Source organism: Mirounga angustirostris, unplaced genomic scaffold (genome assembly GCF_029215605.1).
Source record: "Mirounga angustirostris isolate CCGP_5_RB_7025 unplaced genomic scaffold, mMirAng1.0.hap1 SCAF_13, whole genome shotgun sequence".
NCBI classification, from domain to species: domain Eukaryota; kingdom Metazoa; phylum Chordata; class Mammalia; order Carnivora; family Phocidae; genus Mirounga; species Mirounga angustirostris.
Genome location: NW_026991721.1, coordinates 64215270 through 64333075, shown reverse-complemented (window position 1 = coordinate 64333075; position 117806 = coordinate 64215270). Strand labels below are relative to the sequence as shown.

At 35.9% G+C, this 117806-nt stretch overlaps 1 protein-coding gene, 1 long non-coding RNA gene and 1 pseudogene across 5 annotated transcripts; 2 read left to right on the top strand and 1 right to left on the bottom strand.

Annotated features, from left to right (window-relative positions):
• Positions 1–3216: 3216 nt before the first annotated feature.
• On the bottom strand, positions 3217–113807 carry USP47 (ubiquitin specific peptidase 47). Of its 4 annotated transcripts, none has more exons than XM_045894130.3 (29): positions 113509–113807; positions 76240–76299; positions 70338–70541; positions 65985–66098; positions 64378–64516; positions 58971–59067; positions 57292–57437; positions 56477–56556; positions 54050–54199; positions 37191–37286; positions 36963–37115; positions 34170–34337; positions 32121–32252; positions 31598–31674; positions 30785–30840; positions 28590–28702; positions 27113–27217; positions 24422–24629; positions 21993–22105; positions 19639–19758; positions 17155–17932; positions 12437–12612; positions 11995–12075; positions 10133–10248; positions 9658–9776; positions 7482–7612; positions 5797–5844; positions 5575–5705; positions 3217–4724 (listed from the first exon to the last, which is right to left on the bottom strand). In XM_045894130.3, exons 1-29 carry the CDS (start codon positions 113545–113547, stop codon positions 4550–4552), a joined length of 4125 nt encoding a protein of 1374 aa, XP_045750086.1. In that variant the 5' UTR covers positions 113548–113807; the 3' UTR covers positions 3217–4549. The 4 variants fall into 4 exon arrangements, with proteins under 4 accessions (XP_045750086.1, XP_045750085.1, XP_045750087.1 ...); XM_045894129.3 differs by having other exon boundaries at positions 21993–22108; positions 113509–113806; XM_045894131.3 differs by lacking the exon at positions 76240–76299 and having other exon boundaries at positions 21993–22108; positions 113509–113805.
• Positions 7518–17102, top strand: LOC135362391 (uncharacterized). The gene is made up of 3 exons (XR_010407013.1): positions 7518–7656; positions 15711–15854; positions 16913–17102. It is a non-coding gene; the product is annotated as an uncharacterized LOC135362391 (long non-coding RNA).
• LOC123858171 (U4 spliceosomal RNA) lies at positions 41158–41255 on the top strand (annotated as a pseudogene).
• Positions 113808–117806: the final 3999 nt, after the last annotated feature.

Below are 117806 nucleotides of genomic sequence, written 5' to 3'. Positions count from 1 at the left end.
ATAGAGCTAAAAGTCAAACAAATAGTATCTAGTATAGTCTGCTCAGGATATACTAATTAATTTTAAGATCAAATATAGAGCTGCTCTCTATTCAATGTCAAAGTCATCACGACCACGCTACATCCTTATCACTCAACAGTTATTTACTGAGAGCTGCTCAGAACCAGGTGCTGTGATAGGCTCTGGGGGTGCCAAGTGGATCCAGAGAGGGCTCCTACCCTGAACGCATCACGGCCTCCCAAGGCATACACACTAAACCCAGCACCCACAAAGCAAAAGCAGTCAACCCGGTGTCAGAACAGTGTTATGGGAGCCTCAAAGGAGCACTTGGTTTGGGAGCACTGGCATGGGGACTGGCTCTCAAAGATCAGAGGAGTTTATCAGGCGGTCCGAAGGAGTAGGCAGGGGCACTCCAAGCCAGGGGCAGAAAAAGGGATGGTATATAGAGGGAACAAAGTAATTCACAGTGGCTGGAAGGCAAGGTAAATTTGAATTGAGTGTTTGAAGAAGAGGCTTGAAATGGTTTCAGTCGACGAAAATGTTACTGAGTTCCTACTGTATGTCAGGCCCTACCTATATTAAGTGCCAGGAGAAGGTGGAACATGAGATAAGACTAGGTCCTCCCCATGGAATTCTATCCTGCACCACTTTTGTCATCAGAGCCCCCTTCTAGGGGGAAACTGCAATCAACAGAACACAGTTGGCACAGTTACTGGAAAAACAGAACCCCTGCATATTTGTATCTCAACAAGTCGGTACTCCTGAATTAAATGGGTTACTCAAGCATCATAAAAGATGCTGAACACTAAGTGTGCCCTCTGTACTGGGGAAAGAGGCAGACTGGGAACAAAGAAAGCAGAGAGGGAGCATGGTCCCCACTTCTCAGGCAAGGCTATACGGTCTACTAATGATTCCTGGGCTGGTGAATTCTCAGGCTCTGACCAGTCGGAAGACCTGCTTCTCCAGTAGAGAGTAGCTGGTAAGCGGAGGAAGAGCCGGTGCTGTCACGGGGAAGGGGCAGAGCATTCCTCCCCGACGCTTTTTTGCCCTCCTAACTTTGCCACTATGATTGCTGCATTCTAAATGGTCACACATGCCTTCACACACTCTTGATTTTGTCATGTACCCTTGTTCCTAGAAGTCAAGTTTTGAAAACACTGTATCTAACCAAGTGGTCATATAGCACCCTTCTTCCCCACAGGAACGACCCTGAAGGAGCGTCTTCTGGTTTTGTGTATACCTAGTCTCGACTGGCCACAACCTTTATTTGGGCCCTCAACTCCTTTGCAAACCTGATAAAAAGTTTACTAGCCCCCCAGAAAACTATACGTTTCACACAGTTTTGCTTTTTAAAAGACTTGAATTGCCTTATACTAGTGACCAAAATATTGATTTGCTTTTCAAAAATTAAACAATTTAGATGGAATAGTTTTATTTAGCAAATTAAAAAAACCCTGCTACTTCAGATTATCCTCTATTCCATATACTTTAGACTATAATTTGTAAGTCACAAATGCGAGAGTTGGCTAGGGTCTTGATGCTAAACAACGGGACAAAATTCAGAGGGAGATCTTTTCCAATCGGAAAGCAAATACCAGCGAATGAACCAGAATAAATGATTTTATTGTATTCCATACATTCACAGGTCACTTCCAGATTTAGCAACGACACTGATTAGCAATGCTCTGATTCCATGCCCTCATTTAGCTTAGGCCACGCTGTAAGTTCTCCCTCTCTCCCGCTCTCCCGGCCTATAGTGGACACAACACCCTTCCAACCATGCAGCCTGGCAATGGTTTTCTAGCTCAGGCGTAGGTTCACAGCCTCCCCCCCCTGCCCCCATCTTCTCTAAGTACTTTCCATCCATTATGGAAGAGACCGTCTAAGACTCTAGTGTAGGGCTCCTTCACTGTTTTTATCTCATCATGACTATCAGGCCCTACTCACACTTCCTTGGTTTGGCAACTGGACTTCCAGCTGCAAGCTTCTGTACAGACCAGCCAGACACAGCATGTCATGAAACCACAAGCTTTCTTTGACCAGAACATACCCCTCGCCTTCAGCACCTGTCTCAGATGTAGGTACTTGGTTCTCACCTGGCGTGCCTGGCTGACGCAAACCCATCTTTCCCATGGTAGAAGCTCTTCAAAACCTTGGTGTGACCTGTGAGGAACAGGGTCACAGTTTATTGCATGTGGCTTGTGTCGCCTGCCCCACACAGTCCGTGCTCTAACTCTCGGCTGACGGGTCCTCACAGGATTCTCTTAACCTGAGGGAGGCGGACACACGTTCACTTCCCTCACGTAAATTACCACTCCCATCACCACAAATTGAGTTTGAAAAGTTCACCACCCCTTTGCTGAAATTGTTAAAGTGCAGCATTGTGTTCTCACTCTATCAGGCACTGAAAAGCAAGAAGCTTTAAATTGTTCTTTTCTATATTTTCTTTACTCTTGATATTTGTGGTATGCCTGCAAGCAAACACAAAAACAAAAAGCAGGGCAGAAGGCACAAAATGAGGAGCAGGTGTGAGAATTTTACCATTTTACTCTTAAAGGAACACCAAACCAAACCAAACCCAAAGCCCATTTTGTTTACAATCAGCCTCTTCTGCTCCAGAGAGTGGGTCCTCAAGAGCAGAAACTCAATTTATTAACCCCTACATTCCAAGTAAGTAGGCCTGTATTAGAACCAAAGAGCTGTCGTGTTACATCAGAAAATCCAAGTGATCCAAAAGACAATTCACCAAAAATGCTTCCAAGTTTTTCCTCTGAGAACGCCAACTCCACTAAATGCAAACTTGGAACATACTTCAGTGAAATTTAGCAGAATGCTACACAGTTTACATGGAATAAAAATTAGCCAGAAAAATACCTTAGAAAATATTTTTTCCCCCTGTGGATTTCAAGAAACTTTAAAGATATTATGGAATTCTCAATTATTATGTTCAAAGTACAGAGCCAACATCTGCTAATACTTTTTCTAATTCTATCTTTCTTAAAAGGAAAGAAGGTAAAAACCTGATTTTGAAATATTGATAGGATCCTCCAAAGTTAAGTATTAACATCTTTTCATCTCTCTTATGAGAACTTTACTGTAAACGTACCTTACAGAAATGAGATAATTATTCAGTACATGTTACAAAATGTTAAAACAAATCTCTTCTTAATCCAGATTCTTCATCCACAAAAGTTTAATGACTAAAATAACACAACAGAATGAACAAATGTTTTATTGGCATGTTCATTGTTGTAAACAGCATCTGGCATGAAAAAATTTTACCAAAACCTTTTTATTGACTTTTATAAATTAGATGGCATTTTCAAAATTTATGTAGGATTGTGTTCATTGAAGTCCTATTTAGCAAAGCTAAAACTTGCCAATTCTAATAGACTTTGCAATGAAATCATGTTGACTGCATCAGCCTGTGCAGTGACCTGACTTACTAGCAAGTTTTTTCAACACGATGTTAAGACGCTTCCGCAAAGTTAAACTACATGTAACTACAAATCAACTCCAAAAATTAAAGTGGGACTTACAAGGGTTCTAGAAGATTCAAACTTGAAGTAAACCTTCAAAAATAAATGTACAAAGAAAAAAAAAAACTGAAGCTGCTGAACAGAAAAACCTCATTAACAAGGGCAAATACAATCGTATGGGACCCAGCACTGAGGAACCTCACTGAGGATTACATTTACACAGACTGCTATACTCCTCAATGTACACAAATGTACATCATGAATGATATGTGAAAAGAATAACGATGGGAAATAGTTGAACTGCAATTATGATAACTCAATAGGATCAATTTTATTTACATGCTAAATGAACGAGTGAAACGTATTCTCTACATCCATAACTTAAGTACAATCAGTTATAATTACAATATTGCAGCAATTTGAGCTGCTACCTGCTGGGAGAGGTCTAAGGGAAATGTTTTGATGTTCCAGAATAATGTTCTTAATACTTTGCAAAAAACGAAACAAAATAAAAACACAACTTCACAATTCTTTACTGGGTTATGGCTGGTTCTAAGAATTTCTTTCTTCAGCTCCTATTTTTGCTGCTTTCCAAAGGTCAACATACGTTGCATTTACTTCCGAATTGTCAATGAGGTAATGTGTGTATCAGTGAAATAAACAGAAAATTCATTCATTCATGGCCTTTGCACAGCTTTTATTATGAAGCTATGAGCATCCTGTCTGAGGCTAGTTTTACTAGCGGCTAGGTGCACATTTGTCCGCGATAAAAGAAGTACTCATTCCCCTTCCCCCTTTTCTAGTAGCAGGTTTTGCTTTTTTTTTTGTTTTATTTTTTTGCACATCCCTTTTCACTTTACAGTACATTTGACTATAGTGCACAACATGATTCCAAGTCAAAACAGTGGCCCATCGGGCCCTGAGCTTCTGATTGGTCAAGGGCTGTCCAATCAGTGCTGGTGTCACTGGGTTACCCCTAACCATGTCCGGCCATAATGGCACTACACAGTAGCAGTGAACCATCTAATTAAAACCAAAAATCCCCCAGGGAAAATGCTATACTAGCAGAGTCAGTCTTGAGTCAGATCTTTATTTGGTGCTCCATCCAGATATATTTTTAGTGCTTTCTCTTTCCGAGGTGAGTACGTTACACGATGTCCCGTCTTCTGGAGTCGACTGCTTTCTTTTTTCATCAGTTCATTTCTTTGCTCATCTGTTAACTCCATTAATTCTTCTGTCTTATCCCTGTTTAAAATATTAATTACGTATTAGATCAGTACAGCCATCTGCCTTTATTGACTTATGCTTGAATGTTATAATGCTCCTTGGTGAGAAAATGAAATGTGATTGTCACTGGTGAAGTTAACTAATCTCACACCTTAAGATGTCCTGGATTTCTAATATGTTTATTAACACAGCACTCACTTCTAAAAATGGCATAGAATAACTTCCATGCTATTATTGGTATAATAATAGCTATCACTTATTGAACATTTATATATAACAGGTACTATGCCAGTTTTTTTAAATGCAATAGCTCTAGTTCTCATAAAATCCTGCAAGGTTGACATCATTGTCACCATTTTACAGATGAGGAGCTAGGTAAATAACAAAGCCTAATCTGAACTCATATCTGTCACAGGCTCCAATGACTATTCTTTTCCTCTGTATCTGTGTTGGCTCATACGGTAACCTCCTCCTCCATGTGCCTACCGAATGCTTGAAACCTACTAAAAGTGTAACACACACTATTTCTAGGACTTACTATAAGAAAAAAGATGTAAAACATCTCATGAATGACTTTTTATATTGATTACATGTAATGATTAACATTTTGGACACAGTGGGTTAAAATACTTTATTAAAATTAATTTCACCAGTTTCTTTTTAAAAAGCTTTTTAAAGTGTGGCTACAAGAAAAATTCAAAATGTAATGGGTGCCTCTTGTATTAACTACTACTGATTAGGGCCGCTCTATATCATAAACATAGTAAAGGAAAAAAAAACATAGTAAAGGCATTTACAGAGAACAAGATACTATGCACACAAAAAAAATGTGACATCACTGGGAGTAACAAATACATTGTAAATGTACCTATAAAATATGACTGCACCATCATCACAGATATAAAGAGGCCAGACATTCAGGGTAGAAACTTTAGGATTCCAGTCCAAATCCTGATGAATATCAAGGACAGAAATATCACAGGGAAAAGTTCCTCTACCCTAGGGAAAAAATGAATGAATGAATAAATCATGCTGTTAGCCATGTTTATTGAGCACTAGTATGCAAATGCAAACATTCTCAGGGCTTTACCTTGGCAAATTCAATATCTTCCAAAGGAATTCCACTGATTTCAGAAAGCTGTAAAAGGAAACATTTTATATGAGTTCATTTAAAAAACTAAATTTGTTAAAATAAGTCATCCTTTTTTTAAATTTTATTATGTTATGTTAATCACCATACATGACATCATTAGCTTTTGATGTAGTGTTCCGTGATTCATTGTTTGCGTATAATACCCAGTGCTCAACCATCAACCTTTTAACCCACACAGAAATAGCTTGATTTTTTTTTCAAAGATGTAAAGTTTGCTATAAAATATTAGGGAAAAAAGAGCAGAAAGATGAATTGTCTCCCTTCTCCCCTGCAAATGCCATGTCCCAGAAATACCAATTTAGTATATTCCTTCCAGACCCTTTCCTATGCATATATAAACTACATCACATATTTCTAAAATACATAAAATTACATTTATGAAACATCTCTATAGAATAATTTTATACAGCCTATTTATAAGAACAGGATACAGAGTAACCTCATTCTCTTCAACAGCTTAATATACTATTTTATTCCCTCCTGAGGGACATCAAATCTGTTTTTAATTTTTCCCAGTTACAACGCTATACTATATACCTTCATGAATATCCTTGCATATTTCTGCAAGTATTTCTTTTCGGTTGAATTCTTAGATGTGGAACTGCATATCTGAAATGTTGCTAATGCCAAACTGAAGCCTGAAAAAACTGTATCAATTTAACTACTTATCAATGTTGTATGATATTGCCTGTTTTCCCCAAACCTTGATGATTCTAGGTATTTTTAATGTTCTAAATTTTCACCACTTTAAGAGGTAAAGAATGCTATTACTGTTTTAACTTGTATTTCTTCTTCAACAAACTGCCTAATCAAGTTCTTTGCCTATTTTAAAATTAGATTGTTCATCTTTTTTTTATTAATGCGGTAGCTCCTTATAAATATGGATGATCGTGTTTCATATCTGTTTTAAATATTTTTCCCCTTTCTTGTTTTTTATCTTTATTTATGGGTTGTTTAAAAAAAATGGGGAGGAGGCTGTGTATGAAAGGTTTATGCTTTTATGTGATCTCTTCTTTTTTTAGTTTCTGGTATTATGTTTACAAATATCTTTCCCTTTCCAGGATATAAAAATATTTTCAATATTTTCATCCAGTACATTTGTCATTTTATTTTTATATAAATTTAATATATTTAGAATTTATTTTTGTGTTTGGTGTGAATTATGGAAATAAAATTTTTTTCTCAAGATGCTAATTGTCCTAGTACTGCTTAGGAATAATTCACCCAATCCCCATAGAACTGTAGAATTCCCACCTTTAAAATGAATAATGCAAAAGAGAACTTCATCTGGATTCTTTATTCAATTCCACATTATTTGGCTTTTTAAAATATATACAGCAATTTACTCTAGTAACTTCTAACTAATCCTAATTACTGAGGAAAAACTTGATCCAAGTAACTAAAAGTGAGGGTCCACTTCTGGATGGCCAAAAGCCAGTATAATTTTTCAAAGCACCAGGAACCTAAAGAACAAGGAGTGCGTGACAAAGTGTCACAAGGTATGAAAGAGACAAAGAAAGAAAGGTTGCCACATTAGTGTTTGGCACTCATTTCCTAGGCCCTCTCTTAAGTAACACAGAGAAAAACACATGTTAGTTCAATCTGCTTTAAAATGAACTTACCTTCTCTCGCAGCTCATCAACACTACTGCTTTCCAACACAACCTCCTGGAAAGGATCCAGCTTCATCTCTGACGGTCTCCACCTTCTTGACAGAACTGCAAGCTGGGACATGGATTTCATCTTCTCCACCCCTATGAAGATACAAGATTACGTCACCTTTCTCTTTTCTCTAGAGGTTCGTACTTTGACTTTTTCTGTATTGCCTGACTACCCAAAAAGATTTACTTCAAGTGTTATGCTGAGATAGTGGATATAAAATAACCCAGTTATCCCAAGGAGTTTTTGAGAATACAATACTTCCTCTCTTCCCTCCAGTCTCTGAGGAGAATTCCTTACTCTTTTGCAAGCTCTCCTTTCACCAGGACTCCGAATTCTCCTTCCCGAGTCCTGCTGGACACTGCTCTACCAACTACTCTCTTCTCCGGATTGCCAATCTTTGCCTCTGTGTTGGCTACTACCCCCACAAATCATCTTCACTTCATCTTTCTTCACTCAGACTATCATTAATCCCTCTTTTCATTTACTCAACGCTTACTGATTCTTCGAAACCCAGCTCAATTGTCTCCTTTCTCTCTGACGTATACAAGAGCAAATGACTGATTTGGTCCTTAGGAACTAGGATTTGGGAATTACAGGTTTGCAGTTCTGGTTCTCTTATAGACTATGTATCTATAAGGGCAATCACTGGTTCTTATTCATTTCTGTAGCAACAGAGATTAGCAGTGTCTGGCAATTTACAGGTTAATAAATGTTTGAGATGTAATCACGTGATTTATTTCTTACTCAACTATTTTGATGCTAAAATATATACTGAAATGATACTGATGCAGGCACCCACCATCCAGTAACATCTCGCAGCTAATCCATCTCAATCCCTCCTAACAAGGGGAACTTCTATGTTCTTCATCATCTCTTCCTGGCCTACCAGACAAAGTGATTATTCTCTAAGGCCCGAGACACTCAGAGAAGGAATCACAGTCTGGAGCACCTGCCTACAGAGCATGGTAGACAGTGTCCTAGTTGTTCCTTGTCTCTCCCGTTTACCTGTCAATTAATCAGAGCTTTAACAACTGAAATTTAAAACTGGACCCAAAATATCCTGAAATAGGTGAGGTGTTAGTATTATTGAACCCTCTGAAAACTGTCACAATCTTATGATATTTTAATTTCTATGGGGGGGGAAAGGAAAATCGAAATCTTTCTAGGCGACAGCACTCACCAAAGAACACAGAACTAGTTGTTTCCTTGATATGATCTCCCCAAAGTCAACTTTTCTCCCATTACCTCCTCCAAAAAACCAGTACTTTAAATGTTTCAATGTTGAACATTAAAACCAGGAGGTGTGACAAACACAAGTCCTCTTCTAGGTTACTGTTACAGGTTGAACGTGTCTCCTCCAAGAGACATTTAAAGTCCTATACCCTAGTACCTCAGATTATGACCTACTTTGGAAATAAGGTTGTTATAGTGGTAATCAGGTTAAAATGAGGTCATTAGGGTGGGCCTTAATCCAGCATGACCGGGGGGGGGTCATGGGGAAATATGGGGGAAATTTGGAAACAGACACACAAGCCCACAGGGAGGACATTATGTGCAGATGAAAGCAGAGATCAGGAGATGCATTTCCAAACCAACAAACACCAAAGACTGCCAACCAACCACGAGAAGCTAGGAGAGCGACATGGAACAAATTTTCCCTCACAGCTCTCAGAAGAAACCAACCCTGCTGACACCTTGATCTCAGACTTCCAGCCTCCAAAACAGTGAAACAATTTCTGTTGTTTAAACCATCCAGTTTGTGGTACTTTGTTATGGCAGCCTAGGAAACTAATACAGTTATTGTTCTCAAAATCTCTGATCAATTATCAATACTACACCCTCTAACAAAAATAAGCCATAATGAAGAAAGAAACTAAATAACAAACCCAGGTAAGAAAACGTTAGCAGAATTTTCTTTAAAAAGTACTTAAAAATGCAACTTTGAAACTGCAACTTCCCTGTAAGGAGAAATTAATATTTTCAAAATTAGAGAAGAGAAATATTTAAAAGGTAACTGCAACCCAGACTAAAGACAGAAGAAAACTTGCTATGTGATAAAAAAAAAAAAAAACTATAGGCTTCTATTAGTGCCAGAGCATTTCTAACTGATATTTCCCCACAAAAACATAGATAATACCATCAAGAACTTCAAGGAAAACCTCCCAGTTGCTGGAGATATTAATATCTTCTTCATAAATATGATAATCCAAAAAGACAGTGCCAGGATTCTTCCATGTTTTTTTCCTTAGACGAAATCTACAAATGTGATAAGACATTTTAAATTACTGTATTTTGAGATTCTTAAAAAAATGACATGAATCTGACATCAAGGAAAAATGAACTATGTTTAAATACAAATGTCAAGTGGTTAATTAAAATTTTGGAAAAATATGAGATGCTGCTCAAACTTCAAATTTAGGGTCCTACAGAGGAAGTTCAAACAAATTCTAATAGTTTTGCTTAGTTCTACTAAAAATTAATCTGTAGTACTAAAATTCTGAATAGGACAGGAATTTTTAATTCTAGTTTGAGAAAATTATACCAATCCATATCAACTGACCACACAGTCTTTCTTCCTTCCAATTGCTGATGACACTGTAATTTTACTTTACCTGTCAATACTGAGCTCTAAACCACACTGCTCCCTGAGTTGAGGAATTAATTCCTCTTTTGATTGCCGTACAGTCATTCCTTTAGCAAACACAGCATCTAGCAGAAACTTGCATGGCTAGGAATATAAACATCATCAGAGAATTCAATTACACATTCAAATAGGGATATACGAGACATTTTATTTGCACTTTATAGTGTGACAATTACAGGCCTGAGTTTAGGAATCTATCTTCCTAGGTTCAAGTCTTGGCTCTACTACTGACTAACTCTGCTATCTTGAGCAAGTTTACTTAACACTTCTGTGCCCTTTTTTCATCTGTAAACTGGGGACAGTGTCTTCCTCACAGAGTCACTGTGGAGATTAAATAACATTTATATTTCTCTTCTTATAACAAAATGATCACAATTTTTAAAGTAAAAAGAATCCCTTTTATGGACTAAGATGAGGGATATGCATACTAATTCTCCAAATACATTTATTCATTGTCTCAGAAGGGACACTGTCTCTGCAAACCCCAACGCTGGAAGAAACATTCACATATAAGAGATATGACAGATGCTCAATAAAATATCTGTTGAACAAATGAAGGCATTTTAGGAAAAAATTATCCCCTTCCAGTAGTCTCTCTTTACCCATGGCTTCCCTTTCTGCATCTTTAGTTACTTGTAGCCACTTGGGGTCTGGAAGCAAATAATCCTCCTTCTGACAACTCGCCAGAAGGCCCGTAATAGCCCAATGGTACACTAATAATCAGTGCCTACGCCATGTACCTTCACTGCGCCTCATCACACAAGCATTTCATCATTTCATCACAAGAAGGTGACAGGAAATATAGCACAATAAGATATTATGAGAGACCACATTCACATACCTTTTATTATAGTATACTGTTAAAACTGTACTATTTAATTGGTAATTGTTAATCTCTTACTCTGCCTAATTTGGTAAATTAAACTTTATCAAGGTATGCAAGGAAAAAGCATAGTTTATGTAGGTGTGGTACTATCCGCGGTTTCAGGCATCCATGGGGGGGGGCGGGGTCTGGGAACATATCCCCTGTGGATAAGGGGGGAGCACTATTACATTTGCTGTTTGGTTTTCACACTTGTCTAGGTCTTCAATAAGATGTTATAAACACCCTGAAAACAGGGACTTTGCCTTTTTCTTCTGGCTTTTTTCCATTGCTTGGCATCTGTTGTATGACCTTGGGCAAATTGCATAATTTCTTTTTGCCTCAGTTTCTTTATCTATAAAATGGGAATAATAAATAGTACTCATATCATAGCTAACTGATGAGGATTACAGGAGTTAATATCTGCGAGCATATGGTAAATGCTACTAGGTCAATGCTTGCTAAAAACTAAAATGACTCTCTGAACACAAAATGTCCGATATAAGGACTCTACAGATCAACTGCTGTCCTGTACTTCATGATCCTGCACTACACGATCATTTCTAGAAAACAAGCACAAACAATGCCCCTTTTAAATGCAGGAAATTTCTGCCTCACTCCAGCATTGGTATCAACACTTTAAAGCAGAGGGATGGCAAAAAAAAAAAAAAAAAAGGCCTGAGAGCCACTTCATCTGCTGCCTGTTTTTGTAAATAAAATTTTACTGGGACATAGCTAATCCCACTGGTTTGTGTATCGTCTACGTCTGCTTTTGTGCTACAGTGGCAAAAATGAGCAGCTGCAACAGAGGCAGTATGGTCTACACAACTAAAATATTTTCTGGAAATAGTGTGCTGGCCTCTGCTTTAAAGAGATAAAAAGAAATGACTAGTCATAAAATCTCTGCACTCCATGTTTTCATTAACTGCCAAAAGTGACCTTACATTGCTCTGAAGGGTATTACTTACCTCTTGTTCATTGACCAGAAGCTGGTACACTTTAACTCTGTATTCTCCTTTTTTAAGTGCTCTCCCCAGTCTAATTGTAATCTATAAATTAAAACATTTTTTTTTAGATGTATTATCTCAGCAGAATAAACAACCCATTCTCCCCACATTGTTTAGTTTGGTCTTCAAAAATTCTCTAGATTATGGACTCTTTGAGAACAGGTATATCTTTTACCTCTGATTCCCAGCACCTAGAATAGTAACTGACACAGAGTGAACATTTAACAAAGCTTTGTTAGATGAATGAAGAAAAACAACAACAACAACAAAAACAACCACTAAACATAAAAATAAAATTACCCTTTTAGGGTTATCTATTTCACCTTACTTGGAAACAGGGCAAGATGTTCTCAAATCTATCACTTAAAACAGACTCTAATTATTCAAAATTATTTTAATCAACCTTATTGTCATCTGAAAATGATGAAAGTGTCTCATTCAGTCGGACGCTCTCAAACTCTTGATTGCTGGCATACACTCGAAAGACCTTGAAGTGAGAGGACAAAACTCCAACAAAGGGCTCTAAATGTTGTTTGAAAGCGGCCAGAGTAATTCTTTTATCAACATGCACCATCAACCCTAAGTACAAAAAAACCAAAACAAAACAGAAACAAAAATGTAAAAGAAACCTCTTAGAATATAAATAAAACAGATCATATGCTTTTTATTATACTGTAAGCAGGAAAAAAGTACCCCCTTTCAGTTATTTGACTTTTAGCTCATACACAACATTGAATGGACAAAAAACATGGACACTGAGCATATGATAGACTCCAACAGCTTCAAATGTTCAGAGATATTTAAGTGCTTATTTATTTATTTAGGCTGCTGAATTCCAAACCAAGCTTCCAGGAATTCTTTTCCATTACATACATTTCTAGTTCTACACAGTAATAATGTGGCTCTGGCTGGGCTCCACCCCTATCTCTTCTGCTTCCTGACTAGCCATGTGACATGGAGCAAGCCCCCAGCCTCTGTATATCCACTTCTTCATTTAAACAATGGAGAGAATAGCACCTACCTCATGGGATTGCAGTGGGAATTCAATGGGGTTAATAGGTTTATCATGCTCTTAGCACAGTGCCAAATATCTAGTACTTATTTCAGAAAGTGTTAGTAAATCTAGTTCTGGGATTTCTACTAGAATAAAAATGTCAAGACTAGCATATGAAGATGTCTGTTTATCATGTGGTTGGACTGGAATAGGAAGAGTATCTAAATGGATCAGAAACTCCCACCATCCTCCAAACTTCTATAAAAGCTCTCTTGGCATTGTAATAGGATTATTTTTGGTGAGCTTTATTTTTTTTTAATACTTATTACTCTTTTGTCCTTTATAAGCCACTCATGAGCATACTTCTGGAATATTTCTATTTACTCGAGTCTTCATATTAAAAGAGCAACAACTACACTCATTTTTCTCTTTCTCTTACAATAGGCAGTACAGAATACATGAGCTGCATGCTGTCGTAGGCCCATGAGGCCTCTGGAGCCATAGCCATAAGCCTCTCTCTAGGGTAGGCTTTGGTTTTCTGTGAAATTTACAACACTAGTCAAGGATGAGACCCTAAAACACGCCTGGTTTATGTTCTCAGGTCACCCCAACTTTTGGGTTGATGAATTTTTGAGTGGACTTCTTCAAATAAATTAATGTTCATTTACTGTTTTCCTGGTTATAAGATTCAGATAGACTACAGAAAAGGTGACAAGTATGAATTAGAATAGAAACATGGTGATGAACTTTTTTGTTATATATACCTTTTCAGGCGGCATTTAATTTCTTTAAAATGTCCATTTCTAAACTTTAAGGAGTGTCCCTAAATGTTAATAATCCAGCTTTTGGCAAATAAGCCTCTATTTATACTATCCAGGAGGTACATTTCTTGAGAAGGATATAACGAAAAAATTACTTGATTAGAAATCAGACGTCAATGACTAGATTTCAGCTTTGCTGCTGTTGCCTAGTAAATGACTATCAGTAAGTCATCCAATGTCTCTGAGCCTCAGTTTTCTCATGGGATCATTACACCAGTCTCGTTGATTGCTGTTACGACAAATGCAGCAAATTCTAAATCATTACTAAATAATAAGCTACTACTGCCATTTTGGTTTCTGTGATAACCTGTGGTAATGTATCACAGGAAGACACAAGTGTTCGTTGTTGCAGTGAAACAGCCTGGCCTGAATGAATTCCTGCCCCCTCCTTGTACATTACCATCATACCATTTTTCCTATTTACCTCTTCAAACAGAAGAGTTCAGTCTCTTCAGTGCAACCTCAAAATATCTTTAAAAAGGTTTTTCTTTTTCTTTCTTTTATGTATTTCTTGAATGAGGTGGTAACCAAAATTGTACAAAGAAATTTTCAGTGCAAACACACTGCCATTTTTATTACCTTGACCTCGCTGTCTATACCTGAATGCCTGCAGACTGCAACTAGGTCACAGTGGAACAGTATTTTCAGAGAAAGGTCTATAATTACTCCCTGAAACAATTCCTGGATTTTAACAAATAGCTTAACAAAGACCATCTCTTTAAGTGTATTTCAGTTATTACCTAAGTTAATTCCTATACTGTACATATAATGTCATTCTTCAGGTATCAAGTTGTCTATTATACATTGCCATTTCATCCCTCTGCAGAATCTGTATTATATTATCTACGTTACCCAGGCACCTACGTTCAGATCACTGAGGAACTGTGATGAACCAGCCTTACTTAGTACAGACTCCTGAAACACCTGGCTGCTGGCTATCATCCCCACTCCTCTCCCTCTAAGCCAGTTTCCATGGTTTTCACTTTTTCTTTTCAAACACAAACAAGCTTTCTGTGTGGCTTCTGAAAGCTGAAATAAACTGTAGTATTTAAATGGGTCCTCTTGATCATGTTTACTATTTCAATAAATGCTAGTAAATTAGTCCACTATGAATTTCCAAAAAGGTGGAATGAGACTCTGCAGACTATAATTCTAAGTATTCCCATTAAATTCTTAAGGTTGAGACTCTCATGCAGCAGTCAAATATCCAGCACATCATTACAAAACAAACCACTTAAATTTCTAACCCTCTTCCTAAGAGGAGCTACTTTTAATTTTTCCAATGCCCTAGAAGGGTTGAGGATGGTAAGAAAGCAAGTAACCATAGCTACTAGCTATTTTTCCTTTACTATGATGTGAGGAAAGTAAGGGACAGTGGTACAAGTTAAGAAATAGAGAAATACATACCAGGCTTATAATCAGAATATATGAGTTTGATCCCAGCAATGTGACCCACTAGCTGTGTGACCTCTGGCAAATTATTTTAGCCAGTTTGAACCAGTTTCTTCATCAGTGAAAAGTGTCTAACAACGTCAATTTCACACAGTTGTTGAGAACTAAATGAAATAAAGTAAGTTACTGAGCCTTATGAAATAAAAACTCCATAGGAAGTTAAAGCATTAGTATAGAGTTTCTGTCTCCACTGTGGCTCACCATTCCGTATTTTCCCACTTGAGGTTTCTGCAAGATATGCATATGGATGTCACATGGTTTCAGTGTTATTTGGAACTAGTTAAAAACACAAATTTATGTATTTTTACACTGATTCCATAATTTCTACCACTTTTAAAAGACTAAATTTGAGACTATAAGCATCATAGCACTTAACTTTTATACTGGTTGTTTGTGTCTTCTCCCACCAGATGAAACATAAGGCCGCATCTTTGTCATCTCTACTTCTAAAATCTACGTAGGGCCTGGCATCTTGAATGGATCCAGGAATATTAATTGGGTGGGTGGATCAACGGATGGATAAAGAGTGGGACTCCCTCCCCACTATTACAAAGGTAACGGAGCAAAGGCATTCAATTCAGACTTAAATTCTAGTAATGGTTCCGCTACTTACTAGCTATACATGTACTTTTGGGCAAGTCATTCATCCTCTATGAGCTTCAGTTTTCTTATCAGTCAAATGAGAATATCAATATTTGCTTTATTAATCTCAGACAAGCTTCAAGTGAGAACAAACAAGTGTTTTGAAAACTAAAATATAAAAATATAAGGGGTAGTACTAATATTTGCATTGTTAAAGACTAATGCAAAGTATTTAGGTTTTTGAGCTATCCCTTATAAACCTGAAGAAAATTTTGTATATTGAACCTGGTTGTCCTGCTAATTCTCTGGCCTGTTTTTAGTCTGATGTTTTATAAAAAGTTGTTTTATTTTTTTTATTTTTTTTTTATTTTTTTAAGATTTTTTTTTTTTTAATTTGAGAGAGAGAGAATGAGAGACAGAGAGCATGAGAGGGAGGAGGGTCAGAGGGAGAAGCAGACTCCCTGCCGAGCAGGGAGCCCGATGCGGGATTTGATCCCGGGACTCCAGGATCATGACCTGAGCCGAAGGCAGTCGCTTAACCAACTGAGCCACCCAGGCGCCCAAAAAAAGTTGTTTTATTTTAATATTGGTGTGTTTTTGTTGTTGTTGCTTATCCCAAAGGCCCGAACTGACAGATCTCTTCAATCTTTTTGTGATTATGCAATTGAGAATTTCTAGTTTATACTTTGCCTGGAGCTTACTTCATAGTATCAATTTTTTTTTCATAATATCAACTAAAAAAAAAAAAAAGCCCGTTTCCCTTTTTTGACTTTCCCAGTTAATTATGGACTATTTAAGGGGTGTGGGGAGGGAGTTCTCTGCATTGTGGGATAAAGAAAAGAGAGGGGATGCACAAATAAACAATTGTCCTGGGCAGTGAATATCAAATTTTCTTGTCTAGCCCTTTCTTTTTGGTGTATTATTTACTTTTTAAGCTATTCCTTAATTTTTTTACTTAGTACTTTTATCATAATTCTTTCCTTTACAAAATTCTTAATTCTTTTCTCTTTTTCACTTATCTTCCCCAAAGCTGTGGTATCACTGCTGTCACAGGTCTGATGTGTTGCAGAGGTCCAAGAACACTTGCTACTACAACTGCACCGAAAATGAGAGCAAACGCAACAGAAGACATTCTTACAATCTAGGAAGTTACGGGTGGTCTTAGAACAAAGTACCTAACTCTTAGCTGATTCTTTTCTTAACTAAAAATTTAAATAAACTGAGAAAACAAATGGTGCCGTTTCAAGGAGCCTTTTCTTTCTAAGTACATACATTTATGTCCTTCCCCAGAACCTTCGTCTGCAGCATAGGGTTCTGCTTTGAAATACATGTACTGTATTTCTCCCCTGCTCTTGCCACTCTCATCGTATTCACTATCAGTTCCAGAGTCTTCTTCTGCTGTATCCCATGTCTCTTTTTTCCCTTCATTTGCTTTAGTTCTTCTACTACTTGTGATGCTATGAGAGTCAAGTCCATTAGCCAAAGGAATCTGAGCATTATCTGCATTGCACAAAGTGTCACTGCTATGACTGGAGCTAAGAATGTCACTGTCCACTGAACTTGTACTCCTGTCATTATTCACATCTGAGTCTGACCGTTCTTCAGACTGAAAATTTTCAGGATCAGAAGTCTGAATGTGCTGTTCAAATTCTCTATTGTCCACTGATGCTGAAGAGTCCCTCTCATTGAGAGGCGATTCTATGTTTTCAAAGTCACTTGTCTCAGTACTTTTGCTGCTGTCCCCATTATCACCATCTTGCTGCTGCTGTAGTGACAAGCTTTTGAGTTTTTCAGTGCTTTCTTCTAGAATAGCTTCCACAGACTTCAGGCTCCCCACAGGTCCTTTAACTCTTTCACAGTCATCATCCACATTACCAGAATCGCCCCCAGCTTTCTGGCCTGCTGTCCTTTTGGAGTAAGATCCTGGGGACTGTTCAGGTAACAAAACAAATAATCTGATCGTATTTGCATGACGATCCAGGAGTTTCCACAAATGAGAGTCTGTAAAGGCCATCTGGTAATCCAAAGTCTCAGAACTTTCAACAAACACCTACATAGTAAGCCAAAGAGTTACATTACATCATTAATTTTAGTGACATTCATTCTCGTTCATCATATCACCTCAATACAAGAAAGTGCATAGTAAGTTGTAAAATTTGGGATAAACCCATTTCTAAAGGGAATGTGTACTGTTTTTGGAGACTAAATAAAATTGATATTATGTTCATATGTCTTTGTAATTAGCCATAAAACTGCTAAGACAGAAGGGACACACAGATGCACACACGCATACACAGATATCTTGTTTATTGGGTTGCCCATTTTCAGAATGTTTTTGTACTCCATTATCTTGCCCATTAGGAAAACGAGTTTAGCACGAATACAGATAGAGGAACATGTATAGACATGTTGGGAATGCAATACCAAAATCCAGATTATAGAAAAAAAATCCAATGGACAAATGACTTGATTCTAGAGCAAATAAATGGCAAGGAAATAAACACACATGGGGGAGCTTTAGATTAAAATAAACTTGAGAGGTATATCATGGACTTTATTTGGATCCTATTTGAACAAACAAATCTTATCAGAAAAAAATTTTACAAGATAATCAGGGAAATGTGAATACTGACTAGATATCAGTTGATATTAAAGCATCTCTGTTAATTTTCTAGATGTAATAATATAATTATAGTTATTTTTTTTTAAAAGTTCTCACCTTTTAGAGATATATATTCAGATTATTTATAGATGAAATAATATTTCATCTGGGGATGTTTTTCAAATAATCTGAGGGAAGTAGGTGGTTAAATATAAATCAAACGAGAGCTGATAACTTTCAATAAATGTTACAATCAGGACTATTAGCTGACCATTTAAAGAAAAAAATAAAGTGTGATCCCTCCCACTTTTCACCCTACAACGGCATTAGGATGCATTAGAGATTTTAATGACACACACACAAGCACCGTGCAAAAGTATCCAAAGAAAACAGAGGTGAATAAAAATTACACATTGGGATTAGTATGACAAGAGCAAAAAAGGTTAAATGAGATAAAAGACTCGAGACTGCATTAAGATGAATGAGACTGGAAAAGGCAATAAATAAAACATGGCAAACAAGGAACATTTTGGATACAATTTATCTAGAGTAAACTGATGGCATTAGGAATAAACACACAGGAAAAATGATAAATGAATGATAGAACACATAATGGTATCAAGAGGTGAAACAAACAGATTAATGAGAGCTTTCTCTTTTCTATCAGAGATAACTAAGTAGAGAAAGGGAATAATGTTGGGTGAACCCAAAATGACAACCTTCTCTAGAGTAGGCATGTCTTTGACTTTCACCATGAAGTACTGCTTTATGGGAGAAGCTCAATAATGAACATAACATAATTCACAGAATCATAATTCAAGAATTCAGAGGACATGACTGTTGTGGATAGAAACAGTCATAAGGCTTCACCAGAGGCAGGACTAATCTGGGGCTTGAAAAATAAATGTAGGGAGAGGGGGAAGAACACTGCAGGTGAACAAGACATAAAGGAGAACCAGCAGGACTGACTGAGAAGGACGGAAAGAAGCCTGATCTGACCGATTACAAAGGAAGATAATTATTGAGAGAATGGGAGAATTCACAAGGTAAATTAAAGACAAATGGTGGAGAGCTCTAGAGGCCAGCCTTAAAATATAAAACTTAATTTACTATAACCAGCATAGAAAATAGTAATGAACAATTAAAAGACGTACCTTGTTACTTCTAAAAAACCCTTCAGCTTTCAGGGTCTTACTGGGCACAGTGAGAAGGCGGAGGTCATTGTAGCAGCGTTCCAGCACTATCCGCATTGTTTCAGCAGGTAAGTGGATGGCCTATAAGGGAAATGATTTGATAAAAAAAGGACTTGCAAGGATAATTCTTCTTGACTTAGAAATGTGGACAATGAGACACTGCTGAGTTCTTCTTAAAAACAGCAGAAAGAAAATTCAGAGAAAATTTTTGTAGAGGTTTACAAAATTTTTAGGGATCTGTGGAAAAATTTTAGTCTTATCCATTAATTATGTTCTAAATTAGGTGAACAAAGTATCACTTAACAAATGTATGCTCTGAAACTATTTTTAAGGTAACGATTTTTTACTAAAACTTCTATTCCTCTCATACTTGCAAAGTAAATGAGGTGATCTGGTTCCAACGAAACAGAATAACTGACTCTTTGAGAGTGGATGTCAAACCAATACCTGTTTAACTTCTGAACTTTTGATGGGTTATTTTGTATTCTGTGAACAGCTGTTAATACTTTTCTAAATCATTCTTCTTCTATGTAAAATGATATTAATTAATAAGTAAAATTTAAAGTTATTCTAAAATTACACATCCTTAATTTGAGGTGTCATTATAGGAATTTCACAAGAAATGAACAAAAAAATTTGCATTTTAAAAAATACGATTTGTTTTCAATACAACTAATGATAACTAATTCTTAGGCAGTCTAGTTATACATTAACCACTGCATTTCTTGGCAAAATATTTTGTAACTGCCTTTATTCTCTACAGACATATTTTTCCCCAACAAAATTACTAGCTTTTTCAGGGAAAGGAACATCATGTGTTTCTTTTGTATTCTACCTCAGTGTTCATACTCTAGATTAAACTGTAATACAGAGCAAGTACACTAATGCAGTCCTTTTATGAACAATTTAATTGTAAAATATAACTCCAAAACGTGATTTGTCTCCTCCAGTTATTACTCAGGCAGAAGTGTTAGAAGTTGTTGCTTTGTTAATGTAGTAAAGAAACCCAACTTTTATGTAATACTTAACAATTTTTTTCCCCCACAAAGCATTTATTTATTCCATTAACATTCACAACAACCCTGTTAAAGTAGGCATTAAAAGACCCCAGATGAGATAAAAGCCAATACTGCCTTAAGATGAATGACTGGAAAGTAGATCAACTTCTTGCTTTGCTATTACTGAACAATTTCCAGTACACCAAGGCATCTGAACCTAGGGCTTAAGAACCCTGAACAATTTTACCTATGTTTGTGTGCTCAATGTTCTACAGAGTACGGTATAACAGTTTTATTTGGAGTGGACTAGCTTTTTGTCCAAGGAAATTTGAATGTTTTCATCATACTTTTCCAGCTCAAAAATTCTGAATGAGTTTGTTCTTTATCACTAACTCACCGAATGTGGTCAACATTTAATTCATCACCTTCCCTGTCAAATCTGCTCCCCCACCCTGCTCTTCTATTTCTTTTTTTTTTTAAGATTTTATTTATTTATTTGAGACAGAGAGAATGAGAGACAGAGAGCATGAGAGGGAGGAGGGTCAGAGGGAGAAGCAGACTCCCTGCCGAGCAGGGAGCCCGATGCGGGACTCGATCCCGGGACTCCAGGATCATGACCTGAGCCGAAGGCAGTCGCTTAACCAACTGAGCCACCCAGGCGCCCTGCTCTTCTATTTCTATCACTAGATCACTACACCTTTGTGGTTACCCAAGTTTGCAAGTCCTCAGGTCATCTGTGCTCCTTCCTGCCTTACTCCAACCAATCACAAGTCTGGCAGATTCTATTTATAGAATCATTCTAACAATCTACACCTCTCATTTCTGGTCCTATGCCATCACCTGCGTTATTTCAACAGCCTCCCCATGTACATTCCTGTCTCCCCCTCCATCCGTGTGGAACACTAGTCTAGTGTCACCAGACTTAACCATTCTACAGCACAGCTCTCAACATACCACTGCTGTTCTTAGGAAAACAAACAAATATCCTACTTCCTATTGCCTACATCAAGTAGAGCCCATCCTTTTGTGTTTACTACTTAAAGACCCTCCATGAAATAAACTACTTTCTATTTCTAGGCAGGTACTTGACAGAGATCCAGCCAAACACATGTGCTGTTGCTGTGTGCACTCGCCTCATCCTTCCTGACCTCCATATTTTGGTCAATTGGTGTCTTCCACTCAAAGTGTCCTTCTCTTCTAAATATACTTACCTCCTGCCAGGAAATATCAGTTTCTATACCTTACTCGTAACTATCACATAATGCTTTATATGGAGCAGGCACTCAAAAATACTCACTGACCAATTTTAAAACTTACCTTTGAAATAAGTTGTTTGAACTCTGTGACTGTTTGATTTAAGTAAGCACGAACTGTGACAGGAGCAGCTACAGATTCTGCCTTAAGATCAACAACGTGAACTTTCACCATCACTTCTGTCCCATTTGAAAAACATAAAAACATAACTGGAGGTTATTTTTAAGAATATATTTCACGTGAGCACTGCACTTTTCATGTGTTTCCAATAGATGGCAAAGATAACATTTTTCTAATTATTAAGATGATAAACATACAATGTTATACACTGTATATAATAAAAGTCATAACTTCTCTTTCACAATTTATCACATTACAAACATCTACAAAGAAATGGAAATGAAGCTAATGAAAACGTTCTTGTACATCTCTTTAAAACAATGACAACAGTCAAAATATGATTTTTTTAAAATACATGCTTTGTTTCCTTATAAAACGTAACACACTGTCAAATTTATCAAGCATGTTAAAAATATCCAAAGTTCCAAAATACAGACCCAAACCACAACACTAAATAAATATAAATAACTACAGAATGCAAAGCAAATTCTAAAGGGGACACAGCAGCCCTACTTCATTTTATCACTCAAGACCTTGTTCATAACCAAACACTTCCTCTCTTCAAAATATTCTCTACATCCGGGGCGCCTGGGTGGCTCACTTGGTTAAAGCGACTGCCTTCGGCTCAGGTCATGATCCTGGAGTCCCTGGATCGAGTCCCGCATCGGGCTCCCTGCTCGGCGGGGAGTCTGCCTCTCCCTCTGACCCTCCCCCCTCTCATGTGCTCTCTCTCATTCTCTCTCTCTCAAATAAATAAATAAAATCTTTAAAATATATATATATATATATATATATTCTCTACATCCTACAGAAAATTCTCCTGCTTTGGTTTACAAGGTTTGTTTTTTCTTCGCTTAAATTCTTCATATTATAATTTAACCCTATGTCCTCCTCTTCTGTTTTCAGATTATATATAACTAAACTTTTAGTCACTAGAAAAGCAAATGATCTTCGAACACTATGATTAGTTATTCTCTGCCCTGTTTTAATTTCTTTTATGAAGTATACATAAATCCTCAGTTTTTGCCCTAAGTTGCTAATCTAAATCTAACAAAATATTCTGCTAAAATTATTAATGAACAAAGAGTACTTTATCTGTTAAGTTTTACAATCCACACTCACATTTAGAGTTCTCTTGTTAAAAAGTGGTTTTATTCTTGACTCATGTTACACTTTAATCATAATTTTTGCTATCTAGCCCAAAAATAATCTGCAAGGAAATACTCCAAAGGAACTCTTTACAAATAGAGCAGAGTCTGACTGATGGAGCCCTTTAAAGAATGCCATACTTAATCTACTTTGAATAGAGGAGCCTTGATTAAAAATAAATAAATAAATAAAAAGAGAGGTATATAGGATCCATAGAGGAAAAGAATTTGGAAGAGTAGAAGAAGGTTTTGTAAGTTAAATTTTTAGGAATAAAAGTAGAAAACGTAAGTCTGAATTCTGATTAACAACCGACGCAAGGGATTTAGGGTCACAACAACAGTAAGAATTCTCCAAGATTATTTAAACATTTTGACTGTCCCCTATTTGTTACAGTTTACATATAGTGATTACTAGAAGACTTTGGACATTAACTGTCTTTAGGGACCACCCTGGGTACAGGTGGGGCATGGTATTTTGCTTTCCAGATCAGTCTCAAAGAAAGAAACTCCCAAGATATTGAGGAATGTGATGGATTTAATGAAAACAGAAAAAGCTAAAGTCCCTGGGATCTGTAGAAATGGAGAGGATGAAGAAAAAGTGTTGGCAGTGACGGCTTATGAAACCACCTCTTCAAGGAGACTCTGAAAAATACACTCTACTTCTGAGACTTTATGGGAATATATTTTTTTTGGACCAGGGTCTCCTCTCTAAGTAGAGGGAGCAGGGAACAGGAGGAGAGAAAGGAGGATGATTCAGTACTGAAAGAAAAATCCCACTGAAAACTACAAGCTAAAAAAACCAATTTTTAAAAAATTTTGTGTATAGCTCTTTAAAAGTAATCTAGAATTTTTTTTTTTTTTAAGATTTTATTTATTTATTTGAGACAGAGAGAATGAGAGACAGAGAGCATGAGAGGGAGGAGGGTCAGAGGGAGAAGCAGACTCCCTGCCGAGCAGGGAGCCCGATGCAGGACTCGATCCAGGGACTCCAGGATCATGACCTGAGCCGAAGGCAGTCGCTTAACCAACTGAGCCACCCAGGCGCCTGAAAGTAATCTAGAATTTAATCACAAGCTTGTTGCTGACTACTTCTTAACCTATCAAAACTATGTTGCATCTTGAGAATATATAAAAATTTAAAATTAAATTCATTTCTATTAACAAAAAACCTTCTCATGAAAATTTTAAGTTCCGTACAACTCAAAATACCATAAAATTCTTTACCTCCAGGTTTATAAGACTGGAAAACTTGATCAGGCTTTCTCGTCTCCAACAGCAGATCAAACATATATGTTGACTTGACTCCTCCTAGTAGAAGTCCCATTGGTGTATCTTCTTCTCCTTCATACGATCGCTCAAGATAATCATGAAACTCGTCGTATTTAACAAGGCGACAGCAATCCAGGGGTATGACCTCTTCTAAATCCATCATCTAAACGAAAATGACGCCCAAGAAAAAAGAAAAAAATATATGTGGTATTTTAGTCTGATGTGTAATTGCACTACCAATATGTCCTAACAAACAATAAAAGCCATATATTTATGATTTGCATCAGAGCTCAAAGACATCAAAGTTAAAGGCGTAACTTCAATGCTACTTTTAAATAACCATTATTTCATTATCCCCAAATCATACAATTTATGCACCAACAAATTTTAAAGACAATTCTGCTTTTAAAGAAAGTTAACACTCTAAACTTCAGATGGACTCAAAATCAATGTCTTCTAAGCTGTGCTCTATAATCACTAAGTGGAACACCAGGGAGAATGACCAGTGAGAAGATGTGATTTCTGTTTATGAATTCAGTCTGGAGAAGAACTGGTGACTCACAAGCACAGGGGACAGCAAGCCTCGCGGAGTCACCACAGAGACCACAGCTTGTGTGTCTCCCATGTGCCACCCTGCAGCTAGCTCCCTTCCCAGATGAGCCTCCAGAGTACCTACAGCTCAGGGCACAGGAATTTCGGTCATAAATTTCCCTCTAGCTCACGTCACTGGGGATGGCATACTCGGGATGCAACATCTCTTAAGTGAAAAATGAACTGCCTGGAGACACACAGGATTACTTCAAAGTATTTCATACTTATTTAAAGTTTGTGATTATGACTTTCAAGAAGAACAGTAAACCTGACCTCTACTTACCCCCCAGCCCTCCCCAAAGACAGAGCTCTCTTTCTGGTACATAAGACTGATTTATTTCTCTCTTCTCCTTGTCTGATTCTTTATATTTATGAACTTTTACTTTCTGTTTTTAAGACATTTTTTTTTTCCTTCCTGCATTAAAAACTGATGGAATATAAACGACCATTACTGCTATCACTAACTGTACAACTATTTAGGTAAGATGTTTTCTCCATTTCAGTCTCATTTGGTTTCACTACTGTTTGCAAAGATGATGCTTGGAGTCCACCACTGTGTTTAAAGGATTTTTACTTTTAGTGAGGTAAATCCAGAACCATCCATCCATTTTACTGTTTGGTCATTCATTTATTCATCCACATACCTATCCAAATTTGATTCTCCTGCATACCAGGTAAAGTACAGGAAATGCGATTATGAGCCACACCAGAACACTCTTTGCCTTTTTAAGTACTTACGGTTTAGTGAGGACCAGTGGCATTAATTAGAATAGTCACACAATCAAATATAGATCACACTTTGAGAAACAACGTCAGCCATTTTTAGTTCTCTCATTGGTTCTATATAAAAATTATAAATGAAATGACGCAGGATGCAATTTTTTCTCTAATGACTTTAAGTTTAGTTCAATGATATTAATATTTACATAGAAAGGGCAAAAATATTTTGTCAAGTGTTACAGATGACATTTAGAACAATCTGATTAAAGAATGCTTCCCTTTTCAATTTGCCTTTCAAAACCCACTAATAACTTTCCATTATTCTCAGAATTGCAAACTTCTACTCAAAGTCTCTAATTTTATTTTATGCTACTCTATTCTCTCTTTTTTTTTTAAGATTTTATTTATTTGACAGAGAGACAGCGAGAGAGGGAACACAAGCAGGGGGAGTGGGAGAGGGTTTAAAAGCAGGCTTCCCTCGGAGCAGGGAGCCTGATGCAGGGCTTGACCCCAGGACCCTGGGATCATGGCCTGAGCCGAAGGCAGACACTTAACAACTGAGCCACTCGGGTGCCCCTTTGCTACTCTATTCTCATTCAAGACAATCTGAACACAATGTCCCTTTTTGTCAGTTTTCTGATCATGCCAGCCATGTCTTCATCTCAGTTTTTATATATGTTGTCATCTCTACTAAAATATTCTCCCCCAACTTTCTGCATAGCTGTCTCCTTCTCATGGTTAACATCTCAGGAGAAATAATCTCAACATATTACTGATTTACTTTATAGCATCTAAACAATAACATATTTGCAAATTGAGGAAGGCTCTCAATACATATCTGCTAAATAAATGAAAAGAACAAATATTTTTGTTTCTAATTTTTTTTTTTTTAAGATTTTATTTGTTCATTTTGACACAGAGAGAGAGACAGTGAGAGAGGGAACACAAGCGGGTGGAGTGGGAGAGGGAGAAGCAGGCTTCCCGCGGAGCAGGGAGCCCGACACGGGGCTCGATCACAGGACCCTGGGATCATGACCTGAACCAAAGACAGACAATTAACGACTGAGCCACCCAAGCGCCCCTTTTGTTTCTAATTCTAATTCTTGTTCTACAAAACTGAACTGGCTCTCAGAATGAGCAATTTCTCAAACTCAACTGAGTATGTTCCATAGGAGAGGTGTAAACTACACCCTTAAGAGAGACAGATGCTGTAAATGGACTATCAACATGACTGCAAGTGCTTGTATTATTACTGACTCTAATCACAATTTTGAAAGAGATGTTAATACTGTTACCTGAGATACTGATATTGTCCAACAGTGCAATTAAACGTACCTTATAAGCCATTTCTACTGCTTCCTTTAATGCCTTATCCTTATGAACCTCCAATTTATTTTCCATCATTACTTGTTTCACAGGATGCAAACAGAATAATTTTATCTAGAAAATGTAAAATATCATCATCACCTCAGCAGGTCATGAATCAAAACATAATTCTTTTGTAGACAGCATTTTTTTCCTAATAGTCAAAATACTGCAATTTTTAAAAGATTTATTTTAGAGAGAGTCAGAGGGCGAGAGAGAAAGTAAGCAGGAGAAAGAGAAGAGCAAGCAGGGGAGGGGCAGAGGGAGAGAGAGCACCTCCAGCAGACTCCCAGCTCAGAGCCCGACATGGAGCTTGATCCCACGACCCTGAATCAGAACCTGAGCTGAAATCAAGAGTCGGCTCAACAGACTGAGCCACCCAGGCACCACAAAATATTGTAAATTTTTTTAAAGATTTTATTTGAGAGTGAGTGAGAAAGAAAGAGAGAGAGACAGAGAAGGAGCAGGGGGAGGAGCAGAGGGAGAGGGAGAAGCAGACACCCCACTGAGCAGGGAGCCTGATATGGGGCTCGTTCCCGGAACTCTGGGATCATGACCTAAGCCAAAGGCAGACGCTTAACTGATTGAGCCACCCAGGTGCCCCAAATATTGTAATTTTTTAAAAAAACATAACTGAGATCATTCTCTCCCGTGTCTATTTTTCTCAGTAACTGATAGTGACTATGTCTCATAAAAAAAAATAATTCAAAAACATTAATTTTAACAACTGTACATTTCTTGATAAGCATGTATCACAATTTAAATAATCATTCTCCTACTGATATACATTCAGGTTGTTTCAAATTTTTTTCTAGTTTGGAAAATACCATGAATGTCCTTGTGATCAAAATTTTTATAGCATGTGTGGTTATCTCTAGGTATTTCCTTAAGAGAATTATATAAAAATACATAAATTTGCTTAAGGCTCTTGATAAATTCTACTCAATTTCTATGCAATAAGGTCTTTACCAGTTTATTATTCTTGTAGCAAAATGGACAATGTTAATATCACTGTAAACTTACCAGCACTAAGTATTATCACTACATGTTAGTGTTTTGTTTTGTTTTTTTTAAAGATTTTATTTTATTTATTTAACAGAGAGAGACATAGCAAGAGCAGGAACACAAGCAGGGGGAGTGGGAGAGGGAGAAGCAGGCTTCCCGCAGAGCGGGAAGCCCGATGTGGGACTCGATCCCAGGACCCTGGGATCATGACCTCAGCCGAAGGCAGACGCTTAACGACTGAGCCACCCAGGCGCCCGTTAGTGTTTTTTAATGCATAAAATAAAACCCTATCTTCCCTCAGTAATATAGTTGGTTACATTGCTTAACGATCATGATAGCATTAACTCTCTACAGAATCAACCCAATGAGTACGTTATGAGAACTGCAGTCAAGCAAACTTCAATAGCACTTTTTAATTAAAAGTACAATTATGAAATCTAACCTTGCATGTGTTGCGCTCAATTTCTCGTTGCCTTTTTTCTTGTTCTTCCAATTCTCTTTCTCTCTGTACCAAGTTTTTAATATGTTCTGGATATTCATCTACTTCTAGAAATTCTATTGTAATAAAAACAGGGTAAGACAGAGTCATTGGAAATTGGTCTTCCTTTACTTAATTTTGTTCCATTATGTGCCCATAGTATATACTTCTACAACAGCTCTCGTCAAAATGTATCTCAATTACATCACTCTCTCAACTTGGAACATCAACTTCTTCCAGACAAGGGTGAAGAGGTAGCTGATAATGGCATATGGTTAGGCCTCATATTTTAAAAAGCCATATATTTAATCCATAATATCTCTTGGCTCCAGGAAAACTCTAGTATGTAGATTAAGACTTCTAGAATTAAAAAGCCTCTCTGAAACTTGGAAATAAAATCATTTCTGATTTCAAACTGTGCTATCACCATCAAACCATATGACCCAGGGCAAGTTTACTTGTCCGGGCCTCAATTTCTTCAGCTTATTAGCAGCGCTTCCCCACAGAGTAATTACCTGGGATATAATAAAATGTAATAAATGCTGTTGGTGCTACTACTTATTATTGCCCACTAATACACTCATCTTTCCTTTGTTCTCAAAGCAATCTTTTAGCTACCTTCTATTTACAGAATTTTATATGTAACTCAAAGTATTAAAAGTGACAGTATGAAATTATGACACTATTTAGTAAACCAATGATTAGCAGGCATTAAATAGGGAGAACAACTTATATATATATAAAAATCACATCCCTGTGGAAGGTCAAAATCCACTATTTCTAGAAATGAGCTCTAATTGCAAAAATATTCCGTATCATACACAGAGCGCCCTCTGGTGCTTCATCACAAAACTACAGTTTAGGGAGTAGATAATGGAAAACTGAGTTAATGCCCTAATGGAAACATCTGGAATGCTGGGTACCACAGAGGATACACGAACTACAAACCTGGCTCTGCCTCCAGGAAGCTATGACCTTGGACAAGTTAATCTTTGGGGTATCGTTCCTTTATCTGTAAAGTCAGAATGACTACTCTGAAATCTCTGTTCTGAAATGACTTCTTGTTACAATTTCCTTTCACTCCCATTAATTCTATGGAAAATTATTGAACAGCCACTATATGACAGACTCTGGACTCTGGATTATCAAAGATAAAAGTTTTAAGCCTTGTACCAACTGAATTCACAATTTAATGAGGGTTTCCAAAAATGTACACTATCCAAAACAGATTTTACAGTATGGTAGTTGCTAAACAAAGGAAATATGTTGAAATCAAGGACAATGATTATAACAATTATGAAAAGAATGTGAGCAACGTATCGGTTGTGTATATATCTATAGGTACACTCACACACCCCTACTTATTTGCAATACTGCTTCAGTCGGTCAGCATTAAGAAAAAAGGGGAACTGCAATTTTTTAAATTAATAATAAAAAAGAGAAAAAAAGACAAACTCGCATGCTTTGTATACAGGATTATTTTGGGGGTTCTCAATATAATGAGAACATAATAAAGGATGCAAACTAGAATCATAAAACTTTATTTGCTTTTTAAGCAAATAAGCAAAGATAATTAATTCTAGTTCTTAGAAACATTTCTGGAGTGGTAAGTCAGAAGTTTACTTCATTTAGGGTCCCTAGTCATAGCATTTAGATACTAAAAATACTCCAAAAACTTACAATAAAAAAAAGCAATAATAGCTAAATTTGAGTTTTTACTATGTGCTAGACATGATGGTAAATGCTAAAAATGTTATCTTATTTAACTTTTCATTACAATCCTATAAAATACTGTAATTATCCCCATTTTACAGATGTGGAAAGTAAGATTTCAAAAAGTTAAATAAATTGCTCTAGGCCATCTAGATGGCGAGTTAGGACCGTTACACAGGTCTGGGGGTTATCACTGAATACAATCTCACTGCAAATAAATATCCAATCTTTTTATGTAGAGTAAATTTTGTCTTAGTGTATTAAAAAACATTTCAACTTTTTTCCAAGTGTTACCTCTTAGTATTATCTCATAACAGTCTTTATAATTAATTTTTCGGCATAAAAAAACTTAAGCATCCTATCATTTAAAAGTAGTTATCTGAGTTTGCAAAACTTGCAAAAGAAATTAGTACAGATTCAAATCAAATAACTACATGCTAACATACTTGCATTCCGTGCTGGATCCTTCAGTCTATATATCAGCATATATGCATTTGTGGAGCTAGGAGAAATATAAAAAAGATTAATGTCAACAAAAAGGAGATTGTAAAGGTTCCATTTCCTAGCACCAAATTTTTTTTTTTTTAAAGATTTTTTTTTTTTTATTTGACAGAGAGAGACATAGCGAGAGAGGGAACACAAGCAGGGGGAGTGGGAGAGGGAGAAGCAGGCTTCCCGCGGAGCAGGGAGCCCCATGCGGGGCTCGATCCCAGGACCCTGGGACCATGACCTGAGCCGAAGGCAGACGCTCAACGACTGAGCCACCCAGGCACCCCGAAATATTTTTTTTAAAATAGTTTTTTGTTGCTTCAAACAGCTAGAAGACCACATAACTGTTCTTAGGTTCAAACTTAAAGTATTCTAGAAAATAAAAGGAGAATCTACTTTGCTCCTCCCAATGGATTTCTGAGAAAATTCCACATTTCCTCTTGGTAACACAGTTAAGTCTTCAAAAAACCTGTGTCCTAGAACAATTACTACAGTTAAGTCAGGAGTCAGCTCATTTTTTCTGGGCCATATTGTCTGTGTTTCAGTTACTTACCTGTTGTTAAGGGAAAAGATCAACACACAATACTTAAACAAATGAGTATAGTGGTGTTCCGATAAAGCTTTATTTCCAAAAACTGGAGGCGGGCAGGGTTTGATCCATGGGTTATAGTTTGCTGACCGCTGGGTTAAATCTCTTTAATGGTAAAAAAATGTTGAGAAGCTGTAATTGATTCTAATTTATAAACAGTACAAATTAGGAAGTTATTTACCTTGCAAAAGCACTTGAGTAATATCCTCTGCTTCCTGAAGATCCACCATGTGTTTTCTTAATGTCCTCTTGGGTTATCTAAAAAGTTGTTACATTATTTACCTTTTTGTAAAATCTGTAATACCATTACCTCTTTGTCAACAAGTAAGCCTGTTTTTAACCTCATAGGTAAATGGGCCATACAATTACCAATTCATAAAATTTAATCAGAGTCAGTGGCTGCTACTGGCCAATCAGTTCTAGTGCTCCTCAACAGACAGGCTGCATGATGGCTCAGGGTAAGAAAAAAACAAAAAAATTGGGAATCTGTCTCTGGAAACACTCAGCAAGCCTCAAACAAAACAAAACAAGTAACAAGGAAAACAAACTAGGAAGTTTACTGAAAGCAAAAACAAAAGACTGACTTAGCATGTGTCTTAAAATGCTTCACTGGACAAACTAAGTCTCCCATTTTTAATAAACTCTGCTGTTGATTAGAAACATCTCTACTCCTGTCTTTGAGAATAATCTTAACCCCTCCTTACCCTGCTGACATGTTGATCATTGAAGCTGTACCACTGTTCATCACTGAATGACTTTATACAAGCATAGTAATGGCCACCAGCAGCACTCCCTGAATGAACCATAACGGAGAAGAGCTCATAGATCAAGGAATTCTAAGGGGGAAAAATAAAAGTAACTCAGAGAAGAGGAAAAATAAAAAAGCCCCTTTTTGTATATTTCCTATTCTCTATTAATACAGAATAAAATAACATGTTAGTTGTCCTAGATAGTTATTGTAGGTACACTTTCCTCCAAGATAATTAAAATGGCAAGTCACCACATAGTTTTATATATCACAGTTTTGTTCAGTACATTCCTTCACATTTTAATTATGTTCTAACCTCTGGAACTATGCATATCTGAAATACAATGTTATTTATGTAAGAAAATAACAGTCTGAAATTTTAGAAGCAGGTGCTAAACAGAAGACTGTTCTGATATGCATAGGCAAGATCAAGAGGTCCCAAAAAACATAGTTGTTTTCATTCAAGTACAATTATTCTATTTCCTTTACAAAAGAGCTGAGGGATATAATGATTTGGAACATCTTCTAATGTATTTATATAGTATCTGTGATACAGTGATCTCCTGATTTGACATCTCTCAAGTATGCAAAGACGGTTCAACATTAGAAAATCAATCTATGTGATACAGGCTAAAAAAGAAAAATTACATGATCCTATCAACTGATTCAGAAAAAGCATGTCATGAAATCCAATACTCATTCATGATAAAAACTCTCAACAAACTAGGAAGAGGGAGACCTCCTCAACTTGATAAAGAACACCTACAAAAAACCCCTAGAACCAACATCATACTAAATGGTGAGAAATAGAACACTTTCCTCCTGAGACTGGGAACAAGGCAAGAATGTTCTTTCTTACCACTCTTACTCAACCCTGTGTAAGAAGTCCTACTTAGTGTAGTAAGACCAAAAAAAAAAAAAAAAAAATTGTTTATGTAGGAAAACAGGCAGGGAACCCTTTGCCAACCCATGCCTGAATCCAATGTTCTTTAGACTAAGTTATAATGTATCCACTACATTATTCATTACATAGCAATTCATGATCATCTATCTGCCCTGAAACAGGTAATTTTAAAAGGTAAAGGATAATGATGATAGTGATTAGAATAACGGTCTTGGCCTAAAAATTGATTCATGCAAGAGAAACTCCATTCTTAAAGACGGTCTAAAAAAACTCTGTATTTAATATGACTCTGCAAGACTTGAATTACTGATTAGTCTTCAGGCTAGTGACTCATAACTCACACATGCTGAAGCCATTTGACCTATAATTCTCCCCTCAATAAAGCAGATTATATGAATGTGGAAGAAACAGTTTGATAAAATCTTAAAAACTACTGACACAGTGACATAAAAGATTTTATGATAGAAATTATCAAAGCCAGTAGTTGTCAAATTATAACCCTTGAAACTATATCATTTTTTTAAGTGCCTTAAGGGCTTCATGGTGAGGGGAGGGGGAGGCTGAGGGCTCTGGCTTTCCCCTATCTCTAACAGATTGGTTCTATAACTATTTCATAAAGTTCACAGCCAAAATTTTTTAAATCAACAGATCTAGCCGAAAACTTTCATTTTGCTATATGAGAAAACTATGATATAAGATTTAGGGGCCTGGTGCAACTTTAAAGGCAGAAGTGGTTTCCTGACCACTAGGCACCCTTTCCACACCACCACCCAGCTTGGTTACATAGCTACAGCAGTTCAGCCTCCCAGCAATTCATGTTCCTGCCTAAAAGTACCTTCTCCTAAAGTTTAATTATGATCACATATATGCATAAAAACGGCTTTAAAAAAGTCTTTACTTTTCAAAAATCACTTCTCCTAAAGAGAATTTACTGGTCACAATAGCTACAGAATTATATAGCAGCTCGGAGATTATTTTATTCTTTATATTTATATTTATTATTTATTTATTTATTTATTTATTTATTTATTTATTTATTTATTTATTTATTTATTTATTTATTTAATTCTTTCAACTAAACCCCACAAACTTTATAGGTACCTTCTCAAGTCCAGGTTTTGAAATCTTTTCAGTTCCACTATTACTTTCAAGGCAGATCCCTTCATCAACACCATCATCATTCGAGAAATCATTGCTCATCTGATCACTGTGACAACTGCCTTCATTTTCTGCCCCGCTGTCAGTGCAACTTTCAGTCTGAGGGGATTTCTTAATAAAACATAATTATCTTACAATTACAAGCTAAATAAAACGAAAACATATACTCTAAAATTTTTTATCTAGTGATGTTCCGATAAAAGTGTTAATTCTTTCACATTAAGTTCAGATATTATTAATAAAAGTATTTATTTTAAATAAATTTACCTTTTTTTAGTGAGTCCTTAAATAAAATTAAACCAGTGTATTTAAAAGTATCTCTATTAATTTCCTTAAAATTCAAATACAATTAATTAGTGATTCAGAATTCAAATTAAACCCCAATTATGTTTATAGTTGCAAAGTAACAATATAAATTACCATTTCTTTCACCAAAATCTATAAAAGCAGAGAACCTAAGTGCCAAAATGAGCTTTTGTTCTCAAATCCCAAAAGAGTATCATTTCTTTTCTTGAACAAAAAAGTTCAATTTAATTTATCATTGTGCTAGGTATTATAGACAATTAGAAAGAAAAACAACATTGTATCTATCCTCAAGAACTTTACATTCTAGTGCACAAGAGGTGGAATTATAACAAAAAAATCATACTCTTTCATGCTTTTAAGATTTTTAAATCCCTCTCATGCAAATTTTATTTGAAGGAATCTACTTCTTAGAAATCCCCAACTTCTTGCCCCCTTTTCCTTTAATATTTAATACACGTACCTAAAAATATTTTTATTTAAATAGTTTGAGAATTCTTCTCTAAGATGCAGGCTCTTGTAAGTTGTACAGAAGTTCCTAAATTAATTAAGCAATATATAATAATAAGCACCAACATTTGCCAAGAACTTTGTTGTAGGGACTGCATCTTCATCTCTCAAGAAAGTTCAGTTCAAAGTGAAAACCAACTCTAGAACTCTACACTAAGTTCAAAAAGGTCATTCCTGACATTCCTTTAGGTTGGAACATCTCTTCTCCCAACAAATGGACCTAGAACTTCCTAAAAGTTCCTGTCAAATTATATCTAGGTTTTCTTTATTTGTAAAAGATCTGCTTTTACAAGAAATATATTAGGTATATACAGAAAACCAATCCAATACTGACTGATCTCTGTTTGTGTAGGACTCTTGTAAAGACTATGTCCACTTTGGTTTTTTTTTTAAGATTTTATTTATTTATTTGAGAGAGAGAGAGAGAGAGCATGAGCTGGGGGAGAGGCAGATGGAGAGGGAGAGACAGACTCCCCGCTGAGCAGGGGACCCGATGTGGCATTCAATCCCAGGACCCTGGGATCACGACCTGAGCCGAAGACAGACGCTTAACTGACTAAGCCACCCAGGCACCCCCGAAAATACTATTTTAAATTAAACCTTTTAAAATGTAACCTGGGGCGCCTGGGTGGCTCAGATGGTTAAGCGTCTGCCTTCGGCTCAGGTCATGATCTCAGGGTCCTGGGATCGAGTCCCGCATCGGGTTCCCTGCTCAGTGCAAAGCCTGCTTCTCCCTCTCCCTCTGCCACTCCCTCTGCTTGTGCTCTTCTGTCTATCTCTCTGTCAAATAAATAAATAAAATCTTTAAAAAATAAATAAATAAATAAATAAAATGTAACCTGGTCATAGGTACCATTCCATGAACATCTACTTTATCTAAAACGCTTTTTATAAAAGCCATAAAAAGCAATTATTGCCCTTACTGAATAGAGAAAGTAAGGCTCAGAAAAGCTGCTCTTCTATACCACATTCTCTCTTAATACTTAAGAGCACTAACTAAAACCTACTGTTTAAAATCATTTTTGAGCTTTTGAGAAAAGGCATTTTTATAACTACAGTGATGAGTTCCAATCAGAAAAAAATGATTCATGGTAGTTTTGAAAAAAAATAAAGATCTATCACTCTCTAATAACTATGTCCAGTGATTATAAATAACCCCTATAATGAAATCAGAAGTTTCCAAAAGAAAAGAGTGGGACATTAAGAATTCCTAACTGAATCAAGGTTAGGAGAACCAGAGAATTTGAAGGGGGGTCAATGAGTGGAAAAAAATGATAAGCATTGCTGGTGTCCTTCAAAGTCCCATTCTCAAACTATTTAAATAAAGTTTTAACTAAAAAACTAACTTAAAAAGGGAAAACAGATAAAATGCCTTTATTTTCTAGCTTTCTAGCCTCGCCTATTTTAAAGGTGCTAAATTTTAACTGAGAATAACCCAGAAACCTTAATCCTTGAAAAAGAGACTAAGACAAATACAAAAAATTAAGGCCATACTACCCAATTTGCTCATTTTTTCACTTAACATATTTATTCTGTGTTTATATGTACCAGAAACACAATGCAGCCCACCTCTAGATTGGTTTGTTTTGCTAAGAAAGTTATGAAACATAAGATTATTGCTCAAATTAAAGAAATAATTCCAGAGTCTGAGATTCTTTTTGTTTTTTTCAAAGAATATCATAAGTTATTCCGATCAAAAAAGAATATCTGAAATACAATTTACGGTGGACAAAAAAAGCTTATACAAATCTAGATCTTTTAATAGAACTTGGCATTACAAAATACGGGAAGAAAGGAATACCTTCTATCACAAAGACAGTCTAAAAACCACCAGTGTTGTTACCCCAAATAGCTGTCTTAAACACATGACCAAAATGAATTGACTAGTATCTTTTAACAAAAAAATATGAATAAATATTTTACCTCATCTTCAACATCAATAAATGTACTCATATCTAGCTCTTCAGGAAATGTCATCCGATCATTCAATTTAATCCTGTGCATTGTTGTATAATCAAAATCAAACCTTTTCAACTGTAAGGTCAGCAGATAAGGGAAATGCAAAAACCGAAGACCCTAAAAAGAAAGGGACCTATTGAATATGGAATATAATCTCAGATAACTTAGTATTAATTTCTACATGGCATCTACCTTTCGTGCATCACATTTCTTCTTACAACGTTCACAAAAATATTGATTTGGGCCATCCAGGATCTCTGGCTGAATAAACGCATGCAATGCTTCTTCCTAGTAGGAAAAAAAATAATTGTTTTATAATTACTTAAAGATGTTATAATGTTAATGACAAAGCCCTGAATATAAAAACTTTGCAATTACCAAAACAGGAGTAGAATGGCTATAAAATGAGGAACTCAAAATGCAAAAAGAAAAAAAAAATTATCAACAGCAATATAATGTCATTATAAAAACTGAGGGACAAAATAATTGTTTTAATTCTGCATGAAATCTGGCTTTCCTAGTATTGCACATCACAGTTAGTCACTTCTACCTAATTTTTACACTGACTTTTACATTGTGGAATTCGGCTAAATAATCTAATAAAAATCCTGTCTTTAAAAATTCCATATTTCTTAGAAAAGTACATGCATCACTTCAATCTTCTTGTAAAAGGAGACATTCATAAACTGTACAGTAAATAACAGAACTCTGAAGAATTCGCACTATCCATACACTAAAGAATCTAGTAACCATCATTTACCACTATATTTAGCGTCAATCCTTAATTCGCCACTGCACTAAAGATTGGAGAGCACTGGGCAACTTTCTCCCTGCATGTCAGATACTGCTCCATCTGAAAATGTATGAGAGCTCCTGGAGTGTTCACCTAGTGGAACCATATGGTTCTCTTTTCTCCATACAGCCTTAAGACAGAAGCAAGAAACTTAGTATGAATATTCGTGAAGAATCAGGGGACATAAAATTTTTAATTTTTAATCACCGATTTTTTACAATAAAAAATAAATTGTAGTTAATACAACATATAAGATTGGACGGCATAATCTCAAGTTTCTTTTGTTGTGATCTCTTCACACATGGTCTAATCAGAACTACTGATCATATTTACTATATGCAAAGAAAAAATTTGTACCATTAAGACAAAATATCTTCAAACATTTTTCTTTTGATTCAGAACATGTTGTTGCTCAAAAGATAAATAAAGGGGCTTGATCTGGCAAAATGTAAAACAGTTGACAACAAACTACTATCCACATACTGTTTCGTATAGCTCATTTTGGGATAAGAATAAAAAATAAAAAGATTTAAAATGCTTCTAACCTCATCCATCTCCTATTTTGTTCTCAGAAACCCAAGAAAGCAAGGGAGCTGAGGGTGGGGCGGAGAACCAAATAGTGGGTTTTTTCCCACATGACCAAGCATTTTACTGGACGTCACAGAAAGGGGCACATTCAGAATTTTTTTTTTTCTTTAAAGTATATTTTAAGCATGAAAAAGGCAAATCCTGTAAAAGCATAACACAGAAAAAGGAGCCATATATATTAGCTTAGCATAGGCTGATATTAGTCAAGCTTTCCAAATAGAAACTGAACTGTAAAACACTCAATACTTTAACAAAAAAAGGGAAGGTACGTAGAGTGAGAAAATGATATAACTCAAATTCTACTTTACTAAACCATGTCTCTGGCTAGAGTTCATAGCTAGCGCTATCTTTTTCTATTTTTTTAAGTTAAAACTCAGAGAAGGGCGCCTGGGTGGCTCAGATGGTTAAGCGTCTGCCTTCGGCTCAGGTCATGATCTCAGGGTCCTGGGATCGAGTCCCGTATCGGGCTCCCTGCTCCTTGGGAGCCTGCTTCTCCCTCTGCCTCTCTCTCTTTCTCTCTCTGTCTCTCATGAATAAATAAATAAAACTTAAAAAAATAAAAATAAAAATAAAAAAAAAAATAAAACTCAGAGAAAAGTTTAAAGCACAGAAGAGTCCCATAATTTATTCAGACTCACCAACTTTTAGTATTTTGCTACCCCTGCTTTATCATTCTCCCACCCTCACGCACATTATGTATTTTTCTGAAGCATCTGAGTGTAAGTTTACATATCATGCTTTCCCTCTTAATAGTTTTATGTGACTTTTTTTAAGAATAACAATATTCTTACATAAACAAGAGTTCTCAAACTCAGGAAAATTTAAGACTGATAAAGTACGTTCACCATATTCCAATTTTGTCAATTGTCCCAATCCTAAAAATGCATTTCTCCCCATCCAGTACAGAATTGAATCCAGATCATAGATTACATTTGGCTGTCTCTTCAGATTCATTTTGTCTGGAACAGTTCCAAAGCCTTTCTTCCTTTCAGGACATAAATGGTTTTTGAAGGAGGCTGGTTATTTTATAAAATGTCTGCAATTTGGGTTTGTCTGATGTTCCTTATCATTAGGTTCCAGTTCTAGGTATTCTTTACTAGACTACCACTTAAGTTATGAAGTGTCCTAAGGATATCACGGTCACAGGCCATGATATTGCCAACCTCCCTACTGGTGAAATGAACTTTAATTACCTGGTCAAAGTGTTATCCAGCTTCTCCACTACATAGTTACTGTTTTATCCCCTTGCAGCTAATATGTAATCTGTAAGGAGATACTTGGAGACCATGCAAAGCGCCTGTATCTTATTAAACTTTCCACCCTGGATTTAACATCCACTACTGGATTCTTGCTTAAACCAAATTATAAAATGTTTATGAGCCAACTTAAAAATCTTTTTTTAGTAGGCAACTTAAGTCCATTCATATTTGATATGACAATGTTTTGTTTCATCTAAATTAGTTTAATTACTGTGTGTACTAGTAGTATTTACTGTGTTCTCTCCAAGTGGCGTGTTTTGCTATCTTTTACATTTTCCTTTGGTATTTAGGAAGGTAATTTTGTTTTAGTGCATTTAGACGTTTGTTAATGCCCTTAATCTCCCTTTCTCTTACTTAAGCCTTTCATGTTTTGTTTGCTAGTTTTATGTTATCCTTTGTCTCCTACCCATTCAGCCATCTATGATCTCATTCTACTTTCCCTTATTTCTCCCTTCCCCTTTTTTGAGTGGTATTCCTTTTACTCCATCTAACATATAATATGCTATTCTTCTACCTATGTCCCCACCCTTGTTTCATTTAGTCCTTATTTCTATAATTTAATATATTAAGTGCTCATAATCCTTTTGCTGAAGCTGCCCTGGGCTGGGGATCTCTTCATTGGATAGAGCTTATCCCCTAATAAACTCAAGAAGGGCTCATGGATACAATATTCAGTAATTTCTTCAATGTTCAAGAATGGAATTACTCACTGCCATCATAACAGAAGAAAAACTTGGCTAGATGTCAAATCTTTGGCCTGTACTTTCTTTCCTTGAGTTTTTGGAAATTGCTATTCTGTTGCCATGATTTGCATGCTGCTCTTCATAAGTATGATGCCAGCTCAATTTACCTTAAAGTTTAACAGTTTACCAAAATATGTCTGAGTTGATTATTCTAGGTCAGTTTTTCCAAGTACATGGTAGGTCCTTCAAAAGTAGACTTAAATTTCCCTGACTCCCAGAAAGTTTTCTTGGCTTGTAGTTCCTAAGTTTTGTTCTACTGTGTTGTTTTTATTCTTCACAGACTCCCAGTTATGTTGGACATCCTTTGCCAGTCTTTCATTTTCTCTGAGATCCTTTTTACTTCCTTTCATTTTCATTCTCCGTCCCTCTTTAGATTTCCATTCCATTCTATTCTCTTGCACATTTTATAGTTTATTCTTTACTTTGAACATAGTTTGGTCTTTTTCTTCAATTTCTTTCCTGAGTTTTATCAATTCATATTACATTTCCTGTTGTGTTTTGTTTTTTAAATTCATTTCTCTCCTTTAATTCTTGGATACCAGGTTTTTGAGAATATTTCATTTAGCCTGGGGTACTGTGTTACAGCATTCTACCGTGTGGTTATTTTCCTGAGGGCTTTTTTTTGGCAGGGTGGATTTTCATCAGCTGAAATGCTTTAATACATATTTTCTGTTTTCTTCTAACAGTGGTGCTGTGTAAATTTGATTCCCAACCCCCACCCACCCACCCCATCATTCTGTGGACAGCATTCTTTAGTTTGAGAGTACCTCAAACTTAGCTTTGCGCAGTGGCAGTATCGTAGCCAATGAGGTTTATCCGAGGCGCGATTATTGCTAATTGAGAGTACCTCAAACTTTTGTCAACTTAGTGAAGTGCAGTTTCTTAAACGAGTGATGGGAGTGCAGAGCTTGAGGTCGTCTTTCATTCTGCAGGACACTTAATTTCTCTCTTTCTCCTTGTTTTCTCTTCTCTTCACTACTAGGTCAGATGCATCATGCTTCTCTATTTCTCTCCCAGAGGCAAAATTCTTCTAAGGATGCCACTTCTCACTCTAGAATTCCTTCCCTGTGGTGCTATAAACTACTCAAGTCCTATTCGGCACTCTCTCTTTTGGCACATACTGTTGTACTTTCTCCTTCTGAGGGTGACTTTTGTCTTTATTTTGTTACATCTCTCAATCTCTTCTCTGTTTCATAGCCTTGAAGGCTTTCCACTGCATCCTCTCCACACATACAGACTTGTAGCGCAGTAGAAGCTCTGTTGGAATTTGGTGATTATTTTGCTACTTTCAAGTAATTTGAGGTTTAGGGTGTTCGGTCTCCTAGTAATGCAGAATTTATGGGTTACCTGGGTTCTACCTGTGTTCCTTTTAGTCTATGGTTTTGGGGGAGAATGTGTAGAGATAAACAGAATCTGGCGGCTACCATTATCCTCCAAACTCAGAAACCAGTTAAAACTATATTATAATAATTTTCTATAGCTTCCGTATTCACTTTTTAACAAGTTGTCTCCAGGTTAATCATAAATAAGATTAGACAGTTATAAAAATTAGCTTCATCTATCTACTGAAGAAATAAATTATGTAAATGATGGGCTAATGGGGCTATATACAATTATCTTCACCTTAATGTGATGTAGATTATGAAAAATCATGCCAAACTGTATTTTACATATTAAAAAATAAGCTATGGATCATAAAAATGGAACAAAATACTACAAATACTGTACCATTATTAATACACACAAAAAATTTTGCTCTGGTTACCAACAGCTGTCCTCTTAAGTATGTTAAATTACTCATGTATCATGCTTCTAAACTAGCTTTGGGTTGACTATGGTTGTTTTTCATCACCCCAGAGTGAATATAATAGATTTATTTTCTAGAGCTTAACCCTCACTGTTATACAAAATATAATTTGCACATTTTTTAGATTGTAATTTTCAGAGTTCAGAACAGGAGAATTCTTACATCATTAGTTATTACAATTTTATAGTTAATGCAGAAAATCTAGGCACAATGCAATTATAAGGTATATCCAAGGAATGACACTGCCTATGAATTCTCTCATTTCTTTTTACTCTTACCCTATATATAAAATTCTTTTCTCATCATTCAATGTCTATTTTATTTTTAATGAAGAAATGGGTGCCAAAATAGGATACTTTATTTTTCAGATCGAGCAAAAAAAGATAAATCTGAACTACCACTTGGTAACTATTTCCTAAGATTTTAATGTACTTAGCAATCCTGTGCTACTGATATATAGTGACATGTCTTCCTTACAGATATATTCAACTATCTTTCCCAGGATATATACTTTGTTTTTGTTTTGTTTTGACTAGGAAAAGAACTTTCTCCTAAGCCACCCACTTTTTCTAACTGCAATTTTTGAGATAATTGTAGATTCACAATGATAAGAAGTAATACAACAGAGTCCCTTGTACACCAGTTTCCTTCAACAGTAACATTTTGCAAAACTATAGTATGATATTACAATGAGGATATTGACACTGATACAATCTACATAACTTATTCAGGTTTTCCCAGTTTTAGTGTCTACATGTGTGTATTAAGTTCTATACAATTTTATCACCCGTATAGGTTCATTATCCACCACCATAGTCAAGAGACTGAACACAGATCCTATACAAGGAGCCCTCATTGTTGCCCTTTTATAGTAATCACCTTCCCATCCTTCCCCTGGCCCCACCAAACTTATAAGCTTTGATTAATCTGCCCCCAATTCTAAAATTTTGTCCATCAAAAATGTTATATAAATGGAGTCATATCACATGAAACCTTTGGGACTGGCTTTTTTTCACTCAGCATAATTCCCTAGAGATTCATTCCGGTTTTAGTGTGTATCAATAGTTTGTTTCTTTTTGTTGCTGAGTAGTATTCTATGGTTTGTATGTATCACAGTTTGTGGAAGTACTCGCTAAAGGGCATCTAGGCTGATTTCAGTTTGTCGATATTAAAAATAAAGGTGCTATGGACATTCGTTTACATATTTTTATGTGAACATAAATTTACATAAGTTATCATGACTCTGACGTAAGTAACCAAGAGTACAATTGCTGGGGTTTACAGTAATTGTATAGTTTTACAAAAAATTCCCTGTAACATCTCACATTTTCATCAAGAATTTATGAGTGATCCATTTTCTTCACATTGTTACCAGCTTTCTGTGCTGTCATTATTTTTTATTTTAGACATTCTGTAGGTAGAGTATTACCTTCATTGTGGCTTGATTTTGTGACTAGTGATACTGAACACATTTTCTTTTTTTGACATCTGTATATCCTCTTTGATGAAATGTTGTCTTTTGCCAGCTGTCTAAATGGAATTTTTTTTTTTTTTTACACTATTCTATTTTGGGACTTCTTTATATATTCTAGATATCAGTCCCTTGTCAGATACGTGGTTTGCAGGTATGTTCTCCCAGTCTGTAGCTTCCCTTTTTTCCTCTTTGCCTGGGCTTTCAGAGAGTAAATGTTTTAATTTTGATGAGATGCAACTTATCAATTACTCCCTTTGTGGACTATTTTTGGTATCAAATCTAAGAACTCACTGCTTAACCCTCGATCTGGAAGATTTTTTTCCTATTTTTTTAAATAAAAGTTTATAACTTTACATTTTACATTTAAATCTATGATCCATTTTGAGCAAATTTTTGTACAAGGTGTAAGGTTTAAGTAGAGGTTCATTTTTATGTGTATGGATGCCCAATTATTCCATCACCATTTGTTGAAAAGGCCATCCTTCCTCCACTGAAACACTTCTGTGCCTTTCTCAAAAATCAGTTGGGAAAAAAAAAAATCAGTTGGGGCATACTAGTGCAAATCTATTTCTGGGTTTTCTGTTCTGTCCCATTTATCTGTGTGTCTATCCCTCCACCAACACCACCCAGTCTTGGTTACTGTAACTCTATAATAAGTCTTATCAGGTAGACTGATTTCTCCGGCTTTATTCTTATTTTCCCAAAACTCTCTTAAGTCTAGCTATTTTTATTCCTTTACCTTCTACATAAATTTTAGAATGAGCTTGTCTATATCATCAAAAAATCTTGCAGATTTTGAGAAGAAGGCTTATTAAATGATAATCTTGGAGAAAACTGACATTTTTACTATGTTGAATCTTCTAATTAATGAGCACATTATCTATTTATTGAAATATTTTTTTCAGAATTAGTAGTTTCTTGTACATAGGTCCTGTACATATTTTGTTGGATTTACACCTAAGGCGTTTTATCCCCATGTTTGTAAATGGTATTGTATTTGAATTCCACTTTCTACATGTTATTTGCTAGTATCCTGAAGTACAACTGATTTTTGAATGTTTATCTCATACCCTGCTATCTTGCAAAACTCACCTATTAGTTCTACAGGTTTTTGGTAGGTGCCTTGGGATGTTCTACATTAAAAAATCATGTTGGGGCGCCTGGGTGGCTCAGCTGGTTAAGCGACTGCCTTCAGCTGAGGTCTTGATCCTGGAGTCCCTGGATCGGGTCCCGCATCGAGCTCCCTGCTTGGCGGGGAGTCTGCTTCTCCCTCTGACCCTCCCCCCTCTCATGTGCTCTCTCTCATTCTCTCGCTCAAAAAAAAAAAAAAAAATCATGTTACCTAAAAAGGGGTGGGGGGGCAAATTTACTTCTTCCTTTAATTGGAATGCTTTTTTATTCCCACTTCTTGCCTTATTGTCTGACTAGGACTTCCAGTACTACACTGAATAAGAGTGGTGAAAGCAGACAGACATCCTCACTTAGAAACAACCTTGACATTCTAGGGGGAAAGCATTCAGTTTTTCATCATGAAATATTACGTTAGCTGTAAGGTTTTTTTTTTTTACCATGTTCTTTACTAAGTTGAGAAAATTACCCTCTATTCCCAGTTTTGTGAGTTTTTTTATTGTGAGTAGATACTGAGTTTTTTCAAGTGTTTTTCCTGAGTCAAATGATGTGATGGTGTGAATTTTCTTCTTTTGCCTATTAATATGGTAGATTACTCTAATTGATTTTTAAATATTGACCAGTTCTGAATCCCTGAAATGAACCCTACTTGGTCATAGTATCTAATTCTTTTTACATATTGCTTAATTCTACCTACTAATATTTTGGTAAGAATTTTCTTACCTATATGAATTAAGCATACTGGCTTGAAGTTTTGCTTTGTTTTAACTTTGGTTTAGTATCAGGATAAGACTAACTTCATAAAATAAATTGGGAAGGGTTCCTTCCATTTCTTTTTATTGAAAGAGATTGTGTTCACTTGGTGCTCACTGTTCTAAAATGTTTGATACAAGGCTCCAGTGAAACCATCTCAACTTGGGAGACTTCATTTTTGAGAAATTTTTAATTATGTGTTTAATACCTTAACAGGGCTATTTAAATTATCTAACTCATACTGGATTAATTATAGCTTGTGCTTTTTGAAGTACTGATTCATCTAAGTTATCAAATTTATGCGTGCAGAATGGTTTGTTGTAGTCCCTTATTATCCTCTTGACACATGCACGATCTGTAGTGGTACTCATTTCATTCCTAATACTGTAAATTTTTGTCTTTTTTTTTTTTCCTGTCAGTCTTACTACAGGTATGTCCACTGTATTGATCTTTCCAAAACATTAGCTCTGTGTTTCATGATTTTCTCGTTTTTCTGTTTTCAGTTTCACGGATTCTGCTCTTTTCTTTATTATGTCCTTCCTTCTGCTTGCTTTACGTTACTTTTTTCTTCTTTTTCCAGGTTAGCTGGAAGCTCAGATTACTGATTCAAAACTTCTCTTTTTTACCAACACAAGCATTTTACTAAAGGTGACCATTTAATGCTGTTAAGTTTCCCTCTCAGTACTGTTTTAGAGCTGTGTCTCAAAATTTTTTATATATTTTCATTTTAATTCCTTTCAAAGTGTTTTGTTATTATTTTTATTAATTTTCCTTGACGTCTCCTCTTAGACTCTTGGATTATTTAAGTGTGCTGTGTATTTTGCAAGTGTTTGGTGGTTTTCCAGTTATGTTACTGTTACTGATTTCCAACTTGATTCTATCATTGTTGAAAAACACACAATGATTTTAATTTAAATTTGTTGAGATTTGTTTCATGGTCTGAGGTATGGTCTTTCTTGATATATAGTCCATTAAAAAGAGTATACTCTGCTGTTGTTGAGTGCAACGTTTTATGTTTATTAGATCCTGTTGTTGATGGCACTGTTATCTGCTAATTTTCTGTCTAGAGGTTCTACCTATTAATTACTGACAGAGAAGCATTAAAGTCTCCAACTATAATTATAGATTTGTCAATTTCTCTTTTCTTTTTGGACAATTTTTCCTCATATATTTTCAGCTCTGTTATTTGGTAAATACACATTTAGCATTGCTGTCTTCTTGATGAACTAACCCTTTTATTTTATTTTTTAAAGATTTTATTTATTTATTTGACGGAGAGAGACACAGCGAGAGAGGGAACACAAGCAGGGGGAGTGGGAGAGGGAGCAGGCTCTCCACTGAGCAGGGAGCCCGATGCGGGGCTCGATCCCAGGACCCTGGGATCATGACCCGAGCTGAAGGCAGACGCTTATTGACTGAGCCACCCAGGCGCCCCTGAACTAATAACCTTTTATTATAATGACCCTATTTCTAGTAATTTTCTTTGCTCTAATGTCTACCTTATCTGATATTAATATGGCCACTTGCCTCGATTAATGTTTACATGATATAACATTTTTTTCATCCTTTTACATTTCAGCCTGTTTATGCCAATATATTTTAAAGGGAGTTTTTTGTAGCAAGCATACACAATTGGGTCATGTTTTTAAATCTGATATGCGAACTCTACCTTTTATTTGGTACAATTAGACCATTTACATGTAACTAAGCCTGCTATTTTAGTTTTTTGTGTCTCTCTCCTGCTTTCCTGTGGATTACCTGAACATATTTGTTTAAATTCTATTTTATCTAGTTTTTTGGAGTGTTTCGGTGGCTGCTCTAGGTATATTATATACACATAACTTATCATTCTACTGGTGTCATCCTTTTACCAGTTCAAGTGAAGTACAGACTTTACCTCCCTTTATGTCCTTTTACCATCTCCTGTTTATAAAGTAATTGTCTTAAATATTTCTTCTGCATACATTTACAACCACATCAAACAATGTTATGGTTTTGGCTCAACCATCAAATATAATTTTGGAAACTTAGGAGGAGAAGGAAAGCCTATTTAGTAGTTACCCAGATTTTTAGCGGTATGTTCTTTCTTCATTCCTACCATTCCTAGATGCCTTCTTTTTATTATTTCCTTTCTGTTTAGAGAATTTTCTTTAGCCATTTTTTAAGGTGGGTCTACTGGTGGCAAATTCCCTTAGTGTTCCCTCACCCAGGGTGGGTCTTGATTTCCTCTTCATTTCTGAAGAGTATTTTCACTGGGTATAAGACTCTAGTTGACAGTGCTTTTTTCTTTCAACACTTGAAAAATGTGCCACTTTCTTCTGGTCTCCATAGTTTTTGATAACAAATTTGCTTATGAGAAATCAGAGTAATTTTACCCTGTAAGAAAATGTATCTTTCTCACTTGCTGCTTTTAAGATATTTCTTTGTCTTCAGTTTTCAGAAGCTTGACTATAATTGGATGTAGAGTGATTCTGGCTTATCCTGTTTGAGATGTACTCAGCTTCTTGGATCTATAGCTTTATACCTTCTGCCAGATTTGGGAAATTTCTAGCATTATTTCTTCAAGTATTTTTCCAGCTCTGCCTTCCTTTTCCTCTCCTTCCAGGACTCCAATGACATACATCTTAGGTCTTTTATTATAGTTCCAAAGGTCCTGAGAACTTTTTAAAAACTTCCTCCAGTCTATTTTCTCTCTGCTGCTTACAGCGGGCAATTTCTATTATTCTACCTTCAAGTTCACGGATTCTTTCTGCAGTCTCCTCGGTTCCACTATTGAGTCTATCCATCAGGTTTTTCACTTTGGTATTCCATTTTTCAGTTCTAAATTCCCATTTCACTTTCCTTTTTATCTGTTATTTCTTCCCTGAGAATTTCTATTTTCTCATTTGTTTCGAATGGGCTTAGGATCTCCCACTGAAGTATTTCTATGATGACTGCTTTAAAATATTTGTCATAAATTCTAAGTGGTCACTTTGGTGTTTGTATCTGTTGATTGTCTCTTCTTTCATTCAAAATAAGACTTTCCTGGTTCTTAATATAGAGAGCGTTTTTTTTTCTTTTTTTTCTATTGAAACCTGGACATTTCAGGTATTATGAGATTCTGGACCCTATTTGAATCTTCTGGTTTACTGGCTTCCTTTGACACTGCTCCAGGGAGAGAAAAGATTCCTGCTTCATTACTGCCAGTGGGAGGAAAAGTCCAAGTCTCCCACTCGGCCTTTGCTGGCACCTGGGATGAGGAGCTCTTCATTACTGTTGGGCAAGGGCTGACGTTCTGGCTGCTCAGTAAGCCTCTGCTGATATCTTGGCTGTGAGGGGCAGAAATGTTTCCTAAGAGCTCCCCTGATAGCCTCCATTGACACCATAGGTAGGTGGGGGCTAGTCTCCTTACTGTTCAAAGATGGCAAAAATCCTGACTCTTCACTAGGTCTCTTCTGACATCAATGGGGACAGAAAGAAGCATTTCCTTCCTATGGAGGTGGGAGTGAAGGCTAGGCTCCCCGTGTGTCTCTAATGACAGTGAACCAGGAGAACAGGAGAGTAGTAGTGGGAAGGTTTGTTACTGCCCAGCAGGGATGAAACTCCTGGCTATCTACTCAGTCTTCTCTTTCTAACCACCCAGGCAGGGGGCTAGAAAGCCTAGTTATAACTTCATGAGAATAGAAGTCTAGGCTCCCCACTCAGCCTCGGCTGGTATGGGTTGAGACAGGGGCCACAGTCTTTCTGTGGTCTTTGGCTAGAACAGAATGGGTACCATCTAAAAGTTTTCTGCCTTGCTAGGCTGTCCCTTTCCTGGTCTTTTGGCTGGAGACAGCAGGCTTTTCAGTCTATGCCTGTTGCTGTTTCCAGGATGCCAGCTTCTTCAGCTCCAAGTTTGGGCTATATTAGGCAAAAAGAAAACCCAGGGAACTCACCCCATGTCATTCCTTGAGTCCTGAGGTCCCTAGTCTTTATGCCTTTTCTCCACCTTTCAGAGTCTTCTTATGTTTTATTTTATATATAATGTTCAAGACTTTTAGTTGTTTTAGCAGGAGAAATAGGGCAATGTACATCTACTCCATCTTCCTGAAAGCAGAAGTCCCCACTTTTTAAACTGGTTCCCACTATGTCCAACCACACAAATTCCTGGAAAAATGAGGGTAGAGTCTGTGGAAGAGATTTTTCTTTATGTGATGCTTACATATTTGGACAAAATGGACCACTCCACCATCCAAATGAGTTATGTGGCTAAGCCAGACATTTAAGAATGTCCAAATCATCTGTTAATTCAGGGAAGAACCTATGATACAAACTTGTGCATACCAAACACTTGAAATGCTTATGATTTTATAAATACTTATGAATTTAACAATTTTTCATTCAGAACTTTAAAATAATCATTAAGCCATGTTTACTTAGGGAACAGAAGTCTTTCACATACTCTGGTTTTTCCAAAGACACTAAATGGAACGATACAGCTAAACTCAATTTCAGACTTTTGAACACATTTTGTGATAATAAAGATATTTAAGTGTACTTACCTAATAGGATTAAAAATATACAAAGAAAAAATGGCCTATTACAGTGCCCACTGCACAGAGAAGGCAACTCAATAAATGTTATATGACAAAAGATACCAATAAAAAGATAGTGTCTAAAATTTACTGTTAAATAGAAATGCTCCTCCCTAGTTAATGTCAAACATGAGATCCTATCATTTTTAATTTGTGAAATATAATTTCATAGTTAACTGATAAAAATTATACTTCCAATTTTTATGTATCACTAGCATGTATTTAGGACTATCTCATTATAAAAATATATACTCAAATGTGCTCGGCAATAAGCAGATTCAAGGTTTCTTTGATTATGAAATTCAGAGAGACTGGTTTAGACAGCTCTAATCAATGAAAATAAAAGGTTCCAGTTACCTCACAAGTCACTAGGAACAAATTTTTTTAAAAGGTTAGTAAAAGGAATTTTTCAGCTGATATTATTTTTTCAGGATTAAGGAGATATGTAAAACAAAAGTAAATTATAACACATATTTCAGTATTCTCACTCCCCCTCAACATCCCAAGGACATAAACAGTGATGTAACAAAGTAGAGATAATCCTTAAATCACCTTATTCTAGTGCAGAGCTTCCCAAATACATTCCTCAGAATCCTAGGATCCCTTAAAATATTCACAAATATCCCACAGAGAAAGAAAATGTTAGGTTAAGCAAAGTTAAGCAAATTTCTCTACTACAGGAATCCTCAGGGCATTTAAAATAAAATATGCACAGTGAACTTCCAAAGAGGATTACAGTTGCACCATTTCCCAAATTTAATCAAGGAAGCCTTCTCCTAACCTTTTATTAAATCCTGTTGGAGATGAGTGTTAAACAGAACTCAGTCTGAGAGGTAAGAGAGTGGCAAAAGAGCCCTTAAATGTGGCCAGGTAAAATGAAGGCCAGAAATTTACTAAATAGCATAGCTATAATGACTAAAAAATAATTCAATGAACAAATTATGAAAAGTTTTAAAAACTGTAGGCAATTCCTAGCACTCATTAAAAAAGTAGTCTATCAATCATGCTGAAAGATGACCCTAAACATTTATTATGTCATAATGACAAATTAGCTAAATGCTATTTCCATTCATATTTTTATCTTAAATATTACTCTCAAGTTAATTTATTTGAACACAGAGATAAAATAACTCTAGGAATCGGATGTCTCAGACGAAGGTTAATAAAAACTTTAATTTTTAATAGAACCTTGCACTTAACTGCCTGAAATTAAGCATCACTTGTTAACCTCACTGTATACACATATCTATTATACTGTAGCTCACTGAAAGAATGTACAGTAAACAGAACAAAGAATTATCAATGTTGTGTATGTACGTACATGTGTTTGTGTGTGTGCATATATCCAATAAGACAAATATACCAGAGTCCGTGAATAAAAGTAGGAAAATAAATTTAAAAAGAGTTCAATTCAAATTAAGCCAAATATTATATAAGTCTGAATGAGACTCAACTAGATTTTTACAATTCACATTTATACCTAATTCTTTTTAAAACACATAGAATTAACAAAATACACAATGGCAAACAGTGATATAAAACTAATTTTAGATGCTGTGTGATGATTTCTATAGATTAAGAAATGTAGGTTATAGGTTTTGAATTCAGAAAATAATGGGAATTTACTTACCTCTAACCAAAGTTCTCTGAAGGTAGTATCCTCCTTAGAACCCCTATCTTGGGTAGTTCACCTGCTGTAATTTCCCTAAAGAGATTCCAGCAAAGTCTAGCAAGTTTTAAGTTCCCTTCTGCAAGCCCTATTAGCGCATGTGTGTTATATAAACTTGCTCACATACTGCTTCATAGCTGTAGCCTCCAATTCCCACTGAATCACCACCACCACCACTACCACCACGATCCATGTATCAATGGAGGACACTACCTTTGGAGAATTCCATTTGGAAATGTGTCTTTTTTCACTTCTCCAAAAGTATCCTCCAAAGTGCCCCACTGCTGAATCTATAATGTACTTGAGGAGTGGTGGTAATCAGCAGGCAAGAAAATGAGGACACAAAGATTTAGCTAAGCAATTGGACTTGCTGACTACTCAAATACAATATTCCAACATAACAAAACAAATAACACTAGCTTCCTCAACACTCAATTAATATGTAAAAACACTGAACTGTGCAAAAGCTTTCATAAAAAATACTTTTCATAACCAAAGCAGAAAACGTCGTCTTTATCACCTGGGACTACCAAATATTTCCCTAGTGTATTTTACTAAAGAAGTGCCAATATTTAAAAATGAGTTAGGAAATAAGTCATTGAAAGACAAATGTTCAAAATTTTTTAGTATGCCACTCCTACCTTAAACTACAAGGAAAAAAAAAAAAGAGAGAGAGAGAGAGAGAAAGTAAAAATTGTTCAACCAAAAATGGAAAACAAAACGAGCCACTCACATGAAGGCCAATCTCATATACTTAGGATGGCAGTTTACAAAGGGTACTATTAACAAAATTTTTCAAATCTATTCAGGAAACTGACTGAAACATAGTACAGGAAAGAAGACTCGATCTTATACTATCCAGAAAAGGTCTTCTACTTGGATTCCCACCGATTGATTCTGTAACTTCTTATCGATTATTTCTTGATAGCCATATGAGAGTAGGAGAAAAAAGCAAAGGGAAACAACTGTCCTAGAGGCCAGAGGACCCAACCATATTTGAAGCACTATTTTAGAGGATAAAGTATGGAGTAGCTTTAAAAACACTGATTTTAGGGGCGCCTGGGTAGCTCAGTCATTAAGCATCTGCCTTCGGCTCAGGTCATGATCCCAGGGTCCTGGGATTGAGCCCCGCATCGGGCTCCCTGCTCCGCGGGAGGCCTGCTTCTCTCTCTCCCACTCCCCCGCTTGTGTTCCTGCTCTCGCTATCTCTCTGTCAAATGAATAAATAAAATCTTAAAAATAAATAAATAAAAACACTGATTTTAGCTACAAGCCACCATCAGCTTGGTAGCAACATAAATAAGGCCCAAAACAATATAGCTCTTAAAGTTTCCCCTGGCTCATAACAGGTTCAGAATAAATCTTTCTGAACACTCTAATTTTAAAAATCAACTTAACTCGCCATGGCTCTCCTTTTGTATCAGTAAACACAATAAAATGCAATAATAAAATTATCAAAAAGCAATTGAAAAATGGATAAGACCTTAGAAACAGATGAAAAATGAGAAAACCTTAGAAAATCTCCCAGTTGGATTCTCAGTATATAAATAATTAAGCTAACTTTTAATTAATCAATTAACTAATTTATATCAGATTCTTCAAATTCCTCTGCTTCTACGATGCATGGTTTTTAAATTAAATTTTAGAATAAGGATGTTCCTTTAAAAAATGTAGCCTCTATTTATCATAAAAACCAGGGGTTATTTTTCCAATTTTGAAAATATATGGAACAGGGGCATCTGGGTGGCTTAGTCGGTTAAGCATCTGCCTTTAGCTCAGGGCATGATCTCAGGGTTCTGGTATCAAGCCCCTCATTGGGATCCTTGCTCAGTGGGGAGTTTGCTTCTCCCTCTCCCCACCTCCACCCCCCCTCCACGTGTGCTCTTTCTAATAAATAAAATCTTAAAAAGATATATATATATGGAACAATGTACACAAAAGAAAAAGTACTTTCTGATACAAAAAATGGTCACAAAAAGAACATTTATAAAACAGACTGTTTAGAGGTAAAAAAAGGATAAAGTGAAATAATCTAGTCATCGATCAGAAGAATAAAATACTGAACCATGAGGCAGCACATTTGAATTCACTTTTCCCTTTTATACATGCACTATTAGGACTCACTGAAGGGTCAAAAATCTTCTAGATCTTGCTAGTTTAAGAGCAGGAATTACTAACAACCCAAGAAGGTGTATCTAGGATGATACCTTACAACAGATTATACCACTGTGCTATTATGTATTCTGTGTATGGATACACAAGCAGTCAGCTGAAAGGTACACACCACACTAGCAAATGCTTGACTGGACCCATAAGGCCGGATCACCAATGGAATATCAAGATATGTGTCGATTCTCCAGCCCTCATAACCACATTCCAGACACCTCACGTAGTCCTTCAGCTTGCCTTGATATAGTTCGTTTATAAGATCAGCCTGAAAATAAGAACATTAAAAAGTATTCCTTAAAATTTATTTTTAAAATACACAAAAATTCCTGCTTTTAAAAATAAGCTTCAAAGGATATTCATTCTTTACTGCTGAAGTTTTAGAAAGCTTTAAGATTTATCTAAAATTCTATTAAAAAAATGAAGGCTTGACAAAAATTAACTAAAAATCAATAAAATTAGATTAACACTAATTTAAGAATCAATGTGCAAAAATTAACTAGTTCAATTCTCTTATCACTAAAAGCTCTACTACTAAGATGTTTTGTTGAAATCAGTTACCAATTTATTATACGATTAAGCTTCATATTATCTTTTCATTAGGTTGAGAATACACCTAATCTATCACTTTAGGCATGTTGATGATTACATAACTAAACAGCCAGCTAGTTTTATAGCTTTACACATGTATACCACCACTCTCACAATACTATATTCTGATTCCTAAAATCCTATCTTCTAGCTCAAGGTGCAAATAAAACTTTTTAACTTTCAGTAATATACATAAAACAATTTTAAGGGGAAACATATGGCAAATTTCCTTTAAAAATGTATAGAATTTTTAAAAAATTCCATCTCCATCAAAATATCCTCATTTAAAAGAATGGATCTCTCACTAAGTCCCCAAACTTAGCCAACTGGGGCTTCTGTCCCAAAAAAGGCAGGTAATTCCTTTAGTAAGGACCCTCCAAATGAATGTCTTGCCTCAAAATTCTCATACCAAAATTTAGGTATGCAGCAGGAATGCCTCAGTTGATCTCTTAGTGGAAGCATTGACCCAAAGAGGGATATAAAAAGGGGAAGAGTAACTTCAGACCTATGAAGAAGAAACAGCCCCTAACACCATATAAATGAAGTTACTAAAATACAATAGGACTAGGTAGAGAAACTGGATCACTAAGTAAACTTAATTTTTTTTTCAGTATCTCTTAAGGAAGAATGGAAAAGAAGGAAAGTGTATTACAATTTATCTCTTTCATAAATTTGTATCTCTTCAAATGTCTAGGGCTTATAAGCCTTCAAACTAGGACCCATCATCATTGTCTATACTAACGCCATTTATTTAATGAAGCCTTCTTCATTCACCTGCCTCAGTCATAACTGATATATATCTTCTGCATCTGAGAGGGCATTTCTAAATGGTTCAAACCAGTGTTTTTCAAACAGTTTTGATAACAACCCACAGTAAGAAAATAATGTATATCTCAACCCAGTACATCCAACTATAACAAAATTTGCACAAAATAATACCCTTATTTTTGTGCTACTCTCTTACACTTTTCTATACTAGTCCATTTTTTTAAGTGCGGATGTAGATTCACTAAACTGATTTTATAACACACGAATAGATCACAACCTACAGTCTGAAAACTCTGGCCCAAGCCATCATCATAATTCCAGTCAGACAGCAGACTCTCCAGGCTATCTTCCAGAATCTTCCTCCTTTTTCATCCCTGTGATCCCTCCCCAACCACCCCCCCTCCCCACCCCCACCATTAGAGTTCTCTTTCCTGAGTTCTGAGCCCCACCCAATTCAGCCTTACCATCCCACAATGATATATCGAATGCTCTTCCCACCTCTAACCTGTTCTTTTTCTACTGGAAGAAGAACAGAGTCAGATTAAGAGGAATCCTAAGTGTTAAAAGCATACCTCCTTGGTCAAAATGAAGGTAATACTCAACTATACTTTAATCTGCTATAGATTATAATACATGTAATTTACTTAGTAAATATCTGAAAATACTGTTCAAATATCATCCCCAAAAAACTACACATACACATGTATGTATTTATATATGAATTATACAGTTTTTTTTTTTTTTAAAGATTTTATTTATTTATTTGAGACAGAGAGAATGAGAGGGAGGAGGGTCAGAGGGAGAAGCAGACTCCTTGCCGAGCAGGGAGCCGGATGCGGGACTCGATCCCGGGACTCCAGGATCATGACCTGAGCCGAAGGCAGTCGCTTAACCAACTGAGCCACCCAGGCGCCCATGAATTATACAGTTTTCAGTTAAAAAGAGACCATCTAGATCATAGAAACTAACTTCCTTATTTTAAAGATGAGGAAACTGAGGTCTAGCATGGTTTAATGAGGATCTGTATGACTCAGTTAATGGCCAAATGAGAACCTAGTACTTTCAATTCCCCATTTAATACTTTAACAACTGAACTAATGCCAGAGTTTTAAAACATTTCAATAGAATAGAAGTCACTTATGAATGATTTATTATAAAACATTCCTTTCAACCTGAGATGAATTACCTGTTCTGTTTGTTTCCATTTCTGTTCCAATGCATCAAACATGACTCTGCACAGTTCTTGTACATCATGCTGCTGCCAAGCTATTTTAAGATAAAATTTAATTAAAAACAGCAATAAATTTAGTGTAATGAAACATTAATTTGTTGTTTAAAAGCAAACTGTTAAAAGTATGGAAAAGTCTACACAAAATAATTCTAAATTTAAAAAAGAACAAAAACTATACATTACAGTTAAGTCATGAAAAGGTAATCACAAGGAAAAGAATCAAGCGAACTTTAAGTAACATATGCTTTACGGTATGATATTTGCTATTTTTGCTATGTTTCACTGTAGAGTTAAGAAATATGTTAAGAAAAATCTAGAACAAACTAAAAATTTTAGTTTAAGTACATAAAAACAGAGTTTATACTTTACAAGAAAATTTTAATTGATCAAAATTTATGCCTAGTGCTTAAATTCTAAAAATAAGTTTTGTTTTGGGTTTTTTAAAAGATTTTATTTATTTATTTGACAGAGAGAGACACAGCAAGAGAGGGAACACAAGCAGGGGGAGTGGGAGAGGGAGAAGCAGGCTTACCGCCGGGCAGGGAGCCCGATGCGGGGCTCAATCCCAGGACCCTGGGATCATGAGCTGAGCCGAAGGCAGACGCTTAACGACTGAGCCACCCAGGTGCCCCAAAAATAAACCCCAGCAAAAGGCAATGAGAAGATTTATCATAAAGTCAATTAAGCTATTAACATATTTTGTTTATAATACTGTCTCCCAGAATTCCTTTGAATATTAGAAACACTTATCATTACAAGAGAATTAATACCCTCACTACTATCCCATCCAAAGCTCCTTGTAACATCTGTGGTTTCAATTGCTCTCTTTTTGCTGGTCTGTAACAAAACAAAAAGCCTTTGAAGTTGGTATGGAATACTTGTCACGGGATCTTCTTCAGATTCTTCAAATTCCCACCTATTGAAATAAAATATTTGAAAATCATTTACAAAATATTTTTATTCTTTAAAGCATCATTAATATTAACATAATAATATAAGACTGTAACTCTTGGGGTATACAGAATTTGGATATTAACTGAAGCTATTATTATCTAATGAAATAGTAGCCTTTCCCTAATTCATAAATTCAGAAGAAATTTAGACTTTAACAAGAAAAGACATAAGAAGGCAACACTAATGAAAGGCAAAGCTCATCTAAAAGTAATCATAGAATCTGAATCTGATCAAGACTCTTGTCCTAATTATTAATTCAAAAAAATACAGAGAACAGAACAATATTAAATGACACTATGGCATTTAACTATCAAAATCCAAACTGTGGAAAACTACAGGAGAAAGGACATCAGTTTTCAATATATGGAATAAACTGCAAGGGGAAAAAAAGGTGGAAGGGAATTAAAAATAGATTAAATAGATTAATAATCTTATCAGTCAGTTGCACTGTATGGCTCTTGTTTGGATCCTGATTTGAACAGATTGTTAAAAAAAAATTATGAGCTATCAGGGAAACCTTATTAGCACTGACCGGTGATATGTTTACAGATGACACAATGGGAGTGTGCTTCCAAATAATGAGAATAGAGGGTATTAGATAAAAAAGACTGATCATGAGTTGATAATATTCAAAGCTGGGTGACGGGTACAAAGGGATTCATTACAATGTCTACGTTCAGAAGTAAATTCAGATGATGAGCTTCCATATGAATGGAATGATAATGTTTGAGCAACACAACCAATATTAAAAGTTCCAAAAATACTTTACATATTTACAGTAATTTCAAAGATGTTATTCAAGAGTAACACACAAGGAAAAATCAGTTAATCTGTACTTTAAAATGTCTTAAAAAAATAAGTTATGCATACCTTAAAGAAAATGTACAAAACAAGAGTATATTAAATGTATTACAATAAGATATTCATAAAAATAACTTTCTGACTTTTAGGGTTTATTTAAATATGGATTTCCTTCATAGAGCATTTTAAAGTACCGGTGGTATATATACCATCTTTTACACACTTAGACACTTACACACACACACACACACACACACCCCAAAAGGACAGCTGCAGTATATTTTAATTAGAAACAAAGTTCGAAAGTTTAAAAAGACAACTTTGTTTCTTAAATTGAGAAGTAAAAGGAAAGAATATGGTTTACATACTCAGATTATCTCAAAAAGCAGATAACATATTTCTTTATAAAGATGTTAAAGCTGTAAGTGAGGGAAAGCTTTAATACAGTAATTTATCCCAAATGTAAATCTTCTTAATTTTATCTTTTGCTGGTCTACACACTTCTGGTTCTCTCTCTCCACAAATTTTTCATACGTCAATCTCTCATAAGATCTTTTTCTTATATACTATTCAAGACATCTTATGAAGTGAGAAATACCCCAAAATACAAGAAGGTAAATTAGATTTTATTAGTTAAAACCTATACTTTCATTCTTAAATCAGTTTTATTTATAAATTTTTTTTGAATACTCACTTATATAATGCATTCCTAAATTCAGGAGTCATAAAAAGTGTCTGCAAAAGGCTATTCAAATAGCAAGTCATTGCTTGGTTTACTAATCCCACATATCCTTTAAAAAGAAAACACAAATATACATAAATCAGCATCTACATTAAAAATAACAAAAAGAAAACTTAGTAAGAATTTACTGCACAGTAAAAATTGAGAGGTTAAGGTTACTTGGAAATTATTTTAGTTTTTTCAACAGCAATAAGAAAGACCCCTTTTTCTAAAATGTTCACTATGTAAACCTTGTTTCTCAGAAAAAGGGAGGATGTCTTGTTAAGTGTCCAGAGATATGCATGGATGTTACATAGCATTTAATAAAATTTAAATAATACTTCAATACAGTATGTTTACTTGATATAAAAATAATCTTTGTTCCCCAAGTTGATAAGTTGTTGATTAAAATGGAAAAGTATAAACATATTTACTTATCACAGACCCAAAATAGGAAGACTGAACTGAACCAGCTATCCATGCTATCAGGCTCTATAAACCAATTTGTGCCAAGAATTAATAATATATGAGATAAATTCATTATATAAAACTCAGAATGACTTCCTCTATTTTAACAAGCCCATTAAGTATGAGATTCTATAATACATTAGCACACTATGCAAAGACTATAAAGTAAGAAGAGAAGTCAGAAATAGGAAAGAATAGAGAGAGGGAGTGGGGAAGGGAGGAAGGAAAAAAGAAGCTTATAGGAACTTAAAATTCAAGTGAATGATTAAAATTACTTAGCTTTATATATCTGATTGGATATGGCTACCATTGTTGAGAACATTTTTGGAATTCCTCTTTTGAAGTAGGCTTCAGGCCCCATTTATGAGATACACATACACCAAAAAAATCAGTCTCATCGTATTAGTTATACCTCATTACATGAGCAAAATGTGGTAAACACTTTGCTTAATAATTAAACTTATTTACTCCCACTTAATACTGAATGACTTGGGTGTTTCCAAAAAAAAAACACTTAAATCTTTTCTCAGCAGACACTGAAGGTGTTCACTGAAGCTTTTCAAAATACTTTTTCAATTCCCCAATTATCAAAATGTCTTGAGAAATGGTAGGCTCTGCAGATAATTATACTGCCAAAAGTGATGAAAGGACAAACAAATATGCATGATAAGCCTTGGTCAGTTGTGGAAGAGAGGAACAAACTCCACATTATCTATGGTTCTAAGAAGAGATCAAGTAGCTACCCACTTTTCACTCTGGACTAAGGTTCAAGTTTTAATTTCTAATGCCTTTCATATTTAAGAATACTGTGTTTATAGGGGCGCCTGGGTGGCTCAGTCAGTTAGGTGTCCGACTTTTGCTTTTGGCACAGGTCATGATCTCAGGGTTGTGAGATGAAACCCTGCATCGGGCTCCACGCTAGACGTGGAGCCTGCTTAAGATTCTCTCTCCCTGGGGCACCTTGGTGGCTCAGTCATTAAGCGTCTGCCTTCGGCTCAGGCCATGATCTCAGGGTCCTGGGATAGAGCCCCACATCGGGCTCTCTGCTCAACGGGGAGCCTGCTTCTCCCTCTCCCACTCCCCCTGCTTGTGTTCCCTCTCCTGCTGTGTCTCTCTCTGTCAAATAAATAAAATCTTAAAAAAAAAAAAGATTCTTTCTCCCTCTCTCTCTCAAAAAAAAAAAAGTACTGTGTATATTCTGCTGTACATTGTTATAGAATTATAAACTATGTCAATTCCTAACCATCCCTCACCTGAGCTGTTCTCATAGCACCCTGTCTTTAATCCACATTGGAGCCTTCAGCTCACTGTTCTGTAATAACCTATTATATGTCTTCCCCATCAGCTGTGAGGGGAGGGGTCAAATCTGACTTAGCTCTCTATCACATAGAAAAAACTATGGTCATGTGTACTTGATTTGGCACCATATCTGCACAGAATGAACAGTGTCTTACATAAAGACACTATTTGCCAAAACTATGAAGATTTCAGTGATACTAATAAAAGTGCTACTGAATAACAGAAATCTTTTGTCATTAAGCGTTGTCTAAATCAAAAAAACTTCAAAAGACAACTGTTATCAAATGGGTACTATATCTGAAATAGCTGTGAACCAATACTGTAAGTGTGAGCCTCTAAGGGAGAAGAAGGTGAAAACATGTCATTCTGTGAGGGGCACATGTGGAAAGAAATCCTGAACGGAACCACCAGGTAATGAAGTAAAAGCATCAAATAGGCCAAATGAAGAATGCAGAATGCAACAGGCCAACTCCTGGGGCTGGTAAAATAAAAGAAATTTTTTTTTTTTTAAGACTTTATTTACTAGGGGCGCCTGGGTGGCTCAGTCGTTTAAGTGTCTGCCTTCGGTTCACTTCGCCTCACAATAAATAAAACCTTTTTTTTTTTTTTTTTAAAGATTTTATTTATTTGACAGAGAGAGAGGGAACACAAGCAGGGGAAATGGGAGAGGGAGAAGCAGGCTTCCCGCCAAGCAAAGAGCCCGATGTGGGGCTCGATCCCAGTCATGACCTGAGCCGAAGGCAGCCGTTTAATGACTGAGCCACCCAGGTGCCCCAAATAAAAGAATTGTTAAAGAAACTGGCCAAGGACAGTTATCATGGATTCAGATAATGCAAACACCCTAGTTACATAGTTTCTAATCACTTACAAGTCCACATTAGCCTTCAATCTGCTCCTTATCCCTTAGTGTTCACATACACAATACCCCACCCCTACCCGCCCCCACCACCTCCTATCAACAGTGGCTGGCTACCCCAGGGGGTGTTGGTACTCAAGGGAGACAGGAAAGAAATCCCCAAACCTCGCGCATTATAGAGAAATGTGTTCCTAGAGCCCTGAGTCTAAATCATGATAGCATCTTCCAATAAAAACATTCTGTATATGGTGCCAAGATTTACAATAATTTAAGGAAAATGCAAATTCAACAGTCACTAACAAAATTATGCTTAAACTACAACTCCTTTGGATGCTTATAGACTATTTTAAATTCAGAAAGGCAGTACCCCTAGAAAACTGGAGGAAAACGTACAGGTAAGAAAAAGGAGTGGAGTAGAGGTGTATAAGAAACAATAATTGGGAATGAAGGCTGCGATTACATGGCAATTTAGAACAAAGGCCTCTAAAAATTGTTTTAAATAAACTTCAACTTAGTAATTCAATTTGAGAACTTATCCTAAGGAAATAGTTAAAGATAAAAAATAAAAACTTATATACAAGAATGTTCATAATATCAGTAATTATTTGCTTAAATATCTGAACTATACAATGAAATACTGTTTTCAGTCATTCAAAACCTTATATTAAAATACTATTTAATAGCATTGAAAAATGCTTATCATATAGTATTAAGGAAAAAACACATAGTAAAAAATGCTTAAAACATGTGATACCCCCATTTTCTTAAAAACATACCTATGGAGGAAAGATAAAACAGAAATAAGCCAAATCACTATTAAGTAGTTTCTGCTAGTAGTACTGCCAGTGATTTTCACTTTCTTCATTTTAAAGTATGACAATGAGCATGTATTAAATACTTTTTTTAAAGTATGAGTCAGTCTCTAGGAATTTATAGGCATCATAGAGCCATAGAGTATATAGTACAAAGTAGGAGTTTTATAAATACCCCTACATAAAGGACTGAATTGGTCGTCAGAATACAAAGCAAATAGTTCAAGAATCCTGATTTGTTAAAACTGGAACTTTCTCAAAGTATTCCAACTATCTCAGAATAATCTAGGGTGCTTATTTAAAACAAAATGCAATTTATCCAACCAGTATTTTGGGAAGTAATGCCTCAGAACCCGTATTTTTAACAACTATCCCCAAATGACTTTTTTTTTTTTTTTAAGATTTTATTTATTTATTTGACAGAGACACAGCGAGAAAGGGAACACAAGCAGGGGGAGAGTGAGAGGGAGAAGCAGAGTTCCCCACTGAGCAGGGAGCCCGATGCGGGGCTCAATCCCAGGACCCTGGGATCATGACCTGAGCTGAAGGCAGATGATTAACGACTGAGCCACCCACGTGCCCCCACCAAATGACTTTTAAAGAAATAAAAATTTGAGAATCACTACTCTAGACAGACAGTGTAATGATGAGCAGCTTTAGGGCGCCTGGGTGGCTCAGTTGGTTAAGCGACTGCCTTTGGCTCAGGTCATGATCCTGGAGTCCTGAGATCGAGTCCCGCATCGGGCTCCCTGCTCGGCAGGGAGCCTGCTTCTCCCTCTGACCCTCCCCCCTCTCATGTGCTCTCTCTCTCTCTCATTCTCTCTGTCTCAAATAAATAAATAAAATCTTTAAAAAAAAAAATGATGAGCAGCTTTATTATCTCCTATTATCTGAAATAGAAGATAATTTTGCATTCTCTTTTATTTCTGGTACTTGACTGCCAAAAGTTCTATTAATATAAATGATCCTAAATACCAAACATGACCAGCTTTTACTGGTATTTCCAAAACAAACACACTGGTAAGCCTGTACAAATGTTCAACTATGAGGAAATTATCTACATTTTAATTACAAAATATAGTAAATAGAATATTACAGATCACATTACGACAAAATTTGCAATGTAATGTTATGGTTTTCTTTTTATACTAAATACCTGCATATAATATTTAAAACCATCTCTATTTTGAAGTTCTAAAAGCAGAGGTTCTGTAGTCGCACCTAGAAGTACCAGCTGTGCAACTGAAGGCTTCTCAGAACCCAGGTTCCACTTCTTTTAACATGAATAAAACACTATCGACTGCAAACGTTTGCTGTGAGATCAAATGTTATATACAAGTATCCAGATTATATTTAGGCAAGTAACCAATCTTACATGTAAAGAAATAAACCTTTACATAAATAAAGCAATTTCACTGCTCAATAAATTGAAAAAATTCAAGCATCTAAGTTTAATAATGTTCAGAAAAAAGTTAACAGGAATATTAAAATCACATGATTAGTTTCAAACATATGATTAGATTAAACTAAAAGATGACACAGTAGGTGTCTGTTTCAAAATGGAAGTATCCCTCACAGTCTATCCTAATCCAAAAACATATAATGGAAACATTCCTTTCCAAACAAAGTCAACTTCAGAAATTTAAGAATAAATTCAAAATAGAAAATTACCAAAGAGAAAAGTCTTCCTTCAAAATACAATAGTCAATATTTTTTACTTTATTATGAAATAGTGGCAGTAACAATATAGTGAAAACAACGACTTGAGGGAAAGAAAAACCACATTATTGTCCTATTTCTGTTAACTAGTGACCTTGCTCTGGGTCTCAGTTTTCTAATCCATAAAATGAGGTGATTAGGCTTGAGATCTCTCAGATTACTCAGGGTCTAACACCCTGTGATTTTATGAAAATACAACCACCACAGTAATAATAATAAGTCTTACCTGTTTCTGATTTATTCAAAATAGATGAATAGGAGTAGTTTTGGCTGACATAATCACTGGTAGAGCCCACAGAACCTTCTCTTGGAAGTGGACCTATAAATCGGTCATGGGCACTATCATCCCCGGCACTGGAATCCTCCTAAAATGCAGCATAACCAATATTTACTGGTTGCTGAAACAATGGGGGAAAAAAAAAACAAAACCAAAACACATACTAATTGCTGAGGCAATGAAAAAAACAAGGCATTACTATTACCACCAAGACATTTAAAGGAATGTACACCCTCACCATTTCCTATAGGAAGGCTCAAAAGATGCCCAATGTAAAACACTTTGGAGAGGTGCTCATGTCTCCTTTCAAAGTTCTTACTTTTGCAATTTCCCTTAATTCTCTTTCAAATTTTGTTTATATGAGAGGAGAAAGTTCCATTGTGAACTCTTTGATGACAGGGTCTGTCATTCATTTTTACACCATCCTTGCCAAGTAGACGTGGCAGGTAGGGCACACTTAAGTATTGGATAAAATGGATCGTTTCCTACTGTCTCTAATAAGAAACTTCCTATTAATGAGGAAGATGTCAAAAAGGATTCAGGGATATAAAATTAGCTTAAGCAATTAAGACCGAGCTGAAGAGTAATTACTATGCATTTTAAAACATGAATTCCCAAACCACAGATCTAGAGTTCCCTAAATTAATAACTAATTTATATTTCAATGTCATTCAGATTAATCAAGATCTTCTCATGATGTCATAAAAAAATGATGAGATGGAGCATCTTCTAGTACTGCTTCAGTATGGATGTTCTGTGTTTAATTATTGTCTACTGTCCAGACAGCTATTCTAATTCACAAGAGACTTCTACATGAAAAGCATCAAATAGAAGAATTTCTGTGAGTGAAGTTACATTGAAAGAAGGATTCTGAAAAAGTCCCTAACCTCTGTGAGCCTTAGTCTCCTCAGCCTGTAAAACAACAAGGTAAAGCAGACCAGGTTTTCTCGATCTTTTTTAGGAAGGACCCTCAAATTGGGAGTTACTGGATTAGACGACCTCTAGGGCCACTGGACCAGACAGGAAAGCCTACTGAAATATGAACTTAGGCAAATACTACAAGAATAGAAATAAAGCACGTAACTTGAAAAACTGGAATAGTTATTCCAGAAAGAGGGGGGTGGGAGCAAAAATGTCAGAATAGAGAATTCTGGGGGTCTGTGCCTACCCTAAAATACAGAAAAATCTAGGCATAACTGCCAAGGACTTACAACAACCAAGCAAATGCTTAACCAAAGGAAGGCCACTGAAACGCAGTAGATCTCTGTGGTGTTTTAACTTATCCTAGATCTACCCCATCCCTGTCATGGTGATAGTTTTGAAGATGGCAACCCCTATTTCCAGCGCAGCAACAGACTATATACACAAGCAACAGTGCTATGGATGTCCACTGTTACCATGTTAACATATACACTTATAAAAAGCCAACATAAAATAGAAAAATAATTTATTATACATAAATCACAAATTATATCTCTCCTCCTTCCTTTGGAATACTGCTTCCCAACAGTGACAGTACACAAAAATTATGAATACGAGGCTTCTAAATAGTTTACCAGCAGTATTTGAGGCTGTTCACCATCTTTATCTGTCAAATGCAGAAAGTTCTTCTTTCCTGGCTCAAAATTAGCATCAAGAAGTGACTTGTCACTGGTATGGTCCAGTGGAGCCTATGGGCATAAAATAAAATATCTCAGATTATGAGAAACATTAATTATAATAATAAAATAAAACAAGTAATACATAAATGAATCTACAATTCTCAGGCTCAAACACTATTTTTTTTAAATAAAGATTCTGGTAAATTCTGTTAATCTAGACTTGGAATTAACTCATTTACTCATGTATTAGGATGGCTAAGCCCAGTGACAGTGCATATACTGACAGTTATCCCAGATGTGCACATTTCCCAACATCTAAAAAAAAAAACTGGAGAGAAAAAAGGTGAAGAAGTAATGTTAAGTACTACGCAAAAAAATAATTATAAACATCTAGGTTTCTATGTCCTCTAAAATGTATTTGCTAACAATCATTTCACATAAATAACTGTAAAAACATGTTTTGATATATGAATGAGAGTTCCCTGATAAGCAACACACTAAGCAGCCCAACCAAACCAATTATGTAATATACCAAAATGGTCACTTTCAGAAAGACTCCTTGAGGAACAGCCTGCCCTAGGTAAATGATAAGCTATTTAAAGTCCACTGCCAGGATCCAGAGGACCCTAGAGACAGAAGTCATCACTCCTCTGAGAATCAAACATCTCAGATACGTAGTCTCTACCTAACTCTTTGATTTGGTAAGGCAATTTCTTTCTGCTCCACTCCTGGTGGTGGATGAGAGATGGAGCCCTATGTGCTCCAAGTCTACTGCAGGGACTCACCCACACGCTAGTCCACTGCTGAGAAAAACGAGAGATGAAATGAACACCCCATTCTTTTGCTTTAAAATCATTCTGTTATACTAAAGAATGTTTTAATGCTTCCGAGATATGAGGAATGCCTCCTTCGGGGACTTATTTTATGGAAATGCCTTTCTTAGGAACTTAACATTATATATTAAAAAAACGTGTAAATACTAACGACAAAAAAACAAAAAAAACCCTAACTGTAAAAAATGTTGCCACTTGCTATTTGTGTGACTTTGGGCAAGTTAACTCCATTTCCCCATGACTCAGTTTCTTTACCTATGACATGAGGCTGTACTAGAACCTACCTCGTACAGTGGTTATTAAGGACTAAATGAAGTTATACTTGTATAGAACCTCATACCAGAACAATACTAAGCACATAGTAAGTTTAAAATAAGTGTTAAGTAAATAAAATAACAAACACATGATCCCTCTTAACTGGCTCACATCTAGAAATCCATGAGAAAAATGGGATATAGAAAATGAGAAGCTGGGAGGTGGGGGAGGGGGCAACTGGATGATGGACATTAAGGAGGGCACATGATGTAATGAGCACTGGGTATTATACAGGACTGATGAATCACTGAAATCTAATAATATACTATATTGTAATTAATTGAATTTAAATTAAAAAAGAAAATCAGAAGTGAAGAGAAGTCACATGAGAGGAAAGGTATGTTTGGGTCCTTTACATTCTGATAAGAAATCAGATAATATAGCAGGAATACATAGGTGTTTTACCTCAACAAATGTATGTATCTATGTGTATGAGGTGGTGGGTAGCTAAATGGGTTAGGTTTTCACAAAGCATATATGCAGCACTGTGCAGTAAGCAGGTGAAAGAGTATACTTACAGAAATGTACAATAAGCAAATAAATATACAGAAGTCAAGTACTTGAGAACAGTCATAGCTAAAGAAAGAGAAATAGGTAATCCTGATATAGAGCTATTCTTTTTAAAGATTTTATTTATTTGAGCATGAGTGGGGAGAGAGGCAGAGGGAGAGGGAGAAGCAGACTCCCCGCTGAGCAGGGAGCTCGATGTGGGGCTCGATCCCAGGACCCTGGCATCATGACCTGAGACGAAGGCACATATTAACCGACTGAGCTACCCAGGCGCACCATGACATAGATCTATTTAACCATAAATGTTAATTTATTTATTTTTTATTTTTTATTTTTTTAATTTAATTTTATTTTTTATTTATTTGCGAGAAAGAGAATGAGAGACAGAGAGCATGAGAGGGGAGTGCGTCAGAGGGAGAAACAGACTCCCTGCTGAGCAGGGAGCCTGATGTGGGACTCGATCCCGGGACTCCAGGATCATGACCTGAGCCGAAGGCAGTCGCTTAACCAACTGAGCCACCCAGGCGCCCCATAAATGTTAATTTAAAACACATCTTTGAAGTGCCTAGGGAGACTATCTATGGAGGATGCAAAATTAATACTATGAGGTCCCAGCCACCAAAATACACGCATTCTACCACATGGAAAAGACACAAATGAGTAACTATAATAAAAGAATGCTATGATAAGTGGCACAGCAGAAGAAACAGTACCACTGGGGGACAAAGAGATTACTTTTAAAGTGGCATGAAGAAACATCATGTAAGGTTTCTTAAAAGTAAAAAATAAATAAGACTCGGGGAGACATACATGACAATATAGAACTATCCTTTAAAAAAGAGGCAGGGGTGCCTGGGTGACTCAGTCGTTAAGCGCCTGCCTTCAGCTCAGGTCATGATCCCGGGGTCCTGGGATCAAGCCCTGCATCGGGCTCCCTGCTCACCGAGAAGCCTGCTTCTCCCTCTTCCACTCCCCCTGCTTGTGTTCCCTCTCTCGCTGTCTCTCTCTCTGTCAATAAATAAAATCTTTAAAAAAAAAAAAAAAAAAGAGGCAACATTAGAAGTTACATGGTGATGTAACAGGGAGTATTCAAAGTTTGAGATTAAATATTATTTCTCTTTGCATATTCTGTTGGACTACCAATTTTACTAATCAATTTCAGAGGGGGGAAAAGTTGGTTAATGTAAAGCATTAGTTCCACATTTTAAAAATGTAAATATATTATGGAATAGAAAGCAAAATATCATGGATTTTAAGGGCAAATCATGCAACATCAAACATCTGTGATTCTTCCCTAGACCCAATTAAAACTCTGCCCTCTAAATATCACAGAGGTAATACACATTCAATTTCATTTCCCATCAGAGGTATTTTCCTGGAAAACTTACGAGTAGCAATGACATAGGACAGAAAAAGGTAATATAAGCAAAAACATGGAGATAGAAAAGCATGGAAATTTGTGTTAAGAAAATAAGTTAGTCCAGTATCTGTGAGTTGAGATTACAAAAGTCTTAAAGGACCCACTGTAGTTTGTCTACAAGCTTGCTAACCTAAGGAATCTGATTTTTAATTTCTGGGTAGTGAGTACTCATGAAAGGCTTTTGAACTGGAAGGTGACCTAAGAGCTACAATTTAAGATGACTGGGAACAATTCCAACAGTAATATGCAGGGTAATTTGGACAGAGAGACAGGAAATAAAAAATACTCTTTCCAGTACTATTCTAATAGTGCAGATGAGATCCAACTCAATGGTGTCCTTTGCCACTCTCCCATGCAAAAGTGATCAATGCCTTCTCTTTGCACTCAGAACAAACTTACAATATAGTATTTCAAACATATTAATGAAATTATTTGTCAGTACAATCGTTTCTACAACAGGACTGTGAGATCTCTGACACAAAAGTCATGATACCACCAACCTTCTTGATCATGTGCCTACCACTGTATCTGGTACATAATCTCTATTAACATGACTGTATATCCTTCCTTTCCTTTTTCTTTCTATATAAATTTTTCTCTTTTCTAAAAATTAGATTATAAAATACACATGATTCCATATCCTGCTTTTTCTGCTTAAAAATATAAGATGAACAGGGGCACCTGGGTAGCTCAGTCGGTTAACCGTGTAACTCTTGATTTCGGCTCAGGTTATGATCTCAGGGTCAAGAGATCAAGCCCCATGAATGGCTCTGCACTGAGTCTGCTTGAGATTCTCTCCCTGTCTGCCTTTCCCTCCACTCATGCACGTGCTCTCCCACTCTCTCTCCCAAATAAATAAATCTTAAAATATACATATATTATACATTTACATATATCACATATATGATGAATAACATTCCATGCAGTAAATGTTGGAAAATTTTCCATAGTTGACACAATATGCTAGTCCTCTTACATGAGCAAAAAAACTGATAAAATGTCCTTATACGAACTTTAGGATAAGCAAATGCTGAATCTGGAATGAAGGCAAAGGGATGAAGAAGGATCCAATTATTGAGTTGCACCTAGGCTCTTAAATTATTCATTATAGTTTTGCTTATGATATTAAAAAAGTTTCCAGGATTTAATATATTCATTAATAACAACAATAATAATGACTATCATATTATTAGCAGCTTAAGAGAACATGCTTTAAGTCTAAGGTTTTACCATATCAGCAGTATTGATTCCATTTCCCCACACTAAATCAAAGGTTCCATTTATGTAGCCTACTTTGTTGGCCACATCTTCAAAGAGCTTCCTGAGTGGAGTAGAAGCTGGTAAATTTAAAGTGATCCGTTCATTCACTGTCTTTGAATTAGTAGTATCCTGTATTATACATAAAACTCTAGGTTCTTCAGCAGCATTTTCTATCTGAAATTAAAACAAACATTATTTATCTTTAAAGAAAAACAAAACAATTACAATTAGCCATATTTTCTATGATTAAATATAAAAATATCCCTCAAAATATTATTTTCTCCTAGCTAGTATTACTGTTTGGTTATGTCTGAAATACACTGGATGTATTTTGACATGGATATGTCAAACACAGAAAGTACCATATGTGCTTGTTTTGGAAAAACTGTGGCGTATTTAAGAATCAACATTCTTGTGGGTATTTGCTTTCACTGTACATCAATGGTCAACAAGCCATGAAGACAGTATACTTGAGTCATTTTCAGCTGAAAATAATAAAATCTGATCCTTAAAAATGTATCATTACCACACTAGCACAGTCAAATCAAGCACTTCTGGATTTCCTGAAGAAACAGAAAGGGAACTGAGAGGATTATCTCAACTTGCAAATCCCTAACTAAGGGACACAGGCAACCAGGCCTCCTGATCTTTATGCTACCGTACCTATAGACATGTCTAAAGGCCCCATTTATCAATGTGTTGGGAGCTGACAAGCTTATTTAAACAGATCAGTCAGCAGAGGCAGGTAAGGAAAAGCAAGGGAAAAAAACTTTTCAATTACCAATGTAGAAGGAAGTTAGGGTCACAAATTCTCCTTCCTTCTTTTTCATCTAGCAGTAACTCAGTAATTATCAAGACAAAAAGTTCTCAAAGGGACTTTCTCAGAGAGGCTCTGCCCTCCCTTCCAAGCTGTTGAAGGACACTGCTTTTCTTTTCAACTTTCCACAGTGGTAGCAGGCTGCATCAGATACTTGAATGCAAAAAATTCTTTCCCTCTTTCTCCTTAATGTCAAACTCTATGAATGGCACCATTATCCACTGACTTTTGCTGAAACTAAAGTTCTGAGCATCTTCCTCATCTCCTTCCTCTTCTTCACCTCACACAATCACCAAAATTCTATCAATTCCACCTTTCTTGAATATTTCTTGAGCCATCCCCTTTCTCTTTATTCCTGCCCGCAGCAATCAAAATCTTACACAAGATTATGGCAATAGCTTCATGAGAAGTTTAACATTTTCTAATCTTATCTTCCTTCAGTCCAGAATAACACACAAATCTGATTACATAAATCTCTTGCTTTCCCTCAAAAATCAAGTGCAGCAGTCATTTAACTGGGGTTATGTCTCACCATCCCCATAATAGGCTTTACAGAAATATGAACTGTACAACCTGTGCTGTATACAATAATTTATTTCTTTCCTTCTCTTTTACAATAGTATCAACTCCAGCCTTTTGTTGCTTCTATATAACCCATTTTTAAATATAATTATCATTGACTAGTGCTGAAGACAGGATAGCCCCAAGGTTTTTTTGTTTGGTGGAGTAATACAATTATAATTTGTTTCTGCTATATATAATTTTGGGTTTGTAAGAGATTATTTAAATTAAGATTAATCCAAGTAGTTTAGGACAGAAATAAATTTCTATAAAAGAAGTATAATGTTTAAAACAGATTGGCTACCATGATATTTCAGATAAATCAAAATATTTAATTACAAATAATAATCATTTAAAAATGAAAAGAAGGAAAATACATTTCTATAAAATAAACAGGATAACAAAAAAGAGCATTACTAATATGCTTCTCAGGAGAAAAAAAGCCTTCACCTAAAAACTTAAGGTGTTATATCAACACATGTAATTAACTGTTTTACACCTTTTAATCCCAAACTGAGAAACATAAAGTGGACCTTTTTAAACTCTGGTTTATAGTAAAAGAATGAACAATTCAAAATAAATTTCAAATACAAAAGATCCACTTTCATAGTTTCAACAGTATACTTCAGAAGTAGATTCAAGTTTTCCAGATATAAAATACCAAAGGGCCAGATTTTAAACCCTCGGATGGCTGGAATTGATGGTGCAAGGAAGATTACCTCACCAAAGAACTCAGAAATCTGAAGTGTTGATTTACATCAGAATACATCAGTATACATCAGAATGGTGATGTAGCAACATCATATGGCCAGATATTAGCTGTTCCTCGTTCTTTCCCCAAATATATCAGCACAAAGTATAGGCACTCCTATACCTCCTCTCTTTCCACCCAAAAATGTGGGGAAATTATCCCCAAAGAAATCTCATCTGAAAACTAAATGTACCACAGTAAACACAAAATTTAATCTCATGTGTGCCTTTTATTCTTTTGAATGAAAATGGCTTTCTTTTCTGTATACTGCATATAAATAATTTTTTAATAGGAGGTGTAAAAGGAAAAAGTGGAAACCATCTGTAATGCCCTAACACACAGATACAATTAACATTGTGGAGCACATCCTTCCAAATATTTTGCCCACATACACACACACGCGCACATATACATGCACACTCTCGAACACACACACTGGGTTAGAATATACATGCTGTTTTGTCATTTCTTTCTTTACTTATAAATATATCATGTAATCTTTTCCTGTCAAAGTTGTTCTAACTTTTCATTTTTAACAGCTGAATGGTATTTTATTACATGGATTAATAATAATTTGTTCTATCAGTTCCATTTTATTGGCTCAAGCAGACTTTATTACACTTTGGTAATAATACTGTGATGAACACCTACATACAACTTTGTGCACTTTTCCATTTCCTTAAAATTCCTACAAGCAGAATTTCTGGGCCAATCACATTTTATTCTTGAATTCAATTCTAAAATAACTGAAACAAACAAAAAGCTCTGCTCTTCTTTAAGGCTCTAAGCTAGCCACTTACAAATCTTAATTACTTAAGATTACTTAAATTACTTAAGTTACTTAAATACTCTACATTCTGGCCCATTATTTCAAATTTAATCTAATATATGGCTATCATCCATGGGCTACATTTAAATTTTTCATAGCACTACTGCCAACACTAATCCCACACTCATATGTAGTCTCTCTCCTCCCCCGCCATGTCCCCCCAATCTGGGAACTAATAAGAAAAAAATTTTTCTTTCAATTCTCAGATATCATCAATAAGTATAACAATAACTTTACAACAGTTTTCCAAGAAAGAAGAAAAAAAAAACTCTACAAGGTTATATTAAACATGCAGATTTACAAAACATTTAAATGTAAAAGGTGTTTCTTAGAATTAGGAAAATAGGGTAGCTACCTTTCTTCTTTTCTTTGGAGCTCTGCCCCTGGCTGATCCCATTTACGCCCAAAGGAAAAAGCAGTATCACCTTGAGGTAAATGATAAATGGCTACAAATTCCTTGCCACTCAATTTCTTTTTCCTTTTCCCATGAATCTGGACGGGCCTAGTGACCAGCCAGGACCAACAGAATGTACTACAAGTGACACTGTGTGATTTAAGGCAGGACCTTAAAAAATCAGCAGCTTCTGCTTTTGTACCTCTTGGAAGATTCCCTCTTATGAGTTAAAAAAAAAAAAAAAATCCACTTACCCTGGGACCACCATGCTACAGGGAAGCCCTAACAATCCACACAGAGAGAAATCGGCCACTTAGTGGAGCACTGGAATGCCTAATAATGGAGAAAAGCCTTCTTGGACATTCTATCCAAAGCCACCCACCAGCTAAATGCAGCCAAGTAATGATCCTCAATGATGCCACATGGAGCACAGAAACTAACCAGCTGAGCCCTTGCCCAAATCCCATCCCTCTGAATTATGAACAAATAAACTAGTTGTCCTAAGCCACTAAGTTTTCGTGTAGGCTGTTCCAAAGCAAAAGATAATAAAAATACAGTTAGGCACATTGAAACATACTTGAGCACTAGCTGGAAAGGATGTTGTAATGGTAGTGTTGGTAGTAGGAGGGAGGGTGTCCATTTAAATACTACACCCGACATTAAGGTAAGGCATCTGAGGATATGTCATAATTTAGGGAACAGAGCACAATTTTTGAGTTCAAAGAGCTTTATGATGAATAAGGGAAAATGAGAGGAAATAAATGCAGAGTTTTAGAAAAGCCCAAAGCATGTTCCACTTGGGAAAATATTTAATATATCTTAGGTGTGCTATTACAGGGGCACAAAGTTCCCTACACAGAAAATCTAGCCAGTTAAAAAAAAGACATAAAATATAAAATTAAAACTATTTATTTTATGGACAACTCATAGCAATATTACACTTGTGAGAATAAGGGGAAAGTCAACAGCAGTTACAATAACACTGTGCATGCTGAGAGAGTGTTCTGTCTGTGCCTATCTATGCTCACTGCAGAAACAAAGCTAGATTTCCTAACAAAGTCTGAAGAAAGAATCCCTGAAAAGAGTAAAAAAAATTACACCACAGTCTTATTTATAAAAGATAAAACATAGTGGGATAAAAACACTCTAAACATATTTTCTTCCAAAGATAGGTTCGCTGCTAGGGACATCCTGTAGAGGTCGACATGAGATAGTTCTGAGGGGTCGCAGAGCCTGCTTGAAGGCATGTTCACCTCTTAAGTCATGTCATCTCCTTTTCTTGACATTCCTAATAGTTCTAAATTCAATCTGCGTTCTCTGAAATTAACACCATAATTTTTGTTTCATAAAAGACACTTCCTAGGTAGGCGTTTCTTATTTAAAAGGCAAGGTGTATAATTGATGGCATATATTCAGAATGGTATTAGCATGTAGAAAACAATATCAACCCAAATTCAAAGTTACCAAGATTCAGATTTTTTTAAGAAAAAAAATTAATATAAAAACTTTTAAAACATTACAAAGGGACCTCTTTACCTCTAAATTTAATAGTCAACCCATTTTCTTTTAAGACCGCCTTCTTTTCAATGTTATTACAAAGATTAACATTATGGTTGCAAACTTACACGTACGCACAAAGGTCTATCTGCTTCTTGTACAGGAGCTGCTATGAGCTAAAAAGACAGGCCTTACTTATTAGCACATTACCCTTCTGGGCATCCACAGTTAATACTGGCATAGGTTAAAAAAGAGAACTAAAGAATGTGAATATTTTTGCTGAATGAAATTTGTTAAATTTATCAACGCCATTCAGATTTGCATTTTTACTTTAACAAGTGACAATAACTGGGGCAGTGATGGAGGCCCTAACTTATATTTTTAAAAAATTTATTTTTAAGATCCTCCCTCCACTCCATTCTACTACCTCCCCCCGCCCAGCAAACTCCACAATGTTATATGATGTTTTCCTAAGTGGTCTCTTGCCACAGATCACTTAGAGAAGGCAAGAGATTAAAGGAAGCACCCTGAAGAAAGAACTATAGAGTTCAAGGGACCCGAGGAAAATGAGGTATTAAGTAAAAGTTAGAATGGGATGGTACATCACAAGAAAGTTTAGGTTTATAGTGCATTCAGGCTGCTGGAAAAGTAATAGTTTTAATTATTCAAATAAGATTTCTGGGATTTGACTCTGTAAATTATTAAATGATTTCGTCCCAGCACTATTAATACTTCAGAAAATGAAATATATCTGTATAAAAAACAGACAACCATACCATAAAGTCAAAACAAAGGGTTCTATAGTTGTTATATGTTTTCCCCCTCACTCACATGTTAAAAACAAGGGACTATCTAGACACATATTCAGTTAAGGTGGCTTTCTTCTTATTAAAACCAGGTAGAAATAAGATAAGCCAAACAAGCACAAAACTTAAGACATGCCTTGTTATTAAATAAAAATGCTAACATGCTGTTACTTGTTCTGCTGATTATCATACTAAAGCAATTACATCAGCAGTCTACCTGTAAAAATTTCTTCTTCATTTCATCAAAGATATTTTGTCTGCATCTCCAAAACACATCCTATGGTATATAAGAACAAAATGAATTACAAATTATTTCTTTAAAATAAAGAAGACCGTGAAATGAGAACAATGAAGCTAAAGACATTTTTGCAACAAAATACGTATTAAAGTAGTACACCAGCTAGGATTTCATTCATAAATTACATTCGTAATTTTTACCTTAGTCCTCAATTACTCTTGTAAGGTTACTGAAAACCTGTGCCACAGTGATAAAGATTAACATTAGCACGGAAAAATACCAACCACATTTTAACAAAGAGTAGTAGCTTTAGAATTAGGTGTAAATCAAATGTTCTAAGCCACATAATATTTTTTCCAGTTTTACTGAGATATAATTAACATCTAACATTATAATAATTTAAAGTGTACAACATAAGGATCTGATCTATGCATACACTGCAAAATGATTACCCAATTAGTTTAGTTAACACCCATCATTCCACACAGTGACAATGTTTTTCTCCTAGTGATGACAACTTTTAAGATCTACTCTCTTGGCAGCTTTCAAACACACAGTGCAGTAATGCTACTGTAGTCACACGCTGCACAAGACATCCCCAGCACTTGCTTATCTCACAACTGGGAGTCTGTGCATTTGGACCACCTTCACCTATTTCCTCTACCCTCTTCCTCTGACAACCACCAATTTGTTTCCATGAGCTCTTTTTTTTAGATTCCACATGTAAGTGAGATCAGACAGTATTTGTCTTCCTCTTCCTAAGTCACATAATATTTAGAGTCCATTAAAGGAATTTTGTGGGGAAACCTAGAAATCTCTGATTTAGGTGGTTTATAAATTTGGATTTTTTCACATGATAAATAATCTTCAAGTAAGGCTGCTTAACACTACTACCTACAGCTATTTTCTTTCAATGTAAATCTTTTCCTTATTATGAGACAAGCTTATTTTTCCAATTAAGGAAATATAGAAATATGCAAAAGGAAAAAAAAGATGAAGAGATAATCTCCTGAAAAATCTCGGTTTTACATCATTTCACACTTTTTCTGTACAAATCTTGTTTTCCCTCACCTTAATTAATAAAAAGACAGACCAATGTATTATTTCAAAGGGTGGTTTTTATTACTCACAGTGACTTGTACGCTATTCTCTATCAATAAAAAAATTTACATTATTTGCTTTTATAATAGAAATACATTATAATAGCAGTACATAATTTTTAACAAGCAACTCTAAAATAACCCCTATAGCAACTGTTAACAATTTGATATACATCCTATCAGATCCCTCTCCATTCTATGCAAATATTATGGAGATTGTTAATTATTAACCAAATAAGATCATTCTGTACACCAACATTTGAATTCTGCTCCAAAAGTGTTTTTAGTAAATGAAATGTTTAGTTTTTAGTTTCTACATAGTCTTCCACTACAAAGGAAACCATAATTTATTTAATCAATTGGCTATTAATGGGCATTTAGACACCTTCACATTTCCACTACAGCTTTGCTTATCTGTACAATTTTTTTCCTAAAGATAATTTTCCAAAGAAAGAATTATTAGATCAAAAGCGATATACTTGTTTTTAGGATTTTTAATACATGGTGTCAAAAGGCTATCTCTTCCACAAATAAAAACTGAACTACAACTATCTGTCAACTACTAGGTGCTCAGAAAATAGCAGTAAACAAAGCCCTGCCCTCAAGGAGCTGCCATTTTACAGTGGGAACTCAACCATAAACAAATCTAAGCCATCAGGTATCCACCAACCTCAGAGTCTGCATTTCTGTCCATTCTACCTGGAATGTTCTTCCTTACTTCCTTTGCTCAAATACCATTGTGGTGGCTTCAAAGTATGTCCACAGATTCTTTGACATGCCTCCCAGCAAGAACAGGAGTCTAATTCCAGTCCCTTAATTATGGGTCAGCCTTAGTGACTTCCTGTGATATACAACATGACTTTCAAGACCAGGGTAGAAAGGGCAATACAGTTTCTTCCTGGCTCTCTCTCAGATGCTTGCCCTTGGAACACAGCCACTATGCTGTGTGAGAGCCAAGCAGCCACACAGAAAGGTCATGTGTAGATGTTCTAGCCACAGCCCAAATGAGATCCCAGCTGGCAACCAGCATGAACCATCATACATGTGAGGAAATACTCAGATGATTCCAGTCCCCAGCCTTTCAGCTGCCCAGGTGATGCCTAGCTGAGCAGAAATGAGCTGTCCCAGCCCAGCCTTTCCTAAATTGCGTATCCATGAACAAAAGTCACTAAGTTTGGGGGCAGGCTGTTATAGAGCAAAAGATAATCAGAACAGTCAATTTCTCAATCTGGTCTTTTTTTCATCATCCTTTTAAAATTACAATCCTCTTGATAGTTTACATCTCCCTTCCTTTCTCCAGGTTTCCCCACAGTACTTTTGGCCACTTGATATATTTGTTTATATTTTACTTGTTTATTGTCTATCTCCAGGAAACTTCTACTATGAGCCAAGATGAAGTAACAGACTGGATTTACCCTCCCCATCTTAAACAACTAAAAAACTACACAAAATATATGAAAAAAATAACTTTCGATAGTATTAAACAACAAGCAATGCAGGACAGTGATCACTGTGAAGGTGAAACAAACATGATGAGCTACCTTCCAGACTACAGTGCAGGGAGGGAGAATCCAGGTAGAGTCCAGCAATTTCCTGAGTTGAAGAGATGAGGTGGGAGTTTGAGGGGGCCCATTCAGCTAAAATTTACAGAGCAGAATACTGAAGGAAGGAAAGCTGTGCAAACAGTAAGCTCCAGAGGTCTATAGCAGGGCCTTCCTTGAGTATTTGCCTGAGCACTCATCAGCAAGTAGGAGCCATAGGAAAGAACCCTCACAGCTCGTTTCAGTGCCAACCAGCCAGAATGAAAAAACTATAATACACAAGGCATCAGATAAGAGTACTCAAGGAGTATTGTCTCAGTAGTCGGACCAAATTTGACTTAGTCTAAAGGCTACTCTGACCCAGTCTTACAAAGCTGAAAGGCAAGCCTCAAAAAGATCAAACTGTTCACAAGTAAATTAAGTGCATTCAAGAACAAAGCTCAAGAACACTTATGGGAATAAAAAATACCCAGCACCCATCAAGGTCTAATTCACAATGTCTGATATCCAATCAAACATAAACAGGCATGTAAAAAAGCAGGAAACTATGACCCATAATAATAAGAAAAATCAATCAATGAAAACCAACCCAGAAATGATACAGATGATAGAACTGGTAGACAAGGATATAAAAAGTTTATAACTATATTCTGTATTTCAAGATGGCAGATAAGGGGGACGCCTGGCTGGCTCAGTCAGTAGGGCAAGTGACTCTTGATCTCAGGGTCATGAGTTCAAGCCCACATTGGGTGGTTATTTAAAATAAATCTTTAAAAAAAAAAAAAAGGTAGATGAGTATCTTAAGAAAAAAGATGGAAGCTATTAAAAAGAGCCAACTCAAATTCCTGAAAAGTACAAAATCTGAGATGAACTATATAAGGGATAGGATTAACAGATTAGGTACACTGAATAAAAAATTAATAAACTTGAAGACAACAATAGTAACTATCAAAAATGAGACCCAGATTTCATCTTTTTTATGGTCTCATAATATTCCTGTATACACACACACACGCACGCACACACACACCCCACATCTTCCTTATCCATTCATCTACTGATGGGCACTTATGTTGCTTCCATACCTTGGCTAATGTAAATAATGCTGCAATAAACATAGGGATGCACATATCTTTTTGAATTCGTGTCTTGTTTTCTTTGGGTAAATAAAGAAGATATTGCATCATTTGAGACAACATGCATAAATCTAGAGCATTATGCTAAGTGAAATAAGTCAAACTAAGAAAGACAAAGTGGAATCTTAAAAAATAAACAAGCAAAAAGCAGAATCAGACCTAAAAATACAGAGAACAAACTGATGGTTGACAGAGGGGAGGGTGGGAGAGTAGGCAAAATGGGTAAAGGGGAGTGGAAGATACAGGCTTCCAGTTATGGAATGAGTAAATCACAGGAATACAAAGCACAGCATAAGGAATACAGTCAATGATATCGTAACAGCAATGCATGGGGACAGATGGTAGCTACACTTCTGGTGATACAGCATAATGCATCAACTTGTCAAAATCACTATGTTGTACACCTGGAACTAAAGTAACACTGTGTGTCAACTACACTTAAATTAAAAAAAAAAAAAAAGAGAGAGAGAGAAAGAGAAACACAAAGGGGAAAAAAATCACACACACACACACACACACACACACGTGTGGAACAGAAACCATAAAGGCCAGAAGGAAGTTGCACAATATTTTTCAGGTGTTTATAGAAAATAATGGTTAACCCAGAATCTTAAAATGAAAAAAAAAATGTCCTTCAGGAATGACCCAGAAATGGCTTCAGTAATCAATCAGAATTCAAGACACTCTTAAAAGGAAAACTAAAAGAATTCGTCTCCAGTAAAACTACTCTAAAGGAATGGATAAAGGAATTTCTCTAAACAAAAAGGAAATGATCAAAGAAAGAACCTTAGAACATCAGGTAGGAAGAAAGGAGATAGTATGCAAAATAAGGCTAACTACAATACACTTTCCTTCTCCTCTTGAGTTTTATTAAATGTTTGGAAGTTGACATAAAAATGAAAAAACTGCTTGATATGCTTACAGATGTGTAGAAGAAATATCTGACACCATTATATTATAAACAAGGAAATGTAAAGGGACATAAAGGAGTAAGGATTCTGCATTTCAACTGAACTGATAAAATAATGACACCAGTAGACTGTGATAAGTTGGAATATATAAAGTAATAACCAGAGGAATCACTAAAAAAGCTCATGAATGATACAATCAAAATCACTATAGATAAATCAAAATGGAATTTTAAAAAATGTTCAAACAATGCATAGGAATCTAAGTAAAAGACAACAGGAAAAAAAAAGAAAAGACAACAGAAAAACGAAACCCAGAGAACAAACAGAAAACACAAAATAAAATGGGTGACTTAAGCTCTAACATATTAATCATTACATTAAATATAAATTATCTAGGGGCACCTGGGTGGGTCAGTTGTTGGGTGTCTGCCTATGGCTTGGGTTGTGGTCCCAGAGTCCTGGGATCGAGCCCCGCATCGGGGTCCCTGCTCCGCAGGAAGCCTGCTTCCCCCTCTCCCACTCCCCCTGCTTGTGTTCCTGCTCTTGCTATCTCTCTGTCAAATAAATAAATAAAATCTCTAAAAATAAATAAATAAATAAATATTATCTAAATACATCAACTAAAAGATAGATATTGGCAGAGTGGATTAAAAAACATGACCCAACAATATGCTATCTCTAAAAACTCACTATCCCTACACACACATATATATACACATATATGTAATACATATTATGTCAAACATATGATATATAAAATATTTTTAAATACTTATATATGATATAAATTTCATATAAAATACTTTAGATGAAAGTGAAAGAATAGAAACCACATACCATACAATCATTAATCGAAAGCAGGAGTTAATTTTAAAAGTTAATATCAGATAAAGTAGACTTCAGAACAAAGAAAATTATCAGACAGAAAAAAAATTACATAATTATGATAAAAGGGTCTGTGCACCAAGAAGACATAGCAATCCTAAATGTGTATGAACTAAACAACAGAGCAGCAAAATGTGTGAAGCCAAAACCGGTAAAAGTGAAAGAAGAATTAAGTGAATCTACAATTATAGTTAGGAGACTTCAACACCTCTCTCTTAACAATTGCTAGAACTACACAGAAAATCAAAGACATAGAAAAAAATAATACCATCAACAAGATCTAATCAACATTTATAAACTATTCCAACTAACAAGGACAGAATATACTTTCTCTTCAGATGTACATGGGATACATACCAAGACAGACCACATTCTGGACCATAAAACAAACTTAAATGTAAAAGAACTGAAATCCTATAGAGTGTGTTCTCTGCTCACAATGGGATTAACAGAAAATCTGAATATAAATAGAGAAATAGAATGTCTTCTTAAATTAGAAGATTCAACATACTAAAAATTTCAATTCTCCCCAAACAGATAAACAGTTTCAAAACAAGTCCTATCAAAATGCCAGTAAGAGTGTTTGAAGATACAGACAAGATTATTCTAAAATTTACGTGGAAAGGCAAAGAAACTAAAATAGCCAAAAGAATAAAGTGGGAGAAATCAGTCTACCCAATTTCAATACTCATTATATAACTATAGTACTATAGATCAATAGAACACAATAGAGATCGATACAAATATGCCCAACTGATTTCTGAGTAGATACAAAAACGACTCAATGGAGGAAAGATAGTCTTTTTAATTAGCTTTTTTTTTTTTAAAGATTTTATTTATTTTTTAGAGAGCGAGCGAGAGAGAAACAGCATGAGAGGGGAGAGGGTCAGAGGGAGAAGCAGGCTCCCCGCTGAGCCAGGAGCCCGATGTGGGACCCGATCCCAGGACCCTGGGATCATGACCTGAGCCGAAGGCAGACGCTTAACCATCTGAGCCACCCAGGCGCCCGGAAAGATGGTCTTTTTAATAAATGGTACTGGAACAACTGGACATCCATATGCAAAAAATAATAACAACAATCCTCAACCTGTCTCTTACCTTATACAAAAATTAACTGAGTATGGATCATAAACTTAAATGAAAAATATAAAACTATAAAACTTTTAGGGGGGAAAAAAAAAACGAGAAAATCTTCCAGAGCTAAGGTTAGGCAGAGTTCTCAGATGACATCAAAAGCGTGATCTATAAAAGGAAAATTTGATAAATTAAATTTCATCAAAATTGAAAAAGTCTATTTTACAAAGACCCTGTAAGGATGAAAAGACAAGTTACAGACTGGGAAGAAATATTTCAAACAACATAATTGACAAAGAACTAGTATCTAGACTATAAAGGACGCTGAGCACCTAACAAAAAAAAAAATCTAACTGGAACCTAAGCAAAAATCATGAGACATTTCAACAAAGGGCATAAGCAGATGACAAGTAAGCACGTGAAAAGATGGTCAATATCACTAGCCATTAGGGAAATGCAAATTAAAATAATGAGGTATTACCACACACTTACCAGAATGGCTAAAATTAAAAATAGTCACTAGGATGCAGAAAAACTGGATCTTGCATACTTTTCCTGGTGGGAATATAAAATTGTATAGCTACTCTAGAAAAGTTTGGTAATTTCTTAAAAACTAATGATGGAACTACTATACAACCAGCAATTGCCCTCCTCAACAATTATCACAGAGAAATGAAGAATTACATTCAAACAAAAACCTATACATCAGTTTTTACAGCAGTTTTATTCATCATAGCCAAAAACTGCGAACAATCCAGAAGTCCTTTAACAGCTACATGGCTAAACAAACTGTGGTACATCCATACCATGGATATTACTGAACAATTAAAAGGAATAAACTATCGATACATGCAATAATCTGGATGAAACTCCTGAGAAAATATTAAGTCTAAAAAGCCAAGTCCAAAGGTTTGTATACAGTAAGATTTCATTTATACAACATTTTTTAAATGACCAAGTACAAAATGGAGAACAAATTACAGACTGCACAAGATTAAAGAAAGGTTGGCAGTGGGAAAGAAGTGGGTGAGGTTATAAAAGGGCAACATGAGAGATCCTTATGAAGATGAAAATGTTCTGTATCCTGGCTGTATCAATGTCAATGTCTTAGTTGTGATATTGTACTATAGTTTTATAAGATGCTACTAATGGGGGAAATGGGTTAAAGAGAACAGTTATCTCAATTATCTATAATTGAGTCTACAATTATCTCAAAATTAAAAGTTTAATTTAAAAAATAATTAAGTCTTACTTATTAGTAGTAGTATACCACTACTCTCTCTTCTAGAGACTAAGAGAGAATTGCCTATTTTAAACCTTGAAGCTGAATGGAGGTGGAATGTGGAGTGGGTACTCCAGAGAATGTGTAGCCACAAGTTGGCCTTCGTGCTGATTTGCAGTTCCAATTCACACTGCCTCGGTGGTACGAAAAACCCCAAGCCATGAATTACATTGAAAATGGTTCTAGAATAGTAGTATTCCCAAATACATAACAGAAACAATCACATTTCTTTTTTCTGGAGAACCGACCTGGTTCCCAAAGCTCAAATAATTTCATAAAAATTATTTTCATAATTCTAAAAAAAGAACAGCTCAAAATTGTTTTTTAAAAAAATCACTAATTACATGAGGAAAAATGCACCATGAGTGAGAGTCAGCAAAGAATAAACTACAGCAGATGACACACATAAAAGTTTCAATATTGAAACTATCACATTATGTAAGATTATGTTTAATATGCTTCAAGAAATAAGAGAGCTTTGAAATTTTAAGTAAATGTTAGCAATTAGCAGGCTTTTAAAAGTACTGAACAAGATTCCTAGAAAAGAATAGATATTAAAAACACAAAGTCTAACAGTGTATTTAAAATATTTGAAAAAACAATTAATGAACTCTACAATAGAACTAAAATTTCCTAAACTTTTATTGACATAGAGATGTAAAACACTAGGGCATTAAGAGACATGAAGGATATAGTAAGAAGATCTAATATACATTCAGGAGAAAAAAGAATGTAAGTAGAGGAAATATTTAATTAGATAATGGCTAAGAACTTACAAGAACTGATCACCAAATCAGACTGAAGAAACCCAACAAATGTCAAGCAAAATAAATAAAATAGTTTAAATGCAGCCAGAAAAATGGCAGATTACCTTAAAATAAACAGTAATTAGACTGACAGCTGAATTCTCAACAGAAGAAATGGAAACCAGAACTTAAGCATACCTTTACTGTTCTGGAGGAGAAAAACAAAGACAGAACTGTTAGTCCAGAATGCTATATATAGCTAAAGTGTCTGTCAGGAATGCAAAAGCAGAGATTTTTGTGACCAGTAGATCCTTGTTAAAGAAACTTTAAAAAAGGTATTCTCTTCTTTCTTCACTAGTTGCTTTGCCAAAGTAATCAATGTTTTTTTCTCACCCAAGAATCTTTTCTAAGGGCTAAAATCCCAGTGAACATCTGACTGCAACCACATTAGAGACCCCCAGTGAGAATCACTCACTTGAGGCAGGTCAATTCAAAGACGCTTTGATCCTCATCATCACAAAAGGCTATAAAAGCCTGAGGCATCATATACTTTTAGAATTTTATTGAAAGACATGAAGAAAGACAAGATGTTTCCTCTCTTTCTATTTATAATACGGAGAATTACATTTCACAGTAACCTCTCAAAAAAAAAAAAAAAATGTAAACAACTACCGTAGTGCCATAATCTAATGTGGCACCATAATCATGTTCATCATGAAAACAATTTTCTGGAAAAACCACCACAAACTCAATAAATATACAATGCTAAACAGTTAGCTCATATATTGCCAGCAAATCACAGGCATGGAGAGACTTCGCTTATCTAATATGGGATACAAACTATTCATGGATTTTAGCCTTAAAAAACCTGCCATTTTCACTCTCCTAAGCAAGCCTTGAGTCTTATCCTCACTCCCACCTCCTATACTGGATCTGGTTCCCTTCTGGGCAGTACAATTTTTACTCAATGTTTACACTTTGGTCCCAGAGTTATTTTCTCTTTAACAAAGGAGTAAAATATAAAAAGAAATGAATACCTACCAAAATTAACTCAAAATGGATCAAAGAACCAAATGTAAGAACTAAAACTATAAAACTCTTATAAGAAAACAACAGAAAAGCTTCATAACTTTGGAGTTGGCAATGATTTGTTGGCTATGATACCAAAAGCAGAGACAACAACAAAAATAGATAAACTGGACTTCATCAAAATTTAACTTTTGTGTATCAAAGGACAACAGAGCGAAAAGTCAATGCATGGAATAGTAGAAAATATATGCAAATCAACATATCTGAAAACATAATAAAATGGATAAATTCCCTGAAATGAAGAAAACCTCAATAGTCCTAAGCCATTAAACACATTGAATCAGTAGTTAAGACTCTCTTAATAACAACAAAAAAATTCCAGACCTGGATATTTCCCAAATACTCAAAGATAATTCAACTTTTACAGAAAATGTTCATAGTTACAGAAGATGAGGGATGCTCCCTAAATCATATGAGGCTAGAATGACAGTAAACTTTAAAAAGACTAATATAAGAAAGAAAAATTATAAACCATATCACTCATGAAAACTACAAAAAGTCTGAAACAAAGTTTTAGGAAATTAAATCCAGCAACATATTAAAGCTTAATATATCATAACTATGGTCCTTTAACATTGGAAATATCAAATTACAGAATGCCACAGAGTAAAAGATTGAGAGAAAATCATGTAAATACATACAATACAGAAAAGCCATTTGAAAAAAATTAACCATCTTTCATGGACATCTTTTCATGATAATGCATAACAAGAGAGAAGGAGAATCTTCTTGATAAAGTGCATCTACAAAATTTTACAGCAAACATATTTAATTATGAAATGCTGAAAGCTTTCAGTTTAGGAGGAAAACAAGGTTGCACACTGGTCACTACTTCTGATCAACATTGTACTGGAGGGACAGTACAATTAAGCAAGAAAATGAAAAACAACCTAAATGGATTAGAAAGAAAGAATATGGTCATTATACACCTAGAAAACCCAAAGAATTTACATATAAATTATTACTATCAATAATAGCTTATGAAAGTTTCTGTCATTAAAAAAACAATATGTCAGCAATAAATTTAAAATCCAATAAAAATATCATTTACAATAGCATCTTAAAATACAAAGTCCTCAGAAATAGAGGTAACCAAAACTTTTAAAGATTTTTATGGAAAAAATATAAAATCTCTTTGTAAGAAATTAATAAGATCTGAATAAATGGTAAGATTAATGAAACATGTATCATGTTTATCAATTGGAAGACTCAATATTGTAAAGAATTCAACTTTCCCTAAACTGATCTATAGGTTCAATGTAATTCCAATCAAAATTCCAACTCTGTGTGTGTGTGTTTACTGGAGGTGTAGGGGTGACTAAGTCTGAAATCTATATGAATGTGCAAAGTTACAAGAATAGCCAAGACACTCCTGTACAACAAGGTTGGGGTACTTGTCCAACCAGATACTAAAAATTAAAAATTACTAAGAAACTATAGGAATGAGGATAGTGGTATTGGTGCAGCATGTTATCTCTGAAACAGAGCCATATACATGTATGTATGTGTATGTGTGTGTGTATAAACTTGACTAAAGAAAGAATAACCTTTTCAGTCAATGATCTTGGGATACATAGGTATACACAGAAAAAGGAACCCACAGAAATCTGATGCATACCTCACATCACACATTTAAAAAAATAATTGCAGGTGAATTAAAAGCCCAAATAAGAAAGCCAAAACTATAAATCCTTTATTTACTTATTTGGGGGGGGGGGGGTATGGGGGGGGAGGAGGAGGAGGGAGAAAGAGAGAATCCCAAGCAGGCTCCATGCCCAACGTGGAGCCCAACAGGGGACTCAATCTCACGATCCTGAGATTATGACCTGAGCTGAAATCAAGAGATGCTTAACCGACTAAGCCAGTCAGGCACCCCACGATACATCCTTTAAAAGGTAATATTATTTTTAAAAACTTAGGATAGGAAAGAAAATTTTTAAGTATATAAAAAGCACAAAAAGAATAAGACTGATTAAAATCAATTATGGACTTAATGATTTTAAAAAATTAAAAGGGCGAAAAAATAAACAACCACTTGGGAAAGGACATTTATAACAAATATAACAAGAATTGGTATCCCAGGATAATAATAAATTCCACAAATCAATACGGAAAGACAATCCAATAGAAAAATGGCCAAAGACACAAACAGATTCTCAGAAAAGAATTAGCTCACAAAGAAATTTTTTCAATGCACAATATTATTAGTAAGTAAAAGAGACTATGAACTAAGAACTCTCACTCACTCTTAGTGGGGATGTAAACTGATATAACCCTTTGGGAAAACAGTTTTGACATTACTTATAAATCTGAAAATATGTTTATCCTACAATCCATCAATCTCATCACTAGGAGCATCTATCTATCTATCTATCTGGCCCACCACCAGCCAGCCAGCCATCATCTATCTCCTAAAAAAAACTCTTGCCCCAAGTAACAGGAGCTATGTGCAGAAATGTTTATAGTACCATTTCTCACAATAGCACAAAACTGTAAACATCCTAAATGTCCTTCAATGATAAACTGTAGTATATTCATAGAACAGAAGACTATGTAACAGTGAAAATTAATGAACTGCTATTATGTATATCAACATAGATGTATCTCAAAAACATAAAGTGAAAGAACCTCACAGGAAAATATATGCCACAGACTAACAGCCACAAAATCATTCTAATTCACATTAAGCTCAAAAATATACAAAGTAGCCATTTTATTGTTTACTGACATAGCATGTGGTGAAACAAAAAGAAAAACATGGTTATCAAAAATTTAGAATGGCGGTAGAGGCAGGGACCCAACCAAGGACGAAGTCATACAGGATTTCCATGGTACCAGTAATGTTTTATATCCTGAAAAAGATGCCCGGGTATTTTATTATTATTCTTTACACTGTACTTAATATATTCGTTTTTTGTATCCTATTCTTCATAATAAAATGAAATCAAAATGGGAACAAAACACAGATGACTAAGTTTAAATTAATTTACCATGAACAATGAACATCTTATTTTATTTTTTTTAACATTTAGAGGGGGGATGGGTGGGGGACGGGGTAACTGGGTAATGAGCATTAGAGAGGGCACATGATGTGATGAGCACTGGGTGTTATATGCAATTGATGAATTACCGAACTCTACATCTGTAACTAATGATGTTCTATATGTTGGCTAACTGAATCTAAATTAAAAAATAAAATATTTTATTTATTTTGAGAGAGCACACACCTGCAAGGGGGGGGGCAGAGGGAGATAGGGGAAGATAGGCAGAGGGAGATAAGAGAGAGAATCTTTTTTTTTTTTTAAGATTTTATTTATTTATTTGAGACAGAGAGAATGAGAGAGACAGAGAGCACATGAGAGGGGGGAGGGTCAGAGGGAGAAGCAGGCTCCCTGCCAAGCAGGGAGCCCGATGCGGGACTCGACCCAGGGACTCCAGGACCATGACCTGAGCCGAAGGCAGTCGCTTAACCAACTGCGCCACCCAGGCGCCCAAGAGAGAGAATCTTAAGCAGGCTCCATGCTCGATCTCACGACCCTAAGATCATGACCTGAGCCAAAAACAAGAGTCAGACACTTAACCAACTGATCCACCCAGGCGCCCCACATCTTACTTATTTTGGATAGTAGGACTGATAAATCACAAATATGAAAGGCACAAAATATCTTGACCTTAGAAAAGCACATCTAACAAAGTCACCCATAACGCCAATATGCATAAAATGACAAAATATGCCTTAACAATTATAACTCTTAATTGAACCACAACTAAAAAATTATGCCAAAAGATTATCTTTGGTCCTGTTGTATTCAATATTTTAAATAATTACCTAGACAAAGCCATGAAAAAAAATGATCAAATTTAAAGAAAAATCTAAGGAATAGTTAATACAATAAAAAGTATCAATTTCAAACCTATCTCAATAGCTATGGCCAAAACAAAAATTTTAAATAGAAATAAAACCCATTATTTTCATTCAAAAAATAAACTAGACGTAGGTGATAATCCACCAATTCTACCTTTAAGAATTCATCCAAGGGTAGAGTCAATGAATGTACAGATGTGAATATAAAAGGATCCTCAGCAAAACATTACTATAAATATAAGAAAAACCTACCAAAAGCTGTCTAGCCAAAAAAGAAAATATAAGAAAATTATAATAAACATATGCAATGGGATACCATGCAGTCTTTAAAAATAACATTATATGAGATATGCAGAAAAGGGAAAATAACCAATAGATATTGCTAAGAAACAATGCTAGCCTTAAAACATGAAATATAATAGCATTTTTTAAGAGTCTATATTGGTTAGGAGAAGGAAAGAAAAATTTCAGAATAAAAGAATCATATTAAACTATTAACAGTATTGTCTCTGAGGGGTAGAGCTAGAGGTGTTTTTTCCCTTTATGTTTTTTGGGGTTTCCAAATTGTTAGCACAGCACATGTACTTGTTTTTACAATTTATATGTAAATCATAAGAAATAAGCTTGGCAAATTTAGTCAACTTATATATTAAGTAAAATTTTTAAAGTGTTAGCCTACTCCTACCCTCTCAAACAAAAGAGACAAAACATTTACCCCCTCAATCATAAATGCACAATAAGAAAACAAAAGCAATTTGCCTAGGCAAAATTACACATGGAAAAGATATCTAGGGAGATTTCAAGAACTACACTCAGTGTGTACAACAAACAGAATGATGTGTCTACAGAAAACAAACAAATAATAAAAACTAGCACAATCAAGATCAGGTACCATTAACAGACAATAAGCAGACTGTCCATGATGTGAGGGTACTACACAGGAAAAGTTAAAGGAACTAAAGATATCTAAAATACAGAAGACTTATGATAATAAACTACTAAGATTCTTCTACTTCAAGTAATATATCTGGAAAAATAGAGGCCACAAGGAAGGGTGGAAGCCTCTTAAAAGGAAATTAAAAAGAAAATAGTATTCATTTAGACAGTGGTTTAAAAAAATGAATGTCACTTATAGTCTTAAAGCCACACATAACATTCTACACATTAAAATATCTAATACTTCTGTTTCTGGGACAAGAGGGAGTAGATACACTTCTTATTCCACCTGCTAAATACAACTAAAAGCATTATGTATTAAAGATAAGAAAACACTGAAAGGTGAAGATGAAGCCGACTGGCTAGGGACCTCAGGACCCAAAGAATGAAGGACATGGTGGTTAATTCCCTGGATTTCTTTTTGCCTAATACATCCTGGTCTGAGTAGCCACAGACTGAAAATGCCCCAAGACAAGACTGCCTTTCTCTAGCTAAATGATTAGAAAAGGGATAGTCTCACAAAACAGGAAATTTTTAGACACTAATCACACTATAGCCAAACATTACAGGGGGAGAAAAAAAATAAATAACTTGCTCTGCCTCCACTCCCATCATCAAAGTTCAAGAGATTTCCACTCTCGGGGCGCCTGGGTGGCTCAGTCATTAAGCGTCTGCCTTCGGCTCAGGTCATGATCCCAGGGTCCTGGGATCGAGCCCCGCCTGGGGCTCCCTGTTCAGCGGGAAGCCTGCTTCTCCCTCTCCCACTCCGCCTGCGTTGTGTTCCCTCTCTCGCTGTCTCTCTGTCAAATAAATAAATAAAATCTTTAAAAAAAAGAGAGAGAGATTTCCACTCTCATCTAGCTAAAACAAGGCACTCCCTTCCCTCCCACACTCTTCCACCAGAGCGACATTACAGAAGACCAAGTGGGCAGTGGGACTTTCATCACAGCCCAGTGGTAAGAAGTACCTCCTCACTTCGCTATCAGTGAAAGCCTCATTGCAGGAATAACAAAGTGCCTCTCCCTGTCCCAGCCAAGCAGGTATCTACAGAAGTTTAAGGGGAATCTGAACTTCATCCCCACCCGGAGTAACAAGGCACCACTCCCACCCCAGACTGTTAAAGAAAGGTGGGAGGAGGAACCTGGACTTCTACCCCGCCCCCCAGTAATGAAGGTACGAGTACCCCCTTTCTCCTGTTGGCATGGTGTCAGACAAGATCTGTTAAAACAGACATGTAAGTAAGATTCAGAGTTTCGTAATACACTATCCCAAATGTCCAGGATAAATTGAAGTCACTTGTTATACCAAGAACCAGGAAAATTTCAACTTGAATGAGAAAAGAGAATCAACAGATGCCAACACAAAGATGACACAAATGTTGGAACTGTCTGACAAGGATTTTAAAGCAGCTGTCATAACAATGTTCAACAATTATAAATACACATAAACAAATGAAAAAACAGAAAGTCTCAGCAAAGAAATAGCAGACAAAATAACTAAAATTAAAACGCACTAAGTGGGCTCAATAGCAGAATGAAGATGACGAGGGAAAGGATCAGTGACCCTGAAGATAAGAACAACAGAAATCTTTATCTGAACAATAAAGAAAAAAAAGACCAAAAAAAAAAAAAAATCATTCTCAACATCCATAGGACCATAAAAAAAGACCTAACTAACATTCCTGTCAACCAAGTCCTGGAGGGAAAGGGGAAAGGGGGGTGGACGTGAAAAACTAATTGAAGAAATAATGCCTGAAAACTCCCCAAATTTGGCAAGAGGCATAAGCCTACATATTCAGGAAGCTGAATGAATCCCAAACAGATTAAATCCAAAGCAATTCATGCCAAGACATATCATCAAGACAAATCCTTGAAAACTAAAGACAAAGAGAAAGTTTTTGAAAATAGAAACACCTTATCTATAAGGGCAAAAAACAATTCAAATGTAGCAGATTTCTCATCAAACATCACAAAAGTAGGTGTTTTCCACAATATTTTCCAAGAGCTGAAAGAAAAGAATTGTCAGCCTAGAATTCTATAGTCAGTGAAAATATACTTCAGGAATGAAGGGGAAATAAAGACGTTTTCAGATGAAGGAAAACTAAAACATTTGTTGTCAGTGGACCTACCCTAGAAGAATGGCTAAAGTTCTCTAAACAGAAATGATAATAATGGAAAGAAACCATTTTGTATTAAAAATGATATATTCTATGATAATGTATAAATGCTATTTTATATAAGTAATTATAGCACTGCTCAATTAACACACTGCAAAACTCTATACTATAAAATAATTTAGAGTTGACTCAACGTGATGTTTGGGTTATTTCCACAAAAAGCTAGACATCATGAATTTTTAGTCAAGTCTACAACTATGCTGCAAACTACAATTTAACTTACATCATTTCAGCCTACAGTGTTCCAAATATATGACCTGCTGTGAGTGCTAGAACTGTCCACTGATCTGGCAATTTCTCTTCTAGGTATATAACCAAAAGAACTGAAAGCAGGGATTCATAGATAGCTGCACACCCATGTTCACAGGAGCATTATTCACAACAGCCAAAAGATGGAAGCAAGTATTTACACAGATATAGATATATTAAATGATTAAATATAAGGGAACATAAGGGTGTTATGTATGTTTGTGTGTGTGTATAGTGTGTGTGTGTGTGTCTATATATATACATATATATAATGGTGTATTATTCAGCCTTAAAAAGGATGGCAGTACTGACACAAACTACAACATGGATGAACTCTGAGGAAATGATACTAAATGAAATAAGCCTGTCACAAAAAAAACAAATACTGTAGGATTCCACTTATATGAGGTACCTAGAGTAGTCAAATTCAGACAGAATGGTAGTTGCCAGAGGTTGAGGGGTGGGGGGTGGGAGGGTAGGAGAATAGGGAGTTATTGCTAATGGGTACAGTTTTGCAAGATGAAAAGATTTCTGTGGATGGATGACGGTGAGTAGCACAACAATGCAAATGTACTTAATGCTAACAAACTGTACACTTAAAACTGGTTAAGTAAATTTTATGTGTATTTTACCAAAATTTAAAAAGTTTTTAAATTAAATACAGAATTTATGACCCTAAATCTGTGGAAGTAGCAAAACTGTCTGCAAACTGGGTTTCCAATGCTGCTACATTACAAACACATAATACCTAAGAACATATTATGGATATATGTAAATATATGTATAAGCATGGAATACATTTCTGTGTTCTCCGGTAATTCAAAAAATATAAAATCTGCCTAGTAAGGGCTTTCATATGATTTGAGTGTATATATGCATATATAGAGAGAAATGATATAGAAATAAATGCAAATTTCACATTTATATTTGTGAGTGTGCATATTTTCTAGCTCCTTTCACTGAAAAGACCTAGAAGCAACGATATCCCTGTAACAATAAACACATCTAGTCCCCAGATCATGATTTCTGAATACCATTCTCTACCAGAAGGACTCAGAGGTCTTTGTACAAATGACTGATCTTAGTGTTAGGGCTGGAAAAGTACAATAGCTTGGAATATCCTGCACTGCCAGAAAGTAAGGTAGTACTCCAAGAATGGTGAGATGTGTCAAAAAGACACAGGAGCCAGCTGAAAGGGTTCTCACTGGCCAAGCCTGGAGTAATTTGAACATCAAAATAAATAGATTATTTATTCAACTTAAAAGTTAACATTAAAAGATTACTGTATCAAATAGGAAGTAATCAAATGACCAAAAATATATACATAGGTAAGCTGAAAATATTTCCTATTCCCTGAATAATATTAAAATACTGATTGGGCAGTAAGCCATTCGAGAATGGCTATAATTGACCTAGTACTCCTTATGAAGCCCTTAGAACAAAATTTATTTTTAGAATCTAAATCTCACTTTGTTCACTTAAAAACTAAAATGTTAACTACAGAAGTTAACTGCCAAGAAGCTCAGTTCCCAAATATAAAAATTTTAATAATTTTTAAAAAACTAATCATAAACTTTTTATTCAGTGTATTTTCAGTATTTAATTTAGGAATGAGTATATAAATAGAAAAGAATTAAGGGTAAAGACATTATCAAATTTGGTGTGAATCAAGTTATAATTTTTTAGCCATTTTTTCAATTTTTAACTTCTCAAGAATTAAATCATTTCCTGTTTCCATTTTAACGTGGGTGAAAACTGAAGTTAAAGTAAATCATTCAAATCTATTACATTTCCCATTCCTCTTGCTATTCAGTATTCCTAAACAGTTAAGCTGTTCTAACAAAACATCTCTATGAATCATTATAATCAGAAAATGATACACACTCCATTTACTAACAAAAATACAAGACTTTCATAGATCAAATTATCCTCAACTCCATTCCCACCAGTATCCCTCTACAACTACCCCCAAATGGTTCCGTCTTCTTAACCCCACCTTTTCACCAGTATGAAATTATACTCTAGGCTCAAATTTCTCAAAAGAAATCTTTCATATCTAGGATTTGTTTCAGTTTTTTTAAAAAAAGAATTTTGCTCCTCTTGTTAATATACTCAAAGAAAACAAATATGTCCACAGATTAGAGAAGATTGGTCAGGAATATATAAATACTTCAGAAAATCATAAAGATTCAATATGAACATGAATAAAGACCAACAAGGATATAGGAACAAACACAAGCAGATTCATAGGCAAGATTCTACTTAGCTAAAAATGGAAATGTCCAATTTATAATCTTTACTACTGAAAATTAACCACAAAAGAGTAAAGTCTAAGTCTTTAGGGAATTTGCTAAACAAAATATATTCAGGAAATTAAATTCAGGAAAATAATTTCATAATACATAGCTTCTGCTGTTGGAAGCATAAAGTATGGCCTTAAAACTTTTAAATAAATCTCTAAAAATTGATTTTGAAAGTTTTAAACTTTTCCAAACTGATTTTAAATTTTGAAAATTTTTTAGTGCAAGGGCTTTTACTATTTACTAAAGGAAGTTTGATGATAATCACTCTCTACTTTAACCTGCTTTTTAAATTCAAATCTTCATATAGGAATTTTCTAAAAGACAATTTTGTGCCTATTATAAAAGCTCAGTTCAAAGCATAAAAAATTGTAACTACATTCTACATTACTATTTTAGTTAAATACAAATTCTGTGATAAACTAATCTGCATTATTAACAGGTGCCTATTCAGTTTATCAGGATATGCATTTTCTGAATTTAAACTAATACTGAGTAAGATATAACATCAATTGTTGTCAATTTATGACATTTGTTTCCAAATCATATAGCACACTCAAGTAATAAAGTATGACTTACAGTATGTGCTGTAATATTACAGTGTGCCCTTCCAATAACTGTATTCTATTTTCTTTTAAAATACTCATAAAACAAGCTCCCAAAACCCATATATTATAATCAGAAAACCAAATGTATGAAACTCTGAATTCTATATAACCTATTTTTACTTGTAACAATTACATCAAGTACTCATTCAATTAGTAGAAAATTAATAACAAAGTTTCAGAACTTTTAAAATAAGTTAAAATCTAACTATGAGCAATATATTTTACTTGACAGTTAAGAAACCATCAATCAGGTAACTTATCACACATGACATAGAACTCTAATCTTTAAAGCTGGATGGACGTTTAGACATCTGATCAAGCTCCTTACTTTACAGATGAATGAAAAGAAATTCTGGGACCTGAAGTGACTTGCCTTGAGGTCACATATGAATATAGATTTCCTAAGAAATACAGGCTTTCTGATGACTTTATAATGTTATAAAATGTTATGTTATAAAATATAACATATTTGTGGCAAAAAAGTTATAATGACATTATTTTTCCCCTTACTTCTATCCTAATACTCTTCCTACTTCTGCCTTATTCCTTTTAATAGTTGTTCTACTACTGGTAATGGGTAACCCACTAATAATATACTGTGGGTATCTATCTAAACTTAGAAACTAAACAAACTACTCTCAGGAGAGGCAATGATAAGCCCTTTACTATTCCTGTTATCTTTATTTTTGATTACAGCTAAGTTTTCTTCTGTGAGTAGGCTGTTGTTGACAAGCAGTGACTCAGCTTGTGATCCAACTGACTTATTTACAGGTCTTGAATGTTCTACTGCATTATTACTAAACCAAAGAAGCTTGTTTATTATATTATCTATCTGTTACCATGCGCTTATTTAGAAGCATGGATAATAATTTTAATGTAAAAATATTACGTTCTTATAATACTCTCATCATGAAATTGTACAATTGAAAAAAATGTATAGGTTACTTAAAAACTATTAGGAGACTGTTTATTTCCTATTGGAGTGGCCTGTAGTGCAAAGAGCAATGTACTGCACAGGGCAAAAGATCAAGGCTAAAACCCTCCAGTCAAGGTGGCTACTTTTCTTTTAGCTGTATAATCCTATGCAAGTCATTTAGTTTTCAACATCCACAAAGAGTTTTTCCAAAGATCAAAAGAAAGTATCTTGAAAATACCGTACAAGTTATAATAATATCACACAGAAGGTATTATTATAGAACTACCAGTTACTATCCTTATAATATATTTAAAAAATATAATCCCTTACTATAATAGAATTTATATTATAATTTATGATATTTAAAATTGCAAAAGGAGGGCGCCTGGGTAGCTCAGTCGTTGGGTGTCTGCCTTCGGCTCAGGGTGTGATCCCGAGGTCCTGGGATCAAGCCCCATATCGGGCTCCCTGCTCAGTGGGAGGCCTGCTTCTCCTTCTCCCACTCCCCCTGCTTGTGTTCCCTCTTTCGCTGTGTCTCTCAAATAAATAAAATCTTTTAAAAAATAAAATAATAAAATAAAAAAATAAATTATTTTTAAAAATTGCAAAATGTTATTTTTTGGAGATAATATGAATTTCATCAGACAGGAAAAACCTACAGCCTTCTCACAAAGGTTAAAAACCTACTACTGTGAAAGTAGTAAAAACACCCACTACTTTAAAAGTTCCTGTAGGCCTATAATTTATAGACAAATCTTATTCCTTATCTGGTCCAAGTCCCTCACTTGAAGGAAGATAAAAAAGAAAGACTCAGAAGGGTTAAGGGACTGCGGCGAAGTCAAACCACTGAATTTTCTGATTCCCAAACCATTTCTTTTCACCAGACCAGGGACATGTGACCTGGGTTCTCAAATACCACCACCATTTAACACAATTACCAGTTTTCCCTATGTAAATCATAAACTCCTTGGGAACAGGTACTCTTTTGCCTTCTCTCTCTCCTATCAGTACCTGGCAAATGTAATATTGCATAAAGTATGTTTTCTGGTTCAGGCTTAATAAAAATCCTCAAGCACATGAGAAGATGCTCTACATCAACAGTCATTAAAGAAATGCATATTAAAATCACAAAAATCACTATACACTTACTAGAATGGCTAAAAAAAAAAAAAAAAAGCAAAAACTACAAAAAAAACTGACATTGCCAAGTACCAACAAGGAGGATGCAGAGCAACTAAGATGCTCATACATTGCTGATCAGAATGCAAAACAGTACAACAATTTCAGAAAAGTTCAGAAGTTTCTTACAAAGTTAAACATGCACTAACTGCCCAAAAAACAAGTATGCAAATACTTGTAGCAGCTTTATTCAGAATCATCAAATACTGAAAACAAATGTCCATTAGCTGGTGAATGGAGAAACAACTGTTGCACTCAGCACTAAGAAGGAAGACTATTGAGACATGAAACAATATGGATGAATCTCACAGTTTTATACTAGAGGAAAGAAGTCAGACTCAAAATACTACATACTATATGAAGTCTATATACATGACATTCTAGAAAGGCAAAATATGAGGACAGAAAACAGATCAGTGGTTGCAGAGCCCTGAGTGTGTGGGTGATAGCGGGAGGGGGGAGTGGTGGGGAGTTGTCTACAAGGGGCCTGAGAACACTCTTACCATAATGGAGATATTCTGCATCTTGGTGGTTATACAACCGTTCTAAGTTTGTCAAAATTCACAAAGCTGTATACCATAAAAGGGCAAATTTTACTATCCAAATTATACCTCAGTAAACCTGACTTTTAAAAATAAGGTTTCAGGGGCGCCTGGGTGGCTCATTCGTTAAGCGTCTGCCTTCGGCTCAGGTCATGATCCCAGGGTCCTGGGATAGAGCCCTAATCCGGCTCCCTGCTCCGCGGGAAGCCTGCTTCTCCCTCTCCCACTCCCCCTGCTTATGTTCCCTCTCTCACTGTCTCTCTCTCTGTCAAATAAATAAATAAATAAAATCTTAAAATAATAAATAAAAATAAGGTTTCATTCAAGCTCTTCCACGAGCTGAGACCTTGAGTAAGTTATTGAGCTTTTATGGCCTTTATGTTTTTCTGATCTAAAACTAAAGGGGGGAAAAATGAAGGGACTGTAATACCTGACTACTACATCCCTTCCAGTATTAAATCCTATTACTGAATTGTAGAAACATTTTGTGTGTTTCCTTCTGTGTCTATACTGGTCTGTATGTGTGCTATGTTAATGGTAAATAATTGAATGGCAAATAAATATCACAAGGCATGTGATATAAAACAGCAAAATTAAGGCAATAATATTTCTCAAATGCCTTTTAATAAGATACTTCATTGTTAGGTATCTAATTTCTCACCAATTCCCTTCCATTATCACAAAGTACTATAAATAAACATAATGTAATAAATTATACAACTTGGTATAAACTTAAAATTAAAGGCAATAAAATTAAAACACCTAAGCACATAAAATGGTAGACATTTTATATCAATAAAATGGAATAAATGTATATAAACTCATAGTTTATTTATATGTAGTAAAACAATACCTATCTTTTAGGAGAGGAGTCCCACAAAAATTCTACTTTTTAATGCAACCTAGAACTGGGGCTATAATCAAGAGCTCCTTGTGGCTAAATATTAAAGTCACCTTAATTTTACTTGGAACATTAGAGATTTCCTCGGGAAGATTTCATTAATCCCCCAATTAAAAACATTCCTTGTGGTGTTCTCAGTTGTGCGGCTACCACCATAGAGGCACCATGAGAGTCATCATTCTCCAGTACCAGTGCCACCTCTAGACTGCCGAGCTTCAGCCAACAGGAAAGGGGGGTAAACACTGAAGTTCTCTATACTAGGGCCCTTACAATCCTAATGCCTGTAAACAAATCAGCGGTAAAACACTTAGGAAGCAACAAACTACAAAAGTCACTCACAAGAATGTCCTTATGTGAAGAAACCACACCATTATAAGCCTTGTACTGTCAGTGAAAATCAGAAGTACTAAACTTCCCACTTGCAAATTTCCCTTCTAGCGTCAAGTCTAAGAAATTGCTCAGGACTTCAAAACAGATCTACACTCCCCAGGAGTGCAGCTCCTGGCACTTTTCTGGACGCAAATGAGGCCTACCTACTTAGCATATTTGAAGACACCTACTTGTGTGTTATCCATATAAAAATGTAACAATTATGCCAAAAGAGATTCTGTCAGCACAACTCTTATGTGGGAAATGCACTTAAGATGTATTAAGATGGGAAACATTCCATTCTTAAAAAACAAAAAAGTATTGGGGCGCCTGGGTGGCTCAGTTGGTTAAGCGACTGCCTTCGGCTCAGGTCATGATCCTGGAGTCCCGGAATCGAGTCCCACATCGGGCTCCCTGCTCAGCAGGGAGTCTGCTTCTCCCTCTGACCCTCCCCCCTGTCATGTGCTCTCTCTCTCTCTCTCTCTCTCTCTCATTCTCTCTCTCAAATAAATAAAATCTAAAAAAAATTAAAAAACAAAAAAAACAAAAAAGTACCTAATTAAATGATTGCAAATGAAAAAAAAACGAAACCGGTGAGAGAATAACGTATTCGTAAGTTCCTCCTTTCCCATTTTCATTTGTGTGTAGATTTTTAATATTAATGTAGGGACATAAAACATTCATGGCAAGTAAAAAATGTTTCAGTGAAAAAGTTTCAGGAATTAAACTTTATAAATATTAAACACAAACTTGTTAACTTTTTCTGGGAAAAACTTTTTCAAGCCCCCTAATGCCTACACAATAAAAAAATCTAAACTCCTTATAGGTATACAGAGCCTTCAGCACTTTTAAGACACAACCTTCCAGAACCATCTTCTACTCAACCCCAGACAACCCATGCATCTATACTAAACTTCTGTCATTTCCTAAAATGCATTACAAACTTTTGTGTTTTAAATGCTATTCCTTCTGACTAAATTAATTGGACTAGCATCTAGAACTAGAACTAGAACTAGGTCAGATTCCTTATTTATCTTTGAATCTCAGATTCCTAGCAGCTACTAACTCAATGTTTAACTGAATGAATGAATTCTACTGCATCAGAAACTATAGAAACCTACACTAAGAAAAAAGATGTTTATGATTAAATAAAAATAGCTAAGTATGATTTGAAACAGGAAAATATCATCTGTATAGCGAAACTACAATGCTTTGGTTATACCAGAAACTTTCACTTAAATCATAAATGAGGTCCATGGTCTTCCTAAAGCTAAACCTATACTCTTAGCAAAGGTATTAGATTCACAATATACAGAAAAGTTTAAATTCCAGACTTTTTCTTAATTATGTTACTTAACAGCCCTTAATTTTTCTCTACTGGAAAGCCACTATATTTATTGAATATAGCATGCTGTGCTTGTTAGGCTAATATTTAAAAGACTCTGCAAGTCTTATGTCAGTCAACTAACTACACAGCAACAAATCTAGAGCACAATGTACAACTGACAGGGACAGAGTCTCTTCCATCCATGTCAATTGGTTCTACTCTAGAGTTATAGAAAATCAGAATTATCACATACATAAAGTTCTTTCAGAAACAAACTATTCTTAACATGGATCCTGCTTTAAAATAGCATTTCACACTGAATCTTACAAAGCAGTAATTTGTTAATCTCATAAGGTATCTTGACAAATATCTATACATAACGAACCAATTTTTCTCAGAACCTCATTAGACTCAAAAATGTATTTTTAACATTTGTACTCTTACATGTTCTAGTTCTCAATTAAAGCAGTAAGAATAACAGTATGTTTATATGAGCAATATTTGAGGATATAAAAGAATCTGTCAAATCCCACAATCATTTAGGATTTATGCAAACACAAAGATATTTAGCTGACAAGTCATAATCAGAACTGCAACTGTAATGACTAGCATATTTAATAACTAAATATGCCTTCATTTTCATTTAATCGATAAATATTTATTGGACAACAATGCATAGCACATTGCGCTGGTCCCTAGAAAGAATATAGAATGAAAGTAATAACAAAGGGGTATGCTAACATTTATAGAGTGCTTATTATGTACAAAACACCTTATATGTATTAACTCACTTCATGTTCCCAACAACCCTAGGACATAGTTACTAGTATTCTCATTTAATTAAGGTACCAAAAAGTTAAGTAACTTGCCCAAGGTCACAAAGCTACTATTTGAACCCAGGCACTCTGGCTGTCATGTCCTGACTTTGAAGATTTTCTAATCTCATAAAGGTTTAATGTAACTTATAATAAGGGGGTATAATTTTTCAAATGTCAAAAGATACAGTGCAATGGGTTTCAGGGTTAGGGAAATGTAATCAGGTTGAAACAGGAGAATCAGAAATGGTTTCTTGTGGGAAGTTAAGAGGAGCTAGATTTTGCTGGTTGGATAATATTTTAAGAGCATGTTTTTAAAAAAAACATCAAAATTCAAAAAAAAAAACCCCACACATCAAAATTCAAGACCTATATCTCAGTAATTTTTACAAGAACAGTAATCTCTCAACAGTGGGTTATAGCAAAAGTTTTGTTTTTTTTTTTTTAAGATTTTTATTTATTTATTTGAGAGAGAGAGAATGAGAGAGAGCAAGCACATGAGAGGGGGGAGGGTCAGAGGGAGAAGCAGACTCCCTGCCGAGCAGGGAGCCCGATGCGGGACTCGATCCAGGGACTCCGGGATCATGACCTGAGCCAAAGGCAGTCGCTTAACCAACTGAGCCACCCAGGCGCCCGCAACAGTTTTATATAAATAAAAATGTTCATATCCATGGCTACTTTATACATGCATGGTTCAGTTTAGTTCTATTAAACAAAAGAATAATTATTGCTCCCATGCCTAGAGACAAAGTAAACGTAAGTATATAAGGCAGAGAGGAGACCTCTGTACTTAAACTACACTTACAGCCACCCCTTCTTCCACTATACCAATAGCAAATCATGCTCAGGAGAAATGCGTGCTCTTTAAGAATCTTAATTACATCAGTTTTGCCAATCATTTGCCATCACTGCCAATCACAATCATTTTGCCCCAAAGACTTTGTACAATGGAGAATGTTTGTACAAAAGTAGATTTTAAGCCAACAGTACCTGGACAGAACACTTTAAAATCTGTGTAATAAACCTCATAAAAAATATGCCTCTACATATCAGGACACCTAAACATGTTGCCTGAACTGAAGAAGATCCTTAAAAACAAATGAATCAATTTTAAAAGTAGATATCTTCTGGAATCTTAATTGAGAATAGATATTTAAATATATATATTTAGTGATATTTTTTCCCTGCCCCCTATTTTCAATACAATCTTTTCTTTCCAAGTTGGGCTACCATGGTACTTTAGTACCCTGGAAATGTACTAACCCAGTCCCTTCAATTTCAGCAAAAAATTAGAGTACCTCGATACTAAGATGCAAAAACTACGTGACTAATCAAAAAACTAGAAAATAAAAAAGAGGCAATCCTAAGAAAGTACTTAAGAAAGTACTTAAATAATAATTTTCATGCAAAATCAAAGTTCACCCATTTAAAGCTCCCTAGAAACCAGATGATAAAAAGTAGTTCATATTATTCACTCAGGGCAAGGGCATAAAATGACACTTGAAAGCATAGAGCACATCTGGGAACAGCAACTAATGTAGCCAAATGTGACTAAAACAAAACTGGCCTGGGGCAGGAGACATACACATTAAGTTAGGAATTTCTGGTTAAAGAGGATAGACTGAATACAGCATTTAGCTCTAAAGCTTCCCAAGGTATCTTTGAAACAAGAGTGAAGACATTTTTTAAAGAGCATAAACCCATAAGAAACCAGAAACATTTCAAAAGCTGGAAAGCAGATCAAATGGTAAGGACAATTACATCTGAAGAGGTTGAATTCTGTATAGGCTTAGAAGAAAACCAGACACCTGGTTTATACAACATTTACAATTATACCAAAAGACTCCCTATACTCCCTGGAGAAGTGGTTGCTTCCAGGGTTGGGGCAGAGAAAATAAGCCATAGGCTGAAGCACAATGTGGTGCCAGAAAGTAAGTTCTCAAAAAGCAAGGATGAACACACAGATGCCAACCAGAAAGAGCTCCCCTGGCCAAGATTGGAACAGCCTGAAAAACAAAATAAATAATAATAGTTTTGGGTTAGGGGCGCCTGGGTGGCTCAGTCGTTAAGCATCTGCCTTCAGCTCAGGTCATGATCCCAGGCTTCTGGGATCGAGCCCCCCATTGGGCTCCCTGCTCAGCGGGAAGCCTGCTTCTCCCTCTCCCACTCCCCCTGCTTGTGTTCCCTCTCTCGCTGTCTCTCTCTGTGAAATAAATAAATAAAATCTTTAAAAAAAAAATAGTTTTGGGTTATAATCCAAAGAATAACATAAATATCCAAAGTCTATGCTGATATAATTAATTATGTAAATAAATGGGCAAGAAGGGATAACTCTTCCTCACAGAATTCCAATTAATAAATGCAGAAATAATGAGGAAAATAGAAAATCACTATTAGAATGCACCAGTAATAAGACAAGATCCATAGACGGATGCTAAAACTAGTGGGCAGAAGTTTAAGCCTAAACAAGGTATCCGCATAGTCTCAAAGTATTTACTAATTATTAACAAGGAAAACAGTAACTTTATAGTGGAGAAACCTATCAGACAGCACCATACCCAAGTGATCAAGGTTAGCATCACTAGCAGTACATCACATTCCCCACACCTTCCAAATGATGTACTGAGAAGGACACATCATATCTGTAATACCACTCTAATTCCCAACCTCATGAGAGAGGTCATAAATCATGAGAAAATGTCAGTCAAACCCAAATTGAGGGCCATTATACAAAATAACTGTTCAAAAGTGTCAAGGTCATGAAAGAGAAGGAAAGGGTGAGGGCTGTCACAAATAAAAAGAAACTAAGGAGACAAGACAACTAAATGCATTGTAGGATCCCGAATTTGGATCTTGGAACAAAAAGGGCCATTTGTGGAGAAACTGGTAAAGTATGATTAATTTCTTACTTTTGATAAGTGTTTTATAGTTATAGAAGATGTTAACATGAGGAGAAGTTCGGTGAAGGGTATACGACAAAATTCTCTATTCTTTTTGCAACTCTTCCACAAGAAAATTTTAAAGGATAATGGGGGGGGGGGCCTAAAAGGCTCAGAAACTGTCAGCTTCAGACGCTGGGAGTAAGGGTGGAGTCCAAACTAGGAGAAGAGATTGAAGTTTGTTTAAGAAGCAGTTATAACTCCCAGACCTCTCTTCTACTCCTTGACCCTTTCTGGCAAAAGGCTAAATGACCTCTGAGAGGGTGAAACAGGGTATCTCTGCACTAGAGGATGCTAGGCTCAAATGAATGTGAGGAATGCTATACTGAACACTGGAGAACACATGAAAATGTACCTGCATACTTAATGAGGAAACCCAAATCCCTTTTTCCTACTCAGCTCCCAAGCTTATTCTCTCCCGGCATAAGATAGAAATCTTTTCTGGGAAATCAATCCAGCACAAGAGAAAAGATGTGTCACTGGGAGTCTGCAAGGAAATTATTCAGCCATATCATTCTATAGGGAAAACCAAAACCACTTGTAGGGCTTCTAAGCTTTTTAAGGCACCTCTTTAAAGTAAGACTTGACTTCTTCAAAGGATCACCAGACATCCAAGGAAAGCATCTCATATGAAAGACACAGCCCAAGCAAATAAACACAAAAAGGAAATTTGGAGGAAAGAGGGAGTACGTAGAGAAGAAAACGACCACTAATTTCCTAAGACAGATAAGACAAGATATTGATTGTATCCACAAGACAGAAACAGGACATTTAAAATTTTTTCAGAAAAAGAGTGCTTGGTAATCATAAATATGATGGCAGAAATAAAACTGTAGAAGAAGAACCGGAAGATAAAAGTTGAGAAAAATTTCCCAGAAAGGGGGAAAGGAATGGAAAATAGATTAAAACAGATAAGAAAATTAGAGAAACCAGTCAGTAGGCCCAACACCTAAACCATAGGAACTCAAGAGAGAAGAGAGGATACCAAAGGAAGAAATTAAAAAAAAAAAAAAAAATATATATATATATATATATATATATATATATATATACTTAAGGAAACTTCCCAGAACTGATGAAATGAATTTCTAAGTAAGACTACCCTGAACTCAACAGAAATGGATTTTAAAAAAGACCTATACCAAGGCACATAATATAGGAATTTCAGAACTTTGGGGGAAAAGATTCTCTAAGCTTCCAGAAAGGAAAAAAAAGTTTCAAAATAGTGGAAAAGAATCTTCTAGGCATCTGATGTCTCAACAACACTACTGAAAAAAAGAAAACAATGGAGCAATGTTAGCAAAATTCTGAGAGAAAATTATTTCTGACCAAGAATTCTCTGCCCAGCCAAATAATCTATAAAACAAGAGGATAAAAACATTATCAGACATGTGAGGTCTGGAAAAAATTATATCCCATCCAGAAAGCTATTGAAAGTGGTCCTCCAAAACGAGAAAACAAGCAAAGAAAGAAGACATCAGATATAGAACCAAGAGCCCCAATACAACAGAGATCTGAGGGGGGCTACTAAGATGATAGTAAAGGCAAATCTAAGACAACAGCTGCAATTCAAGAAAACTTAAAGAAAAAATTAGTAGGTTTGAACCTAGTAAGAGGAGATTTATATACTTGAGAGAGATTTGGACTAAATCATGGCTTCTCAACAGTGCCACTATTGACATTTTGGACCACATAATTCTTTGTTGTGGGAGTCTGTCCTGTGCAGCGTAGGATGACGTTTGGCAGCATAGCTTGCTTCCACCACTAGGCATCAGTAGCATACTCCCAGTCCTCCCAACAGTGCCAAATGTCTACTGGTTTGCCCCCTGGTGAGAACCTCTTGGCAAAAATGGTTAAGTACACAGAAAACTAAACAAAAGCAAATCTTTTAAAAAAACAACACAGGGAAAACAAAATGTATAGGAAAGGAAAACAATTACAATAAACTACAGGACTCAACTATGAATAGCTTATAGTCATATTGATACACACTCTGAGTATTGGTATAACCAAACTACTTGCAATATGACAATACTGGGAAGACTGAGCAGGACTGAGAAGTGTGTCTGGGTATGGCTGGGGATAGCGGTAAACCTTATCTTCTACTGTAATAAGTCAGTAGATAATGCCTTAAACTGAAAACTCAAGAAAGAACATTACAAACATGCCATTTTGAGATACAGAGATAAGTATCAAAGAAATGAGTTGAAAGTGGTTGTCTCTGAAGAGCCCGAAATCAAAGGAAGAGGGAATCTGCAGAGGACTACTGTTTTGTCAAAAGTCCTGCAGAACTATTCAACTCTTTCAAATGTGTGCATGTATAACTTTGATAAAAATTAAACTTAAAAAAAAATCAACTGAAGCTAGGTTATGAAGTACTTTCACTGGTTAAGGCCATACTGACTTAGAACCACACAGCTTTACAACTTTGAGGAAGGTCCTCAACCTCTTTAAGCCTTACCTTCTTCATCTATAAGATAATCAAACATAATAGCTGCCTTAAAGGGGCATGATAGGAATTAAGTAAGATAATGTATGTAAAAGGTTTACCACAGTGTCTGGCACGCAGTGCTTATAAATAGTACCTATTACTCAATTTGCAATCAGAGGGTAATAACTATAAACTTTAAAGTAAGTAAATCATAATCTCACCTGTTTTAGAAAGTTAACTGACAGTTGTAGAGAGGATGGCTTCGGAAAGAGCCTACAAGTCAGAGACCTTTTAGCAGGGCTACATTTGAATGAGAAAAGAGGCAAGCTGCAAAGTGAAGGTAAAGGTACAAGAGATATTTTCCAAGTGATGAACTAATTTGAGTATGAGAAAAAGGAAAACGAAGGAGTCAAAAAAAACCTCCTAACTTAAGCAAATAAATAGACACTGACAACACTAACTGAACAGAACACGGAAAGAATTATGTTGAGAAGAGAATATGAGGAAAGAGAAGAGATATGAGCTTGATACTATCTACATGTAATCTGTGGGTCCTAGCATACAACCAAATAGAGAAGGTGGAAATCTGAATCTAGAAGAAGAGAGGTCAGGGCTGGAGACAGAAATGGGTATATTACAATCAAAGGCTGAAGCCATACAAGTGGATCAGATTACTCTGTGGCAAACTCAAAGCAAGAAGAGAGGGGAAAGATAAAAATCATGAACATAAAAAAAAAACACTATAACACGATACCAATAATTACCTCAAAAACTACAATTAGATCATCTAAGTTTCTTTTTTTTAGTAATGTACATGCCCATTGTTGAAATAAGTAAAGAAAATTTAAACATAGCCCAATGATCCAGATATCCAGAAACAACAATTGTTAATATTTTAGAGTATTCCTTCTAATCTTTCAAGGCATAGAACTTTAAATTGTCCATTTTTTCCCTGACAAATTTAGAATCATATACAACTGCACTCAGCTTTTTTGCTTTATTAAGTCAACATTTCCAATGGTATCTTAAATACTAATGATTTTTTATTAAACACTTCAATTTATGTAAACCACTGATGAGTATTACTGACATAACTGCCATACTTGCCTCTTACCAGTAAAAGAGAATCAACACTGCAATTTTTTTTAAAGGCTAATTTTTAAAGAATGACCAAAAACAAGAAAGACCATTGCAGCACATTTCCTCAAGTAATTTAATTAGGAGACATAAAATTAAAAGAATATTCATTTGATATGGACCATAATAAATATTGATGGATTTTATTAAAAAACAGACAATAGAGATAAACAAGTTACTTTAATGTTTTGGGAGTTCTCAACATCAATGGTCTTTATATACTTGTGAGGTCACTGTGAAGCTCAAATGAGTTAATATACACGAAGCACATTTAACAGTATCTGACATATAATAAAGCTTAATAAATATTGGTTATTACTCTCATCACCATTAGTTTCATGTGGAAACTGTTTAATGCATGGAAAAGAGGCAGAAAGAAACATGAGATATGAAACTACTCTTTTGTCTTTTCTTCCATTTTTCCATCTTCTCTACATTTATATATTCTTTGGACATCACTTTAAGTACTATTTTAAAACCATTTGATATATACCTTATCCCTAATTATACTCTAAGATGCTTGAGGGAAGAAAGAACTTTTGCTATTTCCTCGAAGTGTTCCTTACATGGCGGAGTACAGTAATACGTACAGTGAAGACTCAATAAATATTAGTGTCACAAATCTTTATAAAGAGAATAAAAACAACAAAGCAATAAATAAAAATTGGGATGACAGTTAAAACAAGAGATCTGAAAGCCAATATCAATACAATTCAAAGACACAGAGTAGAATGAAAAAATGAGGTGAAAAGCTTTGTTGTTAACCACAATGAACAGACCACACTCCCTTTGCTCTTCTCTGAGTATAACAATTTAGGAGGAATACTAAAAACACTGGATTATGTCTAAAAGAGAGCAACTGAAAAACAAGTAAAGAACTAAGGATCCTCAGATAGTAGAACAGAGGGGGTTGGCCCTCCTACTCCCTTCTCCCATTTTCAACAATAAGAAAAAGCTGTCCTGGGCGCCTGGGTGGCTCTGTCGTTAAGCGTCTGCCTTCAGCTCAAGTCATGATCCCAGGGTCCTGGGATCAAGCCCCGTATTGGGCTCCCTGCTCAGCGGGAAGCCTGCTTCTCCCTCTCCCCCTGCTTGTGTTCCCTCTCTCGCTGTCTCTCTCTCTCTCTCTGTCAAATAAATAAATAAATAAAATCTTTAAAAAGAAAAAAAAAAAAAGCTGTCCTATGGGAAATGATTTAAGATTTCTCTGTTGTCCAAGGCAATTATCAAAAGATGGTGGGTACAGAGGTCTAGACTTCTCTCAACTCAAAAACTTAAAATGTGATCTTTTCTAAGGCAAAGATATTATCAGAGATTAGTCATGAAGCTGTTCAAGCAAGGGTTAGAAAACAGCTTGTCAACAAACTGTGCTACAGAAAACATCCAAGTAGGGGATAATTGGTTAGAATTCTAAGTTTCTTCACACCCAGTAATAAATATTACTGAATATATGCTCCAGAAAAGATACTGTCCTAGACCTATAATGTATACAAAAACAGAAAACTAAGAAAAAGAGAAAAACAAAGATCTCTGCTGCCAAGGAATTCATAACAAATAATATATAAAATGTGTATTACAGCTTGAGACCATAATAGATGTCACCAAGCCCTACTTATTAATTACCAAATGAATTCTGGTCATATAAAAGGTCTTCTAAGAAGAAATCCCTAAGGTTAAAATGATCATAAAAAGATTTTTAGAAAAAACAACGTATGGGGTACTTATGGAAAAATGTATATGAAGGTTCTGAACAGAGAAGTAGAAAGAGGGGATAGTACAAAAAGAAGTGAAAAGCAAGTTAGAGAGAAACCCATTTGGCTGCATTAAAAACGTGTTTCATGGGAGAAGAGATAAGCTGAAAAGGGAGGTTGTGGCCAGAATCAGTTGTACTAGGGCCTTGAATACAAAGCTAAGTAGTTTCAAATTTATCCTGTATACAGCATCTGTAGCAACTACTCAACTCTGCTATGGCCACAGACAACAGTAAATAAATGGGCATGGCTGTGTTCCAATAAAACCTTTTTTATGAATACTGAAATTTGAATTTCATATATTTTCATGTATCACGGAATATTATTCTACTTATCTTTTACAATTTGGAAGTGTAAAAGTCATTCTTAACTCATGGGCCATGTAAAAACAGGCTACAAGTAGGCTGGGTTTGGCCCACAGGGTTTGCCAATACCCATAGTACACTAAGCGGCCTTCTTTGGAGTCCTCTAAGATGTATCTGTCCTTGAGCTTCAGGGACCAAAATAATATGTTATTCATTCAACAACTACACACATGCATGAATGCACACACCTAACTAAGATCTAAATCTAGTAGGGGTCAGGGGTTCCCTATACAAAGGTCCTAAACAAACAAAAAACAACAACAAAACCCTCTAGATTGTTGATAATAAGCTATTGGAACAGAAGCAAATCTTTGTTTCAATTTTGCAATCTATTTGCACATAGTAAATGTACTTAGTTATAAACCCTCCAGGTTATATGGAGGTAACTAAAAAATACAGTATAGTCAAGGAATAGCGAAGGGATGTGAGTTCCAGTCCTTATATTGTCATTTACTCATTATGTGACCCTAAACAAGTCACTTTCAATCCTCTGGCCCTATCTTCCTCATCTGTAAAGTGGAAAGGGTTAAGTTACTAGATGATCACTATACTCTCCCTTTAGCACTTAACTTAAAAAGACAGGGAATGACAAAGACCAAAGTGATAATTAAGGACACAGAAGAGAAGACATTGACTAAATGAGCAGGCAGATACGACAAACAGGTAGGAAAAAAGACCAAAAAAAAGAAAAGACATTGACTAAATAGCAGGCAGATACGACAAACAGGTAGGAAAAAAGACCAAAAAAGTACAATATTACTAAACTCAAGGATTTTTTTTTTTTTTAAGTATTAAATGCAACAGAAAACCCAAGGAAGAGAAGTAAGAATAATTCAGGAAGAGGAGTATGGCCATCAAAAAAGAAAGAACTAGTTAACAAGCTAAAAAGGCAAAAACTTAAGTGAGTCTTCAAGACTGGAGACTACTGTGCATGCTTCCAGGAACCATGAGAAGAGCCAGGGGAAAAGAACAGCCTGAAGATCAATCTAGAGAATAGAAAAAAAAAGGCCTATGTTCCCAAAAATGTAAAAGAAAAAAAAAGTTGGGATGTGCTTGAAGCCTCAGGTAAGGGAGTTAGTCTTAAAAGAGAGGCAATTAATCTTTAAAATCCAAAAGGTAAAAGCAACATTACAGCATTGGTTTTTACACAACGATACTTTCCTGCAAAGTTGCCTATCCATATCATGGGGTTTTTTTTAAGACATCAAATTATTAGGGAAATAAATCTGATGTTGCATTTTCTTAAAGCAGAGTTTCACCTATACTGTATTTTTCTAACGGTCAAAAAATTGAGAAAGGACTAACTTTGCTTTTTGTAAGAATGAAAACCAGCAGTATGTAGCTCTAAAAGAAAATGCATGTTTCTTTCTCACAGCACCTATGTCCTTGTATAAGAGTTACTTATTTAGTAAAATACCTCTCCCTTAAATGAAGCTCAAGGTGTATTACCAGCACTCTTTCTTAGTAGCTTTGAAAGCTCCCAAGGCAAGAACTCTGATTAATTTCATCTGTTTATCTGCTCTGCACAGAGTTGGTGATGCTCCATGAATAAATACTGACACATGATAACTAAGTTAAAAAAAAAAAAACAAAAACTGTCCTTGCAAAACAACTACCATCTGATAATGTAGGAAAAATATTTTATCATAGCTACATAACTCCAGTATCACTTCTGCAGTGTCAGAGCTTGCTTAAGTAGCAACAAATTGCTACAAAGCAACTAAAAAAGCAAAAATAAGAATTTTTAATGAATATCACTTATAAACATCAAGATTCTACACAGTTCAACAGGACACTGCCTCTATTTAAGGTATATGAGAAATAAAAATCCAAAGCATTAGCCTGATGATCAACCAGTTAAAAATACACATTTGGATACGCTGAAGATATTTATAAAGCCAACAGGGATACTATTAATATATTGAAATTCATGGCCAGCGCTGGATTCTACCATTAATCTTCTACTACTACTATTCAAGAGAAGCCAAGAAGGCAAGGCTTCTCGTATCACTCGCTTTTAAGAATTCGAGAAGTCACCCAAACTAGCATACACAACCCAACTACAAAAGGCAGTTCAGCTCTCCATATGGTAATGTTTAGCTATCTCTTACCTTTACGTGAAAGTCACATTTACTTTTTCAGCGATCTTCCATAGGCCCCATTTAGGCACGCCAACGGTATTACCAAGTAGCAGGAGTTCAAAAAAGTCGTAACAGTTAACTCTGCCCTCCCACAGATCTCCAGTTGGGTGTAGATTTCACAAGCCCTGAAAGCTACACACTGCCACTGTCAAACCAGAAGCAGCACCGTCACCCTGTCGTGCCCATCGATAACTGTTACAGAATTTTTTCTTTGAAATTATCTTGGCTCAACATGTTCAATAAGTACTTAAAAGGCCACCTTCTCCCCCAAAGCTGGACCTGATTCCTTCCAGTCCGCTCCTTTACTCGTCCAGCCCGACAAACCCGAGAGGGGAGGTCTCGGCTCCCTCAGGCCCCTAGATCCAGTCGGGTCTCCCAACTGCTCGCCGCACCCACCGTGCAGCCCCCACCACACGCCTCCTCCTTCCCCCACAGCCGCGCCCGCACGCGAGCTGGGCCCGCAGCCGGCCCCTCGCCCGGGCCTGCATGGCCTCGAGTGGACGCAGGCCTCGGGCCTAGCCTCCTCCGCTGGCCCCTCACCTCTTTCGGGACCAGTTGGTTCTCCTCGCCAGGCACCATGGCTCAGACTCCGCCGCTCCTCTCCGCCCTGCCGGGGGAGGGGGCAGGGTGGTGGCGGCTCTCTATCTCAGGAAAGAACGGCAGCGGCAGTCATCCTCTCCACCGCCTGCGCCCCGGCAACCGCGGAGGCCTCAACCTGGGCCTCAGACACCAGCGCGCAGACACCGACCCAGCGCTGCTGCTTCGCCGCCGCCGCCGCCGCCGCCGCCGTCGCCGTCGCCTTCGTCGTCGGCCCCTCCCCCAGCTCGCTGCAATCAATGGAAAAATGGCGGCGGCCGCTCTCGCGAGAATTCGAGCCGTCGGGCTCCGAGCCCGGCGCCAAGCGGCAAAGGTGCCGAGGCAGCTGTCGCTCGCGTCTAATTACCTCAGCTCTTACTCAGCCCCGGGATGTACAAAATTGGTTGAGCGGCCGTGCAAACACCTTTCTTGGGAGGGGTTCTGGACCGTCCATTTCGGGACTCCCTCTGCTGGCAGGGAAAGGACCAGGCCTCAGAAGCCCCCATGCCTTCCTGGGCTCTTCGGACTCTGCCCTCCAGGGCAAGACTGGAGCCGAAAGCTCCTTCTCTGACCCTACCCCCAACCAACACTGCCCTCCCTTCCCGCTGGAAAAGCGTCTTAACTCCATCCCCTCTTCACAAAGCCCTGGCTTGTCCTGGAAGAGAAAGCGTCACGGGCGGTCTCCCGGCCTCCGCCCTCGGACACGGCCCCAGCCAGAGGGAACTGCCTTTTCTTTTTCCCCTCTCCCTCCACTCCTGACGGCCCCGGCTCCAGGGATCGCAAGGCCGTCTCCTGCGAGGGGGCGCGGCGGCCTTCGCTTCAGAGAAACGGTGTCACATCTCCAACCCCCCCCGCCTCCCGCACGCACACACCCTCCATTAGAGCGGCACTCTCTTGCCCCCTTTATGGGAACTTCCTTCTCCAGCAGGTTCCAGTCTGGGACTGAGAGCGCTTCCGAGAGTAGGCTGCGGTTTGAACTTTACCATCCTCCTTAAGAACGTTTTCAGAGTACTTAAATTCCCAATGACTGTAAGCATTGTGCTGTTTTATACGAAACAAATTACGCAACAGTTGTTTTTCCAAATCTCACTCATTAAACCTTCCTTTATGAAGACTCGATGGGGTGTCCCTCCTGAAGACTTCCTTGGGTATGGTGATTTCACACCATGCTGAGATAAAATAATCCTTCCATATTCCTAACACCCACGGTATCAACTACCTATCAAACTTTTTTTGATTGCAAGCCCCTATTAGCAAAAGAAAGAAAAAAAGCTCTTTAAGTCTATATACTTACGTAAGTTATATACACGTCTTGCTACATGTGACATAGAACATTTTTAAAATGTAAAAAGGGTAAGATAAAAAATAAACATTGAAAAGTAACTGTAAGAGTTCTTTCTTATATTAATGGTATAAAGAATTGTTACTCTCACCAAAAATATTTAGTGAAAGAAATATGACTGAGTAGGTTTCAATGGTTTTTAAAATCTTTAACACTTTGCGAAGCAGTTATTAAATTATCTGATTCAACATTCAGGTTATTTCTGTACCTCATTTTAATAGCTGTCATAAGCTGAAAAAGATAACTCACAAAGATATGTAGATCCTAATGGAAGAAGTACGTCTTTGGCTGCTCTTACTAATGCAAGTATCCATTTTTATCTCCTCCATCCACCAATCATGAAAAGTTTTTATTGAAATTCAACTACTAACTTTCTATCTTCCCTGATGTCAGCCAGAAAATGTTGCATTTTTATATTTTTAACAAATGGGTTCAGAACTCTTTGGAATGCATTGCTTAGAAGAGTTTTCAATAGCTTGGAAAAATTCTGCCTTCAAGTTTTAGTGTACATGTGTAAGTTTTTTTAGGGCACTGATCTTGTCTTTATTTAAGATTTTGATATTTTGTTCATAGATTTTTGAATTAATTTTGAATCTTTAAAATATGGTGTTTAGATATTCTTTATCTTGATTACTGAGTTTTGGCTGCCCCCTTAAATTTTGTACCCAAGGTGAATGCCTCACTTACCTTACCATTGTCTCAGCCTTAGGTAGCACACAAATATCATTTTTGCATCAAAATCCCGTAATAGAAATATTTCCAAATCTCTGATTTAAGTGTTATCCCCACTACTTAATAAGATGGTTTCTGTACAGCTCATGCTAGAAGTAGACATGTCATCTCTCCTATCACCTCTTCTGTTTATGTTTGCATTATTATCTCCAACTCATGTTTTCTTTCCAGAAATCTTTTTTAGCTACTTTCATTTTAGTAAGCGATCAGTTTAATGAAATAATAATGTAACTGGTAAATCTACTTAACCCAGCACACATAAATTGGAATAAATCACAGTATATTAAGGTGAAAGAAAATGAAGACATCCCTGAATTGTTCCCCACATTGCATGACTCACACTTTTCACTCATTAATAGTGAGATGCCAGTGTCAATCTATACGTTAAATATTTGCAAGACTTAGTTTTTTTCTGTTTTTAGATAAAAATAAATATTTTTTTAAGGTTCTGATGTTTTCTTCCCATGATCCACCTTCTCTGATTGTATTCTTCTCTTTGGAGGCCATTGGTGTGGCTGTACTAAAGCCTGATAGGTTTGTCATTCTGCAATAAATAATTTGTGGAATAAGTATATGAATCAATGAATTGATTAATATATAAATGAACAAATATTGATAGAAGGCTATTCTTAGTAAATTAAGTTACTAATATTACATCCATATGGATCTATCTTGTATATGGATTTTATGTCTTCAGCCCTGACTTCTCCCGTGGATGCCAAACTTACATCTACCTTTTTGATGACCTGAAAAATCTCAAACTTAACTTGATCCGAACAGATCATTTTTGATTTCTGAGCCTCCCCCATCTTCCTTCTGCAACATAGGCTCTGCCAGTTCTCTCCATCTCAATAAATTGCACCATCATCAATTCAGTTTATCCAGCTGAAATTTGAGAATCTTTATCTCACATTTAATTCATTACCAAGTGCTGTTGCTTCATCCTCTGAAACATATCCAATTCCAAACAGTTTTCTTTGTATCCACTACTTCCCATCCTACTCCAACCATCATCTTTTCTTGCCTGGACTATTGCGATTGTCTCCTAACAGGGCTCCTAGCTTCTACTCTTATCACCCAAATTTCATACTCCACAAAGCATCCAGAGTGATCATTTTAAAGTATATGAGATTATATATAATTATTAGTTAAAATCTTCTCTTAGTTAAAACCTTTCAAAGATTTTCTGTCCCACTCAGCATAACATCCATATTCCTTGCCATGGCCTACAAAGTCCAGTGCAAGCTAGCGCCTGGCCACTTTGCTCATCTCATCTACCACTCTTCCTCTTATACCAATGACCCACTCACTCTGCCCTTATTGAAGCTTTTTAAATACATTAAGTTTACCCTGTGTTACAAAGGCTTTGCACTAGTTACCCCTTTCCCTAAATGTTCTTCTCCCAAATCTTTGCTTTTATCTAGCTCCATTTTGTCATTTGGGCCTTTCAAATGTTTACTCCTCAAAGAGGCCTTTCATGACCATTTAATCTAGGCTGGTTGTCCTTAATGTATCCTCTGTGCCTGGAATAGTGTCTAGTACATAGTAGGTGCTTAATAAATTTTTGTTGAATTAATGACCTTTTTAAGGTGAGATTCACATTTTTAAAAATTACCAGGACTGGTGTAGGTCAGAAGCTTGTTGCTTTTCCTTATACATTTTTTTTTAAGATTGTATTTATTTATTTGACAGAGAGAGACACAGCAAGAAAAGGAACACAAGCAGGGGGAGTGGGAGAGGGAGAAGCAGGCTTCCTGCCGAGCAGGGAGACGGATGCAGGGCTCCATCCCAGGAACCTGGGATCATGACCTGAGCTGAAGGCAGATGCTTAACGACTGAGCCACCCAGGAGCCCCCCCCCCTTACACATTTTTTTGGATTATTTTTCTTTATCCCTTCACTTTAAAATGTTCATGATATAACCCCAGTCAAAACATGAAAAAAACTTCAGGCAAACTCAGACGGGGGGACATTCTATAGGATACCTGGCTAGTATTCTTCAACATAATTAAGCTCAAGAAAAACAATGAAAGATTAAGAAACTGTCACAGACCAGAAGAGACTGGAGAGACATGACAACTAAATGCAGTGTGGCAGCCTGGATTGGATCTTGGAACAGAAAGAGAACACTAATGAAAACACTGGTGAAATACAAATAAAATCAGTCATTTTGTTACCAATAATATTCC

Bases quoted from the DNA above. Each gene is read 5' to 3' on its own strand.
- USP47 (XM_045894129.3), bottom strand. From the start codon at position 113,547: ATGGTGCCTGGCGAGGAGAACCAACTGGTCCCGAAAGAG. The intron at 70,542-76,239 runs GTAGACTGCTGA...TTTTAATTTCAG, and splicing joins TGAAGAAGAAATTTTTACAG to ATAGAAAATGCTGCTGAAGA. The intron at 59,068-64,377 runs GTAAGACTTATT...TTCTTTTTAAAG, and splicing joins TTTGAATAAATCAGAAACAG to GATATGTGGGATTAGTAAAC.